At 42.0% G+C, this 142,021-nt stretch overlaps 4 protein-coding genes across 11 annotated transcripts; 3 read left to right on the plus strand and 1 right to left on the minus strand.

The window, feature by feature from the left end:
• The first annotated feature begins 478 nt into the window (after nucleotides 1–478).
• Nucleotides 479–17,072, plus strand: med14 (mediator complex subunit 14). 2 transcript variants are annotated; one of them, XM_086124084.1, is made up of 29 exons: nucleotides 479–891; nucleotides 2,394–2,420; nucleotides 2,506–2,611; nucleotides 2,696–2,869; nucleotides 3,397–3,526; nucleotides 3,600–3,728; nucleotides 3,796–3,903; nucleotides 4,413–4,545; nucleotides 4,849–4,999; nucleotides 5,075–5,186; nucleotides 5,420–5,545; nucleotides 5,616–5,694; nucleotides 5,909–6,068; nucleotides 6,164–6,358; nucleotides 7,457–7,591; nucleotides 7,691–7,767; nucleotides 8,395–8,555; nucleotides 8,637–8,783; nucleotides 8,958–9,202; nucleotides 9,601–9,870; nucleotides 11,167–11,410; nucleotides 11,957–12,079; nucleotides 12,259–12,435; nucleotides 13,729–13,967; nucleotides 14,049–14,228; nucleotides 14,626–14,733; nucleotides 15,324–15,449; nucleotides 15,524–15,713; nucleotides 16,391–17,072. In XM_086124084.1, the coding sequence occupies exons 1-29, from the start codon at nucleotides 716–718 to the stop codon at nucleotides 16,462–16,464; spliced, it is 4,302 nt and encodes a 1,433-aa protein (XP_085980210.1). In that variant the 5' UTR covers nucleotides 479–715; the 3' UTR covers nucleotides 16,465–17,072. The 2 variants fall into 2 exon arrangements, with proteins under 2 accessions (XP_085980210.1, XP_085980212.1); XM_086124086.1 differs by lacking the exon at nucleotides 11,957–12,079.
• An 895-nt stretch (nucleotides 17,073–17,967) lies between these two features.
• On the plus strand, nucleotides 17,968–23,913 carry LOC147197952 (uncharacterized). Its single transcript, XM_086123840.1, has 8 exons — nucleotides 17,968–18,266; nucleotides 18,382–18,500; nucleotides 19,323–19,383; nucleotides 19,480–19,547; nucleotides 19,981–20,083; nucleotides 21,753–21,871; nucleotides 21,940–22,085; nucleotides 23,583–23,913. The coding sequence occupies exons 1-8, from the start codon at nucleotides 18,206–18,208 to the stop codon at nucleotides 23,689–23,691; spliced, it is 786 nt and encodes a 261-aa protein (XP_085979966.1). The 5' UTR covers nucleotides 17,968–18,205; the 3' UTR covers nucleotides 23,692–23,913.
• Nucleotides 23,914–24,261: 348 nt separating this feature from the next.
• On the plus strand, nucleotides 24,262–62,107 carry LOC147197953 (cohesin subunit SA-2). 4 transcript variants are annotated; one of them, XM_086123136.1, is made up of 32 exons: nucleotides 24,262–24,417; nucleotides 27,176–27,283; nucleotides 27,386–27,476; nucleotides 28,119–28,280; nucleotides 28,340–28,436; nucleotides 28,526–28,614; nucleotides 28,690–28,761; nucleotides 29,219–29,423; nucleotides 30,628–30,767; nucleotides 30,840–30,913; nucleotides 30,982–31,105; nucleotides 31,199–31,297; nucleotides 31,833–31,912; nucleotides 32,000–32,107; nucleotides 32,390–32,510; nucleotides 32,586–32,709; nucleotides 32,782–32,885; nucleotides 32,999–33,091; nucleotides 33,178–33,264; nucleotides 33,784–33,984; nucleotides 34,274–34,350; nucleotides 34,420–34,507; nucleotides 34,614–34,694; nucleotides 35,016–35,108; nucleotides 35,183–35,357; nucleotides 58,958–59,094; nucleotides 59,174–59,296; nucleotides 59,371–59,528; nucleotides 59,599–59,715; nucleotides 60,717–60,886; nucleotides 60,962–61,031; nucleotides 61,119–62,107. In XM_086123136.1, exons 2-32 carry the CDS (start codon nucleotides 27,231–27,233, stop codon nucleotides 61,240–61,242), a joined length of 3,537 nt encoding a protein of 1,178 aa, XP_085979262.1. In that variant the 5' UTR covers nucleotides 24,262–24,417; nucleotides 27,176–27,230; the 3' UTR covers nucleotides 61,243–62,107. The 4 variants fall into 4 exon arrangements, with proteins under 4 accessions (XP_085979262.1, XP_085979264.1, XP_085979263.1 ...); XM_086123138.1 differs by having other exon boundaries at nucleotides 59,195–59,296; XM_086123137.1 differs by having other exon boundaries at nucleotides 32,586–32,703.
• On the minus strand, nucleotides 62,103–84,725 carry ppp2r3b (protein phosphatase 2, regulatory subunit B'', beta). 4 transcript variants are annotated; one of them, XM_086123143.1, is made up of 15 exons: nucleotides 84,569–84,725; nucleotides 83,754–84,142; nucleotides 71,266–71,451; nucleotides 70,943–71,046; nucleotides 69,312–69,414; nucleotides 67,223–67,297; nucleotides 67,063–67,149; nucleotides 66,825–66,981; nucleotides 66,688–66,736; nucleotides 66,324–66,413; nucleotides 66,077–66,252; nucleotides 64,476–64,594; nucleotides 64,301–64,410; nucleotides 64,030–64,069; nucleotides 62,535–62,670 (listed from the first exon to the last, which is right to left on the minus strand). In XM_086123143.1, the coding sequence occupies exons 2-14, from the start codon at nucleotides 84,105–84,107 to the stop codon at nucleotides 64,051–64,053; spliced, it is 1,629 nt and encodes a 542-aa protein (XP_085979269.1). In that variant the 5' UTR covers nucleotides 84,108–84,142; nucleotides 84,569–84,725; the 3' UTR covers nucleotides 62,535–62,670; nucleotides 64,030–64,050. The 4 variants fall into 4 exon arrangements, with proteins under 4 accessions (XP_085979267.1, XP_085979270.1, XP_085979268.1 ...); XM_086123141.1 differs by lacking the exon at nucleotides 64,030–64,069 and having other exon boundaries at nucleotides 62,103–62,670; XM_086123142.1 differs by having other exon boundaries at nucleotides 62,524–64,069.
• Nucleotides 84,726–142,021: the final 57,296 nt, after the last annotated feature.

Consider the following 142,021-nt stretch of genomic DNA (forward strand, 5'->3'; position numbering starts at 1 on the left):
CTCAGGTTTCCTCCAACAGTCCAAAAACAAGTGTTTTAGGTTACTTAAAGAAGAATCTAAATTGCCCTTAAGTGTCACTGTGAGCCTAATGGTTGTTTGCATTTGTTTCCGTAGCCTGCTATTGGTTGGCAGTCTCTTAACAGGGATGCAACAAATATAGCAAAATATATGACAAATACAATATTACATAGAAAGTGTTGATGTTGGAGGTGGACGAATCAAGTCATATAATGATTTATTACAATTTTTTGTGTTGGCAACATGATGCAAAATTATAAAATAATGAATACGTTTAAAAAACGTTAGTACGTACTGTAAATAGTCCTCAAATTCTGGAATAACGTAATCAACACAAATTTACCATTAGAGTATTTAATTGACCGCAAACTAGAATCGATACACTGTCTTGAATGGCTCCTACTCCCCGAGGCTCTTGTTTCGGTTTTCTCCTTCACCAGCCTACTACTGACGAGCACCATTAGCAAAGATGGCGGCCGAGCAGCATTGACTATATTCTTCGACCACGTTTAAACTTGTAGGTGTTTATTATAGACCCTTCCGCACAAGTAACTCCACTCATCCGGTGGGAGAAATGTAGTTAGTTAGCGGCTTAAGACTTTCCTCCAGGATTTTGGCCATCACAAGCCGACAGTCTTGCGTTTTAGCGCCGGCCGAACCTCGTCGCTAGCTTGCTCGTCGCTGTCGTCATTGTAAAATGGCTCCGGTGCAGATCGGCGCTGACGGGCAGCTGGTGCCGCTCGGAGGCCCGGTCGTCTCGGGCCCTCAGCCACCAGCACCCGGAGCCATGGCCACCCATGGGATACGACTGAGTCTGCTTATCGACTTCCTTCTGCAGAGAACCTACCATGAGATCACCCTGCTGGCGGAGCTGTAAGTCGATGCAGCGACGAAGGCCTGAAAAGCTAAGCTAGGATAACCTGGATGCTAGCCCTCGCCACACACTGCTGATTTAATTGTAATAGGTGTTTCAGATAAATTATGCCAAGGTAATTAACCTAATAAAGGGGCGTAACCTGCAAACATCACTGCCTATTTGTTATCTCAACAAGAGGTGGACACGCACTGGTCACTTCATTAGGTATACCTGTTACTCACAACTCATGCTGTGTAAAGGCTTTCTTTTTTTAGAAGTATGTCAAAAAGCCTTCATTTCCAATTACATTAGCAATGGGATTTCTGCTTTAACCAATCAAATTTCAAATTAGTCTTTATAAGGCCAGTTAGTACTGTAGTTGTGGAAGATCACCAAACCAGCAAAACAGGTTAGCGGGCTTCCTGTGTGTGCCATAATAATGAGCAAGACCACCGGGGTGATGACGTGATTGTTTGAAGCTGAACTCCATTAAAAATACCCATGACATTTATTTATAAAAATATGATATGATATATGTTAACACGAATAGACCCTAAACATTGGCTGTCATCTTGGTGGCTCCGTGGGGGCTGTTTTCTACAAAAATATATTGGCCATTTTTCAATATCAAGAAGGCACAGTACTATCTCGGGCAGCGGTCTCCAACCTTTTGTGCCCCAATGCATACAATATTTTCAAATACCGGCATACAAGTAAATACGATGATATGACCTGCATAAAAACAGCAGTATTTTCTAAACATAATAATAAACACGAATCATGACACAAGGAACGCCCTATCTGGCTGCAACATTCTCTGGTCGCTATGGTAACGCTTAGACGTTCCTTCAAAATAAGATACACTGCAAATATAAAGTGCATGAAAAATACGACAATTACACATTTTTCCCATATTTTTGCTTGAGACTGAACTGCTTCAAATAGAAACTGAGGGCCTAGTGATCTGGCTTGATATTTTTTATTATGGTATTAGTTGAAGTTAACAGTAATGGTGAGTGAACAGGTAAAGAAATTGTAATTGGAGCATTTCTGATTGGATTATTTAAATTTGAAAAGGTAAATACGTCCTGTTAAAAAGGGAAGAAAATATCCTCACTTTGCTTTTATTCAAATTTTGCATTGTCATCGTAACATCTATGTACTCTTTTTTGCAATGTAAACTATTTTTGTGTAAAGGATTTTTGGATAAATCTTATTTAAATGTTTTAAAAATGTATATCCCAGTATTAAAAAATTAGACATTATTTCAAAATGAACTTGATCCATAACATTGGCTTGCTGCCTGTAAAGCGCCACCGCTTACACATATCCGGTGCCAATAGTGGGTGAATGCACATCTGAGGCATTTTGGACAAAGCTCTTGTATTGGATCGCTTTAGATTATGCAAGTGTACCTAATTTTGTGTCTGAAGATCACTGTCACTTCTTCATAAGCTAGTTTCTCTCAAAGACACATTACACTGGATGTAATAGAGTTGTCATATTCTGTTTTTCATAGGCTTCCAAGGAAAACTGACATGGAGAGGTATGTTGAGTGTTTTTATTTTTTTATTCAGGCTATCAGATTCATTGATATTAATATCAGTTTTTAATTAATACTTCAATTAAAGGAAAATCGAGATTGTCCAGTTTGCGAGTCGTACCCGGCAGCTGTTTGTGCGCCTCTTGGCCCTGGTAAAGTGGGCAAGCAATGCAGGGAAGGTGGAGAAATGTGCCGTAAGTTTATATAAAGAATTTCTAAAATGTATCCATTGAATTGTATTATTTTCACACTTTGACTGGTGATACCCACTGTGACAGATGATCTCCAGCTTCTTGGATCAGCAGACCATCTTGTTTGTGGACACCGCGGACCGGCTAGCATCACTCGCTCGAGACGCCCTGGTGCATGCACGCCTGCCCAGCTTCGCTATCCCCTTTGCCATCGATGTCCTCACAACGGGTTCCTACCCACGCTTGCCCACCTGCATACGTGTAAGTCTGCAACTTTGCATTCAACAAGGCTCAAAATAACTTTCTTTGAAGAGCAGTTTTGCGAATCAATAACTTCATTTGAGGAGCAATTTTGTGATTTGTAGGAGTCATTTATTGCAGGTTAATCTCAGGGACATGAAGCAATGCTTTTACGAAACAACAAAAAATATGACAATATAACGGGAGAATTGTTCGGCTGCAACTGTCAAATGTTTTAGTATTCGAATAGCCTACTGAAAATTCTGTCGAATAATCAACTATTTCGATAAAATAACATCCAACGTATAATATAAAATAGAATTATGAGTACAAAAAAAATCATTCACCTAATAATGAATGACCAGTTGGTTTCCTTTTGTTCATATAATCAATATTTTATATTTATTTAAATTCACATGGTGGTAGCAGCAAAATATTTTCTTGTCGAGAAACATTTTCCAAGGGCATTTTCAAACACAAATATACATGTCAGTTTAAATTTAGCATTTCTTGTATGAGAAAATATTCTTTGCTCTTTTTTTGGATAGGATAAAATCATTCCGCCTGATCCCATCACTAAAGTTGAGAAAGTGACCACCCTGAACCAACTGAATCAGATCCTGCGACACCGCCTCGTCACCACAGACTTGCCCCCGCAATTAGCTAACCTGACAGTCGGTAAGCATCCTCAATCATGTCAGGGTTTTTATTTCCTTTGATTATTCATTTACATGCATGTTTGCACATGCAGCTAATGGCCGTGTGAAGTTTCGAGTGGAGGGAGAGTTTGAGGCCACGTTGACAGTGATGGGCGATGACCCGGATATTCCCTGGAGGCTACTGAAGCTGGATATTCTGGTGGAGGACAAGGAAACTGGGGGTAAGGCTTGATGCAGCGTGCTGTATTTTGCTTATGGTTTTTTTCCATCATTTTCTTCTGACAACAGATGGCCGAGCCTTGGTGCACAGCCTACAGGTGAACTATATCCACGAGCTGGTGCAAGCACGTCTGTGTGCGGATGAGAAACCACTACAGGACATGTACAACTGCTTGCGTATCCTTTTGTTGTGCGTGTGTGTATGTGTGTGTGTGTGTGTGTGTCACGTCATACATATCTGCAACTACCTTGCTACATTGCAGTGGAAATGCTAGTCATAAGTCTCTGCTTAATTCTCCTCAAGATTAGGATCAATTTGCACAATCAAACTAGCTTGCTCGTTGGACACATGCACCTTGCGTTGATGGAACAAATGTGTTATAATGGGGAAATATAAAAAAAAAAAAAAAGGAAGTCCTTTTATTTGTTTTTAGAGTACTGCATACCAGTGCTCGTCGATGCTAATTAGTGCATCTTTGCTGTGCCTTTCCTACATCAGCACAACCGGTGCATCTCATCACATCAAAGAGCAGACTGTGTGGCGGACAACGGCTCTTTTTTACCAGTGTTGGGATGAAGGATATGTGCCTGAGTGTGTGTGTTGAATACTGATGGGGGAATGTGTGTGACAAATCACGAGGATTTGGTTCTTTCCCACACGTCTTCTTTAACTGCATTGTCTCCAGACTCCTTCTGTCTCTCGCTGCAGCTGGAGGTTCTCCACTCGCAGACTTTAATGCTTATCAGGGAGCGTTGGGGGGACCTGGTGCAGGAGGAGCGATACATGCCAGCAAAATACCTTACCCTCTCTGTCTGGAAGTAAGCCTTTAAAGTGACTTGACACATATTAAGAGGACCATTTATTCGCCATGAACACCCGCCATACTCAATACGTTTCTTACAAATAGTCTTTGATTTGATTAACTCACCCTTCCATTCATTTTACAAGGGACATGAAAGGGGGAGTCAATCAAAAAAAGTTCTTTAATTATTTTTTATTTCATTAGTTTTCATTAACAATAACAGCCTTAATTTCAACACAGTCTGTCTTGGTGGCACACCAAAAAAAGCGTTAGAGTAAAGTCACCAAAGCTTACATATGCGCTCTTTTGTTGACCGCAGCCAACAGGTGCTTGGAAGGAAAACCGGTACGGCCTCTGTTCATAAAGTCACCATCAAGATTGATGAATCAGATGGATCGAAGCCGCTGCAGATTTTCCATGAGCCCCCTCTACCTGCGTGTGACTCCAAATTGATGGAGAGAGCAATGAAAGTAAGTTGCACGAGTTGTAAGTTGACAGTGTGTGTGTCCGAAATTCATTTCTACTTGCCCCCCACCATCTTTTAGATTGACCATTTGTCCGTGGAGAAGCTTTTGATCGACAGCGTTCACGCCCGTTCCCACCAGAGGTTGCTGGAGCTGAAGGCTATTCTCAAAGGCAACAATCCTAGCGACTCTTGTATGTATTCAACTCCAATTTTTTTATTAAGACAGCCAGGCAGACCTCACATACACCCTCCTTTAAAGTGCAGGTCCCTTTATGGAGCAGCCACGTACAAATTTAAATGGAACAAAAGAGATGCGCGACTGTTGCTCCTTCATTGCAGCAATATTTATTGAATGAATACCATTACTATCATCTGAAAAGCAGAGAAGAGTTACTGAAAGTGTGTTTTTGCCTCTCAACTTCAGCATTCATTGAAACCGCTCTTCCCACTCTCGTCATTCCCATACTGGAGCCGTGCGGTCGCTCAGAGTGCCTACATATCTTTGTTGACTTGCATTCTGGCATGTTGCAGCCCATGCTGTATGGATTAGGTGAGTGGAAGCCATTAGGATCTTTCACATTCATGTGTGGTTCTAAAATGGCTGCGCTTTCTTCCATTAGATCAATCAATGTTGGACGACATTGAGAAGACTATCAACGACGACATGAAGCGCATCCTGTCATGGCTTCAGCAACTCAGGTAAGTCTGCCGTCACAAAGGAGACAGTGAATATCTGCACCTTAAAGAGAGCAGTGGCACTTAATTTGTCAAGTCTGATGTCTGATTCTAGTTTGTCAAAACGGACCGAATAGTTGTCAAGACAACTTACAGTCTGATCAAGAATGTGTAAAGATTGTTCAGGATGTAAAAAAAAGAATGTCTTCACCCCCCCCCCCCCCCCCCTTGTTGACAGATTCTGGCTGGGTGAGCAGCGCTGCAGGCAGTCGGTGAAGCACCTTCCCACTGTGTGTACCGATGTCCTTCACCTCTCCAACACTGCTTCACACCCTGTGGGAAACTTGAGCAAGAACAAGCTCTTCATCAAGCTTACGCGTCTTCCGCAGTACTACATTGTGAGTCTCTCTCCTCCTTGGCACAATAGGAATAAACATTCGACGTCTCACTCCATTTTCTGCATGGTTCATCCTTTCTCTGACTTGTTGCTTAGGTGGTGGAAATGGTTGATTTGCCGAGCAATCCGACAGCCCTCCAGTACAAGTACTCCTTCCTGTTTGTGACTCAGCTGGAAGGTGACGACGGGCCCATGTGCGCGCAGCTCCTGCAGCATTTCAAGCCCAACCTTGCACACATCGTCCAAGACACCACGTCGACACGAGCGCACCGGCCTGTCTCTAAAAGAAAGGTAAGCCTTGGCATTTTGTTTGTTTTTGTGCAACTACAGCAGAACCCATTAGGTAAAACACAATCTGTTCCACAACGCTCGTTTAACTTCCTTTTGTTTGCATCGTACTCTATTTCCCATTATTGAACTTAACAGGCTATATTTTAAGTAACATGGTAATATAATCTCAATGCTTGTCGAAGTTTAAACCAATGTTCGTATGGTCATGAAAAACTTTGAATGGAAATGGAAATTTAATTTCCACGTACTTAAAAAATTATTGACAAATTAAACATTCTCTAAAGTTTCTGAAAGGTAATGGAAATTTGGTGTGGATAATACTTAGCATTGAAATGTATACTTTTGGAAATAAAATGGTATAATGTCCGTTAAAAATTTTTAATTGACACAGAAGTGCAATGTAATGCATAGTTGCGAAGCCTGCTCCTCCGACCACCAACAAAGAACAACAATGTGTGTAACAATGAAACCTTCATCAAAAGCACAGCCATTTTTGTAAATAACAATGGACTCAATGCAAGGCAGTTCATGATGTATTTCTAGGTGTATAAATAAGTCTGTGTTGACAAGGACCTGCATGTACAGCAAATGGCTCATTAAATGCTTTGATCGATTCACGCGCACTTGGCAAACTGGAGCAAATAATGTGATACGTCATTTAAACTATATTTTAAATAGTTTGATACCGGAAATTCTCATGCCTCTGTAGCACAAATGGTGAAATGGTGCGTCCATGTAGCCCATTACAATTCTTAATTTCGTACAAGTGGAAAAAGAAAGAAAAGAGCATTCATGAAAAAATGTAATGTGAGGCTAAGCCTGGTGGCAGAATACTTTTAACCACCGTAAAGCTTAAAAAAAGAGGCTAACCTCGTTTAAAGGAGAATAGGAAATGTTTTAATTTATGTATGTATGCATTGTCTATAAAAAACAAAACAAAAAAAAAACAAGCACACAATTATAGTGTAAATAATTATATTGTAAACTGGTCATACCAGGTCTGGAGTTAGCAAAGCATTGCTAGAAAATAAATTGTTTATTTTGTAGTATAGCTTTATTATAGTCATAATGATAGGCTTCCTGTCATTGTCTCTGTAGATGACTGGAGAGCAGGCAGAGACAGAGCCAAAGAAGCCCAAGCGGTCAGGGGAGATGAGTGCCTTCAACAAGGAGTTGGCGCACCTAGTGGCCATGTGTGACACCAACATGCCTTTTGTTGGCCTCAGAACTGAAGTGAGTCACAGCTCGAATTATTCCTCCGTTCCATTCATGCGCCTTGCTCCGTTAAACTCATTTTTGTTGGCGGCACTCGTCTTGTCTGTTATGTTGCAGCTGTCCAACATGGAGATTCCCAACCAGGGTGTTCAAGTAGAAGGAGACGGCAGCAGTCACGCCATCCGGCTGCTTAAGTAATACGACCACACATAACATGCATACATGCATGCACAGTCATCTGCTGCCTAATTGCGGTTCATTATTTGCACATTCACCTGTTTGTTTTTTGTGATTTCTTTATTCACTGAGAAATTCCCCAATTTATCTTTTGTGCAGTTTTTTAAAATGCTCTTAAGGTTCCACAAGATAGTGCAAAAGCCCTGTTTAAATGTTTCTGGGTGGGGAAAGCGATCGTTGCCAACAGCCTCTCACAATATCTACAACCCCTTCTTTGCTGCAGTCTGCTTTTTCCGTGACAATCGTACCATGGTTTTGTGGTTCAATGTAAAATAATTGAAAACAACACAATATATTGGATGTGGAGCCTCAAAACAGGATGCTGGATTGCAGTTTCAGCACTTCGATCCATGTGTAGTACGTAATCGCTTTCTGTGCAGCGAATAGTCGGCAACTGTAATTCTTTTGGCAATGATTCCCTGACATTGCATCTGGCTGCGATGTTCGCTGTTTGGCAGGCCTAAGCGGTCTAACAAAACCACAGATTGATGAAGTAACAGGTGTGTCTGAATACCTTTGTCCATATATAGGAACAGTACATACTGTTTGGTTATCACGTAAGCATAAATGTGATGTTCTTCTAGGATCCCTCCTTGCAAAGGTGTCGGAGAGGAGACCAGAAGAGCTTTGGAGCGTTCCCTCCTGGACTGCACCTTCCGCTTGCAGGGCAGGAACAACCGGACATGGGTGGCCGAGCTGGTGCTGGCCAACTGCCCCCTTAACAGCACCAACAGCAAGGAGCAATGTACCCATCACAGACTCTTTTTTTTTTCTGCATCGTGTCATTTGCACACTGGACAATGAACTCAAATCTTGTCTTTGGCAGCCTCCACGCGGCACGTTTACCTCACCTATGAGAACCCCCTGTCAGAGCCTGTGGGTGGGCGCAAAGTGGTTGAAATGTTTCTCAATGACTGGAGCGCCATCAGTCAGCTGTACCAATGTGTGCTTCACTTCTCTCGGGCACTGCCAGGTACCAGCGACCTTTTGCCAGCGGATCACCATTTTGAATACAATGAAATCCCTAAGGGCCACCACAATCTGTTGCAGATGTGTGGAGATTAAAACCCTGTATTTGAGCACTGTATAGTTCATAAACCGATGCAATTAAATGGACTTTAACCATCTCCTCATTTTGATCTCCCAGATTTGCCGTCGTACTTGGGCCTGTTTTCTGAAGTTCGGCTGTACAACTTTCGCAAATTGGTTCTGTGCTACGGTACCACAAAAGGCAGCTCCGTCACTATCCAGTGGAATTCCAACAGTCAACGCTTTCACCTGGCCCTTGGCACTGTGGGGCCCAACTCAGGCTGCTCAAACTGCCACAACATCATCCTTCACCAGCTGCAGGAAATGTTCAACAAGAACCCTAATGTCATTCAACTGTTGCAGGTAAACACAACTTCATGCATGCGGCCATGTACTGACTCTAGCTGGCATTTCTTCAAACCTTTCTAGGGCTGTACGTGACATCCATGTCAATTGCTTGACTCCATTAGCGATACCTTGCTGGTTAAAGATAATGTAATGTAGAGACCGTTACAGATTATATTAAATTAGTCACAAGTAATAATAGAGAAACCATAAAGGAGAGTTTAACATTCCTTTACCAGAAGAATTATATACGTATATATTGTGATTGATCGGCTGTAAGAGAAATGATCTTGCACTTTTGTGCGAATATCGACCGATAATTTCCAGCCACTGATCGATCGGAGCATCCCTAGTATAAAGTGATCATTTCGGACAATTTATTTCCTTCCGAGGATGTAAATGTTCTGTTCTTGTAGGTCCTTTACGACACGCAGGCCCCTTTGAATGCCATCAACAAATTACCGACCGTGCCCATGCTGGGGCTGACCCAGCGCACCAACACTGCCTACCAGTGCTTCTCTATCCTGCCCCAGTCGCCTACACACATCCGCCTGGCCTTTCGCAACATGTACTGCATCGACATCTACTGTCGGAGCCGCGGCGTAGTGGCCATCAGGGACGGAGCGTACAGTCTCTTTGACAACACCAAGATTGTGGAGGGCTTTTACCCGGCTCCTGGACTCAAGGTATTTTCTAGTGGAGTTACTCAGATTGATTTGTACATTTATTTATTTTTTAGATGGCAGTGTCTCTTGAAAATGATAGATAAAATAAATTTTGCCTTTGGGCCATAGACGCCAGAAGTTTTGATCCGGCCCCACTTGCAAATCAAAAATTAAACCTTAGAGACTTATAAAATACTACAAAACACTGAAGACACAAATAGACATAATATATGATGATAACAAACATTTTCTGTATTGTTACATCATATTTGAAAAATAAAAATGTGTGGTCTATAATTTAATTTCCCTCACAGATGAATAAAGTGTCTATTATGTCTAAAAACTCGGAATTGATCTATGTAGCTACAAAGGCAACAATGGAAGCGTGTCATAAGCAAAAAATACTGGACAGCAAAAGAAACCAATACTCATGGCTAGAGTTCTGTAAGAAAAGCCAAATTTCCAGAAATAACGCGTGTCTTGAAGTAAGTGGATTCACATCGCAGTTTGCGAGTTAAAATTCGCATTTTGTGGCCAAAGGCTCATGTAAAGACCATTCACGGCACACATGTTTTCTGGGTTCGTTTGTGACTTTCATTTTCAGTGGATAGCAATGGCAGCCCCTGAGACGTAGGTGGATTTTGTTGCTTAATTAATCTTTCACAAACACACTGTTTATCAGAAGACTCTGTTTAGAAAACCGAGGTCTTACAGAAAATGTGATTGTTAAGTTTTATTTTTCTTTTTTTTTTTACATTCCCATCAGTAAAAATGTAGTTCATCTGATCTCCGAACACATGATTATTTGATTGAATTTTCAGTAAGATACTTGAATACTGAAATACTTGATGGTTGCAGCCCTTCATGTTGTATATATATTAAAACTCTTCCTTCAGGTCCTTGAGAATAACGTGCAAAAAAATGCTCCTCAAAATTAGTCAATTGCTCATTAAATGAAGTCATTAATTTCCAAAATTGCTCCTCAGAGAAAAAAAAAAGTTATTTTGAGCCTAGTAAGGCATATGTTTATCATTTCAAAGAAAAAAAACTCACCGCATTGGCAATCTACAAAACTTCACTATTGCGCAGAAATCCTCTTTGACCATCAAAAGGATAGAGATTCTTCATTCCGCATTACCTTAGCCAGAGCCGACAGGTAAATAAATAAAAACAATCTCTCAGGAAAAATATCACAATGAGATTATTTTCCCAAATCATGCAGCCCTCCTATTGGTACAGGTTGCCTCAAACATATACATCTACTGTGACATCTATTAAAGAGCTCAGACACTATGTTCCTAATTATTCTCTTTTCAGACGTTCTTGAGCATGTTTGTAGACAGCAACCAGGATGCCCGCAGGCGTTCAGTCAATGAAGATGACAATCCGCCGTCGCCAGTGGGCGTGGACATGATGGACACACTCATGAGCCAGCTGCAGGCTCAGCCGCAAACTATGAGGGCTGCTGGCGGCGGTGTATACCCGCCACTCACCTCGCCGCCTCCAAACTACCACGCGAATGTCACTCCTTCGCCATCCATGATGCCCACGCAGTCGCCAGGTATATATGGTGAAAAGAATGCCCATGGATACTGTTTGATTCATGCGAGCTTCTTTGGCCCGCCATGTAGCGTCACAACCATGCTGACCGCCTTGAGAAAGCAATGCCCATTCTTCGGGGAAGGAGAAGCCGTTTTTGTTGGCATGTGTTTGTTTATTTTTTGAAGATGCACACACTTCAAGTCCTGCCCCCTCACATGTTGCGCCATCTCAGCCCGTCAACCATGCTGCCCAGCTTTAGCATGTGCACTTGAGGGTGAAAGAGTGTGTGTGTGTGTGTGTGTGTGTGTGTGTGTGTGTGTGTGTGTGTGTGTGTGTGTGTGTGTGTGTGTGTGTGTGTGTGTGTGTGTGTGTGTGTGTGTGTGTGTGTGTGTGTGTGTGTGTGTGTGTGTGTGTGTGTGTGTGTGTGTGTGTGTGTGTGTGTGTGTGTGTGTGTGTGTGTGTGTGTGTGTGTGTGTGTGTGTGTGTGTGCGCGCGCGCGCGTCGGAGAGAGAGAGAGCGACAGAGACTTGCTCAGTCTGATGAGATGTGGTGTATGTATGTGCAGGGAACATCCATTCCTCTGGCTCCCCTAGCGGAGCATTGAGGGCCCCTTCTCCTTTCGGCCCCACCCCGTCTCCATCTTCTCTGGGCATAGCCATGGGTCAGACAAGCTTTGCCAGCCCCCACGGTAAGACGGGCACGGTTCTGGGGGCCTCTAAGTTGCCTGAACACCAACTTCCCTTGCCGAGCTGTTGTTTAGTTGGCGTACGGGAAAATAAAAACATGGCTTCAAAGGAGCAGGCACAGAGTTTTGTATTTATTTGGGGTTATTTTTATGCTTATCAAGACCACTCTCCCTCACACCAGGTGCTTTGGACCCCAGCTCTCCCTACGCTATGGTGTCTCCAAGTCACAGGGGTCAGTGGCCAGGTTCACCCCAGGTCTCAGGTCCTTCTCCTGGGGCAAGGATCCATGGCATGTCCCCTGGGAACCCATCACTGCACTCACCAATTCCTGACCCTCACTCTCCGCGTGCTGGAACTGGTAAATCCCTTTCTCCAAACACCACACATACATGACCTTTGTACAAGAAAATAAACCTTTATGCTATTGTTGTTACAAAACAGTATTTGGGGGATCTTTTATTCTTTGGTATGATGTCATGTGTTTTATCTCACGAACATGATCCAATTTTATATTTTATCAACTTTCTTATTTAATATTTAGGAGGAACTCCAGTTCTCTCTTCCTCTCTGTATGTCAATACCCTGTTCCTCAATTCCCCTATTTAATGAGCTTTTTTTTTTTAAAACAAAGGACAAGAAAAACTTCTCAATCGCTAAAATGTCTATGACACCATCAATTGTTCTAGCACATGCTAGTTGAGCCTACAAATGTGTTTGATATTCATTTGAAGACCTTATAATGGCCTTTTAAAATAGAATGGCCAAAAGTCAAACAATTTAGAGTTCCACCAAAATATATATAATGACTCACAAGTCAAACAAGCAGGGTTTACTTTATCAGAAGGATGATGGGGGGGGGGGGGGGGGGTGACTGTAGAGACGCTTTTCCTGGCTATTCTTTGACCGTGAATCCATTGCTCGAGTTGGATTTCCAACTTGGGCAACCTCACCTTGTTTCCGCATGAACTCGGCTTCGTCTTCTTGACTTGGCGAAGCTCGTTCTCCTGCTTCCGCCACTAGCGAACAATGGATTCGTTCATCTGAACTTCTCTCGCGGCTGCTCAATTGTTCCTCCGTTTAACTGATCGCTCGAAGTTTGAACTGTGCTTTGTCGGCGTGTCTCATCATAGGTGACATTTTCCGGGGTCCAAAGTTGTTTTGCCCAACGCACGTACTGAAATTATATCCACCTACCACTTTAGTGTCCTCTTTCACGCCCACCTTCCTCTTGGACCTCCGCATGTCTTCCATATAAACAGTGTGTCTGCATAACATCAGATTGTCAAGCAGAGCGCTCATCGAAGTCACACTGCAACATTCACAGATTTTGGAACTCGATGCATTAGATTAGGTGCCCCGCATTATTAGGTGCTCCGTCAATTTATAATTTCAAGTGCGCCCTATAGTTGTGAAAATACGGCACCTTAAAATCTACGTTTCCTGCATTGTCTCCTGTTACTATATTTCAAATGGTGAGAATTTCTTTTTTTAAGTATAACGTAAAATGTAAAATCTTGTAAGTGTAATGTAAAATGTCATGAATTGTGTTCAACTGGAGTTTTCACTGTAGTTTCTCCTTTAAATTCATCTAAGTGGTGAAAATCTTGACAAATACAGCTCGTGTCGTGATCCTTTGGATTCGTTCATGTAGGTTCCCAAATCATGCCCACCAGTATGCCTCCGCCTCGCAAGCTACCTCAGCGTCCTTGGGCCGCCTCCATCCCCACCATCCTCACCCACAATGCCCTGCACGTACTTCTGCTGCCCTCGCCTACCCCATGCCTGGTGCCGGGCCTGGCAGGCAGCTACCTCTGCTCACCACTAGAGCGCTTCCTAGGTTCGGTCATCATGAGGCGGCACCTACAGCGAATCATTCAGCAGGAAGCCAATGTGAGTCAATGACGTTTAAGGATTATTTAAAAAACTGTATTTTTGTTCAGTGCCTCCACTCAACGCTTCCATCCTATGCAGCTATCCATCGTGAACTCCAACGAGCCTGGCGTGATCATGTTCAAAACAGATGTGCTCAAGTGTCGCGTGGCTCTTAACCCAAAGAACTACCAGACTCTCCAACTCAAGGTCACTCCGGAGAATGCGGGACCCTGGTCCCAGGAGGAACTTCAGGTGCTGGAGAAGTTCTTTGAGACACGGGTATGTACCGTCCCATGGTTATCAGTGTTCTTGCAATTGAAGAGAGCTAAATTGACAGCTTTCAATTTTAATAGCTAAAAATATGAAAAGTTCACTCCAAGGAATATATACATACAGTATATATATTAAACCCCACACAAAAATATAACTCCTGAGTTTATGAGATCTGACAGATTTGTGTTGTATGTGATTTCTCTCCCCCCACTCCTTGTTCTTAAAACAATGGAATGATGCAACCCAATCATTCAAAAAATGCTGGTGTAGCTCACAACAATCACAATCTGGAAGTTGTATACAAAAACAAGTTTTGCTGTCCTGACTCAAGTGTGTCTGGACAAGCTGTAAGCTGTGACGTGTTGATTTTTAATGATGCCTCATGTCATGTCCTCTTTTCAAGGTTGCTGGCCCCCCCTTCAAGTACAACACGTTGAATGCCTTCACAAAGCTTTTGGGTGCGCCTACGCACATCCTCAGGGACTGTGTCCGCATCATGAAGCTCGAACTGGTTGGTTGTTGTACAATTTTTACATTTTAGACTCTTAAAAGCATCCCCCAGGGGTTAGCCACTGATTTTAAATTTACAAAGAATTTTGAATTTGAAAGAAAATTCCTCAACGGAAATGAGTTACATTTTAAGATTCTGTCAGTAAAGTGTAAAAATAAGACATACTTGCATATTGTTGAAATTTAGATGTAAAAAGAAATTAACCACTCTGAAAATAAAAAAATATCCAAACAAGCCCAGTAAACTAAGATCACAAGTGGTGGTGCCAATTTTGCTGTTCTGAATGTTTGTCCATTTCCTGAATGTAATTTCCTTTTCATAATCTTCTCTTCTCTCACCTTGCTCGCTTAACAACCCCTTGTTGAAACTGCTTACTTTGGAACAAGTGTCACATAAAAGGCAGAGAAATCTAAGTCAAAACATCCCTTGAGTTCATCAGTTGTGTGTGTTAAAGACTACATTTTACTGACTTTATTCGTAAGCAAATGTTTTATTTTGATTCAACACAAAGATGATCAGTCTGTTTTCATGGAGGACCAAAGCAATCAGATATTTACTGTTGAGAATATAATATAATCTTGCTCTTGTAGTTCCCAGACCAAGCTGGCCAGCTGAAGTGGAACGTCCAGTTCTGCCTTACCATACCTCCCAGCGCTCCACCTATTGCCCCCCCTGGGACCATTGCTGTGGTGCTGAAGTCCAAGATGCTCTTCTTTGTAAGTTCACGTCATCACACGTGTTCTGCCAGCATCATTTAAAACCTTATGCTGTGTTTTGGCACCTTCTACAGTTGCAGCTGACGCAGCGCGTGCCCGTGCCCCAGGAGCCCGTGAGCATCATTGTCCCCATTGTGTACGACATGGCGTCGGGCATCACCCAGCAGGCTGACATCCCCCGGCAGCACAGCTCCTCTGGAGCGGCGGCTCTCATGGTTTCCAACATGCTGAAAAGGTTCAATGAGATGCACCCTGCCAGACAGGGTGAGACCACCTCCCAATACTGACAAAGACATGATGTTTTTGTCCAGAACTCTGTTTAATAGCAAATTATTTCATCAAAAACCCACCTCAACAGCTGTTTATGGACAGCTTTAACACCCAAAACATAACAAATTACTGTGTGCACTTTTGAGCCAAACTTTCTTGAACAGCTTATACTACTGAGCTGTGAGTAGCAAGGTAAAAGTGTTTCCGATTAGAATCGTAGAATGCATTGATATTTTATATTAACATAATTCAAACCATCCATCCATTAGCCAAACTGCTTATCCCCCGAGGGTTGTGGTCATGCTGGAGCCTATCCCAGTTGTCCTCAGGCGGCTTACACCCGGAACTGTTTACTTGAATTTCTGATTTAAACATTTAATAAAAATGTGTTGACCAGGGTTATGTTTACATAGTTTATTAAAACAAATGCCCATAGGCATTGATCTTTACCAACTTTTAAATCATTGAATTGCTAAATTCACCCCTGATTTTGAGCTACATGCATCAGACAGACTCAGATTAGCTAATCAGCATTAGTTTTATTTGGTTTATTTTTTATCAGACATACAGTACAGTGTCATAAATAATTGGACAATTCCAGTTGGGATAAATATTGATTGTTTAAAACCTCATGTTTGTACTTTTCTCATGTGTGTTTCCTTCCTGTCCAGGGGAGTGCACCATATTTGCGTCTGTCCACGAGCTGATGGCCAACCTCACCTTGCCGCCTGGCACACGACAGTGAACAACCACAAACAACCAATTTGACCTCTTTGACACCCCGGCAGTGAATTAATTGCTACCTTTACAAAGACAATGGCCGCATTCAACAGCTGTGGTGTCTCGTTGGTTTTGACACCCTTCGCAGTTGTTGCCATGGAGAGCCCAGTTTAAACCACAATGAACCACAAACTGCTGGTTGTTGTTGTTGTTAACAGTTTAAGATGAGCAGATTAGGTATATTTTAGATAACAATATTTTTCCCCGATGGGGCCACTTGTAAACAGAGTATTATCTATTGAAACCAAGTTTGTTTACAAAAAATGTATATGTTGTATATTTCAATTTGAGTCTCATTTGTTGTTTTTGTTATGCCATTCTGATGTAGTAACATGAGAGATTCCTTCGTCTTTTGTGAAAAGCTCTGCTTTTTATTTCAACCTTTCACAACTGTGACACACTTTGTAAACCCACTGTATTTGATCAAGTTGGAAGGGTTTGATACATTCTGTATAACTTTGCTATTAAAAAAAAAAAAAGCAAATCAAGGAGTGTCTTCCAATGCTAGAGCCCAAATTTGAGTACTTTGTACTGTACTGTATACATTCTAGATTAAAATCTGTGACTACAGTCTCCACTTTGCTCCAGCAAACCTCTCTTGTTTAACAATGGCTTTATTTTGTCATGATCTGTTTTTAATGTTGTCCCTTTTGGTGCAGGCCTTTCATTGCAAAGGTCAAATAACTATAATAAATAATAATGTAATAATAATTACAAATATAATTATATATGTATATATAAGTAATTTGAGTATGAGCAACAGCAAAAATCAATAATTGAGTATGAACAACAGCACCGTTACACGTTATATCGTTTTTTGTTTGCAGGGGTGGGAACATGTTCACCACATTTGATTTTTAAAACGGACTGATGATCCTGATCATTGTAAATAGGTCAATATGAGACAGTTAAATGTTTGTGAATGGAGTTATTTTAAACCTGAGCTAGTTCTTAATTACATAATTCATGATTTAATTAGGTATTTTTAAATGAAATAATTGCTAAATATATATATATAAAATTGTCCATATTACTTTATTTTCAAAAAATCAAATGATTAAGATATTAATGAATACAAAATAAAAATGTTAACTAACAGGGGAAAAAACGGCTCCGTTAATAAAATAAACAATACAGGACTATTTTTACTTAAATATAAACGAGCAGTGGGCTGGACGTGGCCAGCGGTCAATACAGGACCATGTTCCACATTCTCCACTTTGCTGCAGCAGCTGTTTAATTTGCTTTGTCAGGTCATTTATTTTGAGAAGCAGATGACATATATTTTAAAAAACTAACAACGACGTAAAATATGCTGTACGCCATCGTGTTCTGAGTACGAAATAGATTTGAAAAAACATTGGATTGCATTTTTCTTAGGATGACGTCATTGTTCACGAGAAGGGGCGTTCATGGCTCTCACTGACAGACTGCGGCTGCACGGCTGGCACTGGCAGGGCGTGGGTTGGGGGGCGGGAGGGGTTGTCGCTTCGATGGATCCATCCGACCAACTGCTAAAATAGCACCCCGAACATCAGCGGTCCAGTCAATATATATACTGTATATATTTTTTTTACGACTGCTTTGACCGTCGCACACTCGGACGCACCATCGCCGCTCCAAACATGCGTAAACTAGGCACTTCGTAGTTCTTTCCACCTGTGCTCTGCGTGGATTTAGTTAGCTTCACTAATGTGATTTTTAAGATGGCAGGATGCTTATCTGAGCCGCTTTGTCAGCCGAGCACCTTCCACGAGGCGTTTAAAGGTGAGTCAGTGCTAGCTTTTAAAAAAAATAATCATCCATTTACTAGAGTGGTCCATGTTGTCTCATGTATAATGGCTATTATAACTAACTGGGTTGCTGGTGTATGTGAATTTAGTGGAGCTACAGGTGAAGAGACCACTGATGCCGCTACACCTGAGTCCAGAACAGGTGGCTGTGGAGATGCTGTGTCTCTGTGGGCAGCTGGACCTCCTCATCAGGGTGCAGATGCAGGAGGTAGAGGCTCCCCCGAGCATCCGTGAACGCAGCATTGTTGACATATATCCAATACTACGCTTATGTTAAATAATAATGTACTGCATGCTCAGCCTGCGCTAAGATAATTACCTGTTTTGATTGACACCGTCAAAGAGATATACAGTACTACAACAGTGTATTTACAACATGTGGCAGTTGGAAGTGGGTAGTGTACGACTGTGCTGTATCTGAGAGCTGTGCACAATAGTTTTGTTGTTTAGCAAAATAAAATAATCCAAACCAGCCTCCACGGTTAAATGTTGTCCATTATAAAAGGTGAATGTTTATAACTACAAGCGATGTGTTAACTGGACAGGGATTTATATGTAATATTTTAATATTCTTCAATCATTCACTCATAACAAGAGGTAAACCACATAATTCAGAACGTTTTTCATGCAAGGATTACCTTACAGATAAAATTGTTGAGCATTCTAATTTTCATACTAGTGTGAAAACTTTCTCAATGTTAATATAAAAAACGTATTCCAACTTTAATCCTTTCAGGGACAGAGGTTACCACAGTGGACATCTTATCATGTTCTCAGGTTAAAGGATGCACGAAAGGGTTAAATTATTGTGTGAACGTTGATGCCTATTTTTCACTTGTATGACTTTTTGCTTTGTATTTTTATTGAAATACCTAGTTGGGAATGTCTATCAAAAATTAATGGTTTATTATGTAATACTGCTCTTGTGTAGTTCTTCTGCCGGCGGACTTAATAAAGGGTCCAAGTCATGTGTTGCATTCACATTTCGCAAACGCACTCACATCTAGGCTGTTTTTCATTCCTTTGACAGTTCCAGGAACAATTAAGACAAGGCTGTAGCCCAGAGGAGTCAGACACCTTCCAGGCTCAAGGTCAGTAGCGACAACATAGTATACAGTGTAGAGGAATATCGTATTATATAATAGAATATTGTATTGCATTTCAATAAATCTGTTGTCTTCCTCCAGGATCGGAGATTCTCGACCAGATGCTGCAGTGCCTTGAACATCTACCAAAGCCGATGCCACAACTGGAGGTAGCTGTGTCAAATCTCATACATGGCTGCAGACCAGGGGTGGGAAGACTTTTTCAATTTTCAAACCAACAGAAAGGACCAGGTCATTTGTAGATGAGTTAAAAATAAACAAAAATGTCAATAACTGCAGATAAAATAGTTAATTTTAACCATAAAGAATAGAAATACAGTAATATAGAATGAGAAAATAATAAAAATGGCAAACAATACATTTTTATGAACTGATTTCAGTGAGAAGTTAAATTAATGCAAAAACTATTTCATGACTCTTGATAATGTAAATGCTTAGTGGACTGGATTAAACAATGGAGCTGGCCATATGTGGCCTCTATGACTTTGCCCATCCCTGCTGTAGATGCTTCAAGTGTTAAAAAAATTTAATTAAGTAAGCAAGTAAATAAATAAATAAAATGTATCCGTGTTGTCACCATAGGACTACCTGGATATGGTGGGTTTGTCTGAAATGTTTCCACGTGTGGAGGTTTTCCTCATCCAAGGCTGTCCGGTGGACATGCTGGAGAGGCCACCAATGGATGGTAAGGCTTGGCCACTGATGCCACAATCCTGCTTTATAACATACGTAACAAAGGCATAAGTATGAAATGCATGAAGGATTCCTATAATGTACACATTATTTTACATACACAGTTGAACTTCTTCAATTTGTTCGGATTTTGACACCATTTGTAGTATAACAGACAATATTAACCACTACTAACCAATGCAAAAAAAAAAATAAAAAATATGAACTAACACAAAGAGAATGTTCCCCTATCATAGCCATAACACAGTTCAGGCATTTAGTTACATTTGGGAGAACCAAACCAAAGCCAGATCAACTACCTTAGTCCCTTCCATTCCGGTGGACGGTGATCTTTATACGGAGCAACGACAGGGGAAAAAAATAACAGGAGGTCTTTCAGAGGCACAGAAAATGTGGCTTTTGATCAATTTCAGCCAAAATCCAACAAATAGCTTCACACGCAAGCAGAGTCAGGACTGGAGTGTCGCAAAAAATCAGCCCTGTCATTTTGGGCCCGCCGGCATGGCGAAGCCTCTCAACCCTGGCTACCATGTAGCTCCGCAATCAAAGTTTATTACTTCAGTTTGCTGTCTATATTGCAAATGGATTAGTGAGCTGATGCCTCTAAATCGGCAGTCTCCTGTGGTAAAATGGAGGAAAATAATAATTAAATGTCACTGCATTGGCCCCAAAAGATGCTGGCCCACCAGACATCTGCACTCACACGAAATGGCCAATTTTTTTTTTTTTATTACATGTCATGTCTGTGAAACAAATACAAAAGTACAGTCAAGCCCCACATATTTGTGGTTCAGCAATCATAAATTCACCTTTTGCCTAATTTCTTTGGAATCCATCCGCTGTACTTTCAGAAAATTCACATATTTGCTCTTTTCGTACCCAGTCCAAGTAAATAAAAGTATTACTTTGCTGCCATTTTGTGGCATCTTGTTGCCACGGAACAATGTTGAGGCAAGATGAGTCATTTAATTTAATTAAAAGTAGTGCTTTGCCACCAAGTTGAAGCATCTTCTTGCCAAAAAACTATGATGAAATGAGTTGAGGATTTTTATTATGACAAAAGTACTGGTTTCAGAGCATTGTATTTTACTTGCCTTTTGAAAGCGCTTTTTGTTTCTCTTTATTTTATCTTGGTTTGTTGACCAGCGTCATTATTTGTACTTTGTCAGCTTCGTGACATTTTCTCTAAATAAATATTTCACTAAAAGTAGTGCTTTGCCACCATCTTGTAACTTCTATGGGCAATTATAATTAATGTTTAGTGAATCGCAAATACAGTCTGTGGGGGAACACTGTACATTATAGTCATATGTCATATTTGAAGCGCTTAACATGCAATTCTCAAAACAAATCAAAGCTTCAAACGGCATGAACAGATCCACACAGCCATTTTCATGGACAATGCTCTAAAAATGATATCAAACTTTGATGCAATGCTCCGCCCACATTCGAAAGCAAAGGCAAATAAACTTCACAATTCTGTAGTGCCTGTTTGTCAAGTGTACCTGAGGGCCTTCGCACAAAACCTAGAAATTATCGCACAAATGTTCATACATATTTGTTTGAATCTCATGTCGTGTGTTTTCATACATTTAGTATGCATGCCTTCAAGGTATCACCACAATGGACCAAGTCACTGCAAGCTGATGCTTCCTTTGCAGACTATTTCTCCCACATCGCCAAACTGAATCAGCTGCTTGTGCTGAGTCAGCAGCTCGAGGAGGACATCAGGCACCTGGGAAGTCACAAATACATCGCCCACCAGCTCTCCGTTATATACGTAAGATCATTTGCTTCCCTTTAGTTTGAAGTGGCTTGCTATTAAAAGTGACTTTTTTTTTTCCATAGCAAGTAGTCAGCTCTTTCCAAAGCGTTGACATCTTCTCTGAGACAAAGAAAGACATTGAAGCCAACTTCAAGCAGATGAAAGAGTCTCTGGTGGTGGAGGAAGGCTCAAGGCACGAACCTCAGCTGGCTGCTCATTATATCCACTGGTGAGTTCAAGTGTATCATGTAACACAGAGGAGGAAATGTTTCAGGGTCATACTATATATTGCATATGACAATATAGGATGCAACAATGTAAATGCTGTATAGTTATCATATTGTATACTTCATGATTCTGTTTTACTGTTCTTATAATCAGAGTCATAGCCTGTGCATACCTGTAAAAACATTCATGTCAACATCAACCTGTATTTATGTATCACCTCATGCTTCACACACATCATAAAACTGTACAATGAATAGTAAAGTGAACTCGTGGATTTAACCATCCATCCAGCCCTTATCTGAAGCGCTTACTTCTTATAGTGGCTGCCTTTCCAGCAGCTCCTATATTTTGTTGTTCTACTTCTTCCTTTCATAACTTTGCTGCTGTGAATTGGGAATTTCTCCATTGCGAGACTAATAAAGGTTTTCTTATCCTCTTTTAATAAATATTTTAAATTTTTTTGCATAGAGGACTTTTTTCTTTTTGGGGTGGGGGTGGGGGGAACAACATTTTTTTTGTTTTTGTGGCAAACGCGTATTGGCTGTATAACCTTGCTGATTCAAGATTTTTTGGGGGAAAAAATCCTCACTTATTTTTATAACGGGTATCAATTATATATTTTCGTTACTCGGGGACGCCCCGGTACATATTTAATTACTGCTTATCAATGGTGGGACATGCATTTTTTGGGAGGGGCTTTTAGGGGGACTTATCCGACTCTGTACTGTGCTGCCCAAGTCTGGTCCCCGAGAGCCCCTATCCAGCCTATTTTAGATGTTTCCATGCTCTAACACACCTGATTCAAATGATCAGGACCTATATCAGACTTCTTCAGAACTTGCTGATGAGTTGATCATTTGAATGAGGTGTGTTAGATGAGGGACACATCCAAAACAGGCTGGATTTGGCTCTTGAGGACTGGATTTGGGCTTCAATGTCCTAATACCATATCACAATCATAGAAACCACTACTATACAAAAAAGTGCATGTTAAAAGTACACAACTGTGCTACGTACATCATTTGGATCCATTTAGAATGAATATTGATCTAATAACGCAACAAAAATATTAAGAAACGTAAGTACATGCATCATAATCACCAGAGATGCTTATTAAATGTATTTGTGTCTGCTTAAGATGTTTTGCTAGTCGCAGTTATCTGTAGTTTTGGTCTGACAAACCTATCAAGGGCCTGTGTGCTGGCCCTGTAAGGACACATTTTACATCAGATTAGTTTAAGAAACGGTCAAATTGCTAATTCACAAGTTCTTAACTGTTGTCACCCTGGGATTCACATTTTCTTATTGTTGCTAAGAGCGGGTATACACAAGGACAATCGGGCTGTTTTTGTCCTGATTTTGACTGCTTACCGTGGATGTTTATGCAATTTTAATTTGATGCAATCTGCATTGTGCCTTTTACTTGTGGTTTTAATAATGATGAATCTAATCTCTGTAATAAAATCTGATTACCCATACTCTTTTTTTTCCTCTGTAGGATATTAGATATTACTCACAAACTGACGTCAGTAGTGCTCTCGCTGCCGGACGAGCTCACTGATGACCTTGACCAGGCCATGACCTTCATGTCCCAGTTTGTGTCTTGATGTTGTGTGACCACGACCCCCAGTGGGCTACATTCTTAGTTAAACAAAACAGAGACTCAAACGGTGCTATGCCATTAGACTCAACAGTAGGATTGTAAAAAACATTTAAATATCCTACATGTACATTTTTGCATTGGTTTGTCTGAATCTTGCACCAATAGTAACACCTGTTATGAATGCGTTTTGTACCTGTAACAATAAATTTAAATGCAATTGGCGGTTTATCATGCGTGTTCTTGTGTTTTCATATGTTCAGCGGAAGCTTCAAAGTCAAAAGATAGCAGATTCTCATTAAGTCGGCCGGGCCAAGATGGGGCAGAATTCAGAGAGAAGCAAGATAAAATCCATCTACCCAACTACCTACACACACTATTATTACATAATTGTATCAAGGGAAAAAAACCCTCAGAGAAATTCAAACGGTCGTCAGGAATGGAAAGGCTGCCACTCTTTCCAATGTCACCTGAATGCAGCGCAGCCCAACAACCGGTTAAGTGGGACGAACTCCAAGAGATTGACGTTTAGTGAAAATCCAATCACACAATTCCAGTTCAGAATTTCAGCCAATCAAGACCGTTTTGGATTTTCCGTAAACTTGACTGTGAGAGCCACGGTGAAAACAATGGAGAAAACATGCAATAATTCACTGAATAAATTGATTCTTACATATTTGTATTTTAAAATAGGACAATGATGTTCACGGAAGAATTGCCTACGACAATGACGGTAAGGATGCTGGTTGTTGCATTGTTTAGTTTGGTCTGAAAAGGCTGACTTTGTTGTTATGACTACACGATACAGTAAACAAGGGTGGATTATACTTTACATTTGGGTTTTCGGGAATTTTGTGTTTGATCCAACTATAGTATAGCTGGTAATTGCTCCCTGCGCTTTCAAAACATCGTTCGTTATCTTGTAATTCTGCTCCCCAGGGAAAGTGCTCCTTCCTTGAAGAACGTACTTAAAAAAATGTTTACCGATCAACGGAGCTTTTAATCTTATTGTATGAGACACCTCCCATATCTATAGATTAATACATTGTGTGCTGAACACCAAGTTATTCCATTGTATGTTTCGATTGCGTTCCACCGTAGGTGCATTGAGGACACAACACGGTCTCATAGCAATGTCAACATAGGATGCAAATACAGTATCGCAACGCCGCCACTCTGGTGCCTGGAGAATATTGATTAATGTCATTAATGTCATTTATTTAATTATATGAAGACAAGTTACTTGGTAGTAGGGCTGCACAATATTGGAAAATATGCAAAATGGAGACACTCTAAATTGTCCCCGAGGATGAGTGGTTGTTTGTCTGTCTACCCTGCGATTGGCTGGCAACCAGTTCAGGGTGTACCCCGCCTTCTGCCCGAAGACAGCTGGGGTAGGTGCCACCATGCCCGCCACCCTCTCGTGGATAAGCTGATTAGAAAATGGATGAATGAACGGCTATGCGATATTCGTGTTGAATATTGTGAAATCAATATTATTTACATATTTAGTGATGTACAGCGCCATGAAAAACTATCCTTCCTGATTTCTGTGTTCTTTGTATATTTATCGCGCACATGTTTCAGTTCATCAAACCAATTTTAATATCACACAGAGACTACCCAAGGTAATACAAAATATGGTTTCTAAATGCCAATTTAATTAAGGCACAACAAAAAGAATCCCGAGCTACCTGTCCCCATGTAAAAAAGTAATTGCCCCCCTTTGTTAAATCACAAAGTAACTATGACTAAAGACAGTTCCCATGTGAAAACTACTGCTGTCCAAAAAGAACACATAAGGCTTGTCTCACATTTGCCAAAACACATCTTGATTATCCTCAAGACTTTTGCTAAAACATTATGTGGACTGATGAACTATGTGGACTGAAAATTGCACGTTTTGAAAGACGTGCGGCCCATTACATCTGGTGGAGAACTGGCACAGCATTTGATTAAAAAGAACATTATACCAACAGTGTGAAGCATGGCGGTGCCACTGTGATGCTCTGGGGCTGTTTTGCTACCTCAGGACTGAATTCTGCTGTTTATCAGCAAATCCTGAAGGAGAAGGAAAAACACACCAGCAAGTCCAGAAATCAGAAAGGGGGCAAATACTTTTTACTTTTACTTATTTACTGATCTCTCCCAAACCAATGAATAGAATTTAAAATGCAAACTAATATCAGTTTTTAGAGTGAAAACTGGGCCACAGTTCCTTTAAAGTCAGATAAAAGCATACAATTCCATATAAAACGTCTTTGTGATACGTATATTGCACGTGCCATTATTGTGATGATGATTTTTTTTTTCAATATATTGTGCCGCCCTAGTTGGTTCCATGCTATTTTAATCAAAAATAAATAAATAAAAGTTTATTGTGGGATATGGTGGATGAGCACATACATCTCACGAAATTGGGAGTTTGATTTCATTGCTTTCTGGGTTCTCCTGCTTCCTCCCACATTCCAAAAAAAATGCACGTCAGGTCCAATAAAGACTCTAAAAAATGGCTTTAGGTGTGAGTGTGAATGGTCTGCTCTATATCAGTGATTCTTAATCATAGGCTAGGTGAATCAGTCTCAGGGAATCAGCGGAAGTCAAGTGTATGTGTTCCCATTCCCCATTCCAGTCATCACACTGATATGATTCGTGTCAACACTTTACAACAACACTCTCAACCTTTTAGCATCACCAAATCATGAAAAGCCTTCGGGATGCAGTCATAATACACAGCGTATTTTTGCAAGTAACCCTTTTTGGCACTTGATTTAGGTTAGCAAGGAGGGCTGCAGCCGGCCTGTCGTTTCTGTGGTTTTGTACACAAAAAATCCCGACATCTTGTCATCAGTATTTAAAAAAGGGTTTCAGGGTTTGTTCGTGGAAGAAGTAAACCAACATTACTGAGGTACAGTGCAAATCTGAGAAAAACATCATCAACAAGCCATATTATACTCCATACATTACTCCGCCCCTACAAGGTATCACACATTTTTTAATGCAAAATTTAGAGAGTATCACAATATTGTGAGCAACTTTTTGCTTTGTCACTGCTGACCCAAATCTGAAATTTAGAAAAAAAAATTCTGGGTGTTTAACTGCCTAGCATATGTTGTACGACAGCATATTTAATTGGTTTTAGCATTTTGCATTCATATGAAATGAAATGAGCGCCCCTCTTTTTCAGTTCTTTTTTTTTTTTTGTATGTGGCATTATGTGTATGTGGAAATAGTTTAGATATCCCTTTTGAGTGAACGAGTGTCTAGCAGTGTTCATACAATAACATAAATTCAGTTAGGGCAGAATTACATGGGAATAGAGGGAGAAACAAATTAGTAGCATGCTTGTTGTTGTTGTTGTTGTTGTTAAATGTGAACGTGAACAAATAGAGATGGAGCAGTTTGCATCATTGCAGTCTTGAGGTAATGCAGGCTTATGGCAACATGATTATCTTGCCTAATTATTATCAACATGATTTTCTGACTTTTAGACTAAAGAGTCGCTCCCAGTAAAACAAGTCACCTGAGTGTTGTGTAAAGGAGGAGATGATACCAGACCCCGCATCTGCAGCTGCATCCGGTGGACCCTCTGAGCTGAAGTATTTTTTTTTTTGACATTACAAGAAAAAATAGATAGTATGTTTCCTTCTGGGTCATTTATTTTAAATCGATGTACAATAATGTTTCATTTTTCTTGGCAGTAAAAGCTCAAACCAGGACAAGGCAAACTCCTCAGTAGCTGTCAACAATTCTGAGGATGAGTCCGGCAACGAGAACAGACACAAGAGAGGGGTAAGTTATTCATGGTGCATGACAGGAAATTGGGAAATTTGAGAAAAAGAATTATGAATAAAACATAATGCTATAGTTTCCCATGATTAATCCTTTTTTTTTTTTTTTGGCTGCAAAAAAAAAAAAAAATTGGGAAGGCCAGCAGTGCAGCATATCTGTAGGCTTTTTTACTGGGAGCATTGTCACCCCCTAACCTGAAATTTTAAGGGGCACATACTGGAAATTGACTTGCAAAGTCGATATTCTCCCCATTCATTTTAACCATATTATTGATAAAAGAGCTGAAGTGTCCACACTTCAGCTCCTTGTTTGTCAAGTTTGTCAACAACAAAAAAAATTATAAATCGCAGGGCACACAGAGACAAACAACCATCCGCGCTCACACTCACACCTCTAGACAATTTATAGTGTTCAATCAGCCTGCCATGCATGTTTTTGGAATGTGGGAGGAAACCCGAGTACCCGGAGAAAACCCACGCAGGGCCGGAGATAACATGCAAACTTCCCACAGGAAGGCCAGAGCCGGGCCGCACATGCAAGAACTACATTTTGCAAAATATGATTTTAAAAATGCTTTGAATGACTTGAACTAGACTCAAGTGTCAAGTTATTTCCAACTTGTGTCATTTGTGTAAACCACAGAGGCGTAGGAAAAGAACTCACACGGAAGTGGAGAATGTCACAAGCAAAAAGGCCCAAAGTCGCCGTTGCGGTGTTCGAAAGGACGTCCGTCATCGTAAACGTGGACATGCGGAGGCTGTCACTCTGTTTGACGCCATTACAATGGGTCCAAGCGCCATGCGGGTAAGATCCACCTTTACAACATTCTGATACTTAGCCGATTCTGACTGACATCTGAGCAGGTGGTGATCGACGGCTGGACGGAGGCCTATGCGGCGGACAGAGATGCCTCCCTCCTCGACCTCATCAGATTCTTCATCCAGTGCTGTGGTTGCAAAGGTAACGTTCACACTGTAATGACCATCTCTCAGCACACATGCATAATGTCAAATGTTTTTATTGTATTTATTTATTTTATTTTTTTGCAGGTGTGGTCACAGCTGAAGTGTGTCACACCAAAGGCGACAGTGATGCCATGGACAAGATGGTGGACGAGTTGGTGGAGGACTCGGATGAGGTCAGAAGAAGTCATTATGTTGCATCTGTCACACAACTACTTTGTGGTAAGAGTCTACAACATACTGTGTTTTAGGTTGCCGGTTTGCAATACAAGAAGTTTCTGGCTTTTCCATGGATTCTCACTGTCACTTGGCCCATGGATGCTGTGAGCATTATCTACTTTGCTATACAATTAATCACTCAATCAATCAATCAGTCAGTCGGGAATATAAACAATGACTTACCCATCAGTAAACCACACCCACACACACAATTCACAAGCTGGGTTCTCTCGTTTTCTGCCACATGACGTCACTTCCGGCGTTACTCGACCGTACCTGGTGTCCAAATTCATACTAAGCGAGTCCAAATTTGCCACGGTTTATGCGGTCCACGGGGGTGTCGTAGGACCCAGCCTGCGAATTGTCTTTCTAGAATTTGGAAACCATGTGTGGTGAAGTTGCGCCAGAAGTGACATCAAGAGCAGCCTGTGAATTTGGACATAGCTACTGCCACATAGGGCCCAATTTGGACATTTTCATTTACCTTATTGATTAGAATGGTACTCCAAATTGTTCATGGTGAAAATGTATATACGTACATGTGTAACACTTGCCTTGTAGGACAGCATGGAGTACCCTCTGATCCAGCCTGGCCCATACGGCCGATGGTTTCACTCTGAGCTGTGCGACTTTGTGTCTGTGCTGGTTTGCCAGTGTCAACACAGCCTCATCTTTGACAGCTACTTGATTAACACGCTCATCTCCCTACTCTCCGAGCTCGCCGACTCCCACATACGAGCATTCCGACACACCTGCACACTAGCAGGTAATGGCCATGCACACACACACGTATGCACGCACGCCCACCCACCCACACACACACAGAAACACTTGAACAGCAGATAGTTGGTGCCAGTATTTTTTCTTCTTTTTTCAGTAGGGTTTTTAAGGATGAATTTTTGAGGTGTAAAAATTACATCGATTAATGGCAACTCTTCAATTAACAAATTGGCACCTATTTTAACAATTGAGTCATCATTAAGAGCCACCATTTAATTCACTTGTCCAATTCCTCTGGCTTCAATCTCTCAACAGTAAATTTTATTTGCTTTCTCTAGTTCTTCATTAAAGCAGATCAAAATAATACATTACTTGGGAGAACAATGACCAAACCAGTAAGTGAAACAGTTTCAAAAAGATTGGCTCGTACATTAATCCCTCTTATTGCTTAATTTTTATTAAAAAAAACAAACAAACTAAAACAACAACCAAAAAAAACATCTCCAAAGATTTTTTGGGCCCAAAAGACGGCTTACTTACCAGTTAAAAATAAGAACTAAAAAATTCTCAGAATTAAAAATGCTTGTTTTACATTTCAAATATGACTCTTGTGCCACAACGACAAGTCTTTAATTCAAGTTTACAGCTGACTGCACGCTCCATGCGATAAAATGATGACATAACACAGCATCAGGTAGCGATGTTTTGGTTTGCTGTGGCTTTACTTTCATGAATACGAGGAGGAGTCAGGACTCCCATCGACATTGACTTATATATTGGAAAGTAAGGTTCGGTCAAGTGTCTTTTTTTTTTAATAGTTTTTGGTACATGCAGAAATAACTATTTACATTCTCTCTTGAAGTTAACTCATTTATTGAATGCAAAACAACGTATTTTTTTTCTACATAAACGTATAAAAACAACATGCGGTGTTATCTTCACTGTTGAGGTCAAAAGGGTTTTGTGGCTTCCAATGTCTTTCTTTTTCTGCGTGAGGTAGTCCAAATCGCGGTTTGCAAATTTAAGGTTGCTGACCTCTGCATTAAAATAACAGGCAGCCACGAATATGTGTATACTTTCTCATAAACATGTGTCAAGTCACATTTTGTAAACAATAAATCTGTCACTCCATTTTTTTCTGCAAAATTCACCTCCTGTAAGTCTGAAGTCCGGTTTGTCATCTTAAATATCATCCACCTATTTCAGTGGAACAATTTATCCTTTCATGCATTTTCCATCATTTTGATTAGCGGTCAAACTGCTGACCTCCCTGATGGACGTGGCTGTCAATCTGAGCCTGGCTGTTGAGAAGACTCAAAAGCTGCAGCAGGCGCAGAGGCCAAGCAGACAGAAAGCACAAGTGGAACGAGCACAACGGAAGGTGAAGGAGGTAAGAAACACAGTGCTTTCCCCTTGCCAGGATAGAAATTCCATTCAAAACATCTGGGCTTTTGTCTTCAAGCTACAAGAGAAGAGGGCCGAGATCGAGAGCATGATGAACGTCATCTTTAAGGCCGTTTTTCTCAAGAGATATCGGTACAACTACTCCATGGCTCTCTGAACACACCGTTGAGAGCTAAGATAAATCTGTATGTGTGGTCCAGTGACGTGCATCCAGAAATCCGTTCCATCTGTGCGGAGGAGTTGGGCCGATGGATGAGGCTCTACAGTTCTGTGTTCCTCAATGACACTTACCTCAAATACATGGACTGGATGTCGTATGACAAGGTGACAAGTTATGCTGCACACATGGCGAATGCAATTTTATATTCCTAAGAATACTTGTTTCCATTTTGTATTGTTTTGCATATTGTCCTGTAGATTCCAGATGTGCGTCTCAAGTGTGTTTTAGGCCTGCAGAGTTTATATGGAGATCCCATTGTTCTGCCTCACCTGGACCTCTTCACCAGCCGTTTCAAGGTAACCACATTCTTTTGTTAGCTTGAGATGAACTCCTAAAAAAAGTATTATTTTGAAGAAACAAAAACAATCGAGGGTAGAAAATATAAGGTTAGGGTGCAGGGTTTAACTAACACAAACAAACCCATTACCATTTAGTATTTATTTTTTACATTATGCACAACTGTCATTTATTGTGCAATAATCTAATTGTAACATGTATTTGTTACATATTTTGATGCATTTTTATGCTTTAGAAAACATTTATGTCTGAATTTTAGGGGGCCTTGGAACGGATTAGGGCATTTACATGGAAAACGCGTCTCTACTCTAAACTTTTCTCGTGAAGAAATTTCTTCCAGAACAAATTAATTTCGTAAGTAGAGGTACCACTGTATATGAATAATTAATATACTGTATACATTGTATACGTAGAATATAAAAATCCCTCTTAGAGCATTTTCCCTTGGAATTTTGTGGGGCGGAGTCTCCAGACGTCACGGTATGAGTAAAAAAATAAATGGCATCACCCATGAGTATACCACCTGTTTTCCAGGACCGTATGATCTCTATGACGCTGGACAAAGACCACGAAGTGGCTTTGCAGACGATGAAGTTGCTGCTGCTCATTTCCAAGTAAGCCACCAGATCTGTGTCAATGAATTAGCCTTTTTCCTTTCATAATAGTGATTGTTACGCTGCCCTCTGTCTCTAACCCTTCAGAACACATGAAGACGCGCTCACTGCAGGTGACTACAAGCCTCTCCTTCGGCTTGTTTATTCCTCTCAGCGCCCCCTTGCAGTCACAGCTGGGGAGCTGCTCTTCTTAAGGTAGACACTTTTGGGTAAAAAAAAAAAAAAACACACAAAAAAAAAAAGACGCTTCACAATATCCTATGGGGAAATGCTGAAAGGATCTCTATGTACAATATGTACAGTATGTATATGGGAATGGTAACAATGTAAAATCATAAAGTGTAATTAAAATATTAAAAATCCTTATGAAATAAAATATATTAAAATAATGTTAATAAAATTAAAATAAGGGGAGAAACATCTTGAGTGGTTTTAGTTTGGCTAAGTCAAACTGAACATGTTTTGTGGTTGTTTCAGGGTTCTTAGCATTGATGATCCTACTGCTATCAATCAGGATGAGAGAAGTCAAGAGGAGGCTCATAAACAACAAACGTTTACAAGACTCAAGGCCCTGCTGGAATTCCACCGTGACTCTAAGGTGAAATGCTCATTCATTACTGATGCCTGCGATTCATGTCCATGTCTGCGACACTACTAACACATCTGTTTACAGCTCCACAACCATGTGGTCTACCTCGTGGACAGCCTATGGGACTGCAGTGGAGCTCTGCTAAAGGACTGGCCCACCATCACGTCTTTACTGTTGCAAGACCCTCCCAGTCCTTTGCCGGGTACAGGTTGGGAGGATTTGCTTGTTCTTGTTGGAGCTTTTCTTTTTTTTAAGCAAATTGACTACCACTTGTTTTTAGGCCTCACTAGGGAGGATGAAGCGGTGCTAGTGGAGCTCATGTTGGCCTCTGTGCGTCAGGCATCGGAAGGACCAGTGCTGGCTGGGAGGAATGGTGCAAAGAAGGTCGGTGATTTTGTCGGGGGGGAACAAAAATGATTTGAATCAGGAAACTGGATTTAATTTGAGAAGGCAAATAGAATCATTATGTTGATGCGTTTGTCTATCTTTGCTACCAGATGTTGAGTTCCAGAGAAAAGAAAGTTCAGGTAGATGACTGCACAAAGCTGACACAGCATTTCCTCACGGTGCTTCCACACTTGCTAGCCAAGGTATCCCTTGCCTTTAACTGCCTGCCACTCATCGTTGTAAATTTTCGATGTCATGATGATTGAATGACACCTAAGACCACTTTAAGTTTTCAGGTCGCTGGGATATTGTTGCCTCCTTGATGAGGATTCCTCAGTACTTTCTGCCAGAGAGCACCGAGGCCAAGAACACACAGGTCAGCAGTCCGGCCCGCTGTCTGTGCAGGTTTTTCCGCTTCGTGAAGTCATGAAGTTATACATGATGTTTTAATGATGTTTACACCAATGTCGGTTTGTCTGTCAGTCAACAGGATTGAGGAAAACTTCATTAATTTTTATTAAACCTGTATTGTTGATATTTACACAAGCAGTTACACAGGCTTACTTGTCAATTCAGCGCCCAAAGGCGATTTCATTTAGCAACCTCTAATTTGGTAGGTGTGTCTATCATGAGTAAAATAAGTGTGCTAACATGTACCTAAACATGCACACCAAGTAGCTTGTTTTGATGTAAAGTAGGTGTCTTGGGATTATGTTGGCCATTTCCAGGGGTCCTTCATACGTTGTCCAATCACTACTAACTACTAACTAGACACATTGGTGCGACCAAATTTGAAAGAATTTCAATTTTTGTCATTGCGCAGAAATGAAACATAAAACTTTAATAAAGCTCCACAGTTCATTGATTTTGGATGCCGACCTCTCCTCCTTCTCAGTTGGTCTCCAGACTGTTAGCGGAAATTCGAGCAGTTCTGGAGGTCTACTCAGACGCAGCCGTCCTGGAGGCGGCGTCTCGCACATTCCTTAGTCTGTGTGGAGAGGAGACCACCTGGGGCTCCATGGCCCGGCCTGTCAGAGATTCCATGGTCCAGGGTTGGGTGGACCACCTGAGAGACCTGATGACCAACTCCTTCGTGGTGAGTTTCCAACAGGGCCAATCTTCAAACCGTAAGGATTTCTGTCGTATTGGCAGAACAAGAATCCCAATGAATTGTCAAATCAGGAGGTACCGGTAATTGTTTTTTTTCTCAGCATCCTTGCAGCATTCGAGCTTAAGTTAGTTCCATCCCGTCCCATAGAAAGGACCCTATTGTTTTTTTTAATGTTGTTGTTGTTGTTTATTTTTTATTTTTTTACTATAACCAGTCCAAGATGTTTGCTCGACGGGAATAGGTTGCATGCAAACATTAAAGCTCTATTCTTCAGGGGGCCATCTTCTCTGCTGATCAGGAGCAGACTGGAGACCTTTTTGTCACACTCAAGAAAGTCAGCGCTTTTCACAAGTAAGTTGTTCAAAACAAATAGAATCCTTATTCTGATCTTCCACTGATATTGCTTCTGCGTTCCGACAGCTGTCACGATCTGTCCGGCTGGAATCTGTTCGACCTGCTCTTGCCTCTTCTGCCAGTAGAGGGCAGCCAGGAAGGGGCGCCACCTGAGGTTATTAACGTTACCTTTTGTATTTTAAGATTTAAAATATTTGAAAATGACTGTTTATATTAATCGGCAAGAAAAGAGCAATTTTTATTTTTATTTTTTTTGACAGGTGTTAAAGGAAGTGTTACAATGTCTGTCTTACTGTGTTTTCTGGTCACTGAGCAGAAGCAGTGAAATTCTGACCTCCAGGGTGAGTTATTGCAAAATATACACAAATGTTCAGAGAAATGTGATTAATAAGCTCATAATTCTCAGTTCCGATGTGGTTATTTATTATAAGAGAGTTCCGTAGCTAAGAATAGAAACACAATAGCTCACAGTGCAGTTCATCACCACTGCTTAGAATAATAATACTATACAATAATGAACATTTTTTAAAATTACAGTCAAACTAAGCCTTGTTTGTCTTAAGCCTTGTTTGTCTTCGTAAAGGCTGAATTTATATGTGTTGTTATGTTAAATGTTGTAATGAGTGTTTATCACAAATATGTGTTTTTGTGTGTTTTATTAGGACAAGGCTGTGTCCCTGAGGCTTCAGTTGCGTGTGTTCTGTGAGGCAAGTCATCGTTGTCTCTCCCACTCCAATCGCAGCGTCAGGCAGCAGGTACAAAGTGTCATTCTTACAAAGAGTAATCCACTCACTTCTCAATCAACTCCCTCTTTTTCCTATCATTTCAGGCATTCCTGGGTGTGTCTGACATCTTGACTGCCCACTCCTACCAGCAACAAGTGTGGCATCCCACCTCCTGGGGCCCCCTGCCCTACACGCCCACGCCCAAACTACAGATGGCGCTGTTGAACTTTGTGTGCAAGAACGTCTTTGCTGGGCCAGATGGTGACCAGGAATGCAAAGGTGAGAGCTTCCACGTTGAATAGTTGTCATTGTCGGTCCAGTGACTTCAACCACAGCGGTGAAACACAGACAAATGAAAGGGATGTCTTACTGCTTGCTTGCTTGCTTATTCAACTAGGGTTTTATTCCATCCCATTTCAGCAGCAGTTTTCTATGTGTCAAACACAGCACGATTCTGGTTCTGAAATGTTCTGAAGTTCCTCCAAAAATACATTGAATTAGTTTACTCCTCAAGTCCTCTGTGGTTGGCAGCTGATGCAAAGTTTTAGCTTTGCACAAGTCGCTGGTGCATTGTCAACATCGGTCATTTCATTTCTATTAAATCTAAAAAAAAAAACGGATCTATTTTAAAATTGAAATACAACAGTTCATTGACTTTTTTGGGGGGAGAATAACCAAAATAAAAGTCATAGAAACATGGACTGTTATAAGAGAATAATAATTATTGTATGATATTGTACATGCATAAATGTTTTCTCTGTACAACTTCTCTATTATAAATTATAACGAGACCAAAGAATAACGAGACAGCACTTTAAAACACTCCAACAATAAAATTAATATTAAAAGTATGAATCTTTAAAAATATTTTCCTGTGGAACAAGTCCAAATAACATTTTGAAATAAAGAGTAAAAGTTGTTGAAAATGACGTAATGGTGTAGGACAAATCTCGCACACCAGGTGGCGCACTCACTCTGTCTTTAAGTCGTATGGCGGCATGAAACACGGAGTGCAACTCATTTCTCCACAAGTGCAAAAGTAGAGTGAAACCATGTTTCTTTTGTTACGAAAATATCGTCAAACATCTAAAGGTTGTGTGATATTTTAAGATGAACAAAACAGCATTGGCTTGTAAATCTCAAAAGGAGGTAGGAGTTAAATTCCTTCAGTGGTTTTTAATAACTGGATAACACTGAATGAACTATCACATCCAAATATGGTGGAGAGAGCAGGCGAGTCAATAAGGAGTCCAGTGGGAAGCTTTTCAATGTTCAAAGCAACACAGAGGGGAGGGAGCGCAAGTGGGCTATTATTGTGCCTAAAAAGCTGTTGTTTTATGGGATTAGCCTGCGAGCACTTTGGCTTTTATGGACACTTGTTCTTGTGTGAGAGATCACGGTGAGGCGAAACCATCAAGTGTTTTCAGTCTCTCTTTTTTTTTCCGTGGGAAAAATCCAATCAACTCTGGCTCACCTCCTCGCTGGTTTTATTGGCCTCGCTGCCGATTGAAGCCACATGCTGTCGTCGCAAAGATCCTCTCGTCTTATGTTTGATGTTGCACCTGCTGAAACCATTGTGTCGAGGCGCGCCCCGTTGTTGCCTCCCCGAGCAAGTGGAGGAAAGGATAAAGTACAAATACTGTGACACCTTGCCTTGCGAGCAAAAACATGGCAAAAGAGCAGGCAACCTGGGCAATTGTCTGCCCCCCCCCAAGCCAAAGGGAGCATTCGGATTGCTGATATTGGCCCACAACAAAACAATGACACTGTTTTGGACACTTAAGCGAGAAGGTGTTGGGAATCTCCCTGCATTGGGCCCCTGACTAATGATTGTTGGCTGATGGCTAGCTAGAAGTGGGCCCACAGAGGTAGCTCATGTTGCTTCATGTTATCAACACAACTGGAAACTCCCATAGACATGTCGGGACCAGCAACTAACAGGCTTGTTATTGTTTTTTGGGGGAGTCTCCATGGTCTTTCTTGCCTGAGGCTTTCAGGAGGTCTAGAAACATCCTTGCTATCTCATGAATTTTTCCAACCTCCGCAGAGGTTGACATGATGGAATTAGTGGTCAAGTCAACCACTGTTGCGCTCATGATTGAGTGACATCTTGGGGTCTTGGAGGGTGAAAGCACTGGGACGGCAGTGACATGGATGAACATGAACTAGTGAGCAGCGACAACAGCAACACATTTGGCGACTATTTTTCTCTTATTAGCGTTAACTGAATTAGCCTTTTTTGGGGTATTACTCGCAGTTCACAAAGTTCTCAAAGCGATGAGCACGTTTTGATACAGTAGCATAAAAGTTGCTAAATAGTTTTTGGGCCTGCTGCAAAAACAGAGTAACATGGCCGAACACGATGAATGGAAAAAAAAATACAGACGGCATCTCACAGCCGCACACAAGACAATTGGCCATCCCACATATATGAACTCACTGCAGTGGAAAAACGTTCTTGTCTGGAAATTAGATTTTTGAATACAGTGAAACTCCTCTAGAACGAAACCTACATGGGCGAAAAAAAACCCTAATGTGAAAAAAATCTTCATGCATTAACACCATTCCCATTCTACTGCCCCCCATACGATAAAAAAAAAACCCTGTTGCGTTATACGAAATCATTTTCTCTGCTCCAGCATCGCGAAGAGATTCACTACAACGAGGTCTAATCCAACAGCGACCTCTCCTGCTTTGTTCGGAAACGGCAACAGCAACCACCACACTGATTTACATAGTGAACTATGTTTATTTCGGTCACAGCTGCGAGTTTCCCGAACGCAACATACTCATAGCTGCTCTGCCATTGGCTGACCGAGCATCATCCTGGCCTCCGATTGGCCAAGAGGGACCTCACTGTCTATGTTTGTAGATACTGAAGCTAGATCCGTAAAAGATACAGTGGAATGCATCCGATTAGCTGCTCAGAGTAAAATGCTTATGGCTCGACGGACATTCAAATAAACAAACGTTTCCTCGTATTACAAGTAAAGCGTTTTCCTTGAAAATGCTTTACTTGTGATCATGCTAAAAACCTTACGCTAACTGGAGCACTAATGAGAGAGAAGCGCTCCAGTTAGTGTAAGGTTTTTAGCCTTCGAGAGCTAACTATGGCCACCGAGGACTACGAAGTGTCCCGTGGCTGGCTTAAAAGTTCATTGCATGACTGTCTTGGGTGGCGATCGAGGGGAGGTCGAGTTAGAGGCAGTGAGATGGTGGAAAGAAAAGCCACCGGGTCCACGAAGTATTTGTTATTGTTAGATTCAGACGCGCATGGACGTTGCATTGCTAAAAGGGCTACAAAACGGACCTTTGGATGCCAAGCAGCTAAGACAAGAAGAGCTCTGATGCTGGAAGAGAGGGTAAAAGCGATCAAAATGAAAGACGGAGCAAGCAAAATAAAAGACATTATCCAAGAAATTGATGTAAGTGAAAGTGAATGCTGATCGTAAGTTTCGCAATTTCTTTCCCTTTTTTTCTTTCTACACTGACAATGTGACGTGTCAAATAAGTGTGTGCTTATACTTATGCACTATTGGAATAAAAATAGAGTACACATACGTTTGTGTGTGCGTGTACACATACGTTTGTGTGTGTGTGGGTGTGTATGTGTGTGTGTTTACATATGAGATCAAATTTGCTACAGTGAAAAAAACCCCTGTTGTGAAAGATTTCTTGCTGCAAACATGATTTCGTTGTAGAGGAGTTTCACTGTACCACATTTATCTACTGTATTTAATTTGTTGTTGTTGAACTGCAAACAACATGACATGATTGTCAAAAAAGAAGTGGATTGCCCTGGCTGCTGTACAGTCGCAATATTATAGTATAATAATCCTAAAAAAACTGCGATTGGCTGGCGACCGATTCAGGGTGTCCCGGCCTACTGCCCGAAGACAGCTGGGATAGGCTCCAGCGCCCCCCCCCCCCCGTCCCCCCCCTGCGACCCTAGTGAGGATGAAGCGGTTCGGAAGATGAATGAATGAATGAATAATAATAATAATAATGATAACAATAATGATCATTATCATATTGTTATGACAATAATGGTTGACAATAAAAAGAGGCAGTGTGGATATTTTTGAGAGGCTGTTGGGAATGATTGCCTATTCACTGTATATGGGGATTTGCTGCTTTTCACAGGGTTCCCACGGGTCCTTAAAATTCATAAAAATACATAAAAAAAGAACTTGTAAAATTATGTTCTTAATCTTCCTTAATTTTCAGGGAAAGCTTCGAAAATCAATAAAAATCCTTAAAAATTCATCTGTGGTGTTGATTTCATTTGTATACAGTATGTAATTTTACCCACCCTTCCCCTGTGTGGCTTTCTGTTCATGAAATCCACCATGAATCCCCTGCTGAATGGAGAAAAAGTCCTGAAAAATGGCTAAATTAGCCCTCAAAAGTCCTTAAAAGGTCCATATAGAAAAAGCAAGTGGAAGAGTGGGAACCCTGCAGTCGACATTGTCCCAAGGTGTCAGTCAGTGTGTGTGCGAAGAGGACAAGAAAATGGATGGCCACACGTTTTTGGAAAACTGCACAGGTACAGGTAGAACGTGCAACCTCACACCAGCCAGAGCTGGGAATTGAACCCTGTCATGTCTGCAGCACAACACCAATGCACTAACCATTGGACTACCAGGCATGGAATGAATGCTCTGTGTTCCTTGGTGTGAGTGTGAGCACAAAGTAGAGGATCAGAAAATGGATAGCCATGAATGTTTTTGAGAACACACAGGACGGCTGGAGAGGGAATCAAACCCTGCACCTCCACAGTGCAATGCCAACGCACTAACCATTCAACTACCAGTCACGTGATGAACATTTTACATTGTGTCTATATAAGACCATTTTTTGAAATGTGAGCGCATGGATAGTAAGGCTTTTTTTGTTAAGTATGTTTTTAAGGATAGAACGCATTTTTCACAACAACAACAAAAAAAAAGACTATGTATAGTAAGGCGTCTTCAGACGAAAAAAAAAGACCATGTATAGCAAGGTGTTTTTAGCACAAAAAAAACGTCCATGTATAGTAAGGTGTTTTTAACCACCAAAAAACGACCTTGTACAGCAAGGCGTTTTTAGCCGAAAAAAAGGACCATGGCGTTTTTAGCCCCCCAAAAAACAACCATGTAGAATATACAGTATAGTAAGGTGTTTTTAGCCGAAAATAACGACCATGTTTAGGAAGGCGTTTTTTAGCCGAAAACAACGACCATGTACAAGTACAGTAAGGAATTTTGACCATGTGTCCTATACAGCTGAAAAAACATGTGTCGTAAGGCGGTATTGGCCGAAAAAAATGACCATGTACAGCCGAAAAAAAACGACCATGAATAGTAAGGCGTTTTTAGCCGAAACAAACAACCATGTTTAGTAAGGCATTTTTAGCCGAAAAAACGCCCATGTATAGTAAGGCGTTTTTGGCCGAGTAAAACTACCATGTTTATATAGGAAGGCGTTTTTGGCCCAAAAAAACGACCATGTCTAGTAAGGCGTTTTGGCCGAAAAAAACGACCATGTATATAAGGCGTTTTTGGCCGAAAAAAAACGACATGTACAGTAAGGCATTTTTAGCCGAAAAAACGCCCATGTATACTAAGGCGTTTTTGGCCGAGTAAAACGACCATGTTTAGTAAGGCGTATTTGACTGAAAAAAACCCCGTCTATGTATAGTCAGGCGCTTTTGGCCGAAAAAAAAACGACCATCTACAGTAAGGCGTTTTTGACTGAAAAAAATGACCATGTATGGTACGACGTTTTATGCCGAAAAAAAAATACCATGTATCCTATACAGCTGAAAAAACTACCATGTATAGTAAGGCGTTTTGGGCCGAAAAAAACAACCATGTTTAGTAAGGCGTTTTTGGCGGAAAAACAACAACCATGAAAAGTAGGAGGTTTTGGCCGAAAAAAACGACCATGTATAGTAAGGCGTTTTTGGCCGAAAAAACCGACCATGTATTGGAAGGCGTTTTTGGCCCCAAAAAAACGACCATGTACAGTAAGGCGTTTTTAGCCGAAAAAAACGACGATGTATAGTATGGCGTTTTGGGCCGAAAAAAGCGACCATGTATCGGAAGGCGTTTTGGGCCGAAAAAAACGACCATGTATAGTAAGGCGTTTTGTGCCGAAAAAAACTACCATGTTTAGTAAGGCGTTTTTGGCCCAAAAAACCGACCATGTATTGGAAGGCGTTTTTGGCCCCAAAAAAACGACCATGTACAGTAAGGCATTTTTAGCCGAAAAAAACGACCATGTATAGGAAGGCGTTTTGTGCCGAAAAAAATCCGAACATGCATAGCAAGGCGTTTTGTGCCGAAAAAAACGACCATGTGTCGTCAGGCATTTTGTGCCGTAAAAAAAAACCTGACCATGAGTAGTAAGGCGTTTTTGGCCGAAAAAAACGACCATGTATGAGTCAGGCGTTTTTGGCCCAAAAATACGACCATGTATAGTAAGGTATTTTTAGCCGAAAAAAACCACCATGTATATATAGTAAGGCGTTTTGTGCCGAAAAAACCGACCATGTATAGTAAGGCGTTGTGTGCCGAAAAAAACGACCATGTATTAGTTAGGCGTTTTTGGCCCAAAAAAACCTGACCATGAGTAGTAAGGCGTTTTTGGCCGAAAAAAACGACCATGTATGAGTCAGGCGTTTTTGGCCCAAAAATACGACCATGTATAGTAAGGTATTTTTAGCCGAAAAAAACCACCATGTATATATAGTAAGGCGTTTTGTGCCGAAAAAACCGACCATGTATTGGAAGGCGTTTTTGGCCCCAAAAAAACGACCATGTACAGTAAGGCATTTTTAGCCGAAAAAAACGACCATGTATAGGAAGGCGTTTTGTGCCGAAAAAAATCCGAACATGCATAGCAAGGCGTTTTGTGCCGAAAAAAACGACCATGTGTCGTCAGGCATTTTGTGCCGTAAAAAAAAACCTGACCATGAGTAGTAAGGCGTTTTTGGCCGAAAAAAACGACCATGTATGAGTCAGGCGTTTTTGGCCCAAAAATACGACCATGTACAGTAAGGTATTTTTAGCCGAAAAAAACCACCATGTATATATAGTAAGGCGTTTTGTGCCGAAAAAACCGACCATGTATAGTAAGGCGTTTTGTGCCGAAAAAAACGACCATGTATTAGTTAGGCGTTTTTGGCCCAAAAAAACCTGACCATGAGTAGTAAGGCGTTTTTGGCCGAAAAAAACGACCATGTATGAGTCAGGCGTTTTTGGCCCAAAAATACGACCATGTATAGTAAGGTATTTTTAGCCGAAAAAAACCACCATGTATATATAGTAAGGCGTTTTGTGCCGAAAAAACCGACCATGTATAGTAAGGCGTTTTGTGCCGAAAAAAACGACCATGTATTAGTTAGGCGTTTTTGGCCCAAAAAAACGACCATGTATAGTAAGGCATTTTTAGCCGAAAAAAACGACCATGTATAGTAAGGAGTTTTTAGCCGAAAAAAACTACCATGTATAGTAAGGCGTTTTTCAACGAAAAAAAAACAACCATGTATAGCAAGGCGTTTTAACCCGAAAAAAAAAACGACCATGTATAGTAAGGCGTTTTTAGCCGAAAAAAAACGACCATGTTTAGTAAGGCGTTTTTAGCCGAAAAAAACTACCATGTATATAGTCAGCCGTTTTTAGCCAAAAAACATGACCATTTGTAGTAAGGCGTTTTTAGCCGAAAAAAAACGACCATGTTTAGTAAGGCGTTTTTAGCCGAAAAAAACGACCATGTATAGTAAGGCTTTTTTAGCCAAAAACAGACGACCATGTTTTAGTAAGGCGTTTTTAGCCGGAAAAAAAACGACCATGGATGATAGTAAGGCGTTTTAACCCCAAAAAACGACCATGTATAGTGAGGCGTTTTTAGCCGAAAAAAACGACCATAAGGCGTTTTTAGCCGAAAAAAAATGACCATGTATAACGACCATGTATCGTAAGGCGTTTTTAGCCGAAAAAAAACGACCATCTTATATAGTAAGGCATTTTTAGCCCCAAAAAAACGACCATGTATAGTAAGGCATTTTTGGCCGAAAAAAAACCGACCATGTATAGTAAGGCATTTTTAGCCCCAAAAAAACGACCATGTATAGAAAGGCATTTTTAACCCAAAAAAATGACCATGTATTGCAAGGCATTTTTAGCCCCAAAAAACGGCCATGTATAGTCAGGCGTTTTTAGCCGAAAAAAACGACCATGTATACTAAGGCGTTTTTAGCCGAAAAAAAAAAGACCATGTATAACGACCATGTATCGTAAGGCGTTTTTAGCCGAAAAAAAAAACGACCATGTATAGTAAGGCGTTTTTAGGCGAAAAAAACGACCATGTATATAGTAAGGCATTTTTAACCCCAAAAAAACGACCATGTATAGTAAGGCATTTTTGGCCGAAAAAACCAACCGACCATGTATGTAAAGGCGTTTTTAGCCGAAAAAAACGACCATGTATATAGTAAGGCATTGTTAGCCCCCAAAAAACGACCATGTATAGTAAGGCATTGTTAGCCCCCAAAAAACGACCATGTATAGTAAGGCGTTTTTAGCCGAAAAAAAACAACCATGTATAGTCAGGAATTTTAGCGTCAAAAATGACCATGTGTAGTCAGGCGTTTTTAGCCGAAAAAAACGACCATGTATAGTTAGGCGTTTTTAGCCGAAAAAAAAAGACCATGTATAGCACGGCGTTTTTAGCCGAAAAAAAAATGACCATGTATAGTAAGGCGTTTTTAGCCGAAAAAAATTTACCATGTATAGTCAGGCGTTTTTAGCCGAAAAAAACGACCATGTATAGTAAGGCGTTTTTAGCCGAAAAAAACGGTGCAAATGGTTTTCTTCATTGGCTGTCATCCGGGTGAGGGTGCCCCCTCCCCTCTGCCGATGGCCCGAAGACAGCTGGGGGAGGCTCCAGCACACCCCCCCGACCCCGACCCTTGTGAGTACAAGGGGATGAGAAAATGGATGGGAGGGTGGACGGAAAGCACCCATGCCAGCAAGAGAACACGCAAGAGTGACAGGCCGGAGCTGGATTTGAACCCTGGACCTCTGCGTTCGCACTCCAACGCACTAACCAGTGGGCCACGGAGCCAGCCAAGCATCACACTCAAATGTATAAATGAAAGCATAAAACACTTTTTTTTTTTTTTTAAATTAAAAAAAAGAAAAGATCAACACAACACATTAAAAGTCATGATACTCTTAATTCTCTCTGTGTTGTCATTTCTTGCTCTTGTGCAGCTTTCTTGGCTTCGATCTTCCCCACCTGTTCCTGTCGGAGAAAGGGGATGTCATCTGACCATCTCAATCACAACAGGACATTTCCTGAAATGTCATCAGCCATCTCAGTCACAACAGGATTTTTGCGTTTTTGGCCAAAAAAACCGACCATATATCTATCGTAAGGCGTTTTTAGCCGAAAAAAACGACCATGTATAGGAAGGCGTTTTTAGCCGAAAAAAAAACGACCATGTATAGGAAGGCATTTTTGGCCAAAAAAAAACGACCATGTACAGGAAGGCGTTTTTAGCCGAAAAAAACGACCATGTATAGTAAGGCATTTTTAGCCCCCAAAAAAAGACCATGTATAGTAAGGAATGTTTAGCGTCAAAAACGACCATGTATAGTCAGGCATCTTTAGCCGAAAAAAAAAAGACCATGTATAGTAAGGCGTTTTTAGCCGGAAAAAAAATGACCATGTATAGTAAGGCGTTTTTAGCCGAAAAAAACGACCATGTAAAGCCAAAAACGTGGTCGTTTTTTTGGGCCAAAAACGCCTTACTATACATGGTCGTTTTTTTCCAGCTAAAAATGCCTTACTATACATGGTCAGGTTTTTTTCGGCTAAAAACGTTTTACTATACATGGTCATTTTTTTTCCGGCTAAAAACGCCTTACTATACATGGTCTTTTTTTTTTAGGCTAAAAATGCCTGACTATACATGGTCGTTTTTGACGCTAAACATTCCTTACTATACATGGTAGTTTTTTGGGGGCTAAAAATGCCTTACTATACATGGTCGTTTTTTTTTGGGCCAAAAACGCCTTACCTATACATGGTCGTTTTTTTCGGCCAAAAATGCCTTACTATACATGGTCGTTTTTTCCGGCTAAAAACGCATAACGATACATGGTCGTTTCTTTCGGCTAAAAACGCCTTACTATATATACATGGTCGTTTTTGACGCTAAACATTCCTTACTATACATGGTCGTTTTTTGGGGGCTAAAAATGCCTTACTATACATGGTCATTTTTTTTTGGGCCAAAAACGCCTTACCTATACATGGTCGTTTTTTTCGGCCAAAAATGCCTTACTATACATGGTCGTTTTTTCCGGCTAAAAACGCCTAACGATACATGGTCGTTTTTTTCGGCTAAAAACGCCTTACTATATATACATGGTCGTTTTTTTTCTGCCAAAAATGCCTTAGTATACATGGTCGTTTTTTTTTCCGGCCAAAAACGTCTTACTATACGTGGTCCTTTTTTTTCGGCTCAAAACGCCTTACTATACATGGTCGTTTTTTTTTTCAATTAAAAACGCCTTACTATACATGGTCGGGGTTTTTTTCGGCTACAAACGCCTTACTATACATGGTCGTCTTTTTCGGCTAAAAACACCTTACTATACATGGTCGTTTCTTTTGTTGTTAAAATGCCTTACCATTCATGGTCGTTTTTTTCGGCTCAAAACGCCTTACTATACATGGTCGTTTTTTTTTTCAATTAAAAACGCCTTACTATACATGGTCGGGGTTTTTTTCGGCTAAAAACGTTTTACTATACATGGTCATTTTTTTTTCGGCTAAAAACGCCTTACTATACATGGTCTTTTTTTTTTAGGCTAAAAATGCCTGACTATACATGGTCGTTTTTGACGCTAAACATTCCTTACTATACATGGTAGTTTTTTGGGGGCTAAAAATGCCTTACTATACATGGTCGTTTTTTTTTGGGCCAAAAACGCCTTACCTATACATGGTCGTTTTTTTCGGCCAAAAATGCCTTACTATACATGGTCGTTTTTTCCGGCTAAAAACGCATAACGATACATGGTCGTTTCTTTCGGCTAAAAACGCCTTACTATATATACATGGTCGTTTTTGACGCTAAACATTCCTTACTATACATGGTCGTTTTTTGGGGGCTAAAAATGCCTTACTATACATGGTCGTTTTTTTTGGGGCCAAAAACGCCTTACCTATACATGGTCGTTTTTTTCGGCCAAAAATGCCTTACTATACATGGTCGTTTTTTCCGGCTAAAAACGCCTAACGATACATGGTCGTTTTTTTCGGCTAAAAACGCCTTACTATATATACATGGTCGTTTTTTTTCTGCCAAAAATGCCTTAGTATACATGGTCGTTTTTTTTTCCGGCCAAAAACGTCTTACTATACGTGGTCCTTTTTTTTCGGCTCAAAACGCCTTACTATACATGGTCGTTTTTTTTTCAATTAAAAACGCCTTACTATACATGGTCTGGGTTTTTTTCGGCTACAAACGCCTTACTATACATGGTCGTTTTTTTCGGCTAAAAACACCTTACTATACATGGTCGTTTCTTTTGTTGTTAAAATGCCTTACCATTCATGGTCGTTTTTTTCGGCTCAAAACGCCTTACTATACATGGTCGTTTTTTTTTCAATTAAAAACGCCTTACTATACATGGTCGGGGTTTTTTTCGGCTACAAACGCCTTACTATACATGGTCGTTTTTTTCGTCTAAAAACGCCTTACTATTCATGGTCGTTTTTTTCATCTAAAACGCCTTACTATACATGGTCGTTTTTTTCGGCTCAAAACACCATACTACACCTGGTCATTTTTTTCATCTAAAAACTTCTTACTATAGATGGTCGTTTTTTTGGGTTAAAACGCCTTACTATCCATGGTCGTTTTTTTCTGGCAAAAAACGCCTTACATGGTCGTTTTTTTCGGCTAACAACGCCGTGCTATACATGGTCTGTTTTTTCGGCTAAAAACGCCTTACTATCCATGGTCATTTTTTTTTGTGCTAAAAACGCCTTACTATACATGGTCGTTTTTTCCGTCTAAAAACGCCGTGCTATACATGATCTTTTTTTTCGGCTAAAAACGCATGGTCATTTTTTTTTCGGCCAAAATCGCCTTATGACACATGGTCGTTTTTTTCGGCTAAAAACGCCTTACTATACATGGTCGTTTTTTTTGGCCAAAAACGCCGTGCTATACATGGTCGTTTTTTTCGGCTAAAAACGCCTTACTATACATGGTGTTTTTTTTTTCCGGCCAAAAACGCCTTACTATACATGGTCGTTTTTTTCGGCTAAAAACGCCTTACTATACATGGTCGGGGGGTTTTTCGGCTACAAACGCGCTTACTATACATGGTCGTTTTTTTCGTCTAAAAACGCCTTACTATATATACATGGTCGTTTTTGACGCTAAACATTCCTTACTATACATGGTCGTTTTTTGGGGGCTAAAAATGCCTTACTATACATGGTCGTTTTTTTTTTGGGCCAAAAACGCCTTACCTATACATGGTCGTTTTTTTCGGCCAAAAATGCCTTACTATACATGGTCGTTTTTTCCGGCTAAAAACGCCTAACGATACATGGTCGTTTTTTTCGGCTAAAAACGCCTTACTATATATACATGGTCGTTTTTTTTCTGCCAAAAATGCCTTACTATACATGGTCGTTTTTTTTTCCGGCCAAAAACGTCTTACTATACGTGGTCCTTTTTTTTCGGCTCAAAACGCCTTACTATACATGGTCGTTTTTTTTTCAATTAAAAACGCCTTACTATACATGGTCGGGGTTTTTTTCGGCTACAAACGCCTTACTATACATGGTCGTTTTTTTCGGCTAAAAACACCTTACTATACATGGTCGTTTTTTTTGTTGTTAAAATGCCTTACCATTCATGGTCGTTTTTTTCGGCTCAAAACGCCTTACTATACATGGTCGTTTTTTTTTCAATTAAAAACGCCTTACTATACATGGTCGGGGTTTTTTTCGGCTACAAACGCCTTACTATACATGGTCGTTTTTTTTCGGCTAAAAACACCTTACTATACATGGTCGTTTTTTTTGTTGTTAAAATGCCTTACCATTCATGGTCGTTTTTTTCGGCTCAAAACACCTTACTACACATGGTCGTTTTTTTCGTCTAAAAACGCCTTACTATTCATGGTCGTTTTTTTCATCTAAAACGCCTTACTATACATGGTCGTTTTTTTCGGCTCAAAACACCATACTACACCTGGTCATTTTTTTCATCTAAAAACTTCTTACTATAGATGGTCGTTTTTTTGGGTTAAAACGCCTTACTATCCATGGTCGTTTTTTTCTGGCAAAAAACGCCTTACATGGTCGTTTTTTTCGGCTAACAACGCCGTGCTATACATGGTCTGTTTTTTCGGCTAAAAACGCCTTACTATCCATGGTCATTTTTTTTTGTGCTAAAAACGCCTTACTATACATGGTCGTTTTTTTCGTCTAAAAACGCCGTGCTATACATGATCTTTTTTTTCGGCTAAAAACGCATGGTCATTTTTTTTTTCGGCCAAAATCGCCTTATGACACATGGTCGTTTTTTTCGGCTAAAAACGCCTTACTATACATGGTCGTTTTTTTTGGCCAAAAACGCCGTGCTATACATGGTCGTTTTTTTCGGCTAAAAACGCCTTACTATACATGGTGTTTTTTTTTTCCGGCCAAAAACGCCTTACTATACATCCATCCATCCATCCATCCATCATCTACCGCTTATCCGGGGCCGGGTCGCGGGGGCAACAGCTTTAGCAGGGAAGCCCAGACTTCCCTCTCCCTAGCTACTTCTTCCAGCTCTCCCCGGGGGATCCCGAGACGTTCCCAGGCCAGCTGGGTGACATAGTCTCTCCAGCGTGTCCTGGGTCTTCCTCGGGGTCTCCTCCCGGTGGGACATGCCCGGAACACCTCACCAGGGAGGCGCTCAGGGGGCAACCGAATCAGATGCCCAAGCCACCTCATCTGGCTCCTCTCGATGTGGAGGAGAAGCGGCTCGACTCTGAGCCCCTCCCGGATGACCGAGCTTCTCACCTTATCTCTAAGGGAGAGCCCGGACACCCTGCGGAGAAAACTCATTTCGGCCGCTTGTAACCGGGATCTCGTTCTTTCGGTCACGACCCATAGCTCGTGACCATAGATGAGGGTTGGAACGTAGATCGACCGGTAAATTGAGAGCTTCGCCCTTTGGCTCAGCTCCTTCTTCACCACGACAGACCGATACAACGTCCGCATCACAGCAGACGCTGCACCGATCCGCCTGTCGATCTCCCGCTCCCTCCTGCCCCCACTCGTGAACAAGACCCCAAGATACTTGAACTCCTCCACTTGGGGCAAGATCTCCTCCCCGACCCGGAGGGGACACTCCACCCTTTTCCGACTGAGGACCATGGTTTCAGATTTGGAGGTGCTGATCTTCATCCCAACCGCTTCACACTCGGCTGCGAAACGCTCCAGTGAGAGTTGGAGAGACCCGTTTGAAGGAGCCAACAGCACCACATCATCTGCAAAAAGCAGGGATGCAATACTGAGGCCCCCAAAACTGACCCCCTCAACGCTTCGGCTGCGCCTAGAAATTCTGTCCATAAAGGTTATGAATAGAATCGGCGACAAAGGGCAGCCTTGGCGGAGTCCTACCCCCACTGGAAACGATTCCGACTTACTGCCGGCAATGCGAACCAAACTCTGACATCGGTGGTATAGTGACCGAACAGCCCATATCAGGGGGTTCGGTACCCCATACCCACGAAGCACCCCCCACAGAACTCCCCGAGGGACACGGTCAAACGCCTTCTCCAAGTCCACAAAACACATGTAGACTGGTTGGGCGAATTCCCACATACCCTCGAGGACCCTGCTAAGGGTGTAGAGCTGGTCCACTGTTCCACGGCCGGGACGAAAACCACACTGCTCCTCCTCGATCTGAGGCTCGACTTCCTGACGGACCCTCCTCTCCAGCACCCCTGAATAGACCTTACCAGGGAGGCTGAGGAGTGTGATCCCTCTGTAGTTGGAACACCCCCTCCGGTCCCCCTTTTTAAAAAGAGGGACTACCACCCCGGTCTGCCAATCCAGAGGCACTCTCCCTGTTGACCACGCGATGTTGCAGAGGCGTGTCAACCAGGACAGCCCCACAACATCCAGAGCCTTGAGGAACTCGGGGCGGATCTCATCCACCCCCGGGGCCTTACCACCGAGGAGCTTTTTAACCACATCGGTGACTTCAACCACAGAGATAGGAGAGCCCATCTCAGAGTCCCCAGGCTCTGCTTCCTCCAAGGAAGGCGTGTTGGTGGAGTTGAGGAGGTCTTCGAAGTACTCTGCCCACCGATTCACAACGTCCCGAGTCGAAGTCAGCAGCGCCCCATCCCCACTGTACACAGTGTTAGTGGTGCACTGCTTCCCCCTCCTGAGACGTCGGATGGTGGACCAGAATTTCCTCGAAGCCGTCCGGAAGTCGGCGTCCATGGCCTCACCGAACTCTTCCCACGCTCGGGTTTTTGCCTCGGCGACCACCGAAGCTGCCTTCCGCTTGGCCAGTCGATACCCGTCAGCTGCCTCTGGGGTCCCACAGGCCATAAAGGCTCGATAGGACTCCTTCTTCAGCTTGACGGCATCCCTTACTGCTGGTGTCCACCAGCGAGTACGGGGGTTGCCGCCACGACAGGCACCAACCACCTTACGGCCACAACTCAGATTGGCCGCCTCAACAATAGAGGGACGGAACATGGTCCACTCGGGCTCAATGTCCCCCGCCTCCCCCGGAACATGGGAAAAGCTCTGTCGGAGGTGGGAGTTGAAACTCCTTCTGACAGGGGATTCCGCCAGACGCTCCCAACAAACCCTCACAATACGTTTGGGTCTGCCAGGACGGACCGGCATCTTCCCCCACCATCGGAGCCTACTCACCACCAGGTGGTGATCAGTTGACAGCTCCGCCCCTCTCTTCACCCGAGTGTCCAGAACATGCGGCCGCAAATCCGATGATACAACTACAAAGTCGATCATCGAACTGCGGCCTAGGGTGTCCTGGTGCCAAGTGCACATATGGACACCCTTATGCTTGAACAAGGTGTTCGTTATGGACAATCCGTGGCGAGCACAGAAGTCCAATAACAAAACACCACTCGAGTTCTGATCGGGGGGGCCGTTCCTCCCAATCACGCCCCTCCAGGTCTCACTGTCATTGCCCACGTGAGCATTGAAGTCCCCCAGCAGAACAAGGGAGTCCCCAGCAGGAGTACTCTCCAGCACACCCTCCAAGGACTCCAAAAAGGGTGGGTATGCTGAGCTGCTGTTTGGTGCATATGCACAAACAACAGTCAGGACCCGTCCGCCCACCCGAAGGCGGAGGGAGGCAACCCTCTCGTCTACCGGTGTGAACCCCAATGTACAGGCACTGAGCCGGGGGGCAATGAGTATGCCCACACCTGCTCTGCGCCTCTCACCTTGAGCAACTCCAGAGTGGAAGAGAGTCCAACCCCTCTCGAGAGAACTGGTACCAGAACCCAGGCTGTGTGTGGAGGCAAGTCCGACTATATCCAGTCGGAAATTCTCTGCCTCACACACCAGCTCGGGCTCCTTCCCTGCCAGAGAGGTGACATTCCATGTCCCAAGAGCTAGCTTCTGCAGCCGAGGATCGGACCGCCAGGGTCCCCGCCTTTGGCTGCCGCCCAGCTCACATTGCACCCGACCCCTTTGGCCCCTCTCATGGGTGGTGAGCCCATGGGAAGGGGGACCCACGTTGCCTCTTCGGGCTGTGCCCGGCCGGGCCCCATGGGTGTAGGCCCGGCCACCAGGCGCTTGCCAACGAGCCCCACCTCCAGGCCTGGCTCCAGAGGGGGGCCCCGGTGACCCGCGTCCGGGCAAGGGAAACCTTGGTCCATATATTTTTGTCATCATAAGGGGTCTTTGAGCCGTGCTTTGTCTGGCCCCTCACCTAGAACCTGTTTGCCATGGGTGACCCTGCCAGGGGCATAAAGCCCCAGACAACTTAGCTCCTAGGATCATTGGGACACACAAACCCCTCCACCACGGTAAGGTGACGACTCACGGAGGCCTTACTATACATGGTCGTTTTTTTCGGCTAAAAACGCCTTACTATACATGGTCGGGGTTTTTTCGGCTACAAACGCGCTTACTATACATGGTCGTTTTTTTCGTCTAAAAACGCCTTACTATCTATACATGATCATTTTTTTCGTCTAAAAACGCCTTACTATAGATGGTCGTTTTTTGGGTTAAAACGCCTTACTATCCATGGTCGTTTTTTTCCGGCAAAAAACGCCTTACATGGTCGTTTTTTTCGTCTAAAAACGCCGTGCTATACATGATCTTTTTTTTCGGCTAAAAACGCATGGTCATTTTTTTTTTCGGCCAAAATCGCCTTATGACACATGGTCGTTTTTTTCGGCTAAAAACGCCTTACTATACATGGTCGTTTTTTTTGGCCAAAAACGCCGTGCTATACATGGTCGTTTTTTTCGGCTAAAAACGCCTTACTATACATGGTGTTTTTTTTTCCGGCTAACAACGCCGTGCTATACATGGTCTGTTTTTTCGGCTAAAAACGCCTTACTATCCATGGTCATTTTTTTTTGTGCTAAAAACGCCTTACTATACATGGTCGTTTTTTTCGTCTAAAAACGCCGTGCTATACATGATCTTTTTTTTCGGCTAAAAACGCATGGTCATTTTTTTTTTCGGCCAAAATCGCCTTATGACACATGGTCGTTTTTTTCGGCTAAAAACGCCTTACTATACATGGTCGTTTTTTTTGGCCAAAAACGCCGTGCTATACATGGTCGTTTTTTTCGGCTAAAAACGCCTTACTATACATGGTGTTTTTTTTTTCCGGCCAAAAACGCCTTACTATACATGGTCGTTTTTTTCGGCTAAAAACGCCTTACTATACATGGTCGTTTTTTTTTCCGGCCAAAAACGTCTTACTATACGTGGTCCTTTTTTTTCGGCTCAAAACGCCTTACTATACATGGTCGTTTTTTTTTCAATTAAAAACGCCTTACTATACATGGTCGGGGGTTTTTTCGGCTACAAACGCCTTACTATACATGGTCGTTTTTTTCGGTTAAAAACACCTTACTATACATGGTCGTTTTTTTTGTTGTTAAAATGCCTTACCATTCATGGTCGTTTTTTTCGGCTCAAAACGCCTTACTATACATGGTCGTTTTTTTTTCAATTAAAAACGCCTTACTATACATGGTCGGGGTTTTTTTCGGCTACAAACGCCTTACTATACATGGTCGTTTTTTTCGGCTAAAAACACCTTACTATACATGGTCGTTTTTTTTGTTGTTAAAATGCCTTACCATTCATGGTCGTTTTTTTCGGCTCAAAACACCTTACTACACATGGTCGTTTTTTTCGTCTAAAAACGCCTTACTATTCATGGTCGTTTTTTTCATCTAAAACGCCTTACTATACATGGTCGTTTTTTTCGGCTCAAAACACCATACTACACCTGGTCATTTTTTTCATCTAAAAACTTCTTACTATAGATGGTCGTTTTTTTGGGTTAAAACGCCTTACTATCCATGGTCGTTTTTTTCTGGCAAAAAACGCCTTACATGGTCGTTTTTTTCGGCTAACAACGCCGTGCTATACATGGTCTGTTTTTTCGGCTAAAAACGCCTTACTATCCATGGTCATTTTTTTTTGTGCTAAAAACGCCTTACTATACATGGTCGTTTTTTTCGTCTAAAAACGCCGTGCTATACATGATCTTTTTTTTCGGCTAAAAACGCATGGTCATTTTTTTTTTCGGCCAAAATCGCCTTATGACACATGGTCGTTTTTTTCGGCTAAAAACGCCTTACTATACATGGTCGTTTTTTTTGGCCAAAAACGCCGTGCTATACATGGTCGTTTTTTTCGGCTAAAAACGCCTTACTATACATGGTGTTTTTTTTTTCCGGCCAAAAACGCCTTACTATACATGGTGGTTTTTTTCGGCTAAAAACGCCTTACTATACATGGTCGGGGTTTTTTTCGGCTACAAACGCGCTTACTATACATGGTCGTTTTTTTCGTCTAAAAACGCCTTACTATCTATACATGATCATTTTTTTCGTCTAAAAACGCCTTACTATAGATGGTCGTTTTTTGGGTTAAAACGCCTTACTATCCATGGTCGTTTTTTTCCGGCAAAAAACGCCTTACATGGTCGTTTTTTTCGTCTAAAAACGCCGTGCTATACATGATCTTTTTTTTCGGCTAAAAACGCATGGTCATTTTTTTTTTCGGCCAAAATCGCCTTATGACACATGGTCGTTTTTTTCGGCTAAAAACGCCTTACTATACATGGTCGTTTTTTTTGGCCAAAAACGCCGTGCTATACATGGTCGTTTTTTTCGGCTAAAAACGCCTTACTATACATGGTGTTTTTTTTTTCCGGCTAACAACGCCGTGCTATACATGGTCTGTTTTTTCGGCTAAAAACGCCTTACTATCCATGGTCATTTTTTTTTGTGCTAAAAACGCCTTACTATACATGGTCGTTTTTTTCGTCTAAAAACGCCGTGCTATACATGATCTTTTTTTTCGGCTAAAAACGCATGGTCATTTTTTTTTTCGGCCAAAATCGCCTTATGACACATGGTCGTTTTTTTCGGCTAAAAACGCCTTACTATACATGGTCGTTTTTTTTGGCCAAAAACGCCGTGCTATACATGGTCGTTTTTTTCGGCTAAAAACGCCTTACTATACATGGTGTTTTTTTTTTCCGGCCAAAAACGCCTTACTATACATGGTCGTTTTTTTCGGCTAAAAACGCCTTACTATACATGGTCGGGGGTTTTTTCGGCTACAAACGCGCTTACTATACATGGTCGTTTTTTTCGTCTAAAAACGCCTTACTATCTATACATGATCATTTTTTTCGTCTAAAAACGCCTTACTATAGATGGTCGTTTTTTGGGTTAAAACGCCTTACTATCCATGGTCGTTTTTTTCCGGCAAAAAACGCCTTACATGGTCGTTTTTTTCGTCTAAAAACGCCGTGCTATACATGATCTTTTTTTTCGGCTAAAAACGCATGGTCATTTTTTTTTTCGGCCAAAATCGCCTTATGACACATGGTCGTTTTTTTCGGCTAAAAACGCCTTACTATACATGGTCGTTTTTTTTGGCCAAAAACGCCGTGCTATACATGGTCGTTTTTTTCGGCTAAAAACGCCTTACTATACATGGTGTTTTTTTTTTCCGGCTAACAACGCCGTGCTATACATGGTCTGTTTTTTCGGCTAAAAACGCCTTACTATCCATGGTCATTTTTTTTTGTGCTAAAAACGCCTTACTATACATGGTCGTTTTTTTCGTCTAAAAACGCCGTGCTATACATGATCTTTTTTTTCGGCTAAAAACGCATGGTCATTTTTTTTTTCGGCCAAAATCGCCTTATGACACATGGTCGTTTTTTTCGGCTAAAAACGCCTTACTATACATGGTCGTTTTTTTGGGCCAAAAACGCCGTGCTATACATGGTCGTTTTTTTCGGCTAAAAACGCCTTACTATACATGGTGTTTTTTTTTTCCGGCCAAAAACGCCTTACTATACATGGTCGTTTTTTTCGGCTAAAAACGCCTTACTATACATGGTCGGGGGTTTTTTCGGCTACAAACGCGCTTACTATACATGGTCGTTTTTTTCGTCTAAAAACGCCTTACTATCTATACATGATCATTTTTTTCGTCTAAAAACGCCTTACTATAGATGGTCGTTTTTTGGGTTAAAACGCCTTACTATCCATGGTCGTTTTTTTCCGGCAAAAAACGCCTTACATGGTCGTTTTTTTTCGGCTAAAAATGCCTTTCTATACATGGTCGTTTTTTTCGGGTTAAATCGCCTTACTATACATGGTCATTTTTTTCGGCTCAAGATGCCTTACTGTACATGGTCGTTTTTTTGGGGCTAAAAGTGCCTTACTATATACATGGTCGTTTTTTGGGGGCTAAAAATGCCTTACTATACAGGGTCGTTTTTTTCCGGCTAAAAACGCCTTACGATACATGGTCGTTTTTTTCGGCTAAAAACGCCTTTAAATACATGGTCGGGGTTTTTTTCGGCTAAAAACGCCTTAGTATACATGGTCGTTTTTTTCGGCTAAAAACGCCTGACTATACATGGTCGTTTTTTGGGGCTAAAAATGCCTTGCAATACATGGTCGTTTTTTTGGGTTAAAAATGCCTTTCTATACATGGTCGTTTTTTTGGGGCTAAAAATGCCTTACTATACATGGTCGTTTTTTTCGGCTAAAAGCGCCTTACGATACGTGGTCCTTTTTTTTCGGCTAAAAACGCCTTACTATATATACACATGGTCGTTTTTTCGGCTAAAAGCGCCTTACGATACGTGGTCCTTTTTTTTCGGCTAAAAACGCCTTACTATACATGGTCGTTTTTTTCTGCCAAAAATGCCTTACTGTACATGGTAGTTTTTTTTCGGCCAAAAACGCCTTACTATACATGGTCGTTTTTTTGGGGCCAAAAATGCCTTACTATACATGGTTGTTTTTTTTTTCGGCCAAAAACGCCTTTCTATACATGGTCGTTTTTTTCGGCCAAAAACGCCTTTCTATACATGGTCGTTTTTTTTCGGCTAAAAACGCCTTACTATACATGTTTTTTTTTTCCGTTGAAAAACGCCTTACTATACATGGTCGTTTTTTGGGGTTCAAACGCCTTACTATCCATTGTCGTTTTTTTTCCGGCTAAAAACGCCTTACTGAAAAACATGGTCGTATTTTTTCAGCTAAAAACGCCTTAATATACATGGTCGTTTTTTTCGGCTAAAAACGCCTTACTAAACATGGTCGTTTTTTTTTCGGCTAAAAACGCCTTACTACAAATGGTCATGTTTTTTGGCTAAAAACGGCTGACTATATATATACATGGTAGTTTTTTTTCGGCTAAAACGCCTTACTAAACATGGTCGGTTTTTTTCGGCTAAAAACGCTTTACTGTACATGGTCGTTTTTTTTCGGGTTAAAACGCCTTGCTATACATGGTTGTTTTTTTTCGTTGAAAAACGCCTTACTAAACATGGTCGTTTTTTTCGCCTAAAAGCGCCTTACGATACGTGGTCCTTTTTTTTCGGCTAAAAACGCCTTACTATACATGGTCGTTTTTTTTCTGCCAAAAATGCCTTACTAGATCTCTTCAACTTACCTAAACATAGTTCAGGGGCATAAGATGGTGGCAAAGTGCTGCTCTTGTATCAATGAAACTCCTCAGCTTACTACACCATAGTTCCTTGCCAGAAGATGGTGGCAAAACGCTACTTGTGTCTATTATGTACAGCACTTTGACAATATTGCACGGGAACACTCACACTGTCCTCTTGTCCGGTTTGAGTAGCTTGCTACAGAACTCGGCCAGGATGCTCAAGTAGGACAGGAACGTAGGTGTGGAACTTTCAAAGTCCTGGAAGGCAAATTCGATGCCGCTCCTGCAAAAAGCAAAAATACATGGTCGTTTTTGATGCTAAAAATTCCTTACTATACATGGTCGTTTTTTGGGGGCTAAAAATGCCTTACTAAACATGGTCGTTTATTTCGGCTAAAAACGCCGTAGTATACATGGTCGTTTTTTTGGGCTAAAAACGCCTTACTATACATGGTCGTTTTTTTGGGGCTAAAAATGCCTTACTATACATGGTCTTTTTTTTTCGGCTAAAAACGCCTTATTAGACATGGTCGTTTTTTTTTGTTAAAACGCCTTACTATTCATGGTCGTTTTTTTCAGCTCACAACACCTTACTATTCAAGGTCGTTTTTTTCGTCGAAAAACGCCTTCCTACACATGGTCGTTTTTTTCGTCTAAAAACGCCTTACTATACATGGTCGTTTTTTTAGTCGAAAAACGCCTTCCTATACATGGTCGTTTTTTTCGTTTAAAAACGACTCATCGTTCACTTCAAAGAGCCGAAATCCTCAGGCCTGCTCCTGAATTACCGGTATTTAAATTTTTTAACATTTGTTTATAATTGTATGTATATGTTGTTGCTTGTGTTATTATCATATGCAATTGAATAAGTAGACCATTTCAGAATTCGAAATTTGGGACTCTCTCAATGCATAATGGGACTCATACTTTTCTGATCAGCGAGTCCCTGGGACTCGCTGCCGGTAAACTGTAAAATTATCACTGCAGAGATTACCGCTTTTTCTGCACTCAGTGATTGACTTCTATGCAAAGTCATTTCTCAACTTGTCTTCCATGCCATGTCATGCCTGTTGAGTGTTGATTTACTTCACATTAAGAAACTACTGCACTAAAACATTAATTCATAAATGTATATCATATGCTTTTTTGTTTTTCTCAGTATAAATAACACGTACCCTGACTGTTCTCCTCTTTGAATAAAAACACCTCATTCAAGCGTTAGGGAGTGCAAGGGGTTATGATGGAGGGGTGTTGCAAATCATGAAGACCTGCCAAGTGGTATGATAGCATTGTTTTATACATGTCCTCGGCTAGGCCTCAGCTTCAAAATCAGTCCTTGGTCCCTGGCCTTGGAGGCAAGTCCTTGGTCCTTGGCCTTGGCCTCGGAAGATTTCTCAAGTCCTTGGCCTTGGCCTTGCCTCGGAAAATGTTCCAAGTCCTTGGCCTTGGCCTCGGAGTCAAGTCCTTGGCCTTTGGCCTTGGCCTCGGGTTGCCGGTCCTTGGACACAACACTGCCTTCCTGGTTCCCACTCTGCTTTTCCCGCCATCTCTGATCAGTTCAGATGAAAAAAACACTCTATAGAGTGTGAGAACTTTTGCTACCGTTTTTTAACGTCTCTTCTCCTCGACATGGTCCCACTCAGCCTGCCGGCACTCCGAGGAGGACAAGATGGAGGAGCTTCACAGAAGAAGAAGCATGCTGGCTGCCTACTGCAAACTCATCCTACACGGCGTGCTAGAGACGAGTATGGCAGCGGACATTTTTACCTTCTATGTCAAGGTATATTGTCATTAAATCATCCATTAAAACTAAAAAGACAGATCGTAATGGTTCTTCCTTTCTTCTCGCTATGTTGGAGTGTTGTAACCTTGTGCTTCAGTATCAGAACGACTTAGGTGACATCATCAAGGAGACCATACACAGGAGCAGACTTATTGATAAGTTCGAGAGCACTCGTACGCTGGTGCTATCTTTACAGCAGGTAAGTGCACTTTCATAAACTTAACTATGAACGACTGAAGATGCATTTATTGTTTTCTCTTGTGTCCTGACTAGCCGTTTGTGCGTCTGAAGCGTGAGCAGGAGGCTGGAGGATTGCCTCACGTCCAGCAGGGAGTTCAGACTTTCAGTAGCATCAAGGAGCTGGCCAAACGCTTCGCCCTCACTTTTGGTGATCTCGTCAAGTTTCGCCAGTGCCTCGTCCTCATCCACAGGTCGGCGATCGGACTTGCCTGTCTGCACTGTTACTTCTTGTGACTGAAGTGTGTGCGTTACTTTTTGCAGGAGTGGCATTGAATTTGCCTTCCAGGACTTTGAAAGTTCCACACCTACGTTCCTGTCCTACTTGAGCATCCTGGCCGAGTTCTCTAGCAAGCTACTCAAACCGGACAAGAGGACAGTGTGAGTGTTCCCGTGCAATATTGTCAAAGTGCTGTACATAATAGACACAAGTAGCGTTTTGCCACCATCTTCTGGCAAGGAACTATGGTGTAGTAAGCTGAGGAGTTTCATTGATACAAGAGCAGCACTTTGCCAACATCTTATGCCCCTGAACTATGTTTAGGTAAGTTGAAGAGTTTTATTAACATATAAGTAGCGCATTGCCGTCATCATGTGTCAAGAAACTGTTGGAGTAAGTGAAGGAGTTTCATTAAGATATAAATAGTGCTTTGCTGATATCGTATGTCAACAAACTGTAGAGGTGGAGGGATTTCATTAAGATTTCATTAAAGTAGTGCCCATCCACCATCTTGTGCCAAGAAACTGTTCAAGTAAATTAAGGTGTTTTATTAAGACAACAGTAGTGCTTTGATGCAGTCTTGTTCCAAGGAACTGTTGAGGACTTTCAGGAAGACAAAAGTAGTGCTTTGCTGTCATCTCGTGCCAAGGAAACTTTGAAGTAAATTCCGGAGTTTCATGAAGATAAAATGAGTGCCACAATCTGGTGCAAAGGAACTATGTTGAAGTAAGTTTCATTAAGACAAGAGTGGTGCTTCGCTGCAGTCTTGTGCCATGGAACTAGGGTGACGTAAGTTGAGGATTTTCATGAAGATAAATATGGTGCTTAGTTGCCATCTTGTGCCAAGGTACTAATTTGAAGTAAATTGAGGAGTTTCTTATACACATGACAAATTACAAACATTAGTCAACTCAAGTCACATTTATTTACACACACAAACAGTCTCAAAGGGCTTCACATGCGCGCAGTTGGCAAGTATTTGCGATATCACGTGACCTTAATGCACCAAGGGGGCAAACACTCCCAAAAAACATCTGGCGAAAAGTGAGAAACGATGTGGGATGAGTAAAATTATAAAACTTAAGTTTTAGCAAGCCATTTTTGATAAGGTCCCCCCTTGATCGCAGATTTTAACCTACTCCGTGTGCGTGTGCGCATGCAGGTTAGCTTACTTACAGAAGCACACCTCAGATCAAGTAGCGGACCTCAGGGAGGAGCGCTGGCAGCCACTCGTCTTCTACCGCGGCTCCCTCTTGGCCGAAGGAGACGATGCCGCCTCCCACGGCAGCTCCGACAGGAAGCAGCCTGGACGCTCAAAGAGCAAACTGGAAGGTGGACTGACCAGATGACATTTATGGATAATTCTTGGAACTGACATTTATGCCTGCCCCCCTTATCCCCACCCAGGTTCCAAGTCTTTCGGACCACTGAGTCCCACTGAGCCCCGAGTTGTAAAAGTTCACCGATCAAGCCCCAGGTGAGGATCGGGAACTTGTATGTTAATTTTTTTCCCTCTCACCTTTTCACAATTTGGATCTTACCTGTTACTTCCTGTGATACTCAGCAACAAGACCACCCATGCGCAGGAACATCTCGTGAAAAGACCCCCAAGTCAAGGAACAGTCAACACTGAGGCAGGTGATGATGACGACCATGCCGATGAAGATGCTGTAGAAGTTGAGCTCTGACATGGTTTTGGTGCTCTCATTTAAACTCTGAAATATTGTATTTTTCAATCAACTTTCCTCATAAAAATTCCATGTTTCTTCTTCTAATACTATGCCTAAATCCTCCTAAAAGAAATCCATTATTCAACTTTTGTTCCCGCAAACCTCTATGTGGTCCTATCCAACTCCATTTGAAGTTGAGCAAGACCAATTCAAATTCCAGTTTAGTGGTGTACCACAGGGCTCAGTACTAGGCAATACTTTCAAAAAGGTGCATTATCGATCACATTTTCACCAGTAAAACATTTTAATGATGGCAACTACCAGTTTATCACCCTGAATCTTAGTTCCGCATGCACATATTGCACTCTTTTGTAAACTTGCATTTGTTATAGAGCAGACATGTCCAGCTCCAGGCCTGGAGGGCCACTGTCCTGCCTGTTTTCCAGCTCTCCCGCCTGCAACACACCTGATTCAGATGATCAGCTCATCAGCCAGCTCTGAAGCAGCATTAGACTGATCCTGATGATTTGAATCAGGTGTGCTTCTCCTGGGAGAGCTGGAAAACAGGCAGGACAGCGGCCCTTGAGGACCAACTTTAGACACCCCTGTTATAGAGTATATTTGTCAAGTGTGATTCACTCTACAGTGGACCCCCGCATACTTTGTTCAGCTCTGATAGAGTTTTGGGGTGTGAAAACAAAACGTTTTCCTCAATGCATTTAAATTTATTTTTTTTACAATTTTCACTATTTGCAAGCCAGCCTGGCCTCTTTCCCCTATTTTGAGGGGCCTACTGTATTATCCTTCCTGCACACCATTGCTCCTGGTGGGTGCTTACGAAATTAATGGTATCATATTTAAATAAAAAACAAGTATGCTTGTAGTCAATGACTGAGACTTTATTAACTTTATTACATAGAAAACGCTGTCCTTCAAACTTGGCCAAATCATTTACATCACAGCAAACATTATTTACACATTAATATATTTACTTATAAATTCATCTAATAAATTAAAAGACCCGTCCCACGCACAACACACACACACACACACGCGCACACACACACACAGTGTCCAATGTGATAATTTGACATGTTGTACAGAAGCTTCCGGTTTGATCACTGGAATGTAAAGTGAACCAATGGATGGGCAACAAAGGTTGAGAGTCAAGTCGGTGATGACACTGCAACTTCTTCATCGGGTCGTTAGTGTAAAAAGTCAAAAGTGGCAAGAAGAAGCCACAGTTGGCGGTCCGTTAGTTGCTTGTGAGCACATCAAGACTCGTTTATTGGGGCCGCGGCGCTTGCTCATTCAAAGTCTTCCTCGTACTCGTAGCCATCCAGGTCTAGGTTGCAATGCGGCGAGGGTATCTGGAAGAAGTGTCTTTTCGTCAGGCTCAGATCGGGCGAGATGTGCGCTTCCAAAGGACTCAGCGGGGTTTCGTACCTGAACACATAAACGTCCTTAGGGAAAAATATTCATGTAATGTGCCTATGCTGCCACAAGAGGGCAGTCTTTGTCCACATGTATTTTTCCGATCTTGGTTCAAATTAACAGGCTGTCATGTGCATGCCACAGCAATAGGTGGAGCTATTCTGCCTACGTGGAACAATTAACTGGTGAAACATCACAAGCTTCGCCAAAGTAATTAAGACAAAATAACAACAAAGGCGAGCCGAGCGAAGGACAAAAACGTGCGTGGACTGAGAGTGATGCAGACTCCCTTCTCCGTGTTAGATTTGAATAAAGGTTGGTCAAGCAAATTCTCATGAAATTTGCCTCACCATTCACAATCTCAACAAAGTTGAACACAACAACATTTCTTCCTCATAATTAGGACTATTTCTATATTTCTATTTTATTGTCGTGTTAAACTACAAATTTATTCTCTTTATATAACCAACAACTTTATACAACTAGTATTTTATTTTGAGTTGCATTGTAAAGACTATTTCCATCATTTACAGTTTTGTCATGATCGTTCTTTTTTAGCCATTATAAAATACCATTTAATTTTCTTTTTACTTTGGTCAGCATAAAACTGACTTTTTCTAATAGTTTAGCTTTTTATTATGTTAGCTTTTTTTGGGGGGGACGATGTTATTTTGACTTTATACTTGTAAAATCACACATTATAGTTTTACTTTATTAGTTTTTAATTTATTCACATAAATATTTAGATTGAGTCCTGATTTTTTTTAATTACAGAATTGTAAAATTACAAATTCATCTTCAACAAAATGTTTTCCCCCCTTTACTCTTACAGAATTACTGTATTCTTGCATTGTTTGTATATATATTAGTGTTTATATTCTTGTATTACCACTTGTGCTAATATAATTAGTCAAACTTTATTCGCAACGTTTTTGAATGATTTCTTTTTTTAATGATTGTCAAAGTTTTACGTTTATCTTGAAAATTCCAATTTTGGAATATTACTACTTTTTTGTGATACGTCAACATTTGTGTCATATTACAACTTTACTAGTTTTTATTTTCACATTAGAACTATAGCACAGCATTTTTCTTGTCGATTTCTTCCCGCTCATGATATGAAGTGGAAGTTGGGATGCACATTTGTGTCATGCAGAACGTTGCCTACCCCCCCACCCCCCAAATAGACGAGTGTGTAAGTGGAGAAGACAAAGGAGAAGAACACAAAGGTGGGGAAGTGCAGGAGAATATGTGAAAACGAAATCCAGGTTTTGCTCCCATGTTGTCGGGGTGGTTTTCGAACCAGACCGGTTCAGAGAGAAGGAAAGAGGAGAGAACGTTTGGTTCTTTCCGGTACTGTGACGGTCTTACCTGCCGGGAGGTGGTCCGCCTTCAGAGCTTAGTGGTGGTCCTAAAGTTCCACACAAACTCATCAGCTATCAGCTGACTCCGACTGAGAACCACTCAATTGTTTTCATCTTAAACATACTGTATACTGTATGTATAGGATCCAATTTTTTTCCACAAACATGCGGTAATAACAGTCTATTCTATTCTACTCCTGCTTGTGTAGCAAATTTTGGATCCAGCTGCTTGTGCAAGTGTAGCTCACGGTGCGTTTCGAGCATAGGCGTGATCTTACACGTCGTCGTCGCAGTGATTCCCAGCAGCCTCTTCCGCCACCAGGATGTCGTACTCCTCCGCAGCGTATCGCTCCCAGTCGGTTACTCCCTGTCCATCAGTCTCCACTTCCTGTCAGACACGGACGGTGAACAGGGGCCCGAGCGCGGCGTGTGACGTGTGTGCCGCACGCTCACCCTGATGACGGAGAAGGGGTCCCGCTGCTCGTGGTCCAGGTACTTCTCAATGTTGAAGAAGGTGTCAAAGAAGATGTGCGACAGCTTGCACCTCTTCAGGTCCCGCAGCGTGATTTTACCTGCCGTCATCATCCACATCAGCGTCAAATTCAGAGGCTAATTGGAGTAAAGTCACCCTCAGGCTAAAAAAGGCAAGTTCGATTCAAGTCCAACTTCCCAATGTTCCTTGTTGTCCAAAGCCGCTACAGTTCATTTACGACATGCATCACTCTTCTGTTGGTTTTGCTATTGTGATTGTGTGATGTTGTTACCACAAGAGTTATTTGGTAAATGATTAGTTTTGCAATGGAAATGGGGTGGAGTGCCCTCTCCGGGTCGGGGAGGAGATCTTGCTCCAAGTGGAGGAGTTTAAGTACTGTATCTTCGGGTCTTGTTCACGAGCGAGGGCAGAAAGGAGCGGGACATCGACAGGCGGATCGGTGCAGCGTCTGCTGTGATGCGGACTTTGTATCGGTCTGTCATGGTGAAGGAGCTGAGCCAAAAGGTGAAGCTCTCAATTTACCGGTCGATCTAGTCGAGCCGCTTCTCCTTCACATCGAGAGGAGCCAGATGAGGTGGCTCGGGCATCTGATTAGGATGCCTCCTGGACGCGTCCCTGGTGGTGGTGTCCCACCGGCAGGAAGCCCAGGGCATGACCCAGGACACGCTGGAGAGACTATGTCTCCCAGCTGGCCTGGGAACGCCTTGGGATCCCCCAGGAAGAGCTGGAACAAGTGGCTAGGGAGAGGGACGTCTGGGGTTCCCTGCTAAAGCTGCTGCCCCCGCGATAAGCGGTAGAAGATGGATGGATGGATAGTTTTACAATGTTTATTTACGAAGATTTGAGGCTATTTACAATCAAAAAAATCAACTTATCATATTCCAGTCCAGAATTACCCAGCTTGCCTCTTGACTGGTTCTCATAAGAGGGAGCACATAACTCCTACTCTGGCATCGCTCCACGGGCTGCCCATACATTTTAGAGTTCTTTTTAAGATCCTATTATTTGTTTTCACTGTCCCCACCGCACCTCTCTGAGCTCCTCTGCCTCGATGCATCTGCCCGGTGCCTCAGGCCTGCGGAACGAACACTATTAGAGGTCCTGAGAACTAAGCGGAGGCTCTGAGGGGATCGAGCCTTTTCCGTTGCTGGTCTCTCTCTTTGGAATGACCTCCCGCTGAACATTAGGCAAGCCCCCCTCATTGCCCATCTTTAAAACTCGTCTTAAAACTCATTTTTATTCTTTGGCTTTTGACTCAGCATGAGACCAGATTTTTAGTTTGACTGTTTTTGTGCTTCCCACCGTCTTTGTTATTTATTGTTTATTGTTGTATGCATTGTTTTTGCTCCATGTACAGCACTTTGGATAGCGGTGGTTGTTTTAAAATGCTCTGAGTCCAGTTTAGAGTTTAAGGATCAGCAGGATCGCCCCGTGCTAACTACACCTGTGTGTGCATGCGTGTCTGCGGATGACACCAGCAGTTGTGGACAAGTTGTCAATCAAACCTGGGAAAAAAAAAAAACCACGTAACTTTGCGCGGGCCAAGTAAAGGATGACCAACCTTCAACCCGAGGCTTGACGAGGTCGAGCATCTGGCAGAGGCAGTCCTCGAATGGCAGCGGTTCGATGGCCATGCTCTCCAGCTTCTGACACTGCTCCTCATAGAAGTACTCCATCTCGTACATGCTCAGCACACCATCGCCGTCCAGGTCCATGCAACGGAACCAGTACTCTATACTGGGAGCGCAAAATGATGGTCAAGGTGGTGGCTCTTGTTTTGAAATCCGACAATGGAGGCGTACAAATACCTGGTGTCCGTCTTCTTGTCCTCCTCGGAGATGAGGAACCAGACGAAGTCCGCGTAGCTCAAGCGGCCTTCCTTGAACACGCGCCGGTCCCTCAATGCCACAATACCGGGAGAAATCAAGTCAGATTTTTTTTCTTTCTTAAAAGAAATCGTCACTCTTAGAAAAATATTTACAAACAAAATGTGGTGAAAGTTGTTTTTTTTTTTTTTTTTAGAAGATGACAATGTCATGTCAGAATGAAGTTGTTTTATCCCATGAAAAAAATATGAGGGGACATTTTTAGTCTGAGAATAAAAACAAAAAATCAACATTTTCAAATATAATAGCAAAACAAAGTGTATTTTTCATCTAAATGTTTATTTACCTTGTGACTGTTCCTGAGAATATTCTCTCAATCATCTTTTGGGAGATGGCTGGGGGAGGGGGAACAAACAAACAATGAGCAGACGCCAGTCTTGCTACGTGACTGCCGATCGGCCATCTTGTGTGTGGCTTGAGCACCTTGGTCGTTGTGCTGTGCCAAGTCCTTGGGGTCGATGTACAGGTCATGATCGGTGTCCAACTCCCAGAACTTGCAGTAGATGACGTAGAAGTGCTCATAGGAAAAGAACTCTGTCAACTGGTTCACATCGTCTTCTTGCTCGAGCAGCGCCACATTCTGACCCCCAAAAATAAAAACAAGCACACACAGAATTAGTATCCCATCAGAGCATTCAGAAAGCCTCATGTGTTGACCTACCTGAAGGAAGTTACTTTTCCGGAGTTCGCAACAACTGATTTTTCCATTCCACGAGCGGTTGACGGTGTAAAATATCCTTTGGATCACCTGAAAGCACGGAAACGCTCAACGTCAACATCAAGGCAAGGCGATGCACATGCGATGTTTTATGGCACTGCACCGTGGTGATGTATCGGGAGTGAAAGTCCGCCGCTTCCTTCAGGAAAGCCAGGCCCGCGTGAGAATTGACCACATCCTGAAAGACGACAACAGTCGGTCGGCTCACTCTTTGGTCGCATTCCCAGTGCGGCAACATCAAAGCCACGCAGTCGCTAATGAAGTTTACTTGAATTAAAGAGGCTCAGAAGAAGGTTTTACAGCACTTCACAATGATGGATGGTTTGAAGCCAAGGTGCCCCAAACTGACTTAGTCTTATTTTACGTAAATAAAATTGTAATATAAGATTTTTATTTGGATATGCCAAAATATTATGAGAAAGAACTAAGTGTAATAATTAATCTGTACTATACTATAAACAATATCAGATTTATTACAAATACATATTTTGGTTTATAAGTTAGGCTGAAGCTAAAATAAAGAACATAAACCATAAATCCAAATGAAAGAGTTGATGCATCTACTTAAATGGGGTCATTTTCATTCATTCATGACCTCTCCTTGCGTCTTTTTCTGACGTTCTTTTTTGTGTTAAGATTTCTTTACAAAGCAGTGCTGCCTGAGCTGCCCATAAGAGCAATTCCATTTTTTTTGTTTATGTCATGCAAATATACACTTTCATGTAATAGCAGTGTGGCACCAAACCTTAAACTCCCTAAAAATATGATTTTGCAGAGATATAAATGAACGTGAACTGCACTGAACCTTATGATTGGACAGTGACAAGGAAAAGAAAAAACGATGCTCCGATTAACCTTCCTCCTTGTGCTTTTTGTTAATACCCTCATTCCCATGTGTTGACATAAATGCTCAGGCTGCGGAGGAATTAAAAGTCCTTATTTTGGTGCCTCTTTGACTCCCACAGTGAGAAATTAAATCATAGCGAAGCACATAAATCACAAGCTGGGGGGGCTGAGGGGGGAACAGGCGGGGAAAGTCGCATCTACTCCGCTGCAATCGCCCTCTCATTCATCACAAGAGTCAAAAGACATTCTCCCCTAGCCCAAGTACACAAATTAAAGTGAGCAGGCCACCGGAATCAATTCCAAGTCTAAAGACCGCCTCCACACCGCGATGGAATATTCTCCAAAACAACATTCTGTGGTATCGGTTCACATGCTCAGGTATTACCAAGGCCACTACATTAGGTACACCTGTCCAGCTCCACAAACGCTGACGCAGTCAGAGAGAAATTGATGTAACGAAACATATGCACACACGGACAAAATTGTTGGTACCCCTTTGTCATGAAATACAAGCCAAAGTGGTGGTAATCTAATAAAAGTAACTATTTCCCCCCCCAAAAAAAGAAGAAGAAAATGAACAAATGGAAATCAGACATTGCTTTTGAATTGTGATTTAACAGAATTATTTTAAAATGAGTGCCCCTGAAAAAGATTGAAAATAACAACACTTAACTCATTCACTCCCAAAGACGTTTTTAAACGTCTTTTCAGACTTGGTCCAGAATTGGCTGGTACTGAATGAGTTAACCAGAAATGGCCTTGTGTCCTGAAATGTAGTATTGACGATGACTTTAAAAATGTATTCACTGTTTCCAGGCAATATTTGATGGTTTGAGAGATATTCTCATTTTTGAAGTTTGACCTGATGAAAGCTTGCGCAACATACTGTGTGGATGGTAGCATACGTCATAATTTATAGCAACGACGTTCCAGGAAAGAAAAATATGACAGAAAAATTTAGTAAAAATAAATAAATAATTTACAGGGAGATGCCTCCTCTGGCAGACAACATCCAAGTAAATAATAGTGGTTAAAGCCATATTTTAGTCACTTTTAGCATGAGTTCATATTATTTCATATTGGGCATTTGTTACTTTCGTGAACTGAAAAAAAAAAGTGGATGATATGATGATAAATTATGCTCAGACTTTGAGTACACTGAATTGACTTGTGTAGAAAAATCCAAGTGCTCTTTCCAACTCTGGTTTAAGTAAGACATTGCTGACACTGTCAATCAAAAGTTAAGACCAAGCCTAATGAAGTGGCCGGCAAGTGCATATGAATCGGTCCTGTGTGAGCAACGAGGCGAGCCAAAGTGGCGAGCGCGCGTGCGGCCTTGCCAGTACCTGCAAGAAGGGAATAAAGTCATCTTGTTCCAGGTAATTACAGCCAGGCTTGGCCAAGAGGTGCACGAATTTGGCGGCCTCGTCGTGACAGGTCTGCAGCGTTCTACACGGGGGGGGAAATAAGAAAGAGAAAACAGATGGTGGCAAGGTTACTGCCTCTCTTGGCTTCTTTTGTTGTGTCCTATTATGAGAGGAGAACAGCTCTAATACATTCGGAAATTAGGATTCTGGATGGCTTCTGGGTAATTATCAGCATTGAGAGCGGCGGTAGTTAAAAAAAAAAGAGGAGGGGGTTGGGGGAAGGTGAGCATCTGTTGTGGCCTCTCATCTAAGAACAGCTCGATTATGAGCTCAAGTCAAAGGTCGGCTGTCCAGCTTTCTGAATGCTTAATACAAGGGCAGGCCCAGACTGCACAAGACTATCACGTACTCGTAGATGTACACATTAACAGTATGGTATGTTCACTGTTGGTATGCTTGTGTGGCTTCAGCATAAATGGACGCGAAATCACTTTTGAGCTATCCTGCCATTGCCGCAGCTCTGGTGAAATAACCAACAGATACCGTATTTTCCACACTAAAAGGCACACTGGATTATGAGGCGCACCTTCAATGCATGGCCTATTTTGTAATTTTGTTCATATATTGGACGCACCGCATTATAAGACGCAATCTACAATGCATTCACTAGATGGAGCTACGCCCAAGGGAATGCCAACAGAACACTACACTACACCCTGATTTATATAGCGATGATCAGACATCAGTAAAACTTATTTAATAAAGCAGCGACACAGTTTACTTAACCAACAGCAAGTTATAACATTGACTCGTTAACGTTGAACTTTCTTACCGCTACACTATGTCCGTGTTCAACTGCGAAACCAATCGCCTTAAGTTTGAACTCTGCGTTGTAAGCATGTCTACAGCAAGGAGCCATTTTGGGGTTGACATATTACCGTAATGACCATATACACAAGGCGCATCGGATATTAAGGCGTGCTGTGAGCTTTTAGGAAAATGGAAGGCTTTTAGGTGCGCCTTTCAGTGCGGAAAATATGGTACACAAAAATACTTCACTTCGCGGATCTAGTCTTCCCCCCCCCCCCCCTACAAATAGTTCAGAATTGCTACCCCCCCCCCCCCCCCCCCCCAAAAAAACAACAACAAAAGCAATGGGGGCCACGGACAAATTTAGTACAAGCGATACTGTGATTCGAGGAATGTTCATTTGTGAATTCCCTTTCACATACTCAATACTCCACATGTGAACTACAAACAAAACAGGTTTTATTACGTTGTAGTTTTAACCAAATTTTGTGAACACTTCAGCAGTTCCAGTAGGTCTGTGCTGTGAACTCTTAGTTATACAGAGTCATTTCAGAATTGCAAACAAAATAAGGCTAACCTAACAGTGCCCGAGACTTTTACAGGCAACTGGGCATACGCATATTTATAAGTCATGTTTTTCTTGTCCTGTTTTTGTCCGCCGTGCAAATGTTTATAAGGCCTTTGCCACCGATCATTTCTGTTTACTGACGCCAAGGAAATAACAGTTCAAACAGGCAACGTTGTACGAGCGTGTGCACGAGTGGCCCGGCTGAAATCAACAAAAGAGGCCATTGTCTTACTTGCGCCACATGGCCACGAACTTGTGCACAGACACGAAGCCCGTCCTGTCGCCCCCAGCCGAGCAGAACAATGGAACCTTCCAGTAGAGGGGACACTCGCAGGCCTGAGCAGACACACCTTGTTATTATTGAGGACATTTAAAATAGTTGGAGCGCTGCAGCGTAAAGGTGCTGGTGAAAAGTTGCATCATTTGACAATTTCCCCGAGGAAACACTTTTGGGTTTCCCTCAAACCACAGAGATGCTGGGCTCGTATTTTTGGCGTGAAAGCAGCAAACGTGTAAATCATTTACTGGGTGGCATGCTGCAAATCACTCGCTCACCTTGGCAACCTGCCCCATGTCCTCAATGGTGGCCCTTTCATTGGGGAATTGGCAGAACGTCGCCTCAATTTTGGAAATGAGGCTGTCGATGTTAACGTTGGCTTGGGGCCGACCTTGCGGGAAGTAAAACTTTGGAATGCTTTCGCTCGGCGCACGGCTGACGGGCTCCTCTGTCCTCACCTGCGCCTGATGCAGAAACGCACACAGACACACACAGTTAACCACCTGATGCTGTCACATGCTAACAACGGTCTGAAGATCATTCATAAAACTTCGTAGAACCGAGAACAGTTGCTTTTAATTAACTAATTAAAAACTCAAATGCAGATTGCAGTGGGTACTTTAGCAGAAACCTGTATTTGTACTTAAGCATTTCAATAATAATATTAAATGAATAATAACAACAGAATTAATAATATTGTCACTGTCCAATAACACAAATTAGACACATTGGTATTTGTCATAATGAGGGTATAATTGCTACCATCTTGTGGAACCACCTGTCATTTTTATTGCCGGAAAATTTGGATTAAGAAGGTCTATTTTGGCCGGGGTGTTTACTTTTATTTAGTTGAGGCAATGCAGTGCCTGAAAACCATTCAGTCAGTGCTGATGAGACAACAACATCAGCTGATTTAGCGTGTCTACTCTGTGGTAACTTTTATCCGCTCACACTTTGTGCTCTCTATTTAGAGTTAATAAACAGCCAATGGGTGCTCTATTTTGATGTCTCTAAGGACAGAGAAGATTAGCCAATTGACATCATCTGTGGCATTGCCATCATGTTTCACAACATGTACCATCTCAGGTTTAATCACTGAAATGAGGTGGCATCCCTCTGCGTAATTGCCGTGCAGTTTGACACAATTGCAAGCAACAGACACATTAAGCAAAAGTTGAAACTGAACATCAGGCAGAATTTGTCGTACAGTTATAGAAATAAACACACAAATGAGTGATATTGATGAGTGAACCCTTCAAGGCCGCATACAAGCAGGATCACAAAAGTCAGTGAGAAGCGTTGAGATCAAGTTGATGATGAATTAAAAAAATAAAAAATACATTCTTTTTCATTCAATACATTTAACCAAGAGGTGATAAATGGTTAAAAGCCATGGATAAAAAGGAAGTTATAGGCGCTGTACTTCCGGATTTTAACTGTTTCTTTTGGTGTCAATGATCAGAGCATTCTCATAGCGAAGCTCAAATTTTCATACAGTATTCGTTTTTCCTCCCTCATATCTGGCAGAACAGAGCGAGTATTTTTCATTGGAAGTTTTTCAACCAGTGAAAATGTCCTGTGGGGTCCCACAGGGAAGTTCTTTAGGACCATTTTTATTTTCAATTCTTATCAATGATTGACGCTGTGTTGTCAAAATTCAGATTGGATAATGTGTGCAGACGACTAAAACTTTGTTTGAGACATCACCCTTGTCAATTGAACTGAGAGATAAATTTCAGGTCAAGTTGAATAACATTATTAAATGGGTGAAAATGAAACATTTGGCAATAGTGCCCAAACTAAATCTATTGTATTTGGTAGCAGGAATCCTCTTGATGATGCCGCTGCACTTAATTTGTATATTGATGGGGTCTAAGTAGGGCAGGTGTCTGAGGCTAAATTACTGGGTGTGATCAGATTGATTACTGTATATTGTTTCAGGGAATTGCAATTTCAAGGAAATGTTCTGCTTTTGTTCCATCTTTGATGATTCATGATCTTGTTCGATCACTTGTTTTGTCACATTTGGAGTAATGTTATTTGGTCAAACGCTTAAAGAAAAAAGATCTTAAAAAAAACTAACTTGTACAGAATAGAGCAGCCCGATTAGTCCTCAACTCTTCACTCTGTGATAATGTGATCAATTTGCATTAAAAAATGATCATGGCGAACAATGTTTTATTATGTAGAGTAAGTCTAATCTTTGTTGTATTAATTTGAGGACCCCAGGAAGATGAGCGAACACTTTTTTTTTTGTGGAAGCTAATGGGGATGGATCATAATAAAAAAAGAAATAATTAAATCCATAAATTGGCTTTTGGATTTTTAAAGGCAGGCAATTCTGCAGACACAGCGAAAAATAACAGATGCCACTAATAAAATGACAAGATGAACCACAGCCTCGTGTTTTCGTGTTCCAACAGAGGCATGCTGATTGATACACTTTGGAATATCATGAGACACGTTTACACTGCGAGTCTGCCAGTAAAAGGCAGCATACTCTGCCATGTCCCCACTCATGTCACTGTTTTGTATAAACGACAGGGTACTTACTTGATTATTCGATGGGAGAGTCGTTTAGGAGAATCGATTCGAAAATGATTCAATAGTGACAGCCCTATTCATGAACCGGGGACAATTTGGCTGACTTTTCATCAGGCTCCGTTTTTGAGCATACACATAACAGTAAGTGAGGCGTACATGATAACTGCTAGAACATGAAATTGACAGATCAAGTGAATACAGCAACGGCAGGCTAAGGAAACTTGGTTGCAAATGAAAAGACAAGGAGATATATTCAGTCATAAGCACCGTATTGTATGACAGCAAACCATGATTATGGTATCTAAGATATGAACAACTGAGTGAGTCTAATTGGCATGGCTGAATTTCTATGGGTGCCATTCAGTTGATGTCTGTTGCTGGCCTGCAAACTCAAGAAACATGTCAGCATGGTCTAAACTGTAAACTGCTGAGGGGACACGGTGGATGATGATCTGGATGTGGATGATCCTCTGCTGTGTGTGGCGCTCCACCGTGTGCCGGTGTCAGCGATGGCTATAAAAGGACATCAACCACATCTGCTGCCACCCTGCCACACACTGTCCCCCACCTATCCCCCCCGTGCTAACCACAAGCTGAGCGCCTAAAGCTAGACTTACTAAGCCCTATGACATTTTACACATTCCTTGTGATGTAGCCTCAAGCAGGAACAGAGGGGTAGGCAATACTGTGCAAGGAAACCGCCAAGGTGGCGCACAACAAATTTTACAGGGCCCAAGGAACACCTGTGCCACTGGCGAATTAAAAAAAAAACGAATAAACAAAAAACAGTATGATGTACTTGGGAACTGAAGGAATTTTTCTGGGTTCCCAGGGGCCAGTGGATCACTAGCAGTTGCTGGGACTCAGGGCTGTTATAGTTCCACATGAGTAAATGTGGCGTGAAGAAAATTGATGCTACATGCTAACCAAGAATGATACGGTGATAGGAACTGGTTCTGGATGGTGGCACAGGTAGTGGGTGGCACACCGTGCAAGCTGAACACCATCCAATAAACGTGATCAGCTGATCACACAGGGTCAAAACAACACCTGTGTCATTGCCTAACAAATGATGACACGGTGACCAGAACTGCCGGCAAACAGCGCAAGACGAAGGCTACTTCGTAATCGTGGCGCACACTTGTCACTGGACCGAAGGAACGACTATCTCCATTGGCTAACAAAGAATGATATGACGATCGGAACTTTATTTTGTGGGAGGTCAGGGCAACACCAAGACAGAATTCAAGTCCCTTGTCATGAATCAAGTACACCCATACGAACCTCGGCCTGTCCTTGCTGAAAGGCTTTAAGCCTCTTCTTGAAGCGCGAGGGCAGCACAAAGTCACAGCCTCGCGCCAGCAGGGCTAGCTCCTTCCTCAGGTCAGGGTCCTGACGCAGAGACAGCTCCCTCATCCTCATCCTCACGACGCACACCACGGGGAAGACATAAACAAATCCAGTGGGGTCCGGACGGGTTGGACAAGTCAGGCGTTACTGTTGTTTGTAGAAGTTGTGTGTCTCACTGCATTTGTCCTCTGTCAGAGTGAGAGCAGCTTAATGCAAGGCAGCAGCTGCTGCTGTGACTCCCTCTCCCATTCCAGATCGGGTCGCACAATCTCAACTCTGCCTGCCGCTACACAACACACACTTACAGTCCACAGGGGCAAAGGGAGCGCTCTTCTCAATACTGCCGGGAAGATAAGGAGTGACAGGACGTCTGTGTGGGGGCAGGGGGGCTCACTCTCTGTGAGTATGCGGTTGGGAGGGGTGTGCGCCTTGGATCTGCCCTTTCCAGTTGTCATTCCTCTGCGCTCGTAGAAGGTTACGCAACGAGAAGGAGACCTGTTGTTGCGGCTCACCCACAACGGCAAATTTGGGGATGCACCAGAGTAACATGATGATACAGAGCAAGGGTTCACTAGTTTAAACCTCCAGCAACATCAAACACAGAAAGAGTAAGGGCACATCACGCATTTCCAACGTCAATTTCAAGCACATCAGTTTCCATGCTTTTCCAGCAATGCTAAATTAGGCAGTTTCAAAACTATATCCACGGTTTAAGTCACCTGAGGCAACCTGATTATTCATTTTTTTTCTCTTTCGCAAAGCTGCACTAAACTTTTACAGTGAATTCCATTCATGGCTGCAACTGTGTACGAGTCTTACTAAAACCAAGGCAACATGATTTCACAAACGAAATTATACAATATTTACTAAACATTGACATTCAAAAATTACACATGAACGCACACAGTTTGTGTGTGTGTATGTGTGTGTGTTTTAAAATAACGGCAGCAGTGCACAAACCTTTGAGTGCTACTAGCCATTTTCATGTGAAGACCTATTTTCAAGGACCGACATACAAACAGATCACAACAAACGATTAAAAAAATATCAGTCACCATTATCTGCGGTTCAACAAGCCGAAAAGTGTTATGACAGAAAAGACACTGGTATTATTCTATGGTCATAAAGTTTTCTTTCTCACACATTTATTGTCTGCTCATTTTGGAAATAATAACCGACAAAGCTTCACTCTGTGTTGCTGCCCTTGATCCTCACCGCTGATATGAATCTATGAAGGTTACCGGCAATCGGTGTTAGCCTGAAGTCGTTATATAAAATTTAAAAAAAAAAAATATATATAATTCATATACTGTACATGGAGTACAGTACTGTATATGTTGCTCTATGTGACTCGCTGTTGTTTTGCTGCCTCTCACGGGCTGTTTGCGGACTTAAAAAAAACATTCTTTTTTTTTTTTTAACCTGTATATGTTAATTGGTCGCTACTTCGCGGATTTTCGTTTATCGCGGGTGGTTTTGGTCCCCATTAACCGAGATAAACGAGGGATTACAGTATTACATATACAATACTGTATTAAATGAAACCAAAGATGAAACCTTTTTTATCACTTCTTAAGAGACCACAACTTTTGTAATGACCTCGCGCCACCTTACCTCGCAGAGCTCATCCGCCCCAACACACCTGCCCGGCGCCTCAGGTCTGTGGACCCGACATTATTAGAAGTACCAGGAACTAAAGTGAGGCTCAGAGGGGATGGAGCCTTTTCCATTGCTGGTCCCTCTCTCTGGAATGACCTCCCACTGAACATTCGGCAAGCCTCCTCGCTGCCCATCTTTAAAAGCCGCCTCAAAACTCACTTGTATTCTTTGGTATTTGACTCAGCATGACCCAAATTATGATATTAGTTAGACTGTTCGGTGCTCTCTACCGTCTTTGTTACTGATTTGTTGCTTTACTTTTGTATATGTTAGTTGCTCCATGTACAGCACTTTGTGTGCAGCGATGGCTGTTTGAAAGTGCTCTATGAATACAGTTGAGTTGAGAGTTGAGTAAAATTGTAAAACATTTTTCTTATGGGACGAGTAAAACAACTCTCCTAATCTTGTGCGTAATAAAAATACCCATGTATCCATTTTGAAGAATTCCAAGTATCCTGGACACCACTTCCTGCAAGTATCTTCTGCGAATAGGAAAAACACTTTCGGTGACTGAATTTTATGGAAGATAATTTCTAACCAGGATCTACTATGTGTACGTATAAATGGCAAGAACAAGACACAGAATGAACTCCTTATGACAGCCAAGGTATCAAAACTTTGTTTCCGAAGAGAACCGGCCAAATTAGCGTGTGACACATTCACAAGACATACATCATGATCATGCATACATCTAAGTACTCTGCTTCCTACATTATGCTTCTCTTTGTTTTGCCTTCCCTCTGTGAGCTCGGCCTGCCACCCATTCCACATCTTATTATAGTTGATGGGCGACGGTGGAGGAAGGAGGGACGGGATACGTCAAATTCAAAGAATGATGTCCGAAGTAGTCTGCGCCTATTAAAAGCACCAGCCGAGCACTGTTTGCGACGGCGCCGCGGTCCACTTCCACTTGCTAATGTCCCAAAAGTGACGGCAATTACATCAATTCTTCACAAAGTTGCTGATCTAACGGCGTCGCCTTCCACACGGCCCAAAAAAAAAGCCTGTTTGATTTAAACATGCTCACCACAGCCAGATAAACAAACTAATATTTGTTAACGTTATGTTGTGAACTTGCCTGCACCCGCACACATTATTTTTAGATGACAGGATGACAAAGACCAACGTTTTCCACTGTTTTTTTTTTGCACTTCATGTTATCCCCCGCGCAGGACACTGCACAAGCTTGATAAGCTGTTTGTATGATGGTGTTTTTACTCCCAGGCGCCTTGTTATTATTTCTTCTTTTAATGCAAAAAAATTCAAGCCATTCGTGGAAAAATGCGCAAAACAACCAGTAGATCACACGGAACTGTCATCTCGCGTGTGGTTTTGCTCGGTCTGCTTGGAAGAAAACAAAATGTGAAGACTGCACCATGCAGTTTGCCAGTGGACGTAATGATGCTCGAGTGAATAACTAACTTTATTTGCGGGATGAAGTGGACAAAATGAATGAAGCACTACACACACCTTATCATGCACACATCCAGAGTGAGAGGCCCGAGTGTAGAGCCTCTAGAGATCAATAAAGTACAATGGAACCTTAAATGTTGAATTGCACGGATTTACTCACAACTGTTCACGTAAAGAAGTAATGGAAATTAAAGTAATCTGTTCCAGTGTGAAATTGTTGCCGTCTCAAACTCTAAGTGTACAGGCAACCCCCCCACCCCCCAAAAAAACCCCAAATTAAAGTAATCACAAGCTAACATCTGTAAAATGCAAAAAACAAACAAACAAAAAAAAAACTGTCTTCAAAAGGAAGTGGGATATGAAGGCGACCTGGCAATTCCTGGCTTTTCAGGTAATTACAGAACCACTGAAGATGAGACATGTTTATGGTGTCCATGTAAAAGGAATTCCACAATGCCAGGCCAGGAGAAAAAGTACAGTGAAACCTTCCTCCAACGAAGGTTCTGAGTTTGTGGTCCCGTTATTTCACAGATTTTTTTTTTTGTTTCACCGAATTATTATCCGCCGTTAGTCTGTATTTTGCGCCTTTGCTTAAACTTTAAATCCTGTTCGTCATGAACAGATATCCATGTGTATTGATTCAGCATCCTGACATGGGTTGTGACGGAGCCACCCAGGTACAGTATTATACAAAAGAAGAAACAGCCAGCCAGAAGCTGCCCAGAATGTTTGTAAAGAGGAAAAAAATAAAAAGTCACCGATGTAGACCATCCACCTCACCCCAACAGACCACGCTGGCACATCCCACAATTTGTATACAACAAGTTCGATACATTTTATGCTACCAATTTTTTGTGTTCAGATCCATTTATCATTATGAGAAATTTGTGTGTTTTAATAAGTATGAATGTAATTTAAAGTATGTGGGAGGCTTAATACTATATTTTTTAAAAGGTCTACATCAAGGTGTCAAAGTCAAGGCCCGGGGGCCAGATCGGGCCCTCCACATCATTTCATGTGGCCCGCGAAAGCAAATCATCTGTCAACTTCCATGATCCTTACTTCAATCTGTTCCGAACTCTCAAATTGTCATACGTAATAACTAACGGTGATATTTTGCAATAATTCTCTTACCCTGTTTACTCTCACTAAAGCAATAATTGAACAAATACTTGACTGACTTCAAAACTAGTGAGTCATCATTTTTTATGTACAAGTGATAATGCAATGTGATGATCAAACATTATTTCGGTTTCACTGTCTTAACGGCCCGCCGAGGGAAGACATAACTCCAAAGTGGCCCGTGACAAAAATGAGTTTGAAACCCCTGGTCTCCATGGTTTTAAATCACAGAGTTTCATCTGTTGCGGGTGGGTCTGAGCCATCAACAAGAGTTCAACATATAGTTAAAAACATTGCTAAAATTTAAACTCTGCTAAAAGAGGTGTTTTCAAGAAAAACAAAAAACAAATTTAAACTAAAATTCTTACCTTCGTTAGAATTTGTCAAGTCAAGTCAACTGTATTTATAGAGCACTTTCAAACAGCCATCGCTGCATACAAAGTGCTGTACATGGAGCAATATAACATGCACAATAAACAGTAAGACAAATCGGTAATAAAGACGGTAGAAAGCACCAAACAGTAAAACCAAGAACAAATCTAAGTCATGCTAAGTCGAATGCCAAAGAATACAACCAATGAAATTTTCAAACAATTTCATGTTCGACGTAATAACTGTGTCCAGTAGGAGTGCATGAGTGTACTCCAAAGTTGATGTGACACACGAGTCACGCTGAACATCACCGTGCAGCGAAATGCAGTTTGAACATAACCCAATTTCAGTCATAGAGTGCTCATTGCATAACATTGTAAAAAAAGCCTGAGAGTCTTAAATTAGAGGGTGGTAAGAGTTCAGTGTTTGCTGGTTAGCCCTTTAACATGCAGGACAGACTTGCAGGCAACATTACCAAAAGGAGGCTGAAGAAACTGTCAATGCAAGCGTACACAGTGGAGTGCTGAGACACTGGGCCAAAATTAGGTGCCACAGACGGTCAGAATGAGGCTTTCAGGGAAGGCCGACGGTGGGAATACGACTCGCACAGATCAGCTGCCTCGCATAGGTCCGTTATGTCAGCTGCGCTCACCAGCACAAACAATACACAGAGAAGTTACGCTACACTTAATCCTTCGAGACAACAGCTACGGAAATTTTTCATTGTCAAGATTACAATGACTGGACAGTGGAACATCCAAAACGGAAGGCACAGTAACAGCTCTTTTTACCATGGCAGTAAATGGTCCATTAAAAACGTTCTAAAGTTCGTAGCTGTCATTTTAATAGCTTCAGGGTCCCTACGATTTCACTCTTCATTATTCCAGCTCTAAAAAAACCACTCTGGTGCATAGACACCAACGATCCAGAACTCAATCCCTCTGAACCATCGAAAGTAGTATGACACTCGTATGTCCCCACCCCAAAAAACAAACAAACAAAAAAGCAACAAGAAAAACTGTTAGAAAATGAGTCTTGTAATTTCTGAGCCAACTGCAATTGTTCTCCCCTTTGTGAGCATAAGCGCGGGGTGGGTGAAGTACAGTGTTATGCATGTCTGTAAACCGTTGGAGAATCCTGTATCCAGGGGCTCTTGGGACACCAGAAGCTCCAAACACCCGCTTGCTACTCATCATTTGGCTTTTTAACAGCTGGTCTCTTAATACTGTGAATTTGTCTCAGAGGAACTTTTCTTAATGTCTCTCTTGGAAGGAGCCAATTTGCTCAGACTCCCACGCAAATTAGCGAACATTCCGTAGATTTGTATTGTCAGTTTGCTGCCTCCAAACTGAAAATTAAAATCTTTTAAATTTAATTTAAAAAATTAAATTAAAGCTTGGAATGCACTGTAATAAGTCTGATATTCACTGACTTTCTACATAAGGAGTGGTATGCAAAACTGGCTGGATATGTATGTTACATCTTTATTTGAGTTCATTTTCGTTCATTTGACCCACGAGCAACTTCGAAAACCTTACATCTACATCACGTAAATACCAACCTCCATTCATTTACAAGCCACTTTAAATAAAGACACTTGCAGGGCACAGATTAGCGACCCCTGCTTAAAATAGCGAGAATATCACTGAGCCAGCCAAGCACATTATGAAGAAATAACCCACGACTACAGAAGACATGAGCTGCAGTGACCATGTATGAGCAAAGGCCTTTACAATGTGACCACAACTGTCATGCGCACAACGTCAATAAAACATCCTCAACAAGCACCTGATATAGCGCATGAGTGTGCCACCACGTCTCTGCCCAGCAGAGGAATTCTGGGTATTTAACAGCGACACGGGACTCTCTGCCGTGTCCGGTGTCAAAGTCACACCAGCTGTTGCGGGCCGCATCACCGGGGCATAAATCAAATTTTTTCCATTAATCTGCCAAAGAATGCATCAGTGCGCAGGAATCCATTTTGTTCTCTTAAAATAGAAGCATGACCCCCCCCCCCCCCATTACAGCCACACAGTTCTTTTAATGTTGAGTGACACGTGGCCACCACATGACGTGCCACCTCACACCGAGTGCACATACTGTCCAACTGATGCTTTAGATCTTAGTCATAAAATTCCAAAGCCAACTCGTCAAGATAAAACCTTTCCCATAAGGAACAATACAAATAGAATTAATCCGTTCCGGCGCAATCATGGAATCCTTCGTCAACTGTGTACCACTGCACAAACAACATTTTAATAAGCTTAATTTTTTCACAGGTGCCAAAATAAGTTCACCAATGTCAAATAAAACTGACTTTGTAGTCCCCCTTTGATAATTTGTGATTAATTAAAAGACGTCAACCGCCATAAAAAGCGAAACGTGCCGCAGTTTGCACAATTTTCACTTCAGTGTCATATAATTCTGACAACACCAATGTTAAAGAAGCACATTGTTGCAGCAAAGATTCTATTTTATTGCCCATTTTATGATATGTTAAGTACCAAATCGTTAACTGAATCAAAATGTATTTATGTTGGTGCAATTTCTACGCTGTCTATTTTAGAAGAAAAAAAAGTCCTGCTTTTGAATAAAGCAATGGAAATTAAAACATGTTATTTTTGGGATCAGATTAATCAGTTATTTGGACAAAATAATGGGCATACTAATTGTTTCATAAAATAATCGTTACAAGCCCTAGATGCTTAAATCCAGAATTAAAGCCACACAAATTCTGAACGCATCTGGTATGTACAGTATTTATGTGCAGCAGCTTATAGAACATGCACTTATCTATATAATATGATCTTATATGTTCAAAAACATGTCCTCGGGTGTTGTGCGTGCCAAGAACATGCAGAAGGTGAAGCCTGGAGGAGCTTGTGCACCCCCCAGCCCTTCTCCAGCTGTCTTCCTTCCTCACTGTCATTGCACAAACACATGTACCATATGCACAGTCGGCACCACTAGCCAGCGCTTGTGCAAAGTTGCATCTCATCTAACATTTCAAGGCCGGACGAACTTTGACAAAAGACAAACTGAATTGTTGCGGGCCTCCAGAATATAACCTTGAAGCAGGCAAAATAAAAATTCAATGTGCCAAATCGGTATCACTACCACAGAGTAATTCAGGGGTGAGGCCGAAACGTTTGGAAAGCATATAATTATGACTATGGAGAGGCTCTTCTGGGGCAATGTTGCGTGGACATTCAGATGCTACTCAGCCTCCTCTTGTGGCCACACTGAGAAGATCACAGAGCCCCTGATTTACAGTAACGCCTTGAACACTGCCAATCACACCCAGCTGTTTTGCCCCATGTCAATGTTCTCTGTGTGAAAGGGGCTGAGGTGGGAAAATTGCTGGGTGAAGGAAACAGGAAATTTCCAGATATTCAAGGTAGAATCAGAGAGATAACTGAGGCAGGATGATGGTAGTGTGAAACGGAATAGGGTGAATGAAGTCCCATTAAATTGTGGTTCATTGATAATTTTTTAATGGATTTTTTTGACCCGAAACTGTGAACTGTGGCACTGTGAGGAGGCACGCTGTTATGGTAAACCACTGTTATTATAAGCACTATTTGTCCTGCTACTAGTCTCGCTTCTTTCTCACACACTGAACAAAGCAACGTTGCAGGATCTCTTTGGAGAGACGTGCTGGTTGACTGCCTGGCCCACGCTGAAGGGGAAAACTCATAGTTTGGATTTGAAATATACATTTTGTCAGACCAGTCCTGGAACATTTCTGACACACCCTGTATGACTGCAGAAGCTCTGTCATGTTCTGAAAGCAGATGCAGACATGGTAATGTACCTGTTTGCTGGGTTCTGTGTATTAAATGGATTAAAAAAAAAGATGAAAAGAGAAAAAAAGATGAGCTCTACTGAAGGGTAATTTTGAGAACATTGTGCAGATCTCAAAAGTCAAGATCAAAATCATGAATTACATCATTCTATTTGTTTTACCCACCGAAAACATTATCCACACATATTTTATGAATTTATGAAGTTTCACAGAAAATATAACTTTTAAAGGCCCTGGGAAATGCATTTTCAATTTCCACAACTTTTCCAAGTTTCTTATGACAGTACAACCAGCTCCAGTGTCACGGCGAAATTCTGAGAGAGAGGCTGCAGATTGAAATAGACTTTGAAGTAATGGCATTTGTGTCCAGCTATCCAGAAAAGCACCATTTAAATCTGAAGCATTATCATTATTAATATTTACTGATGAGATAATCCGGATTTCAGTACATTGTTTGGTGGTCTGCGATGCAATAATTCTATGTCATATTCGTTTACTGACCTTTTTGGAGCTGACAGACCTCTGTAAGATCCGTCCATGAGGTCCCATCACCCTAGTGCTGCCACTGCATCCTGAGGGCAGGGGTGAGGCACAAGGTGGACTCAAACACAGATTAAAGGTGCCTGGCTTCTTCTCTGTCAAGGTCTTTTGGAACGCCACATTGTTGTTCTGGTTGAAGGTCAGAGTGCACTTCTCCTTGATGCCCACATTGCTAAAATCAGTTTGATGCCCGTTTTTAATGAGCTCGAGGTAGTCTTTGAGCACCGCCTGCGTTTTGAGATCGCTTAACCAGGTGAGGAAGAGCTCGTCGACCTTCATCTTGAGGACTGGTTGAAGAATCTGACTTGACGGCATTTTGAAGGAAGCCCAAGAATCCACAGGTGAGGTACCTGCACAGTAATAATAATAACATGAATGGATCGTGTTCATGGTTATTATTATAATCTTCATATTTTGCTACAGTGAAAAGAGGCTACACATGACAAACACCTACCACGACGATGCAGTTCTACAGTGCATAATGGACCATTGGTTGGCCAGCAGTCGACCTTGTTTTCTACTAATGTTACATTATCACAAACACACAAACAATATTGAATTTTAGCGCGTCGATGCTTTGAGCCCGCAGGCTCGCGTGAGCGACTGCACAAAATATTGGCTATTTCAAACAACACGGTGGGTAAAAACAACGCAAACTCAAGCTGCACAACGACCGCTATGTATGGAGACGGTTTGGGGGAGCAGACCGGTTTGGGGGAGATGTTTTCAGTTAGCATTAGCCAGTTAGCTCTAACAAATTCAGACAAAATACCAACCTTATATTTAAAGCACGTAAATTCCAAATACGGTCGCACGACGCTACATTATTCCCTTCATTTGGTAATGATGGTGAGCGTATCTTCAGTCTTGATACGGAATGCAGAGTGGATAGCGGGTAACCCACAACAGAGAACACTTTGCATGCTACTCCGCTCCAACTTTTTCAAAATCGCGTTCCCGTGGTAACCACACGAACGTATCGCGAGATTGGGTGTGATGCATTCAAAGTCTGATGGAACGTTCAGACAACCCATCTCCTCTCGGATCCATCCATCCATCCATTTTCCGAACCGCTTGATCCTCACTAGGGTCGCAGGGGGTGCTGGAGCCTATCCCAGCCGTCTTCGGGCAGTAGGCGGGGGACACCCTGAATCAGTTGCCAGCCAATCGCAGGGCACACAGAGACGAACAACCATCCACGCCCACACTCACACCGAGGGACAATTTAGAGCGCCCAATCAGCCTGCCATACATGTTTTTGGAGGAAACCGGAGCACCCGGAGAAAACCCACGCAGGCCCGGGGAGAACATGCAAACTCCACACAGGGAGGCCGGAGCTGGAATCGAACCCGGTACCTCTGCACTGTGAAGCCGACGTGCTAACCACTGGACTACCGGGCCGCCCCCTCTCGGATCCCTCAAACAGATATGTGAAGTACTTCTGTCAGGATTTTTGTGTGTTTTGTCTACGGAAGAGGATTAGAGCCAATGAAAAAAAAAAGATTTTCATTTTTATCTCGGAATTCAGATTTTATTCTGAGAATTCTCACTTTGGGTGGCTCGCTGGCCCAGTGGTTAGCGCATCAACCTCACAGTGCAGAGGTCATGGGTTTGACCAGCCTTCCTGTGTGGAGCGTGCATGTTCTTCCAGTGGCTGCATGGGTTTTCTCCGGGTACTCCGGTTTCCTCCCACATTCCAAAAACATGCATGGCAAGATGAACACTCTAAATCACAGGTGTCTAACTCAAGGTTACTTAAAATGATGTGGCCCGGCACATCATTTTAAGTGGCCCGCGAAAGCAAACCAAAGATGATAACTTCAATGATACTTGCTAAAATGTGTACCAAAATTTCAGATTTTCATGTCATAAATCAGTCACATATTGTCAGCATTTTCTTGTTACCAAACCCCTCATTACAGTTACTTAAACAATAGTTGAATGAAATGTTATTCTTGACTTCTTTTTATAGTTTCAGTCATCACGGCCCTCCAAGGGAAACGGTAATTATAATGTGGCCGGCGACAAAAATGAGTTTGACAAACTTGCTCTAAATTGTCCCTAGGTGTGAGTGTGAGCGCGTATGGTTGTTCATCTTTGTGTGCCCTGCGATTGACTGGCAACCGGTTCAGGATGTCCCCTGCCTCCTGCCCGAAGACAGCTGGGATAGACTCCAGCACCCCCGCGACCCTTGTGAGGAAAAAGCAAATCGGAAAATGGATGGATGGATGGAATTCTCACTTTAAAGTCAGAACTCTCACTTTATTCACATCAGGATTCCAGTGGCACCACGAGATTCCCGAAAAAATGATCACCTCCAATTGTCACTCTCTTCCCCAATCCGTAAATATGGGTATTGGCATGTCATGGACTATTTTTCTCCATACTGTATAGTGCTGGCATAAACATTCATTTATTGAATTGAATTTGAATTTGAATTTGACTTTTATTTTGTCTCCCATAGGGGAAACTTGTCTCGGAGGACAGGCCCTCCGTGCTGCTACCTGCATTGAGCAATACATACCACATACACGATACACCACTGGACAATACATACAGTACAGGACAATATATACTCTACACACATTGGACAATGCATTACAGGAATATGCACACCCTACACTGCCCTTATGTCCTCTTGCTTGTCTGCCTCCCTGTAATTGTTTGTTAATTAAGATGAAAGCCTGTGGTATGAATGAGTTTTTATATCGGTTTAATTTGCAGAGAAAAGTCCTATACCTCCTTCCTGAGTTTAGGAGCTCAAATTGTGAGTGTAGCACATGGAAAGAATTGTCAAAAATGTTGTTGGCCTGTTGAATAACGGACTGGACATATACAGTATGTCCTGGGGAGCAGGTGGTGATGGCTGCCCGATTACCTTCCCTGCTGTGGTTATCTGAGCTTTAGATTTAACAGTTAGGTTCCCAAACCAACTGGTTATTCCAAAGCGCAGGACTGACTCAGTGGTTGCTCTATAAAAGATCAACAAAATGCTTCTGCCAACTCCAAATATTCTCAGACGTCGCAAGAAATGAAGGCGCTCATGGATCCTCGAACAGACATTTGATACATGTGTCTGGCAGTTAAGCCTGCCATCTATATATGAGTGTACTCAACACTCAATCAACTCAACTCAACACTCAATCGTGTCATTTATACTGCACAGTCAACACTACATTTTGTTGTTGTAACACAATATTGAGGGTTGAACATTTAACACTTGGGTAAAGGTTATTTTAACACCAGGTAGTGTGTATGCAGAGATCAGTGGTTCTCAACCTGGGTTTGATCGAATCCTAGGGGTTCGGTGATTCGGTCTCAGGGGTTCGAAGAAGCCTCTGCCATGGAGGTTAAGGCACATCTGACTCAACATGTCAATTAGTTATGACACGCCGGCTTGGCCATCAAAGGCTGATTCATTTTGTGCACAATTAAACAAAACTTATGTTTTGTGTACTTATGTCTTGAAATTTTATATAGTTTTTTTTTCTGTTTTTAATAAATGCATTTTTTTATGTCTTGAATTTGTAAAAAAAAAATCATATTTTTATTTTTCACTAATGAAGAGTTCGGTGAATGTGCATATGAACTGGTTGGGTTCGGTACCTCTAACAAGGTTAAGAACCACTGACATAGATACACAGTAAGAATTAACATCTTCTGGTGTTGAATCAACACCAGCAGACTTGCAGTGGACTACAATTGTATGTAAATAGATTAAGGACAATTATGTTCAATTCTATAAAATCTGTAAATTTGCCTCCAGTCAGCGTCATGCCTTTGTTTTTTCCAAAGAAGAAATCAAGACTTGTGAAGATTATTGACTTTTTTTAAAAAATAGCATTCTTTTGTTTCCCTTGGTAATCACATCAAATCACACGTGAAACATTCAAAGTTGAAGGCGGCCGCTAAAGAGCTCTTTGTTCTCTTTCACAACATCCAGCCTTTTCTTTTCTTTCTGGGCTCACGAGAACCTAATCAATATCAGCAATGCAGAGATGAAAAGTGAGAAGTCTTTTAAAGTTGAAACTTTGCTACTTTTCAAAGTGTAATTACAGCGTACAAATAAGATGTTTTAGCCAAAAGCACTGTAGTGCATGTTATTTTTTTCATGCCTTGAAGGACATTTCAAAGTATTTGGCCGAGGCTGAAACCACAGGGGTACTGCTGCTTAGCGTAGCACCGTGCTAAGCGAGGAGTTCATGTGTGCAGTGCTGCTGTCAGCCATGCTGCACGGGCTGCTCTGTGAAGTGGGCCAACAGCAATCTGCTCTAATCAGCGCCGCGAACGCACTTGAAAGCATTGTGTGGCGGCCAGGGATTTGTGCTGTTTGGTGTTGTTTATTGCCACAGTCCTCAGGCATAAAGTAGAAATCTAAACGCTTAGGATTTAACTTTCTTCCACAAGTTTGTTTGTTTTATTCGGTGTGGTTTATGCTACTAATTCAAATGCTTTGAGTGTCAAATTATGCAGTCACTCCTATCTATCTATCTATCTATCTATCTATCTAGCTATCATCCATCCATCCATCCATCCATCCATCCATCCACGTATCTGTCCGTCCAGCTAAGGACTTTGGTATGTTATCCTCGGTGAGAGAATGGCATCCAAACCCAGAAATATAGTTTGAGTTGTGGTTTTTGGGATGGGAACGGTATTTAAAAAAAATAAAATAAAACATTTTATGAAAAAAAATGTCTATGACTAAAAGCTGTGTTAAATCTTTTGAAAAATGCATTTTTGTATGAGAGGTTTGATAAATGTCTTGAAAAAGATCTGGGAAATTGCAAAAACAACGAAAACGAGGTCACACACATTTGGAGATAGAAGAGCTGTGCTCTGAATGTGATGAGGAAGATCAAGTGGACCTGAGTTTCATCAGTTCAGCCAAAACAAGCAAGAAAATATATTTTTTCCTGTCAACAACTAAATCACTAATCCATCCGTTATAGGCATGAGCACAGCCGACTTATTTTGCCCAAATTCAAAGCGACTTCTCTCATTCACTTTAAAATCGGTGTGCCAGAGGCGCAGTCATTGACAGGGCGGAAGAAAAAATGATTTGGTTGAGTTCATGCATGGAGGTTGAAGCGCGCAAAGCATTCCGAAGGAACCGCAAGCAGACCTCCATTGGCGGATGATGTAAAGTTAGGAAGGGAGATCACAGATCTGTCAAGTGGGCACTTGACACAGTCGTATCACGCCAGGCCCTTTAACCGTCACATGCCATGTTGCGCCATGACCGAACGCTACCAAACACCTTAGCTGTGGTAGAACGGGACGGAAGGCACACCAAATGCAACAGAACATGAGACACAACTTGAAAGGATCATTAGTATTCCAGTCGATGATGAAGTGGTCACTCCTCCGTGTTGTGTATTTCCATGTGCAGGTTCCGTCAAAGTCTCCCTTTTACCGGATTAACCTAATGTGGCGACGTCTTCAACAACCATGAGTATTTCAATTGAGTCTGACTGAATTGTGATACAACGTTCTGTGCATCCATGTTTACGTTCCACTCAGCCTGACTCATTTCTTGTCCTTTCTCTGGATTCCTCCATGGTAGTATTATTATTTTTTTTTTTACTTGATAATACTGTTTACCTTGCATGCATTTGTATGCAATCTATGAAACATTCCCCTCAATCAACATGCCTCCCCAATCTGCAGTTGAGCAAATAATTGCCTCCTACTTAGTATTTGATATGATTTTTCCATCTGCTCTACGATGTAAAAGTTAAGTTACCATGTTTCACTGCCTATCAAAAAAAACAAAACAGTAGAGCTCAAAGTAAGAATAAAAATGCTGTTTTTTTTTCAGGTGGTATACAGTCTGATTTGAACATGTACTCCTGCAGGAATGTGAGCCTTCACTGTGCTCTTGAAATGCCTTCAAGTGTGCACCACTTCAAAGTCACTGTGATAGATTAGTGGATGGATCTGCTTTCCAATAATAGCCTCACATTGTTGAAGTAAGCGCTCGCGACTATTTTACAAGAACGGCGCCGCAGCTCTTGCGATATTTTGGACCGGGAACGACTTTGATCCCAAACATTTCCCCTGTTTGATAAAGCTGTTCAAATGAACCGTGGTGGTTATGAACCTCCCAAAATGGCATTGAGTAGTCAGAAACTCTTTAATGGCTTACACTGCTTGTTTTTTTTCCCCATTCCTAAAGAGAATCACAAGGCACACAATCAAACTGTCTTGAGTCAACATTTAGATTCAGTGCAAAAAAAAAAAAAATGGAGGGCGCTCCTTTCATTCAGATGTGCCTTTAAAATGGAAACAATGCGTCTGCCTATTGAGGCCTTTGGAGATTTTCCTCTCTTATCACATATTCATCAAAGGCTATAAGAAAAGGGAAGAACCTAGTGTTGAGAATGCCAATAGGGAGCCACATTTAAGCATCGTTGGTGTAAAATTAGGAATACCTGAGATCGAATATCAGAACTTTGCCTTCCGAAAAGTATTAAGGCTCAATTTTGATTCACACCATCACAGAGGTATCCAATCAACAGAATGCTAACACCATCTTGGTTCCTCATTGTGCAATAATTAACATGATACCTAATCGCTGCAGTTATATCATTGTTCCATTTCAGTCTATTTGTTGTACACCTCATACGATGCCCACATCTGTGGCAATACGCAAATGTAAAAAAAAAAAACAAGAGGGAAACACCAATAACTTTCTTTTCTGTTTTGATTTTTGTCATAAAATGAGAAGTTACAAGGAGCAAAAACTCAGAGTGCAGCATTCAAGGTACTAGTCTGACGAACACGGCAACTGCTTTCACACTTCGACCGGGCATGAGTGTCCTTGTGAACAGATTGAAATGATCGGATAATTGGCTAGCTTTGCGTAAGCCCGATAACAATCCTGATCAATTGAATCAAGTGTGTTGGAAGAGGAAAATGTCATGCCGGCCGGATGGGGGCTCTCAAGAAGCAGCCTGTTGGTGTAAATTTCCACTATTCCCATTAGCATGTACTTGAAGATCTTATACAGTACCCCTCAAGTACAATGTGACAAGATCGAACTATATCATTATAATGCATTCATATATATTTACATTGGACCATATAAAATGTATGTTTCTCTCCCTCTCTCTCTTACTCTCTCTTTTTCTGTGTGCATTCTGTTGGGGTAGTATGGTGGACTTGTGGTGAACACATCTGCCTTACAGTCATGCGATCCTTGATTTGAATTCATTTGCATGTTCTCCCCCTGCTTGTGTAGGTTTTCTCTCTGGTACCCCAACTTCCTCCCGCATTTCAAATACATGGATGTCATAATTATTCAAGACTCAAAACTGCCTATAGGTCTGAATGTGAACCTGAATGGTTGGCTATTTACATTGTGTCCTATTAATGGCTGACGAGCAGTCCAAGGTCGACCCAGGTTCTCACTCAATGACAGCTGGGATATGCTCCAGCTCACCTGTGACTCGAATGAAGATTAGTTCTATAAAAAATGCATTATATTATTATAAGAGATGTGACGCTTTGAGATGGTATTGCTTTGGCCTGAACACAAAAGCAGCAAATAGATTAGCTTTTTTCAGCAAGTAATGCAGAATAAGTCCCCCCCCAAAATGTGTGAATAGAAGTATTTCCGAATGCCAAACCTCGAATATGCAAGTGTTTGCTATGTATTTTTAAGGCTGTGTATAGTTTTCTGTGCTTGTATTTTTTAAAATATCACACAGCTGCACAGAGATCTTGAACTGTACCCCCCCATTAATTCTCCAACAATGAGAATAAAATAAAGACGCTCTTTTAAATCAAATATGTCCTCATCTGTTGTCAAACAATAGGCAGACACAGCTTGTCAATCATATTAAAGCAGTTGGTTGTACTACTTTGATATTCACTGACTGACTCGCATCCCTTTCATGAAACCAATCCACGTTTTAATGCAATAAAATCCAGGCCCATATTTATGTAGATAAGTCCTTGAAATTTTTTTCCCCTTCCTCCTCTGTGTTTCCGTGGTGTGCCATGTTGCCGCCGTCTCCGTCCGTACATTATTCACATCTTCTCTTGGAGTAACAGCGGCCCCGTGACGCGCCGACACGCCCACCTCCCGCTAATGTGATGCAAAAGTGAATGATGAAATTCAAGCAGGCCAAATGAAAGAGACACCTGTGTGTGTGTGTGTGTGTGTGTGTGTGTTCGGTTGTTCAAAGGTGAGGCCTTGGGTGATGGAGAACAGGCTTCCCTAACCTCCAATAAGTGCAGAGGAGGATAAAAGCAAGCACTAACGACCTTGCTAGCACCAAGGCCTCGTTTATTTCCATCTTTTTCTTACTTTCAATCTGTGAACAAGGAGAACTGCGCAGGGTTGTCTGGACGGCCATTAGCGTTAGCCCGCACGATGTCGTAGACAACCACAATGACTCTCGGCCAAGATGTTAAGACTATTGAAACGATTTTATGTACAAACCACATTTTACACATTTTTTTTGTACTTATTTGCTAGTAAAATCAAGGCTGTAACTAGAAGTGCCTCATCATATACGACGACCACTCGGCGTCCTTTCCCAACCTTAATTGAGTGATGTGTAGGGGTTGTGGAGAGACTTTTGTTCTGCCTGTCACCATACATAAATGACATAAATAGATGGACCAAGATAAATTCAATTTTCAGGCCAATCAAGTCAATTTGGATCATTTCCATCTAATGAAATGAAATGAAAAATGAAATACATCATGCTCATCGTGATGTGTGCAATTATACTGTAGCTACAGATGTGTTTTCCGATATCCAAAGTTCTGCTCTGACCAACTAATCAGAGGATGTCAAAATACAAAATACAAGAGCCACCAGCCCCGTGAGGACATATATACTATATTTGAAATCAGCCACTCATGCCGTCAACGTGTTTTTGCAGCGAGGAGAAACAAGGGAAGACCATTTGCTTAGGATAGACCGACAATGAAGCCTTCACTTTGCATGTTGATGTTATTCCGTCAGCGATCTTTATTTTGATCTCAAACAACGTATGAAACACTTTTTTTTGCACAGAAAGGTGATCAATTTGTGCGCAGTTCAACAATGAGCGCCTGTTATGCTCCTTTTCATCTTGAAAGCGTCGCCTAACACACTTCAAAGGAGGCTCTCCGCTTGCCGACCTCCAAATAGGATGAGACTAGAACAATAAGCAAACAAAAAACAGCTGCTAATTATTGTCAACCCCCGCTTGATTGGTGTTATAAATTATGAGCGCTAATGTCGGCCCCCTTACTGCGATATCAAAAAAAAAAGCTCTGCCGCTATCCCTCCCCTGACGAGTGCCTCTCGTTAAAAAGGAGGGCAGAGGAGCAACATCATAATCAAGCTTAGTACTGTGAGCGAAATTTAAGAACTAAAAATGCATGGTCGTACATAATGTAACTTCATGCTATTTTCCAGTTGTTTATTGCATGTACCGAAATAATGTAGATCGACTTTATTTTTATTTAGAGTGACATTAACGCCAATGGAAAAGAATTGACGTGCGATTAGTAAACCACTCCCCCCTCCCCACCATAAAACACAATTAACAAAATAAACGGAATAATAATTCTGAAAAATGTCCACATTTATTCTGGTACTATTCAGACTATAATACACAACGTGACTTTCATCACAACATGACATTTCAAGAATATATTTTTCTTGAAAGTATACAACTTTATTCTTTCCAAGTTTATACCATGGACAAAATGAGAATTGACTTTACTTCTCAACTATTAAATATATAAATATTTTTAGGGAAAACTCATATGTACGTATGCCGGCCGGAGTTGGGTACGAACATGACCATTTCTGTTCGATGTTCCTTGTTTGAGCTTTTTTCCGGTCCAGCTAGATATCTATTTCACCACTAGATGGCAGTCTCTGCTGCGATCTCCCAGCATCATTTGCTCCTAATGCCTTGTGACACTCAGGTTATGAAAACACACAGACGTCAAGTTTTGATGTCTGAATGTGCCAACCTTTAATTCCATTTTTTATTATTATTATTATCACAAAGTCAAGAACAATGGATCAAATATATTGTCAGCTCCCCACTGGGGGTGAAAGTTCAGCGCATTTAAAAATACTCCTTTCTAAATCTATGCAATGTCAAACGTGATATATATACAACATCTGGCTTTGTTTGGAATTTTCAGTTAAAGTGACACATTTCAAAACAAGCCTGGGCTGCTGTAGGAGTGCCAACAGTTAACACACATAAATCCTCATTCATCACAGTTATGTTGTAATTATGACTAGAATGGAGTTCCTCCTTATATTACCCTCCATGTGTCTCATTAAAGAGCCTTTTCAAGCAGTTAAATGTGACCACAAAGAGCACTTTGGATGCACTTCAGACTCAGAAGATGGGTCTTTCTTCCTCTTCTTCATCATGGCTCCCTTTTGCCCGAGGCTGCTGAACCGCACGCCGTCCTCTATTCCGATGTCAGCACTTGGCCTTAAGAGCGTTCAATATGTGCAGGAAGAGCGAGCATCAATAGAATGGTGCCTATCGCTTTGCGCCGCTCACTTCATTTGCCCATTGATTTATTGGTGGAGCTAACAAAGGAATGCAATCATGATGCACAAACAAAGCATCTGATGTGTGTGAGGGTCACGCTTCATTTGTCAGTCCATTAGATGGCTTGGAGCAGAGAATAATCTATCAAATATAATATAAACACAACAAAAACGTTTGTTACGTACTGTACATTAGCATGACAGCTGTATGTCAGATCGAAATATTGCTAGTGCCAGGCGGTTTTCAACCATTGCCTGTTTTGGCACGTAGGCCAATGCAATAGAATAATTACTTTAGTGCCATCTTAGGACATGATGGTGCCAAGTAACTGTGGTGAAGTGAGTTGAATAGTTTAACTTCGGCAAAAGTAGAAACAAAACACAATTTTGTACCATCTATAGGCAATTCTAAACCTCTGCAGGTGAGGTGTCAATTATTCACAGTTTTGCTATTTATGGCAGGTCGATCCCTCTTTATGGATCCCCTAAAGCACAGGTGTCAAAAGCAAGGCCCCGGGGCCAGATCTGGCCCACCACAACATTTTATGTGGCTCGCGAAAGCAAATCAAGCATGTCAACTTCCATGATGCTTGCTAAAATCTCTACCAAAAATCCCTACCAAAACCAAATGGGTGGTCACTGGTGTCATTCGCTGGTGACGTCATAGAAAAAAAAAAGTTTACTCTCTCCCATTAAGCCAAACAAGGCAGGCCAAGGCATAGATGACCTCGGCCCTGCAACCGTTAGCCCCCCCCAGAACAATCTACCATGAACAGCCCCATTTTCTTTTTTAAACCAGAATTGTTATTATTTTTTAACTAAAGTGTTTGCACATTTTACTGGTTAGACCCAACTATTCAACTTCATATACGTTTTGTAAACCATTCTTTTCACCTCATTTCAAGTTCCTTTCACATTTAAAATCATTTTTATGTATCAGAGTTTATTTGATTTTGCTGTTGCTGTTTTTAGGCATAGATGATTTTCAGTGTGATCCCTTACACTTGGAATGTTGTGAAAATGAACACCACTTCATTCTAGTTGTGCCCACACTAATTGAAACACAGCATTCTAATTAAAATTGCATATGTGGAATATGAATGAAGCAGAGAAATCCATCCTTTTTCATGCTTCTCACGGGGCTGCCCTTTTGCCTTGTGCTACTTGCTGTCGACTGAAAATGGCATCACAGGACTCGGGTAACAACTGTCACATCTCACCTGCCGTTTAGGTTTGGTCTTGTGATGTTTGCAAGCTTAAAGGCTCAGCCTTAGACACTGTGATGTCATTTTCAGTCGACAGCAAGTGGCAAAATGGCCACCCCCTGAGATGGACAAAAACGGGTGGAATTTGTGTGAATACCGTGTTTAGAATAGCGGGGGCGCACAGAACATATGATAGTTAAAATCTTTGAATGGACTTCCCTTTTAATTCCATCAACGTATTCTTTAACACGTTTAATGGTTATCAACAGCTTGGAACCTGGTGTCAATCCATGTGCAGTTGAGTGTTGAGCATCTTGGTGCAGATGCTTGCCTCGGCACTTGCACGATGTAATTCATGCCAAAAGGAAATATGCAGATGTCTTTATGCAAAGCAGCGTTACCTATGGTGCACGGCCGCCTTTGATCAGCCTCACTGACACTATCCAACTTGTGAGAAGAAAAGAATTTAAAAATGGTAAAGGCTCCTAATTGAAGTGAACATAAAAGAAGAGACATGGTGTTAATTGGTAGACGCTAAGAATAATCCAGACCTTGGAGACCACTGTCCCTCATGCCAAAGTGTCAGGATTTACATCTTTAATTCAAAATTTCCCCCAACAACATTAATTAACCCATCTCTTCATTTTGAAGTATGCTAAACATACAAATACTTGCACTTACACATATATACACACATGCATAACTCTATCTGTCAAATATTTGGCATTCCAGCTCTGTACAACATCACAATGGATTTGAAATGAAACAATCAAGATGTGCTTTAAGCACAGCTTTAATTTGAGGGTGTTTACATTCAAATCAGGTGAACGGTGCTGGAATTGCAACACATTTTTTCACCTTCTTAAGGGATCAAAAAAAAAATATCTAACCACTTGTCCATCGTGCTAGCACATGTGGCATTTTGATTGGTATCTATACAATGCCATTAACTTGTGATTCAAATTTCGAATATGCACTTGCAGAGGTTGGTGTTCATTAAAACTAGCTGTAGAACCACACACACTGCGCGAGACAACTGCATTTTTTCAGGGGAATTAGGCGTGATCGCTCGGTGTATGGTTGTCTGAACGCACATGAAAAAAATTCAACATAGTATTTTTCATATTATATTTACACATGTAACACAAACTATCAGTATCGCTTGCACGTTCAACATTTTTACAAATTCAACGAGGTAGACATACTGATGGGGACCAAATTGAGGATTTTCCCAGATTCCGATCGGAGTCAGAAAAGCTGTGGCTGTCACATGTCTCAGAAAGGTTCAAGACGAAAAAAAAATCATCTTGCTTTTCTCAGAAAATGGTTGGGACATTGGAAATTTGAAACCTGTTTCATTATAGGTGAACGATAGCCCAATTAGGAAGCAACTCGAAGCTTACATTTGTAAAAGTTGTCTTCTAAGTCAGTGGCACTTCTTATTAGGCTGCACATCATCCTCAAACCAGAAGACCCCCCCCGCAACCCAGACGTCTATGTGTACATTACAGCAAAGCGTATATCTCCCCTATTAACTCATTCAGTACCAGCCAATTCTGGACCAAGTCTGAAAAGACGTTTAAAAACGTCTTTGGGAGTGAATGAGTTAATGTCATCAACATCAAGTACAACGTTATTGTCAAATGTGCTGTCATACAGCACAGATGAAATTTCCTCCCTCATAAACAGACAAGAGGAGCCGCTGCGGGTGCCCGCGCCGCCATCAAAAGAACATCACATCAACACCCTCGCTGGTCGACAAATGCTTGCATGTGTATACCTACGGGCAGAGCATATACTGTCTGCAGACTGCTATGTTTTCTAGTAATGTTTGTTCATGTGCGCAACACACAATAAGAACAATAAAAACACAGAAAACATTTTATACAATTTTTTAAAAAATCAGTTAAGATGTTCAAAACTTCAACAATTGCATATTTAACTTCTGTAATCCTTGCACATTCAACATTTAATAGTCGATTTAGGCACATTTTAAAAGAGAGTTAAGATGATTCTTTCAACTTATGATCGGGTTCATCTGTGCCTCTATGAGAAATAAAGTGAAAAATGGAGAGTCCCTTCAAACATTTCCCTGTTATGATTCTGGACCGAAACCGGAACGAGAGTGGATCCCCAAAACGCAGACCAGGATTGGATCGGGTACAAAAATAATTTATTACAACAAATAAGGTCACAAGACCGACAAAACTCAACGTAAAACACTGGGAACAACCTGGGGCAAATAACGCTACTAACGAAAAAGCTTGCAAAAGGCAAGAGGAATAAATAACGCAAAATCGCTTGTCGCCAAAAACAACAAGGAAAAGCCAATCAATGAACAAAATAAAAACACAACGAGGATAACATACCAAAACAAAAACAGAGCTAACAAGAGAAACAAAACAGAATTGAAACAGGAGTATGAACGAGATCGAGAAGGACGGAGGTTTAAACTCTAGAAGATAAGCGCTTGGACGTGAAACGTGAGCAAGGCGAATATTCCGACAACCGGTGTTGCCTTGATCAGTCCGCTGTGCATGGTAATTTCATGAAACAACAATGAGCAATTTTTGTAAACACAGTTCAAATGAGAGCTGCTCCCGTGTCACCTTAAAACCATCCTTTCTTCATTGAAATGGTTTTATTTTGGGGTTGTCTGTAATTTATCGTGCATGCTGCAACGTTAAAGCGGATTTGATTTGGAAACCTGCAGGGATATATTAATTAAAATAGCAACCTGATTAGCATTTGGCTGTGACCTAAAAGTTGAATATTATTCTTAGAGCAGCAACAGTCGGCGGGGATGAAAAGGGTTTACATGACAGTGGAATTGAAATTCAAAGAGTGGGAGATTATGTACGTGTAGATCAAACACGCCGGGAAGTTGGAGTTCTCTTCACTGACTGACAAACAAATTCCCATACACTTTGCTTTGCGCGTAGATAGATACACAAATTAACATCTAGACACTTGGTGTTTTGGAAATAAGAAAGGAACCTACAACTCATGGCATTCACGAACATGAAGGCGGCAAGATTCACAAACAAGCAGCAACTGAAGGCCTAACAATGCATCTCCTATACTCGCTGATCGGATAGGTCTAAATATGCTCCCGAAGAGGGGGAAAAAAGTCTTGAGATCTCATTGAAGTCAAATGTGAAAACAAAAAAAAACTAACACACAAGCAACAAGTGAAGGCCAGATGAAGCATATGACTGTATGTTGTGCACTCCTCACATTCAATCAAATGGTACGTGACAGATAGGCCAAATAGATGATGAGCCAAAACATACTGTGAAAGCAAATGAAGACTTTTTGAAGGAAAAGAAATTCAATATTATTGAAAGGCTATATAAGTCACCTGATGTTAACACTTTTTACAGCTCGATTTCATTATTGGGGTAAGAAAATGAAGACAAAAAACAGAAAATGACAGCATCTGCAGTGGAGGCTGGATACAAAGCAAGTTAAGACTTGATAGGAAGGCAAAGGAATGTAATATTTTCTCCATGCCAGAACCAACAACCTGATCCGAAATCAACAAAGTCTGCATTTCACTACTGAAGACAAAAGTGAAGGCACAAAGAGCTACAAATAAGCAGGAAGTGAATGCCGGAAAAACCATATCTGATACTCTGATCACATTCAGTCAGATGCTATAAAACCAATCGCAGAGTTGGATGATGATCCTAAACTCAAGACACTTTGGTGTTGTAGAATTTGAATATTCGTCAATGACCTTTTTATTGAGGGCATAGATCAGGGGTAGGGAACTCCGCTTCCTCGAGAGCAATATGCTGCCTGTTTTAGAGCTCTCTCAAATCCAACACATCTGATTCAATTGATCATGATCATTTCAGGCATTGACAGCTTGCTGATGATCTGATCGTTTGAATCAGGTGTGTTGGAGTAGAGAGAGATCCAAAACAGGCAGGATATGGCTCTCAAGGAACCGGAGTTCCCTACCGCTGGCATAGATGATGATTTCACTTTCTGAAGTCAAAACCTAAGGCAGCAAGACAAACAAGCAGTAAGTGAAATTTTCTGCAGTAGAGGAATTTACAAAGGCTGGATATTAACTGCAAACATTATGAAAAGAGGTCAAGACTTTTTGAAGGCAAAGGTCAGGAATATTCTGAATTTGGCCAAGTGAGGGTGGCTGCGGTGCACACCCACTTAAAAGTACTAAAAATAGTTCTTCGCAGTGTCAAGTCGAAGTCGACTTAAAACTGAATCGCAAAAGTGAAGGTCAAGACAATATAGACACTGTTGTACTGTTGAGCATAATGCATCACACTCTGTTGTTTAACCTTCACGCCTTCTACGCCTCCACCCACCATCTCCGCTGAGACGTTTGCATATTCGCGCGCCGTCATTTTCCCGCCTCGGCACTTGGACGGCGCTGACATGTTGTCGGTGTCCCCGCAGTGCTAATCGTTCATTAGTATTCATTAGCGTGAGGCGCTGGGCCGGCGCGGGGCTCATGTCGAATCAGTGTTCTGACGAGGCCTTTCGCCCCAGTGCGGGTCAGTGAGGAGCCGCTAATTAGGCCCAGCAGTCAGGAGTCATTTTGGCAAGCACCACGAGTGGAGAGCGAGAGGAGTGGTCATGGTGGAGGATGAAGGTCGAGGGAGGGTTGGAGTGTTTTTAGCATCAATGTTTGTTTTACTGGCAGGATATTGAACGCATCACTCAATCAGTCAATTCTACATCGGCGATGATATCTTGAATTGTTTGATCCCTTCCATTGTGCAATTCGACAAAGAAATAAAAGCCCAACAAGCCCCCAAAACATTTAACCCAAAACTGATCACAATGGATAGTAACAAATATTTGTTCGGATATTGGAGCAAACCTTTATGTATATATTTAAAAAAAAACATGTAGGCGACTACTTTGAGTCACAACATATATCTTATGTTGTTAAGTCGATACTGCAATTTTGTGATTTTTATTCCACCCTGACAAATGCAAACAAAAACCCAACCCATCATCTGCTTCTGCTCCCCCCTACAAACTCCTCCACAAGTGTGAAGTCACACGGGGCGGCCTTGCATGTCGCCTCGCTGTATCCTGACATGATTCCAGATTAGACAAATACCCCAAACTACAAGTGGATGGCGTGACACCTCCCTTCCTGCCTCCCCACTCCCCCCCCCCCCCCCTCTCTTTATTAGATTGATGACACGGCATGCAGGAGCACTTGACAGCTCTCAGATTGGCACTGTAAGAAGAGGGAGATCCCAAAGTGAGATGGGTTAGCTGGCTAAATCTATCAGGAGCCTGTCCAGGAGAGGAGGGAGTGGGATGATGATAAAGAGAAGGGTGGCGGAAGAGGAGGGGGGAGTCAAGGGGGAGATGATGATGATGATGATGATGATGGTGGGGAGGAGGGGGGAGCTTCCATGCTGAGCACAAGCACGGCCGGCTGACAGTTGTACTCAGCCTGCACTGTAATAATGAATAAAAGGAAACTCCCTGCAGATTACACATCTTCCCTGTTTTGACATTGACCTTAATACATAATTTAACCACAAAGCCTCCAGTGTGCGGAACCACATAAGAGACGACCATAGGAGTGAAAAAAAAAAGATGCCTGGGCTACGTTACAGTATATTTATATTTTTAAAAAAAAGCTTCAGTCAGAATGGCTCATGTGATCAAGCCAGATCAGAATGTTACCACCAGTAAGTCTTTTAACAGTTTAAGCCAACATTTGGGAATGTAAGATGGGAAAAACCTTAATGCAGTGACTTCCCAGTGGGAGGCAATAAATGTAAGAGCATAAATGTGCGTGTGTGTGTGTATGTGTCTGTGTTTTGAAAACGAGTGAGTGTGCAGAGCAAGTAAGCAAGGACATTTTACCCTATTACTACATTTTAAAACAAATCGCTGTATCAAAAAACATAAATATGAAGGTAGCAATCTTTTTCACTGTACCACTTTCATGGTGTGTATGTGTGTAGTTTATTTTGTTCAGGCAATGCTGAATGAGGCAAGTGATGTCAGTTCAGTGGAGGACTATACATCTCGTTAAAATGTATCTTAATCCAGATTATTTCATTTTGTGCGGTCACTTGACGAAATAAAATTGAGAGGATTCAACCCGTCAGATGAAACTGATTGACAGAGCCCTGATAAGATCCTCCAACTTCAAAATTGTGAAGGGGATGTTGCAACCACTCAATTAAACCAAAATGATTAGTAATTATTCATATTTATCACATTAAAATTGCTGCCAAATTGTCCGTCCATCCATTTTCTAGGCGGTTGCCAGCCAATCGCAAGGCACAAAATAGAGGAACAAACATTCGCATTCACAATCACACCATGGGACAATTTAGAATGATCAATCAACCTACCATGCAGGTTTTTGGAATGTGGGAGGAAGACGGAGTTCCCGGAGAAAACCCACGCAGGCACAGGGAGAACACTCCACAAAAGAAGCCAGGGGCTAGATTTGAACCTATGACTGTGAGGCGGACGTGCTAACCAGTCAACCAACAAATAGTACAATTCAAATATTCACGCAAAATATTTTTTAAATGATGTCAACGTGAAGATTTTCTCCCAAAATATTTATTCAATGTACAATGTATTAAAAAAAATCAAAATATTTAGAAATTAAATGAAAACAATGACAGTGGATACATTTTTTGTGGAACAATATGTATCCCTAAATGACTTTTTTAATCTATCTTTTGACATATTTATTGTCAATGTATTTATGAATGTATGCATATATACACACACAAATTACTTTAAATGGGATTTGCAATAAATACGTTGTTAAAAAAATAAATGTTGGCTACCTAGTGAAAAATCATGCATCTGCAACTACACTTTAAAAATGATCCAAACTGTTTTTTTCTTGTCCAAATCAAACATCCAAACTGATTTGAAATTGTGTTTTGGACAACCATGACAAAGTGTACATACATTCTACTACGTTTCTGTTCGAGGGTGATTATTTGACAGCCCTCACCAACAGGGGGCAACCTATAACTCAACAGCTTCTTGCAGGAAACAAATGCTAACTTCCATAGCAGGTAGCATACTCACTTACAGTCAACATTTAATCATCTTTAATGACTTCCTGTGCACATCCCTGCTACACAGCTACATACTTAACTTGCATGCCTTGCCAATTAAAGAAGCCATTACATCAATCACAGGTGTACGGCGAAACATACAGTGTATATGTAGCTATGAAATATGAATGGCAACAGCTGGCTTTGCCCTACCCTGTGATTCTCACTCATCTCATTAGTGTACAGTATTGAAAGTGGAGACCCCTTGGCGTGCGTTACGGTGAGAGAGCGCTCGTAGATGGGGGGGGGGCCTGACCTCCAACCCAACAGGGTGCGATAGGGAGGTTAAAGCTGCTTTGCATGCTAACAACCTGCTGTGCGGCCCGAGTGAGTGAGTTGCTTGATGAATGAAACATGAACAACTCGGATGCATAGTAATGAGCTCGACTGTTGCTTTGTCTTCTAGAATTCTGGATAAGGGTTGGTCATTGGGCTGGATTTACTCGATTGTCTATGGGTAAAATTAACAAGCATTTAATTGACAATAAAACACACCTCTGAATGGCAGCATTGTAACGGTTAGCATGTTTGGTTTACAGACCTAACGGTTGGTCGGGGGTTGGAGTCTGGAACTGGGCTTTCCTGCGTAGTGTTTGCATGTTCTCCCCATGCTTGTGTTTTTTTTGTGGCTACTCTGGCTTCCGCTCATATTCTCAAAACATGTGTTGGATAAATTGAAGAGTCTAAATCAGGGATGGGCAATTTAAGTGGTGGAGGGGGCCACTATTTTTCACCAGTGCATCTGGGGTGCCAGATAGGACCACGTACTTCGTAAAAAAAAAAAAAAAAAGATTTGTGGCAAAAATGACATTTTATGGACAAAATATGTGCAAATGTGCAAAATATGTACTGTTTAATCTATTTCATTTTTTATAATACATTTCTAAAGGCATGTATAAAAGATCCCAACAACAAAGCAAACAACAAAATAACACCATACTGTGATTATTTTTCCAGTACAAATGCCTCTTTTGCATTAAAAAAAAAAATAAAGCTACCGTTCAAGGATTGTGCAAAACCGCTGAACACCAAACCGACATTAAGTGCAAGAATTCATTTTGTGCATGTTTTTACAAAAATAAACTCACTCAAAATTTTAATTTTAGTGATGTACTACATTTGTCCGGCATATCATTCCACATCTGCAACATTTTTTAGGGTTAGTCAAGTTGTAAAGCCCACCTTTGCCATCTAGTGGTGAATGATGATATTACCACTTAAAACTACAATCAACTCCTGTGGCACCCGCACATTTGCAGATGTTTTTCCCTGTATTTTCATAAATATTTGGGGTAGTTTTCAGATTCTTCCTTTGTTTTCTGTACAATGTTTTTTCAAGAACCCCCCCAATGTATTGGTATTCCAAATTAACATTTGTTTGCATTCCAAATTTAAAAGAGCTATTAGCTCTAAAGGCGCAATTATATTTTCAATTTAAATAATTCAGAACAGTGAACCACAGAAGAAATCAAGGCTTTAACAGACAGTATGAAAGGCCACACCTGCCATTCGGAGTCTGTAGGCTTTTGGAATTCTCAAGGGAGGATTTGCTTGGAAAACTGTGCCTAAATCGGCCCTGAAAAGCCTCCAAACTAGTGCAGATGTGTGTATGTGTGCCACCATGGATGAGTTAGCACACTGAGGCACAGATATGAAATGTGGTGGCAAAAGTACTTTGGTGGTTTGCCATGAGGCCGCCTTCCAAGGGAATGTCAAAACAGAGGAAGCCTTGGTGAGTGTGTGTGTGTGGTAGGGCGGTGCTCTACTTCTGCAGTGGTAATCTAATGAGCCTGTAAACACATTCATTTGACATCATTAATTGGAGGCAGATCAGAGGTGTGTGTGTGTGTGTCTGTGTACAGTGAGGGTGGCGGGCTTCTCCCACATCAAAGATTCAAAGAGTGTGAAATCCTTGATTATGCGACACGGATACACATTACACGTGATTCTCATGCCAAGAAGGGAGAAACGGCGGAGAATGCTCCACCCATGTCAGCGCCACACCTCTAGGCCAATGTGGTCACATAAAAGCACCCGGTCCTGCGGTTCTGTGTTCTCGCAAATGTTATCGGAAGACAGCGTTTTGCTTGTTCGCGGTATTGTTGTCGGCCACACCATTATTTTTCAAAAAATCTGGATGAAATTTGCATTTACATTATAACTTATGAGCTTGCATACATGTACTAAAGAATTCTGAACTATCATATGTTTTGAAAGTAATAAAATAGAAAAAAACAATTGGGGTTGATCCCCCCCGTTAAAAAAAAACATTAGGGAAGCGATTACTGAGATAAACAACATGAATGTCTCACTATTCAAGTTCTTACTGTATACTAAAACAATTAAATTAATTTTAATAATTAATTTTTTGTTGTTGTTTAAGTGATAAAACATTGCATGTTTGCCATCCTGTGGAAAGTATGTACTGTAACATCAAATTAATTTAGGAAAATATTAAACCACAAGGGGCTCTATTTTTTGGATCCAGTGAAAGTAGGGATGGAAATTTATGAGATTTTTACCATTCCGATTTCATGACTGATTCTGTTATTGATACTTTTAGGGAAGAGTGGACTCTGGAAACCGTTTTTTGATTCCCCTCCCCAAAGTGCAAGTCTGATGCTAGGCGCGGTATAAATCTGCACAGGGATGAGTTATACTAGGTTTTGTGATTTGCAAGTATGTGCTGCATTTAAAATATTGTAAACATTTTAAATAGCGCATTTTGTACTGTTATGGGAAATGGATCCATCATACACAAACGTCCCCCCAAAAAAACATCGGGCTCCATTTTTGTGACGGTGAAGACCGGACACTGGCTCGTGTCACTCTGTGTGGTATGGGTAATTTCACAGAAGTGTGTAAACCGGCATATTTAAATAAGGTTGTAGCTGTAGATGAAGCCTCTGATCAAACAAACTCCCTCTCATTCCCTTCAAATGAGGCGCAATGACAGCCTTGCAATGGAGAAATCTCTGTGTAAAAGGACGCATCGATCCGTGCATGACCGGAGCATCGTCACCGCTCTGGCCCGGTTCGCAGACAACAAAAGCGGGTGCCCTTATAGAAAGAGCCTGGTGACTTAAACATGTTAAATTTGTTTCTTGAAAAAGGTCAAACTGTTCTGTTGTAACACAAATACCAAAAAGCAAAAAGTGAAAATAAATTATTCAAACGTAAAAGAACATTTTGTTTGTATGATGGTCAGCAAACAGCAGTCTGCTTCCTGGTTGATGAAAAATGACATAAGATGGGGGATCATACCGCATTTATATTCAAGGCCGGGAGACGGCAACAGGAAAAGAAATTACGATGTGTCGCAATTGTGTGGTTTGTCTTAATGTAAACCGCAAAAAGATGTAAAAAAAAAAATGTAGGGAATAAAAAGTACATTGACTATTATTGGACTTGTTCATGCATGCAAATGGTTAGTTGGTCGGAATAAATAATAGAGTCATATGCCCAAAACTGTGGATGTCCAGCAAAAACAGTGCGTGGCACTCCGTGAAAAAGTTTGAAGAGGTCACCAAGTGTGATGTAATACTTCCTCTTTCCCATGAAACAAAGGTGTTGGAGTTTAGCTCAAACTTAATGATCTATCCGCACAATGGCGCTCGCTCGCTGGTATCCCTCTGAACTCACCTCATCAGGCCTTTGTTCCATGGGTCTGCTTGATGTTTGGGGGCCCGGGCATGGCGTCGGCGCTGTGCACGGGACACTTGTTCTACCTCTTTTCCTTGGAAGCGTTGGAGTTCTCCTGCACGATACATTATGAAGATTTAACTTGGTGCGCCTTTGATTGGGCGCTGACAGTCATCCTTCAGCTGCCCTTTAAAGTCCCACTTTGGATCCCTAATGGCTGTCATGTCGCCACGCTCTCTGGACTTCTTACTCAGAGTGTCATTGGCATAATGGTCGTCAGCCGTTGGCCCCTTTTGATCATCCATGCTGTGTGTGTGTGTGCGCGCGTGTGTCTGTCTCTCACCTGCCACTCCCAGGCAAAAAAAAAAAGGCCCACGACCGGATATCTAAAATTCACTTTCAAATAGTTTCCCCACCTAATAGCCAAGTGCTGCGGAAATGTTCTGGTGCTCATTAATTTAAAGGGACAGCGCAGTTTTTGACTACATCAGCACCTCGACCCAATTTGGTACTCTGGCTGTTGTTTTGCACACTCTAAATGGATGGAAGGAATCTTTATATTGTCTATGCTGTCACATGGATAAAGTTGTATAATAAACTTGATAGTTCTTTACTCATTAAAATTATCTTATTTGGGAGCCTGTCGCCACATATTACACAGAGTAGGTTTGATGAAAAAAAAGCAAGAATGTTTGATGAACTTCTAGAAGCTTTTACTTTGTAACAAGGCCCAGGAAGACAGAGATTTGATTTTAAAAAAATGAAATAAAAAAATCATGATGCTATACAAAGCTATGTACAGTATTGTTAATATATACATGAGTCAGTAGTATCTATCAACACGTTTGTTGGCTTCACCGTAACCCCTCTCTCCTCCTTCCTATTATGGCGCACCTGCAGAATGGGATATGGTGGCGCATCTTCTGCCAGTTGAAAATGTTTCTCCACAGCAGAATTTGCACCCAGAAGCAGACAGGACAAACAATCAGAGTTTTTCCTCTTCAAAAATACAGAGAACGGGGATGGATGCAGAACACAAAAATACCAAATAACAGAGAGCAGGTCTGGATGCAGAAAAGGCACGGAAGAAAGCTTGACAATGTGACGTGTCACTGAGCAACTCAAGCTTAAAAACAGAGTCTTCAGGCCATGCCCAATCATATATGACAAAATAAAGAGGACATCATAACGGACAATCGCAACTCTCATCTGGGACCCAAAACACAGTCACAACAATTTCATTTTCATGATTGAATTTTTGTCTCATTCAAGTTGAGTCAAGTCATTTTTCTCATTCAGGTGAGTGGCGGGGTAGCACCCTAGCGCCCTCTATTGATCAGCCCCCACTGCTCGTAGTATCGGGTAGGTGTTTTTTAATTTGGATGGGTAATTGCGACAACCACAAATCCCACATGCTGAACATGTAAATTGGAAAGAGGCAAACAATAACAACCACAAGGTACAAGAAGGAAGTAATTATATTTACTTCTCAGGCACCATAAGGAGTCAAATTTGATCCAAGAGAAGATTTAGGGCATTCAAAGAACGGAGCACTACAGCAGAGTGGAGAATGTGGGGTATATCAGTCTATTTAAAACCACAGACTAATTGGTATAGCGACTGGTGAAGTTCTGGCCTCCTGTGTCTACCACTTTGAAATGATTGCATTTCCATTCAGACAAATAAACATGTACAGGCTCCTCCCACCTCCTCATGCATCCACAGAGGAATTTGGATCAAGAGCGCCCTGGCCGAGCTCGGCGTGATGTAAACGTGTGGAGAATAAGAGACGTCTCTCCCAATAAACATGCCTCCTGCATGCATCCAAAGATGTGTCACGTTCACTTTCACCTGGAGCAGCTGCGGCAAAATGAGAGAGCGCGCCGCTTCTGAAAAACAATGCCATTGCCGTCACTCCCCACCTGAATGACTGATACATTAAACACGTACAAAACAGCGGGAGGACGCCACGCGGGGAGCGTTCAAAGACGCAAAATGACGCATTTCAAATAGAAAAACAAGGGAGAAAATATGTTGCATGCTACAGTGCAATACAATGCAGCCTTTGAACGACACCCATTTGAGTTTTGGTCTTATTTCCCAGCTTCACGTATTTCTCTCTCCCTTTTTTTGTGCTTTCCAACTTTTATTGAGCCAAGGCACATAACTCGCTTTGGAAATAAAATATCTCCACACACTACAAAACTAAAAATGTCACAAAATGTGTATACACAGGTTAAGTGCTATTTAGTGAAGAAACATTCTCTCACTAGATGTTGCTGGTAGAGATAAATGAAAAACAAGAACTGAAAGAGGCTAGAAAAGCATTTCAAAAGAAGAATATAACAGTATGGTGACGTCAATGGGCTTGGAGCTGCCAAGCCCCCAACGCACCTGCTAATTTGGTCACAGAGGTTTAGATGTAATGGTACCAAGGGCGTTTACTATTACATGCACCCCTGGCGCATCTACAAATTTGGTTACAAAAAGTAGACTACACATACGCTTGGTAAAAGAATGTCTAACGTGTGGCACAGTTGGTGTTAAAACAATATGGGTATATTTGATAGGAGGTGCAGGCAGACAGATTCGGAGCTTGGTGGATGTGTGTGGAGGATGCCGCCAGATTTCATTCATAAATTAGACAAAATTGGGACAGTCGTTAAAATCAATTCATTAACTCATTCACTCCCAAAGACGTTTTTAAACGTCTTTTCAGACTTGGTCTAGAATTAGCTGGTACTGAATGAGTTAAAAGAATTATAATCATTATCATCTTAAAAATACTTTGATAGCAGTGCCATTCCTATAGGTGGCGGGGGTCGCACACGGACGCACATATGGACGCGGCTGCAAGACGGTCTCCAATTGCCCACATCACACACACGGCCAACTACATAATTCATAAGAGGAGGTCTTGCAGTTTACCCGCCAATGTCATGCATGGACCCCAGCAAGCATATTTCTGTTTCCCCAATATCAAGCATGGCGCACAGTGGAACCTCTACTTACAAAATTAATTGGTTCCGCAAGAAATTTTGTAACTAGAAAATTTTTGCATGTGCCCTAATCCTTTCCAAGTCCCCCCAAAATTCAGACAGAAATGTTTTCTAAAGCACAAAAATATGTAACAAATACATATTACAATTAAATTATTAAACATACAATGTGATTATATCATGTAAATCAACAAATATTTCACCCCTCCCACATGCTGCAAATAAGATAACCTTGATATGTCCCACACTGGGGAAATTTGCAGTCTACAGCAGCAAAATTGGGGGTGGGGTAGATAAAGTGTTTCATTGCACAAAAATGTTTCAGAAAAGAACTGTACACAGTTCAATATAAGTGCAATATAAAATAAAGCATTAGCAATATATTTGTAGAATAAGTATAATAAATAATAAATAGCAATAGCATAGAAAACACAGCGTAAGGTGGCTGTGCTATTTACAATGGTTACAGGTTTTCACACGTTTATTCAGCAGCCTGACAGCAGTCGTTAGGAACGAGTGACAGTATCTCTCCTTCTTGCAGCGATACCGTGTGCCAAATGCACGAAAACTTAAAGGACAGCTCTAACAATGAACGAAATTAATAAAAGTGTTTGTTTCTTGAATGTTCACTGTTGTCGAGATTTTTTTTCTTTGTATAGCTAGCAGCTTCTGGTAATCCCCATTTTGCATTTTAAGCTTTCGTCTTTACTTTGAGGCCACTGGGAATTCTCGTTAATGCTTCTTGTTGCTTCTGGCTTTTATCCGTGCCATTTCACACTTCCTATACCAAAGTGATAATTAAGCGGCTATCAGTGAATTTGGAATTTTGGACCGCTCCCTTTTTTTTTTGTTGGGGGGAGGGGGTTTGGAGGGAAACAGGGGGTTGACCTTGAGAAATAGCCTCAGCGGGACCTCATTGCTTCATTTTCGACATCTCTTTGGATCCACCGCTGGCTTCATATTGAAACGATAATTAGCTCCCTTGCACGAATTAGCAAGTAGGAGGCTAACGAGAAGGCAATTACAGCAAAATATACACCATCTATTATTTATTACATTTTAATTATGGCAAGTTTTTAATGCAGTTCGTGTGTTGGCACTTCAGTTAATGACCTTGAGCTATCTTCATTTAGAATTGTTGGGAAGCGGAGGACTGTAGATGTACACACAGATGCGTAGAAAGGGAAAAACACGGTAAAAATGAGGGTGGGAAGGACAGAGCTACGACTGGCACTGTCAGTCAGATGCCCAAAGTGCTAGGCAGTGTTCGGTGGTGTCACCGTGGCGACAGAATGAGCGTCTGTCGAGGCCACCTGCCTCATTATGGCAAATGTATGCATCTGGGCCAGGCGCTGGCTGGCTCACGGGCAGGCAAAATGGCAACACTGGCAGCCATTACTGAATTATGTTAGCGTAAGTGTAAACGCCGCATGCATGTGCCGGCACTCTCATTTGGAAAATAGTGAGACGGAGGTTTGACAGATGAGCGCACTGGTCACCAGTCAGGCGATTGGTGGTGGGAATGATCCCCATTCAGGCCGCATCAGGGTCAGCTAAGTGAACCTTTACACTACTCCATGATGTAAATATAATACAAAAAAAAAGTGAAGGATTTGGGGTCTCTGGATGCAATTTCATGATTAACCTAAAAATATGCTGCAAGTGTAACCTCTTTCGACGAATGTAATTTGTCCCTCTCTAAACTTTTTAATGCACATCTAGCCGTTCCCAAACCTTTTGCACAACTTGCTGTTCTGTAACAAAATACACAGCAGGTGTTTTGTTCAAGAATCAACAAGCACATCTCCTGGTTCAATCAGAGCTCAGATTTAAACAGTTCTTATGTTCATTCTTTTCAAATTTTGAAATGATGACAAGGTGACAGTAGTAACTGGCTATATTGTGATGCTTCAAAAAAAATGTTCACAGGGAAGTAGTGTGTCATCAGCAGGGAGCAAGAGAAATAGATGGAGACTGGAAGAGTCACAGAAAAGCATCGATCTCCTTGGAAATGTCCATTCATGAATTACGGTAATGATTTTTTTCAATCCAGCCTTTGCTGGAGAAGAGCAAGTTGTGCAACAAATACTGAGACATTCACCAGTTGAATGTGGGCATGGAAAAGGGGAGAGAAGGCCAAATTAAGTTGACCTGTACAGGTTAGAGTTCATTTTAGATTCCTTCTTCAACTTCCTCCGATTAACCGTATTTTTTTGTGGGGAGTGTATAGTAAAAATAAGACCCACTAGATCCAGCAGAAGGGGCGCCAGTGGACAAAAGCTTCCTGGTTGGCACCCGTTTTATAATCTGCCTCACAAAATGGCTGCCTCCTGCAGTACTGAAGTGACACGCATCACTCAAATCAAATAGATATGTTTCGGATTGTTCGGCCTTCTACTGAGTAATTCCAGTTTGAATTGTTGAATTGACTTTGTTTCACGTCATCCTCCGCAACAGGAGCCCAAAACAAGAAAACTTTCTCTCCTTGTCCATTCCCTGCTCCCACCTTCCTGCCCTTACCGGAACGCCATTAGGCCTGATGGAAGGCGGCTTTAGGGACAGCCCATCACGGCGGCGTGGCGTCACCGACACCGACATGTATCTTGGCGCTCATTATCATCCTTGAACAGCGCCAATTTACATCTGATGCTGTGACTAATTCTGCCGCGGCAATGTCAAGAGACATAGGAAGTGGCCTGGCCGTGATGACAGTGCGGCTGTCAGGGGGCGCGTGGATGGAGGACTCCTCGGGGCATGATTTAATGCCCGTGTCAAGCGGCGCTGTCAGCCTTGCTCTCGCTTGCCACCTCGCTCCCCAATCCAGACATTAGGATTCACAGATGCAGCCACAGACCTGCTTGGGATGCACACCGAGGGCGAGAAAGTAACAACTACCATTAGGGCTAAATAAAGGAAGGTGACAGAGATAACAAAATTGTACAACTATTGTTTTAAATACAGTGCTAAACAAATGTATTATTAAACCGCCACCTATTGGTCTCAAATAGCATACGGCATCATCGAGTGCTTTAATGCAGACTTTTTCGAGTTCAGTGCACCGTTTTTTTAATGATTTTGAAAAACCATTTTAAGATGAAATCACCTCCATCCTTTCATTTTCTACACTGCTTTGTCTATAGACTGGCGCCTATCCAAGCTGACTTTGGGCAGGAGGCGAGGTATACCCTGGATATAGTCGGCAGTCGATCATAGGACACTGAAATCACCTTTTTTATATCCAAATTTGAGCAGGCTCACTGACTTCTCTGAGACATCACCAATGAGTCAAGCATAAAATCCATCAAAAGGTTTTTTTTTTTTTTTCCCCCCAGTGCTTGTCCTGTTCCTGGGTTTCAGGGAGCTGGAGTCTGTCCCAGCTGACACAGGGCCAAAGGCGCACTACATCCTAGACTGATTACCAGTCGATCAAAGGCACATACAGTATAGATATAAAATCATTCATGCTCACTCTCTCCTCACTCTGAACGAAACTCAGGACAGGCGATTCAGGCAGTCCATCGACAACTCAAGCGTAACAACAAACCATGAAATCTAATTTTGTTCAGCGTAGGGCTGTCAGGTTTCTGGATTGTCGTATTTTCATGTTGCTATCGAGTCCCCAGAGTTTTAATGCTGCAGACATATGCTTCAGACAAACACGTCTCCTGCTAAATATGACTTTGTTCGGTGCCCACACGCTCTGCTGACCAGCCATCTGTGGTCCTGATCACCTTTGACCTTTGGCTGAGGTCACCGCAGGTCAGCCATCTCAAATTTGCCCGTTTCGCACAAGCTGACAGCGTCTGTATCCCCTTTTTAAAACATGTAAAACTATGCACAATTAAAGCCCCCAAATTCTTGTTGAATGTATTAAGGACAGGCCTTTTCGGCGTATTAGCTAGATCAGTGTTAAATAAAAGCAGCATGGTTTACTAGTGGTTAGCACTCGGACCTTATTGGTCCGAGGTTCTGGATTCAAATCTCAGTCGCGGCTTTCCTGTTAGAATTCTCTGCCCCCTTGAATGGGTTTTCTCTGAAACACAGCCACCATGAGCAGGTTAATTGAAGAGTGAATTTTGCCCTACAATTGGCAACCGTACCACTGTGTACCCCGCCCCTCACCCAAAGTCAGCTCGGATGCATCCATTTTCTATAACACTTGCTCTGAGGGTTGCAGGGATTTGTGGCCTCGCTCAAGTTGCTCCAGGCTAAAGGCACTCAGGAGTCAATCACAGGCCAAAAGTGTACTGCTACACAGTTAGAGACACATTGACCCAATTCTTTTACAGAGACATACCTATGGAAAATTGACTTTTTATTGTATGTGTACAAATGTGTCTCTGGAGTGTCTGGCCATCTGTCAAGTTTGAGAAACCCCCCCCCCCCCCCCATTTCTTAAAAGGTGTTATAATTTAATATGAAACATGCGCTTTGCGATTCTGTATGATGTTCTACGGCATCATGCATGTGGCATTCATTTGCCTTCTGGACACAGCTGAGTGAATAGCTCCGACAGAAAGTGGCAAGATTTGTTGCTCATACTTTTTTGCAAAAACAATGCTAAAATGAGTTGGCAAAGTTGCTTAATATAGAAACAGGGGCTGATAATTCTTTTAAATTGTGTGTGTGTGTAAGGGGAAGCGAGGAGCACAATATTTATCCTTTAATGTTCACACCATCGAACCGTAGACTGGCCACTCACTTCACAGCCCAAAACAGGTGTGACATTTTCCGAGCAACACACAATGATAGCTACTTTGCATGAGACAAGACAGCCCCTTCCCAAAATGACAGAATTCATAATTTCTGTAAAAATAGACAAAGAATATGTTTTAATTGTTCTTCCTTGGTGTACTTCAACCAAACCACGTCACAGACATTTTACTAAGACACCAAGGAACTGTTGTAAATTGTGGGAAAATCGCATATCCGCAATATGTCTTCTCTTAATAGTGGCAGGTGCCAGCAGAGACACGTTTGGACAGACACAGTAATTTAGATAATGACGTTCTTCGTATCCTGACACTTTAGCTCGCTGTTCATTTGATAAATTGTGTTTAGTGTCATTTTTTTTATTGCAATTTTCATCGTTGCACCCCCGTCGGCCTTAAGAAGAGACACCATCATTAGCCCAGGACTGCTCACGCATGCACAGAGACGGGAGAAAAAAAAAAGCCATCAAAGTTGTCACAGAAAAAAAAAAGTCCTTGTTCTCTAATTTATAAACAACCAAAAAAATTAGAGATTTAGCGTTTCATGTGGCTTCTTGGAGATAATTATGACAAGATGAAAGGCGCTAAAGTCCTCCCTCTGTTCTCGCTTCTTCAGACGCCCCCCCCCCCCATTGTCAAAAATGGAGATGAGCTTGTCAGCGTTCCACCTCCTTCCTGTCTCGCTCTTCCCTTCTGTCTCGCCGCCCGCCTTCACTGAACTCTGATATGGCAATGTGTCGTCTTCTCACAACTGTCCGTCAATCAGTCAGCGTCTGTCTGCGAGGTGGCTGTCCCCTAATGGGAAGTGGTGATGAGCTTTCATCAGCACCATCATTCCCAAGGTTTCAAGCATTTATATGGGAGGGGGTTGTTTGTATTTCCGCGGCCAATCAAAGAGGCCGGATGAAGCTTGTGTTGATGTGTGCAGGCCCCTCCCTTCAATGAGAGATGTCGTGCAGCGCTCAAAATGAGTGTGTGTGTGTGTGTGTCCTCGAGGGAGGTAATTACTAGAATAACCAGAGTAGAGGCCAAGGCTGCTAATTTATGCCCGATTGTTGACAGTCACAATGTTGTTGAACATTCACAGAGACCCTCTGTTGTCTTTCGTGATCCTTGTTGTGTGCACTTGACTGCCTAAAACAATGTACTGTACTTTATGTGCAGCATATACGTTGTCTTCACCCACACTATATTTCAAACTCATTTTAATAACAATACCCCCAAAAATAACTGGCTTCGAGATGAGTTAATGTATTGTTTTTTTTTTAAAATGCATCAGAATTGCACGTGGCTGCAATCTTTGAGGAAAAAAATAATCGAAAACATAAAAAACTCAGAATTATTCACTATTCATATGTTGCAAAGACACCCTTAAACGCAACACGAAAATTTTGATCTTCATATTTTATTTTGTCTTTTTGAATAGATGTCCTACCAACATGATGCAAATGGGTCAGATGGCGAGGACAGACTGTGTACATCTACACTCAGTCAATTTGGACAATTCCATTATCTTCCGGTCATTGCCATTGTCCTGTTGAATTGGCTGTATGTTTTGAGACGTCGTCAAACATGACATCTTCATCTTTCTGGTGAAAGCCTGAAGGTTTTGTGGAAAAAAAAATACAGCAATTTGGAACCTTTCATAATTCAGCAAACATGAGAATTGAAGCCAGTTTTTGCAAAATGTAAGCCGACTTCTTTTCTTTGGTTAAATATTGTAGCTCAGTGCCACAGCACAGACATAGAACACTATGGGAGATTGTTGACACAGCCAATGCTTGTCAGAACCCCCTACAGCTCCTTTAATGTTGCTGCAGGGCTCTTCACATCCTACCGAACCATCCTCCTCCTTTCTCAATAATATTCTATTAATCTTGAAAAGAATGCTGGTCCTTGGTCATGTTACTGCCATGCTATATTTTGTCCACTTGACAATGACTGTCTTCACTGTGTTTCATAGTATAGCTAACAGCTTTGAACTTTTTTCCTCCCTTCTCTTAGCTGATTGTTTTGTTAGGGTTTGTATGTGACACCAAACGCACGACAACAGACAAGGGTGGCGCTAGCCAAAACTTGGCATAATTTGCAAAGCCAACTCAGGAGAATTCAAACTGAAACTTACTTAACGTTCAAGGGGGAAGCACAAAGAGTCCACAAAGGAAGCGAAAACTTCACAAGGTGTCGACCAGGGATTGCTGCAGGTGGTTAGGACACAAATTTGCCCTGAAGAACGGTTTGGGAGCCAACTTATACCAGCCCAAATGAGCTGATGAGCTACAGGTGGGTGATGAGCTGGCGAGCCTCAGGTGTGAGGTGCACAGCACCTTGGCTGAGGAGGCCACCTGGGTGGCCCCTCCCTTATAGTTTGAATAAATGACACTGCTCTGATTCTTTAGTTGCTCTCTGTGGACCGTGGCTTTTGCTGTTTGAGATACAAGTCGGGAAAGTCCGACGAGAACGCAACCGAGTCACTTTAAATAAGGGCAGATTTGCACTCACGACTCTTTGACATGAGTTTGAATATGATTTTGAGTTCTGTACGCAACTGTCAGTGCAGGTTACTGGGATTTTAATATGACTCAATCCTTGTGAAAGAATTCAGTTTGTGTTGCAATCGAATTGCTTACCTCTCAATAGTGTACACTGCCTCTTGTCCAAAAGTCTCCTGGGATAGGTTCCAGTTCACCTGTGACCCTAATGCGAACAAAGAGTTATTAAAAATTGACATATGGATGAATTGCTTACATTACAGTTTATACTGAAGGTGGAAAAAGTTTCACAAATAATTTATCACATCACATTTAATATTCACTGTGGACAAAAAGCAAAATGGTTGGCACCAGGATTGTTCTCAGTTTGCTCTCTTCATTCTTGAGTGATTTTGTTGATTTTTTTTTTACCCTGTAGGCCTGCAGCTTTGCCTTTTTTTATTGTTTGATTTTGATCAAGCTCTTTGACACTGGGCAGCACTTTTCCCTTGATCGTCTTGATATTTCCTCGTACCCTGCACAGATTCAAGACATCCAGTGCCGGATGTAGCAAAGCAGCCCCAGATCATCACTGAGTCTTAACCATGATTCTTCATGGGTACAGTGTCCTTTGCATGTGTTTGTGTAAACGTAGCACTGATGTAACTCACACGTCCAAAGGACATTCTGCTCAAAGCTTTGTCTGCAGTTTCCAGCCAGTTTCACATTATTAACGGCCAGAGTCAAACCCTCATTTCTTGCGGAATGAGGTGGTCTCAGGCTGTCTCTGCCACTTCAAATGCATCAGGCGAACTCCTGTGACCTTAATGAGAAAAGCCCAGAGAGAGCTTCCAAGGCCTAAACTCTTGTGCGAAAAGTTCAGAAGCCCATGATGAGAGCGTTCTGAAGTTAACTCTCAGTCCACAACGTTTTTTTTTTTTTTTTTAACGATAGTCAGATATTGGATATTTAATCCATTAATAATAGATGCTAATGATCTTTGAAGCGGTTGGAGCATATGGCGAGTAATGAAGCCCGTGGAAACACCTTTAGAGGAGCTGGCATTAACATGGCCAGTCTTTGTATTAGAGCTGACTGAGCCCGACTTCGTTACGGCCAACCACTTAGACCCAGAGGACGGGATTTGTTTAATTGAACGTAAATAATGAATTCCCAAGGAAGAGATTGTAATTGCGGTAGATCAGAGGGCACAATAGTGAACTTCAAGAAAACGCCAGAGTCAGGCGGTCGAAAAACTTCGAAGAAAAAAGAAAGGATGGACGGATAGTGGCGGGGACAAAGGAGGAGGAGCGGAGACATGAAGGAGGAACTAACGAGGAACAAAGACCTAACGAGTTTTGTGCGGGAAAATGTTTCCAAAGTCGTCTTTAAACTTGGAGAGATGAAACGAGTTGTTTTTGACAGCTCACGACGAGACGGGCCACAGCTCACAGAGTGAGGGGTAATTCCCTATTCCTTTATATTACCTCCCCTCCGTTCCCTCCCTCATCCCAAGAACTCCCTCTGCTTCCCGACATTGATTCTTGAATTAGACGCTTTGACTGAATAATTAATAGGCCTTTTCCCATGATTGATGATTTGCATGGTTGGATTATTAGCTTTTCAATTCAACACAGCTTATTCTAATGGAACCACATTGAAAACATGTCAAATGCTGTTTACCCACTTTACCATGCCAGCACTTTTTCCGACCAAGTGTTGGAAGTAACGCGTTACAAAAATAATCACGCGAGATGTCAGCACACCCCATGACACTTCAGCTCAGGGTGCATCGAAAAGTCCTTGTGTCTTGCTAATTTAATATTGAATAAAAATATGTGTTGAGTTTGAAATTCCACACTCCTGTTCATAATGGTAATATGAAACATGTTTACTGTAAATGATCTGCATTAAAGCTCTCCATGAGGCTGGAAGCTCACTTTTCAAATTCATGACAGGTGGTCAACGGTAACACATTTGTCTTTTTCTTTCCATGATGATATTGAGCCATACTTGTCTCCTGTACACTTTTCCTAATGATTTTCTTTTGACAGTTTCCGTGTTTACACCTCAACTTCATGACCTTCACTGCGCAGACAGTTTGGGCTGTATGTAGTAGATATGCCGTGCTAGCAGTTAGCAGTAGCATGTTATCCCTTGCTATTTTGCTGGTTTTCTTGCTATTTTTCTTCCTCGTAAGTCAGACCAGTTAAAAAAAAAAATCCAGGGGAAAAGTGTTTTTTAAAAAATGGAGACCACGAACAATAGACCTCGTCATCCCTAAAAATCCCAGGTCTCTCATGGTGGATGAATTAAGAAATATGCTCAGAGTGCACTGCTTTATTCACACCGTTTGAAAACTCCAAATAATGTTAAAATGTGCCCTAAGGTTATTCACATGACCCCAAAATACGACATGTCTCAGTCCAGTGTCATTGATGTTGCTGGAGCCTATCCCAGCTGACTTTGGGAGAGAGGCAGGGTACACCCTGGACTGGTTCCCACATAGGGCACATAAGACAATCATCCTCTCTTTGGTTAATTTAGAGACTTCAGTGAACCTAGCATGCATGTTTTTGAAATGTGGGACGAAGCTGGAATGCAAGAAGAAAACCCAAGCAAGCATGAGGAAAAGAGGAGTAGATATTTTTTATTCTCTAAATAATCCATCCATCCATTTTCCGAACCGCTTGATCCTCACTAGGGTCGCGGGGGATGCTGGAGCCTATCCCAGCCGTCTTCGGGCAGTAGGCGGGGGACACCCTGAATCAGTTGCCAGCCAATCGCAGGGCACACAGAGACGAACAACCATCCATGCCCACACTCACACCTAGGGACAATTTAGAGCGTCCAATCAACCTGCCATGCATGTTTTTGGAATGTGGGAGGAAACCGGAGCACCCGGAGAAAACCCTTCATGTAATTGGTTCCCATCGTACTTTTATTTTGTAGTATTCTAAAATTGTAAATTAGTTACTTTTTAAAATATTTAATGTATCACACTGTTTCAGAAGCCTTGGCGTGCTGACATTGGATGTGAGCACACCCGCGCGCACGCACGGCAGAGCTGATGGTTTTATTTCCACTAAAAAGGCATCAGTTGCACCCCCAAAAGCGGCTGTCTAATTGCTACAGTAGTGCCGCTCTGCCTGCTTTGAGTGGCAGCGGGCGCCAGTGTGGGAATAGATTGTCAGCCATATTGCGGAGAGCGCACATCAATGGCGGGAGAGACACGAGCATTAAGATTCCCTTTTAATTTGACTGGCATTGAAGTGCAAGCACGAAATTACGCCGTCATATTCCTCCCATGCTCCACTCCCTTGGTTGTTTTTTTGTTTGTTTCACTTATTTATTTATTTATTCATTCATACATTCCAAAGGTCCGATATTTTTTTCTTTCCCCCCGCTCGGCGCATGAAAGCGTTTTGCACAGCATTGTGCTGCTGTGTTTGGATGCTTCCAAACATGTGCACGCTTGAATAATTTAGCGGCTGGCTGACTAATGACAGGCAGCGATCATGTCGAGCAGAAGAGGCCCGAGAGTGGCTGTGATCAGGGACCCTCTGTGTTTTTGTGGATGTGGCTTTGGCGCCGTTGTCAGTGGTGGGAATGTTTTGCTTGTTTATCTCGCTGTCTCTGCTCCACTGAAGCACAACAGATTACAGATCCTTCACGTGATGTAAGGATGTATCCTTACGGTGACATCCACACTTACCAGGAAATGATAACAACACTCAAGTCTTCTGTTTTCTTGGGTGCTGGTGACCACAGCTACTCAAATAAGCAATCAGGTTATGATGGGGAAGTGGAAAACAGAAAATGGAACTTACTATGACATAGGAAAAAGACTGGCTGCTCACGACAATAATTACCAAACAATTGACCATCAGTTATCTACACGTATGTATTTCATCAAGATGCTAACGTGGCCACAACTCTTATGAGGACAGAAGCTAATATAAATTGCAGATTCCATCCATCCATCCCTTTTCCGATCCGCTTATCCACACAAGGGTCGCGGGAGGTCCTGGAGCCTATCCCAGCCGTCTTTGGGCAGTAGGCGGGGGACACCCTGAACCGGTTGACAGTCAATCGCAGGGCACACACAGACGAACAACCACCATCCACGCTCACACTCAGACCTAGGGACAATTTTGAGTGTTCAATCAGCCTGCCACACATGTTTTTGGAATGTGGGAAGAAACCGGAGTACTCGGAGAAAACCCACGTAGGCCCGGGGAGAACATGCGAACTCCGCACAGGAAGGCCAGAGCTGAAATTGAACCCGGTACCTCGGCACTGTGAGGTCGACGCGCTAACCACTGGACCACCGGGCATGAGTCACATGAGTCATTTCCATGGCTCACAGCTGCCATGGAAATGACCAGACAAGCTTACCAACAAACAGTACATCTTTTGTCTCCGTTATGTCTGTGTCAGGCATCTTCAATGTTGGGCACTTGCGCCTTCCCAGTTCGTCAAACTGCCACAAAAGGGGGGGGGGTACCTCAAAATTTAAACACAACTTGGATTTTAAACCATTTTAATGCAATAAGTCAGAAAATGCAGTTTTTTTCTTTGTCTTTTTGCAATGCCATCACGGAAGGTGATTAGTAATGGCAAAATGATAAGCAGATACCAGGAAATGGGAAAAAAAGAAAAGAAAATTACTGTAGGAAACAAGTCTGCATGCTCAGTAAAGTATGAGCAATATAATTAGAAGCAGATGCATTGAGATAAAATGAGTAATGACTGGCAAGAAAAGGAATCGGCAAGTTTGCCAAAAAACAGCATGCCTTTACCTGCATTACGTTTCTGTCAGGGCGGCCCGTTGGACGAGTGGTGAGCGCGACGACCTCACAGTGCAGAGGTTGTGGGTTTGATCCCAGCTCCAGCCTTCCTGTGTTCTCCCCGGGCCTGCGTGGGTTTTCTCCGGGTACTCCGGTTTCCTCCCACATTCCAAAAACATGCATGGCAGGCTGATTGAACACTAGATTGTCCCTAGGTGTGAATGTGAGCGCGGATGGTTGTTCATCTGTGTGTGCCCTGCGATTGGCTGGCAACCGGTTCAGGTTGTCTCCGCCTACTGCCCGAAGACAGCTGGGATAGGCTCCAGCGACCCCCATGACTGTTGTGAGGATAAAACGGATCAGAAAATGGATGGATGGATGGACGTTTCTGACAGACGCCTTGGTGAGCAATTTTTCTCTATCAGTCAGTCAAAACACCCCAACAGTTGCGATAGTTGTAAGATTGCAACGTGAATAAAGGGGTGGAGGAGATGTTCATACTTTCGCAAAGACTGTATATGTTTGTCCTCAAAGTGCTAGTAGTTTCAGAATATTTGTTCTGTTATGCAGTGGTCAACTTCTCTTTACATTTTTATGCCAGTTAAGAATGTTAAAAGGTTTCTTAAAAACATTTCCTGCCCATTTAAAAATACCAAAGCCCACACTTACGACATCTAGGTGAAAAATTAATCAACCACTTTTCATACGAGCATGTAAAAAAGTAATTAGTATTAAATTCAATGAACAACGAAGAAGGAGATCTTGAGAGTCAGTCATCAATTCTGAACTGTCACAAAAAGTCTTAATAGAAGTTAACCACCGTTAATACAATATTAAAAGCAAAAAACTCACTCAGACATTCAGACTTTGAGAGTGGCTGAACATCCTGTCACACCATTTGTATGAACTGTAATAAATTGTAACTTGTAACCCTTTTGATTACCTAAAAACACAACCATTGATGCATTATTGTTATTAAAAGGAATAGAAAATCCCCCCAAAAAGACGTCTTTGTTGTAACATATCCGCTACGATGATGATTTGATCGTCCTAATGGCTTTTCTTTCAACCACACAACAGCACATTTTGAAGGAGGCTAAATAAATGAACGCCTTCAAGTGGCATTCAATTAACATTCCTAACGTTTGCTTGTTGTGAGATGCTAATCCTGTCCTGTTTATTCACACATCCTGCCATCCCAAAGTTGACTACATTAACATAATTGTCAGCTTTTACTGCATCTTGTCTCTTTAACATCACTTCTATTTTTGTGTGTGTGTGTGTGTGTGTTCTGTTTGTATTTTTAAATGTGCACGCCTGCTGCCGAAGGAATTGGAACCGCTAATTAAATAGACGGAGGTGCTCCTAGGTGCCAAGCCAGCAGACGTAGGCATTTCCTGTAAGTGAGCCTTGAAACACGCCGTGGAGACAGTCGTCAGGGGCTGACCAGCGTGTGTGTTTACATGTGTTAAGGTATGGTGTGTGTGTGTGTGTGTGTGTGTGTATGTGTGTGTGTGCGTGCATCTTAAAGACCTCCATGATTGATAATCGATGGCCTTCCTCTCCTCTGACCTCATTAAAGGATCCACTTACGCTCAAACAGCATTTTAATTTCGCCTAATGATTTTTTTTTGTTTTATTAACACATCAGATGGCGGCAAGGCCCCCGAGGAGTGCCACCACTATTCTTCAAGGTGCCTTTTATAGTGCTGTACTGTAAGGGCCCTTGCTTAATTACTTGGGCTCTTCTGCTTTGCAAGTTGATGTCCTTATTAAATGTCTCACTTGGCTATGAATGTCCTCTTAAAAGAATACAGAATATATATATCATGCTTTGTGTGCATGCATGCCACATCATGGCCATGTTGCGTTCACATTAGAAGTCACGTTTGATTTTGTAATGTGAAGGAAAACATAAAAAGATCAGATTTAACAAAATAAATCAGAATTGGGCATCATGCCCTGCAGTGTGAATGGAGCTTCTAGAGTGGACTCCCCCGTCTATATGCAATGGCCGTGCGGTCAGGTGGTGCCATTAAAAATATCTTTAAGATGATAATGACTATAATTTGTTCAATGAATTGATTTCTACAGTGGCTCAGTGGGATAATCCCACACTGTTGTCATATTTCTGAGTGAAATACGATGACATCCACCGCAAATGTCCGAGGAACATCGAATCTGTCTGCCTTCACCTAGATCAGATGCACCAAAATGGCATTACACCACCTGTGCCACCATTAAGACATGGTTTCATGTTGTCTAAAATTTAGTGTACTTTTTCTCTCCAAATTATCAGCATGTCGGGGTGCGTAGCAACTCTGTGCACCAAAATACCCAGTGAGTCACATCGCGGTCTAGACTAGATGTGCCCTCGGCACCAAAATGAAGATGCGCCTGTTTTTTAATGTGGGGGCAAGGGAGGATCAACTCAAAACATAATGTAATTTTCAACAAAATATTAGTTTTCAAACATAAGACCAAAATACTAAATTAACATAAGACCAAACAAACCCAAGTCAAAGTAACAAACAAACAATCACACAAAACTAACGAGGACATGGTGACATGACAACTGACATGAACTACAAACAAAAGCAATGATCGGACAGAGACTGAATGGAAGCTAAAAACAAGCAAACTGATGAGACGACAAGGAAAAATTGGACAAGACACAAAAGGTCAAAGGGAGCTGGTTGGGTCATACCAGGGACCAGGATGACAACAACAGGTGGAAAAATAACGTAACGTGCAAGACAAAATAGCAAGACACGGAAACAAGACATAAACACGAAACAAAACCAAATGTAACCAAAACAACAAAACCAGAATTATAACCCAAGACTACGTACTGGTGGAACAGCGCTGATTGTTTCCCCAACATTGAGACGTGTGGCAGACAAACAGAAGGATGAGCAGTTGTAATTTTCCTTTGTGAAACAATAGTGTGATTCATTGAAACAGAGAAGCCTACGGGAGAAGACAACAAGAAGAAAAAGAAGGAGGGGGGGGGGGTTGGGGTACTCGCAGACAGAAACATCTGTTTGTTGCATGCAAGCAGGGAAGGCAGAGCGATGCCACCTGCTCATGCAATTCCTCTCATTGTTGGTTGCAAATGGAGATACGAGCACAGTCAATGAAGGTGGGCGCTGAGGAGAGAGGAGAGCCCCCCCCCCCCCCCACACACACACATGAGGGCGCAGATACAGGTTAGCTCCCTGTAGCCTCATCTGTTAGCCCCCACAATGCAACAGTACTGCACTCTCATGGGAGAGGGTCTCAGATGTGGATCATCAGTATTAGTGGACGCCTGAGGGATTAGCTTCGCTGATCACCAGCCTACAGGTGTAGCCCTGGGTTAAAGCATGCACTTATCTTCCACAGCATCGCGGGGTCCTGACCCCAACCCCGCTCAATCCCCCTACCCCGACCCACCCCCCACTCCTCCACCAAGGCCAAACCCACGGGAAACACGGCAGATGGGGGAGTGAGGAGCTGCAGGGAATGTGAGGAGATTGATTGGGAAGGGGGAATTCAAGAAAGTGGATTATAGTCTGAGAAACACCGCAACGCTTTCACGATTCGCTAACCTGAATTGTGCTGTGACATTACGAGAGGTTTGCCAGGGCAAGAGGAGTCTTCTCAGATCGAAGTATCAGAGAAATCAAAATTTCGCTGAATGTTTCAAAAGGTTTTGAAAAACAAATCAAGTTCCAACTACAATCCATTCTCAAAATCCAAAAAAACAACTTTCCTACCAGTCGCTGATGGTGTGGTGGTACACTCCCTTGACTTGTATGCGGGCAGTGTGGGATTGGTTCCCACTCAGTGACGGTGTGGATGTGGGCGTGAATGGTTGTTTGTCTCTATGTCTGCTCTCTGACGAACTGGCGACCAGTTCAGAGTGTAGTCTGCCTTACGCCCCAAGTCAACTTTATTGTCAAATGTGCTCTAGTGCAACATACAGCACAGATGAAATTTATTTCCTCTCAACCACAGGAGAGAGAGAGGAGTCGCTGCGGGTACCCGCTACGCCATCAACAGAACAGTTAACATAAAATGGCAAAATAATACAACACAAAACATAAGACAGACAATCATGCAATCGTACCCACTTTTCTGCATACACTTTGTTTGTCGCGGTTACAGATGAAAGAGAGAATCAAAGTGTCCTTTCACCAGTGGATCAAAGATGTCATGCTGAAAATGTGCACACGTCTGCAAGCTAAGTTTGGAAGCAAACAAGAAGCCGTAGTGTCCATTGACGAAAAAAGAGATTGGCTCACATCTCCTGTCCCATGTAAATCCGCTTCATTTCCAAGCGGCGATTCTCAGTTCCAGTCAGTTCTGAAGTCAGCTGGGATAGGCTCCGGCAACTTGCCGCTACCTTCATCAGGATAAGCAGTGTTGAAAATGGATGGATGGATGGAACTTTCCTCCACATTACATGGGCTTCTCCTCCTGCCTCTTAACAGTCCATTTAGTCACACTCTTGCTGCTCCTTCATTTCCTCTCTGTTACACCCAGCACCTCCTGCTTTAATCAAGTGGCCTACGTTGCCACACTGGTTGGGGTTGTGAGGGCGGTCTAAATTCTAGTCTGCTATCTGTCACCATATTGTCAGGTCAGCCACTGGCGGGTAAAAAAACCCAAACAACCTTGTTCTGGTAGAATGCCCATTGAGGTAAAATGCAGTATGCCGAACACAATGCAGTTTCCCAAACACGGCAAATTAGACTTGATCCAGAAATGAGGATGAGACAGATTTTACGCCATCGCATCTACACCTCCTTACCAAAATAGGGCCCCTAATGTCAAAAGTGTGAAGATCTATGCAGGCTCTATTTTTGTGACCCATGCAAATCCGGCTCGGTGCATGGTCTCAATTTGTGTTTAAGCAGGCTGAACCGGGTATTGATAATTTTGCAGATGCATGCCAGGCATATTACAAAAAAACCCAAAACAAAACAAACAAACATATGGTGAGAAAGACCATAATCTGCTGATATGGGCCATGTTTTTTTTTGTTGTTAAAATACAGTATGCCACATCTTTATGAAAAAAAAACCCCACCAATGACACCCAATTTTACACCTTGGAGACCCCTGCTCTTGGTTTAAAGTGAAAATGATGCAACATCTGTGGGAAAACACATTTATTTGCGTGTTTCTTTGTTATGTACTGAATGATCGGATGACAGGCATCTTGATACAAACAGTGTCAAGATGGAGGCAGACAAGCAAAAGGGTCCTTTGGCGCTTGCAGTAATATCATGTCAACTGTGCGTGTGTTGTTGCCTCCTGTTGGACTCGCCGCCTCGTGTTGACATTTTGTTGTTGTTTGTACACAGCAAAGCGGTCCATTTTCCCTGCATCAAAAGTGCTTTTTACGCATGTGTGTCAGGATGTCTTCAACGCTTACCTTCAGCGGCTGTCAGAGGCGCAGGGGCCATGATCAGGAGTGTGAGGCGGGGGTTGTTTGAGGTGTTGGGGGGAGGGGGGTTCTAGCTTTCTGCCCTGAGCGCTTTTAGTGCAGGTGAGAAACTGGCTCAAAGGCTGTCAAGCGCCCGTGCAAATAGACTCACAGCTGCACTGCTAGCATTTGAAATGAACGCACGGTTGAATGAAAACAGGAGTTCAGAACATATTGAGAGAATCTTTCATGCCATCGAAAATAATGGTAGAACAATTATAATTGATTGAACTTGAATTTCCCCCACAAAGTCATTCATTGTATTTTGGTTAGCCTATTACGTAAACAATATGAGAGAGACAAATTATTTTTCTTGCTATTTAGGCCGCGGCCCGGTAGTCCAGTGGTTAGCACGTTGGCTTCACAGTGCAGAGGTACCGGGTTCAATTCCAGCTCCGGCCTCCCTGTGTGGAGTTTGCATGTTCTCCCCGGGCCTGCGTGGGTTTTCTCCGGGTGCTCCGGTTTCCTCCCACATTCCAAAAACATGCATGGCAGGCTGATTGGACGCTCTAAATTGTCCCTAGGTGTGAGTGTGGGCGTGAATGGTTGTTCGTCTCTGTGTGCCCTGCGATTGGCTGGCAACTGATTCAGGGTGTCCCCGCCTACTGCCCGAAGACGGCTGGGATAGGCTCCAGCACCCCCCGCGACCCTAGTGAGGATCAAGCGGTTCGGAAAATGGATGGATGCTATTTAGGCCTTGCTTGCATGCATGCACTCCGCCAAAGAAATAGCAGAAGTTTCTTGAGTCTACAACAGCGGTCTCCAACCTTTTTTGCCCCTCGGACCGGTTTATTGTCAGACAAAATTTTCAGGGACTGGCCTGATGAATACAACGGCTGGATAAATAAAACAAAATAATATGATATGACCTGCATGAAACCTGTGGTGTTTTCTAAACATAATAATAAACACGAATCATTACACGAGGCACGTCCGATTTGGCCGCAACACTCTGTGGTCACTATGGTAACGTTTAAACGTGCCCTCCAAATAAGATAAAGCACAAATAAAAAGTGAATGAAAAATACGACTCACCATAGCCGTTCATTATGCAGAGTAGCTTGGTGTGTGGGAATCTCCCGTTGAGATAAATCCGTATTTGAAAAGTAGGAGTCCTGATACTGTCTATTAAATGTATCCTTCTTTTTCTTGGAAATCGTAGGCTCCTCTTCTGTCTCCTGGCTGGGCCTTTTCCCCTTCCCAAAGAAACTTTCCAAAGAAGATTGTTTTTAAATTCATTTTGCTAACGCCTGGGTTTCATTTTCGCGGGAACCAATCACATGACCGAGAAGCACGCCTTGACATGCGTCAAGAGTGACATACTCGAGACAGACGTAACGGAAAACCCGGTAAATTGTCAAAATAAAACATCTTTCAGATAACGAAATGAATAAAACGAAAGTAATGTACTGTATTTTTCGGATTATACGCTCGCTCCCGATTATAAGTCGCACTAGCCAAAAAATGCATAATTAAGAAGGAAAAAACATATATAAGTCGCGCTGGAGTATACGTCACATTTTTGCGGGAAATTTATTTGATAAAGTCCAACACCAAAAACAATCATGTCATCTTGAAAGGCAATTTAAAACAAAAATAAAATAGAGAACAACAGGCTGAATAAGTGTATGGTGTACTAATGTTAAAGGACTGACATGCCTGGTAATGTCAGTAACGACGTAACATATTAAGAGTTATTCAGATAACTCTAGCATAAAGAACATGCTAACAAGTTTACCAAACTATCAGTTTCACTCCAAATCAATAAATCCAATGAAATCTGCGTCACTTTTAAACAACTCCCCCAACTCGGGAGGTAGTCGATGCGCCGCTTCCTCTTCTACGTCGCTTACGTCAGATTCATCGTCGATTTATCAACACAGGCCCATAACGCCCTCTTGTGGTTTAATGTGAAAATAACATGTAAAATGACATAATCATGTGTTAATAATTTCACACATAAGTCGCTCCAGAGTATAAGTCGCACCCCTGGCTAAATTATGAAAAAACTGTGACACTTATAGTCCGGAAAATACGGTAAGTTATTTAATATTTCTGTGCGGCCCGGTACCAAATGACCCCGGACCAGAACCGGTTCACGGACAGGGGTTGGGGACCCCTGGTCTACAACTTGACATTGTTATTATATGCCTCCCATCATTCTACCTATAATAGTGTATCTTGGAAGGTCCTCCTGACTGGGACATTACGGCCAGATGAAAATTTGGATGAACCCTGCAGTCATGTACACTTGCCTTGATGTGTCACATGATAATTTCAGAGTGAGCAATACTGTCAGTCGTGACTGTTAGGGTTATATATTGCTATAATGATATGTTGGCAAGTTGCAAAGGGATGCCTGAATGTGATTGTCAGCAGTGTAATTATGGGATGCAAAACGCATGTAGAAGATACTATCTGTCATTTGTTGGCCTAAAGCAAGAGTCAGGCCGGGTCACAGGTATTTAGCAGGTGCATAGAGAAGCAGATGTACAAACAATTACCAACTCTGGGATGTTTACTTTAAACTATAATAAGAGATTTTAACCATTAAAAACGTAGCAACGGGTGATTGGTTAGAGGGCTTTGGTCCGGTAATTCCACAGCTACGGAATACGTGAAATTCTCAAGCATTCCTTTGCGACCTGTCAGCTGTGTACCTCTGGTGCGCTAAGCAGTCTTGGCATCCCGCAGACAGGCCAGACTTTGTGCTTGCTGTTTTGCTCTGTCTTTAGCTGCGGGCTATATGCGTACCACAGACAGCTAGCCTACTCCCGCAACGTTTGCTTCAACACAAAACTCAACTCCGGAAAGAGGGCTGAAGCGGCGGAGTACATGTGGAAAAACTTACGGAATAACAAAATGTTGATTCAAACATAAAGAGCGCCAAAGTTGGTCAACTGCGGATCAGTCATAACGGCTGCAGCTTTCTGTGCAACAGTCTCCCCAACTTGCTGACCACGAACTCCCAAAGTGTCACGACTGGCTGAAAAAAATCAACCGATGCTGTTCTTAGTTTCCTGGTAGTTTAACTTCCTTAAGTGGGCATTCAAGTTTTACTTCTTTCATGAGACTCTCAAGTCATGTCAACCGTGTATTTTTACTTTGCAAAATAGCTCAGCACGTTGTTCAACCTCCACGGATAACGACACCATGTAGAAAATGCATAAATAGAGAAATGTCAAGTTGAACACACTTAAGATCTTGACTGAACAATTGAGAATCATGAAACACTGAAAAACATTGAGGGACATCGAGAAACTTTATCATATTTGATCTCGCAGTGCCCCTGTCAACGAATGCACGTTCACTTCAAAATGTGACAACTGACAAGGTGCACAAAGTGAATACATTTCACTCACTTATTCACAGACTGTAATACGATTTGGCTTATTCTCACCAAAAACAACGTACGTGTTTTTAAATCAGACGATCATACACCATGACACCCAAATTCATCTTGCAGTATTTATCACCACATCGATTAACGGTTTATATGAAAAAAGATGTGCATGTTAGTGTTGATATTCATTTTAGAAGTTAACTTGTTTATTCATTTAATTTCTACAGATGTAAACGTCCAATTGATTTTTAGAGACAATGTGCTCCCCCAACAGAGACGTTTGAGATTGAAGGTTATAATTTGAGATTTAATACTCCCACCTCGAGTGTATTTGTCCATTTGTTTTACAAAGTACTTTGACCAGAATTCCTTTTTTTTTTTTTTTTTTTTTACATAAGTATCTATACTTTTCTGCTTGATTACAGAATGTGAGTACTTTTGCCTCTTCAAATCCAGGTTGTAATTTGTCTTTCACCTAAAAGCATCCGGGATTCACCCGAATGAGGATGAGCAGTATCGAAAATGGATGGACGGATGGATGCATACTGTAGGTTGTCCAAAAAATGGCCACAAACTCACTTCTTGTCACTTTGCTTTCCTTTCAGTTTTAAATCACTCGGTCTACGTCTGGCCTCGTTTGTCCTGACCCGTCTGTGTTTTTAGGTCCCAGCACGACTCTTGGACTCTTTGGTCGCGCCGCTCAGACAGGAAGGCTTCTCATGAGGCCCAGCCCTCTTCATGTATGCGGTTTTAATTGAGCGATAACGAAGAGAGCTTGTCTGAGATGAGGTTAACAGGAGTGTATTAATTTGAAAAGGTCCCTTCTGGATTATGCCGGGCTTCTCCAGCCCACAGAGCCTGCCGTCCACACTGGAGGGGTGGGGGGACCCTGGAGGCAGCGCGGGGGTCTTAACGCACGGGGGCCAACAAAGGGGTTATTAGCATGAGAGTCAGACTTTCACGTGTGTCATGTGATTTGGTTTATCCATCTCGAGGGGCAAGGTAGCGATTTCCGTCCCCGACTCGCATTGTAGATTTTTATCTTTCTTGTTCCCATTCCTGTTCTCACTCGTTCAGTGTGTCGCCTCACATTTCTCTCGTCCTTCGCCGCCATTGTTGTTATCAAATAATACAGTTGCTCAAGCACGGCGTTTGAATCCTAAGGACCTCTGGGAGCAGATTTGTCTCCCCCAAGCCCCTTCTAATGGGGATTAAGAGGATTAAAAAGCATAAAATGACCCCGTCTCCGATTCCCCAAGAGCTCAGGCCCAGCTTGCTCCAGCCTGGAAATGCGGCGCAGGCCGCGGGCCTTCTTTCGCAAAGCCTCCCTCAGTTAGCATGACAAAAGACGGGAGAGGTCCGAGGAGGCAGCACAATGGAGTGGCAGCTCGTTTTTATGGAGACAAACAGCATTACACTTGGCAGTGACATTGTTCTAAACTCCAAGACAGAGCAGCCCCCACCCCCCCTCCCCCTGTCCTCTGTGGAGCCGAAGGTGTCATATTAATTATTTAAATCTGAGGTGGATTTCCAGTATTGGATCCCTCCAAGGCCTCAACCGCAGCCAGAGGGTCTGGGATCTGCATTCATTTACTTAATTAGACCTGAAACCGCCTTTGATCTCCACCAAAATTGGAAAAATAGGGAGAAAGTTCCAAGATGGATTATTTTAGATCCAACCTATTTTTTCCATTCGAGACGTTCCCTGGCTCCTTTATGTTGCCGTGAACGCTACCGTCGTTGCACTGTGTGTGTGTGTTGGACGGAATTAATGTCTCGGTTTAGGAATTTGCAGTTAACCAGTTTGAGAAAGTCAATGATGAGGGTAATTGACGGGCAATTTAATCCAATCAGGACAACTGACAGAAACAATCACTCGTGGCCACACTGAAGCAGAACTCAAGACAAGGAGATTTCACCTTGGCAGATTTTCGTAATAAATGCTCGAGGAGTAAAGCTTCCCCAAAATAATTCAGCTTTTTTTTCCCTCCAACGTACTATTGTATATGTATTTTGTAAAAGCACAATTTTTTCCTTCATTTGGAACTTTTCTTCCTCCACTTGAATTTCATAAAATTGTTATTTTTCTTTGTAAAATTTTATTATCCTTGTCAAATTTGATTTTCCTTCATGTAAATATTTGTCCTTTTCCAGCTATAGTATTGTGAGTTTTTGTGAAACTGTCTCTGTCATAGTGCGGCATTATGCTCAAAATCGGACTTTTACTAAAATCAAAACTTGTATTTGCAAGATACAAATATTTTTCTATTTAAATGGCCACAGTGACAAGGTTATTTAGAATTGACACTCGTATAAGAAGGAAAAGCTTGTGTCAAGGGGAAATGAGAATTGAGGAGTGGGAGATGACTGGAGGAAGAAGAGAAGTATTTAGGCCACACAAAAACCGGAGATTATTTTTCAAATCCTCATGTTGATGATGGTGTTCATTTGACAAAACTAACTACAGAGGTGTAGTTGGACAACAGCATAAACAGCTCTCTCTCTTTCTTGCAAAGCTCCTAAAAATATCACTGTAGTCTTTCAATATGACCAACTTATTCTCGTATTATCAGTATTTTTCTATTTTTCTTATCATATAATTCTGTACTTTTTTCTTGCAACATTCTGACTATATTCACATCACATTTTATTCATGAATTCATTCACATAAAATATCATTCTTGTAAAATAATTTGGTATTTTCATGCGATAATTAAAATGATATGTTCCCTTGTAACAATATGAGATTAACATATAATTGGGACTTTTTTAATATTCTGACAATGTTATCATACTACATATGGTCTTTTAAAATATTTTATTCTTGTAAAATCATGTCTTTTCTCATAACATTGTGATTTTAGTCTCATAATCGAACATTTTACTTCTTGTAAAACGCATCACCTGATTTTATGCTCAGAAAATCCCATATTTTCATTCGCAATTCTTTTTATGACTTTACATATAACCTACAAGTATAAAAATGTGTTTGAATGTAATATTACAACTTTATTCTTTTAATTATTAATTCTTTATTATGGGAAAATGACAACTAAGAGCATAACATACGATGCTGACAATATGAGAATATGAATACGATGTGATATTCTATATTGAAATTTGAAAAAGCGTTATTTTTCCTATGTGTATTTATATTACTTATGATTAGTACCCTCTGTACCGTGTAAAACTACGCATGTGATCAAGGATTTACTAATCTTGTAATGATGTCACTCGAATAAAATAATTTGGAATCAAATCGTATAGCTGCACATACAGGATGTCACATTTATTATTGCATGGTGGCCAACTGAATTTACCCAGACCAACAACTGCCCCCCCCCCCCCCCACACCCCCCTAATCTGCTATTTATGTACTCAGAATCACCCAAGCGTGCATGCGTGTGCACGCAAGCTCACGGACACACACATTCACTTTTTTATAATAGACAGTGAGAGCGCTAATCACTGACATGGGCTTGAAGTTGACCCCCGCCCTGCGATGCACACATGCACCACCAGTGGGGCCCTCACCTCGGGAGGCCCTCGGCCCTCAATGAATACAAAGGATGGCGCGGATTAGCCGGGCATTTGGCGGCTCATTGTTGCAGCCCCCCCTGCTAAATGAGGTTTGGCCGGTGGCAGCCGGCACAGAGGAAGAACGCTAATGACCTCTTCTTGGGAGAGATGACAGCTTTGGCCTGTGCGTCGGCGAATGTCGGACATTAGCAAGTGAATGGGGAGCTTTCATACTGTATATTATTTTAATCTTTCATGTCCACGTGCGGCAGATGGCTTGTTATTGGCATGGCCGAGGAGACAAATGGCTGGTGTCTCTTTTAAGGAGGGACTGTGGGGAAATGGCATTCATATAAGGTACGAGTACTGCATGTAATTGTATATGTGGCTGTTTTGCGGCGAGCCGGCCTATAAATCATCAAACTTCATCCTAGACAAATCCTGCTCTTAGGGTTTGGCTGAGGGCGAAGAGCTGGGAAAAATGACAGCGGAGGCAAAAACGACTTGTAAATTATTTTCACGTGACAAGCGTCTTCAGCATTGGAAGGTGGTCACATTTGCATTGGAGCAATGTGATTAACGCAACGTCCCCATGATTGCAATGTCAGGTTACACTGCAGAAAAAAGACAATATTTCCTTCACATAAATGAACTGTAAATACAGCACAATCTGGCAAGCTGAACGGCACGAGTTGACTTCAAGTATCGTCTAATAAATAATTCTCCATGGGAAATAATGTGAAATAATTAATACCAGGCTCAAACTCTCAGCATCATAAAAAATGTATTCACTGAACATGCTGTATGTTCAAGGGGCAATTGTAGGTTCTGACTTCTGGGCTGTTGTAACCCACAGGAAGCCACCGGGGTATAAAACTCTGGACGTCACATAACAATTGCTGCATGCATTTGTTCATGCAGCCACATTGGCAGTATAGTAGCATCAGCAAGCCACAGACAAGCCACGGACAGCCGTGATAACGCTTATCCGTAAACATTCTGTCCAAGCGAATTCGCATCTCATTTTGATGAAAAGGTCGCTGATGGTGTAGTGGTCCACTCGCCGGACTTGTGTGAGCACAGTGTGGGATCGGTTCCCACTGGGTGACGGTGTTGTGAATGGCCGTTTGTCTCCATATGTGCCCTGTGACTGACTGGCGACCAGTTCAAAGTGTAGTCTGCCTTCCGCCCGAAGTCAGCTGGGATTGGTTCCAGCAGCTCCCCGCGACCCTGTTCAGGATAAGCGGTCTTGAAACTGGAAGAATGGATGAATTTTGATGAAAAAGACATCAGGAGTTACATGCACAAGCTGGACACTACATTGGATATTACTGATCTATCAAGCGCCAGCAGTGCTTTTTACAAACATCACAACAGGTGATAGTGAGAACGATCCGGCTAGATCTGCAATACCCAGATGTCACTTGTCGAGTTTCCTCACTCACTGCACAGGTGCATGCTTGCGATCATACAAATGCTTGGAAAGTTACAGTTTTGTACAATCCGGATTTGTTAGGCCTCTTGTGTGGTCAAAATGCCATCTAAGATAGCTAGCAGCTTAACAGAGGTCTTGCGCTATTATCAGGAGACCCAGTTAACGGAACTCCGTGGCGCGGTTGCCCTTCTGGCCCACCACTTTGATGAATTAGGCTCACGTGTTGATCTGTTCTGGGGGACGCCTCCCTCAGATTCCCATGCCGCCATGCTTGGGATGCCTCTTACCCCAAAAGTTTTTTGAGAAACAAATTTGCCCCATCTGTCACGCTATGGTGGTGAGCCTGGTCGATGCGAGCAATTCATTCACCAGTGCTCATTCATGTTTGACCATCAACCTCTGTAAATGATAGTTCCGAGGTTGCTCTATGAGCCTTTTGTCTATTTTCCTTGTTGAAACACATAGAACATGCAAGTCTTTAGAAGGTGACAACATGGCGGTTCACACCACCAATCTCGCACCAAAGCAGCTGCATGCTGATTTGGAGGCAAACGACAAGGTGCTGCAGCTTTTGATTTTTTTAAGTTAGGTCACAACAACAACAACAACAACAACAAGGCAACTGTTGTCTTGTCAAGGCGCCCCCCCTTAGGAGAACAAGATGATTTGATTGTTCAAAGGCGGGCTCGACTCAGAACGGCGGCATCTTTCAACAGCGCTTACGAGTTCAAAATCTCACCGCTCCATCGATGGCGCGAATGAGACAGGAGAACTTGTTTACCTGCTGGTTGAGTTGATGCACCTGTGGGTTAAGACGATTTGTGGCAGGGTTCATTTTCTGGAGTTGGATTTGAAACCTCTGTCAGTAAGGAGGATTTGCATTTTGGCCATCGAAATGTAACTAGGAGCACATGGCTAGCTCTTTAGATTTTTCACATCTTCAGCTATTTTGTGACAGACACCACACAAGGAGAAAATGTAACACATTTGGTCACAAGACAGAGCACCACGCATTAAGATTCTGTGACACCATTGACATTGAAACAAGGTCCTCCGAGGCAGAAATCACGCATGGTCACGTGCTCATAAAAAAGAAAAGACACATCTGGACATGCTTTGATGCTATTCCAGTGTTTCTGAGAGGGACTTCAGGCAGGAAAACTGCCATCTCGAGAATCCACTTTAAAACAAAAAATAACGTTGAGTTGGAAATATTTCATTTTATTTAACACTGCATTCTTATTCGACATCAGGGTGCTTCTTAGATTTCACACTGGAAAAATGGTGAAATATTTGATTCAATGGAGTGGTGCTGGGACAGTTTCGGACCTCTGTTCTGCATTTGGATTTGCCAGTTTACGTTAAATGCGGTGTGGATTAGCGCTAAATCAATTGGAGTGAACGGTATGGAATGGTCGGGAAAGAAGTCGGCCTTCTTTTATAGCCTGCTGACAAATGACTCCACTCCAATGCTTGCTGGTGTTGCGATGAGTAGACCCATGCACCTATCACACAAGCATACAATAGGCTGACACAAAGCACTCCTGTGGGAATGATTTGGCTGACAAATGAATGAACACGGGGGGCCGGTGGTTTAGATCACACACAGCGGAGGCGGCCTCCTTCGGAGCACATCTGAGCTGCGAGATCGAGACAACTCGCAGACGGCAGAGTTGTGTCCGTGTTCTTCTTGTGTGCCAGTCATTAGAGGACTGCAGGAGCAGAAACAGTAGGATGTCTCTGGTCTGCAGGGGGACTGAGGGGGAAAATCCAGTTGCAATTGAGCGGGAAGGTGGAAATAGAGGACGGAATGACGCCTCATTATCTGCGCCGCAAAAGGTGAGGTCGGGAAAAGGCCCCGGCGACCCCCCGCTAGCGTCTGATGTCATCAAGTTAGCGACAGGGGACAAGCTGTGGGTTGAGCAGCGATTTCAGTCACTGACCCTCTAATCATGAAGCGACAGGCCTGCTTCCTAAAGGTCACTGAGAAGTCCTTGATCACACTCTAAAGCACGGGCAAGATGGATGCTAAACTAACATTGGTGCGTTTAAGAGCACGCGGGTGGTGTCCACACAGTCTCCTAATCACCCGCGCATCCTGCTCTTGGATGCCGCCACCGCCACGAGGAACAAGCAGTGCCGCGATAGCAGGACAAATTCAAAGGTCGAAAACGACGCGAGGAATTTCCTTAATTGGAGCAAAGTCGATGTGGCTCAAAAAGAAAGACAAACAGATGCTGTGTTGAAACCACCAAATAAGGATAGCATAAGTCATTAAAGTTTACATGGAAAAAGGCTTTCATCGACATGGCGACACCCCCACCTATACCATTACGACTGTCACCATTTTTCCTTGCTCCATGTAAACTTTAATGATGTCTGACAAAAGCCTTTTTGTCCTCAAAAAGATATGAAAGTGGCCTTAATAATCTCTAAGCGGGTGTCTGCTGATGTTATGGAAGCAGTTTGCACTCTTATCTAAACTTCTTAAATGGTGACACAACTTTTATCTTGGCTGCTCTGTGCTTTTGGCAAAGTAGTTCAACATCAATCGGGTTTTTGCCCAGAAAGAGTGGACTACGTGAAGGCCTGAAGAAGCTCAGTTGGTTGAATACGGGCTTGTTTAACAACTTTTACCGAGCCAATATACCCGTTTTACATAAGAAGATTTTCACAGTCCACCCCCGCCCCCACCGCAAAAAAAACAAAACAAAACAAAAAACCCTAAAGTAATGTTGGTTTCTCCTTAATTTACTCACAAATTGAGGTACTCAATGTGAATTCTGAGCCTGTTTGAACGTCAACCTGATATACTTACAGGAAGCCATGACTCATTCTTTGGTATGAATTGCAACAGGTGGATGCACAATTATTGTGCTTTCTGCCATGGCAAGGATGATTTAGTTGTCCTGCCTTTCACGATGTCTCGGTGTCATAGATAGACAAAAGTGTATATGCATTAAACAAAAATAAAATAATTTCCCATGGAACCCCTGATCATTTTTCACAGCACTCTGAGCAATGAAGCTACTTGCATGTGGGCAAGGAATGCCACCGCCGCAGATGCATTTTAAGATGATCAGTCAAATGCACACAAAATGCAACTACGAAATTGGTCCAGCATCTGGCGTCACTCACTAGGCCACCTCAGTCCTACCGAGATTCATAATCATTCCGATCCATCCCCCTACTTTCATCTCACTGGGCTACAAAAATTTCAGGTAACACAGAGGACCAATGACAATGATGATGTTTCCATTGTGGCGAGCATTGTGCCTGTGCAACCCACGGTTAATTTATTGTGAAAAAAAGGATTCTTTTGTTATTATTTTCCATTTAATGTGACATTTTATACTCTGTATCTTTCCCATGTACCTTCAATGCATCACTGCCACTATTCATGTTTATGGCAAGTCATCAAGATCCAGCCCCCTCAAAAAAAGAACACCTTTAACCAAAATTATTCATACAATTAAGATAGTAATTGACATTAAAAACAGTCTGTGATGCGTCTATTACTATTTTTTTTTTGTTAAAACAATCAACACAGTGAATAAACCTGTTGAAATGGCTTGTATGCACTGCGGATAAGCAAGGCGCACAATTCGCATAAGAAGTCAAATAACTACCCATCTGATATCGAGACACTTTTGGATGATAGAGAGAAAGGGCACTTTTCTCATCAAGGGCAAAAGGGCTGGTGCTAGAGCACCACTAGGGGTCTATCTGTGCATGTGCCTGTGCCACATCATGCTGGGCAGCACTGAGGTATACTGGAAGAGATGCAGCGTAATGAACGGCCCCTGCTGAGGCACATTCATTTGTTTTGCCGTTTTAATATCTGTTGTTACCACAGAGCAGGGAGAATACGGTATAGGCCTGTAAGTTTTGTTGTATGCAGGACCATTTTTTGCTACGGGCAATGTGGGCGACTGCCCAGGGCGCAGTCTATGTGAGGGTGCACTGGCGCCCTCAAAAAAAAAGAAAAAAAAATCAAAACAAAACTCGCCAGTTTTCTATACAGTAATCCCTCGTTTATCGAGCTGAATGGGGACCAAAACCACCCGCGATAAACGAAAATCCGCGAAGTAGCAACCAATTAACATATACAGGTTAAATATATATATATATATATATTTTTTTTTTAAGTCCGCAAACAGTCCGGGAGAAGCTGAAAAACAACAGCGAGTCACATAGAGCAACATATACAGTACTGTACTCCATGTGTATGGAAAAAAAATATATATCTATATATATATATATAGATATATATTTTATGAATATGTTTGAAAAAATCCGCGATGCACCGAATCAACGATAAACGAACCGCGAAATAGCGAGGGATCACTGTATTACGCTCATTTTCATGTTGAGTTTGTGGAGTGAGCGCGGGGGTGCCCTCATTTGTCACATCAACTTCCTGCTGAGATACGTACACGTGTGTCAAAAAAGACAGGGGGAAGGAGGGGCGGGAGGGATATAGTGATGCCAGCCAGGCTACAGAACACAAACTACTTCAAAATAAATTGTGTTTAATCATTAACATAGATCCATATACCTACACGCAACTGATTGCGTTAAATGAAAAATGAATATATATATATATGATCTATGGAGGGAGGCACAATGTTCAACTGGTTAGCATATCGGCCTCACAGTGCAGAGGTGCAGGCTTGAATTCCAGCTCCGGCCTTCCTGTGTGGCGTTTGCATTTCCTCCCGTGCCCATGTGGGTTTTCTCCGGGTACTCCGGTTTCCTCCCACATTCCAAAAACATGCATGGCAGGTTAATGGAACACTCTACATTGTCCCTAAGTGTGATTGTGAGCGCAAATGGTTGTTCGTCTATGTGTGCCCTATGTGTAGAAGGAGTAAAATTATAAAATAAAATGTTGTTTTGTTTTTATCTGGTCCAGCCTCTGTATTGTGGATTTTCACCTAGCGCAGTGGGTCTGGAATGAAACAATAAACAAGCGTTCACTGAATTAGTTAGCACTGTGTATCTGATTGTTGAGCCTTATTTTGTCAAATTTCCCCTCAAAAACAACGGTAATCTTGTTTTGGCAGGGAACAAATCACTTATCGGTCAATCAGGCCTGGGTAGTTGTTGCTCCATCACTTTCAACATGAGTGCAGCAAAGTGTTTGGCTGGGCTCATTGGAGAAGTCTGGTGGCAGAAGAATAAACATTTTCCTTCATAGCCCGAGGAGCCACTTTTCATGTGTCAAGCATCTTTTAATAATTCATTCGTTTAATACACACGCAGCATCTGCTGGAAACAACGCTCGGACTGACGAGCACAGCTGCCACCGTTCTGCAATACTGCTTCTTCAGTTTTTTACACCTCACATACATGCGTGTTTACGCGAACATTCCGGGCCTACTTTCCCCCCCTAAGTATTGGTGCCGGGTGAGCGCGGGCCAAATGGAGATTGTGTAAATGAAATACATTTGTGCGCTCCCTGGCAGCAGGGAGGAATGATGCCAGATTAAGCGCATGAATATATACATGCGCCACTGCTGACCTGTCTCCAGACGCCTGATTTCCCTGGAGGGGGGGGGGGGTGCGCTGACACTGTGTGTGAGTGTGTGTGTGTGTGTGTGTGTGTGTATACACAAAGGTGAGGAGCTCTCTTGAACAGGTCCAAATTGAGCTTAATCTCATTCCTCATTGTGCAAGAACAGGAGCGAAACTGCACAATTGCACTTTAATCGATGATCAGGCACATTGCCACCCTTTCAGCACCACCCCAGCAAAGCGCAACGCACCACCTCTTCCTCCTCTCTCTCTCCATTTGAGTCCGATTACTCGCTCGGTCTAACATGGGCCAGCGAACGTGATTGTCCGCCAGCCTCCATTTTCACCATTTTCTCTCCAGTGGAAGCATCCAATAATGTCTTCTCAAGCAATCACAAGGTTAATGTGGTGGGGATAAACCAATACATTGCTTCCGGTTGCGCCACTTTTCTCTCATCTCATCAATAATGGTCAGAACTTTACCATCATTTGACAAATTGCTGAAACTTGAATAAATAATGGTTGAAACGGTGATGATTTTACAGATTGATTAAAATCTCAAAAGGATTTTCCTTTTGATACAAAACAGTTATTTGTGATATTGAATGATCTCAGAGTTTTATCAGACTATCAATAGGCTTCCCATTTTAAAAGCAATACCGGCTCAAACTATGAATAGTTTAGAAGATTGAACAACATATAAAACATTGATTTCTTGTTTTTACATTAAAAAGGTGTGAAACTCAGTAGTTTGGCAGATTTAACAAATATATACTGTACATTTTCTGTTCTTGTTCTCACACAAGACCCTAATGTCTGGGGCAATTTCACAGATTGATCAGAACATGGAAAGGAAGCTTGTTTTAACTAAAAAAAGGATAAAACTAAGAATAATTTGACAGTCTTATCTGTGGCCAAATGTTTAAGATTGCCACCTGCTATTGAGGGGCCCAGGTTCAAGATCATCATGCCAAACACCCCACACTGCTTCCGAGGCGCTTAAGAAGCTCCCTGCTCCAAGTCGGTGCTACAAATCATGTGTGTTCGCTGTGATGGGTAAATGCAGAAGTAAAGTGTTGTGTACATGACAAAAAAGAGGATCCTAAAAGCAATGTGATTAAAGTAATACATATTTTAGCAAATAAATAGTAAATGGAGAGATATTAACAAAATATCAATTAAATATCCCCCCGAAATGAATAATCGGAAACAAATAACTTGAAAGTAAAATATCAATAGAATTCTTGTTTTGACGTTTTTTTTTTTTTTTAATGAAGAGAATGGACAAATCTGAGTGAGTGAGCATGAGTGTTTGCTAGCCTCCATTCCCCCCCTCCCCCCCTTTTTCCCGTTTCTGTTCCAGTGGAAGCGTCCAGTAATGGCTGCTTGAGTAATCAGGAGGCTAATGTGGTGGGGATAAGGCCAATCATAAACCAATAAATTCCATCCGGATGCACCGCTTTGCTCTCGTCCCCGTGGCCAATCCTGGGAGATTTAGCCCATCCCCG

This window comes from Hippocampus guttulatus, chromosome 11 (assembly GCF_054856545.1).
Source record: "Hippocampus guttulatus isolate MCC_2025c chromosome 11, RoL_Hgut_1.0, whole genome shotgun sequence".
NCBI classification, from domain to species: domain Eukaryota; kingdom Metazoa; phylum Chordata; class Actinopteri; order Syngnathiformes; family Syngnathidae; genus Hippocampus; species Hippocampus guttulatus.

Excerpts from the sequence above, each read along its gene's own strand:
- med14 (XM_086124084.1), top strand. The coding sequence starts at position 716 with ATGGCTCCGGTGCAGATCGGCGCTGACGGGCAGCTGGTGCCGCTCGGA. Across the intron at positions 5,187-5,419 it reads CAACAATCCTAGCGACTCTT|CATTCATTGAAACCGCTCTT; the intron begins GTATGTATTCAA and ends TCTCAACTTCAG. Across the intron at positions 7,592-7,690 it reads TTGTTGGCCTCAGAACTGAA|CTGTCCAACATGGAGATTCC; the intron begins GTGAGTCACAGC and ends GTTATGTTGCAG.
- LOC147197952 (XM_086123840.1), top strand. The coding sequence starts at position 18,206 with ATGGCAGGATGCTTATCTGAGCCGCTTTGTCAGCCGAGCACCTTCCAC. Across the intron at positions 18,501-19,322 it reads TCAGGGTGCAGATGCAGGAG|TTCCAGGAACAATTAAGACA; the intron begins GTAGAGGCTCCC and ends TTCCTTTGACAG. Across the intron at positions 19,384-19,479 it reads AGACACCTTCCAGGCTCAAG|GATCGGAGATTCTCGACCAG; the intron begins GTCAGTAGCGAC and ends GTCTTCCTCCAG.
- LOC147197953 (XM_086123136.1), top strand. The coding sequence starts at position 27,231 with ATGATACCAGACCCCGCATCTGCAGCTGCATCCGGTGGACCCTCTGAG. Across the intron at positions 28,615-28,689 it reads TGGTGGAGGACTCGGATGAG|GTTGCCGGTTTGCAATACAA; the intron begins GTCAGAAGAAGT and ends ACTGTGTTTTAG. Across the intron at positions 33,985-34,273 it reads TGATGACCAACTCCTTCGTG|GGGGCCATCTTCTCTGCTGA; the intron begins GTGAGTTTCCAA and ends TCTATTCTTCAG.
- ppp2r3b (XM_086123141.1), bottom strand. The coding sequence starts at position 84,107 with ATGCCGTCAAGTCAGATTCTTCAACCAGTCCTCAAGATGAAGGTCGAC. Across the intron at positions 71,047-71,265 it reads ACATGGGGCAGGTTGCCAAG|GCCTGCGAGTGTCCCCTCTA; the intron begins GTGAGCGAGTGA and ends GTGTCTGCTCAG. Across the intron at positions 64,595-66,076 it reads CGTCAAGCCTCGGGTTGAAG|GTAAAATCACGCTGCGGGAC; the intron begins GTTGGTCATCCT and ends TGATGACGGCAG.